Genomic DNA, 144179 nt, shown 5'->3' on the forward strand with positions numbered 1-144179 from the left:
CTCACGAGGAGCGGAGATATCAAGGCGGGGCAAACCTCATGAGGCTCTCGTGACATGAGCCATGATGATCGACACCAGGCGGGCGCCAGCGCGCGCAGCGTCTTTGATTCCTCTTTGATGCTAAGGAAGCAGGCGCAGGTGAAGAGTACCGAGGCATCAGGCAAAGGTTGCCATATCAGTGCAATAGGACCAAGACCAGAAGGACGGCAAGATGGAGGTCATCGTGGAGCCCAAGACGGCGTCACCACCAGAGCCTTTCGCAGGCGAAGACCACTTTTGTCAGGATAGCTTGTACTAGATGTCCCCTTTGAATTTGCCCGCCGTTGTTGGCTCCCTTCCCGCTCAATATTTGGGAAGAGGACCAGGGCCTATATAAGTAGAGCTAGTCACCACCATAGGGGGGGGGTGATCACTCTCACCCGCACAAGTTAGCCAAGCACAAGAACACCTCAACCTTAGGAGGCTGTTCTTCCCCTTGTACTGTTCATCATCAGCCCAAGAGGCAATCCACCACCACCACACTGGAGTAGGGTATTACACCACAACGGTGGCCTGAACCAGTATAAATCCCGTGTCTTTCTGTGTTGCGAGTTCGTCAAGTTCGTCTGTGAGATCTTAGTGAGCTAGGGCATAGATTGGTAGGAGGGAAAGACTTCGCGCGCACCCCAGTGTTCGAACCTTAAGGGTTTGCCGGAACCCCACATCCGGCAGTCCTCTTGGTACCTGATCATGCACAACATCTTGGACTTAGGTAGTAGCCATGTCTCATGCATATAGAGTGGAAGTTCGGAGAGGAGTGAGTTCACCTTATCTTCGATAGCCTTGGCTCGGGCTCTTGTCATTGGTCCAAGTGGTGTCGTTGGAGGTGTAGGTGCATCCATGGGGATGATCATGGGATGCTCCACATCAAAGCTTTATTGATCAAGGTGGGGTGCTGTGACGCCTTGGTCTGCTCGTTGAACACAAACGAAGTTTGTGAAGTTGCAGCTATGGCAAACTTCTAATCTAAACAAAAGCCGAAGTCTAAACGACACCCTAAGGGCTGTATATATGGAGGAAGAGGGGGGAATTTCGTGGCCCTGGAGGAGGGGTCCGAAACCAACCCTAACTCTTGTTTTGCCACACATATGGACTCTAAAAACAGCCTATAATAAAGTATTTCAAAATTACATGGGCCTGGCCCAATAATAAGGTGACACAACACCTAGAATAGCCTCTGGACGAAATTTATGAAGTGGCATCTTGTATACTTCGTCCAAGGCTTTGTGCACTCATTAGGGTGGCTTCAAAGTCCTGGAATCATCATTGGTAACTCCGTTCTTGTTCCCCTTGCGCATGCCATCATCTCCATTCTTGAACTTGCTCCAACGTTCATCTTTCTTGTCCAAGCTAGGCAGCATCATATTCTCATGAACATTAGAATTGTTACCAAGAAACGAAATTACCTGGTAATTCAATTGGCGTGCACGAGCTCTAGTAATTGGTCCAGTATGTATAGCACTAGGGGTTGTGGGTGTAACAATAGTATTGATGTCCTCATCATCCTCCCCTTCTTGAAATGAAGTCGTCCTCAATGGAAACTCATCTTCCTCACCCAAATAAGGCTTCAAATCTGCAATGTTAAAAGTGGGACCAACCCCAAAATCTGTAGGCAACTCAAGTTTATATGCATTATCATTTATTTTCTCTAACACCTTAAATAGACCATCAGCACATGGCATTATCTTTGATTTGCGCAAATTAGGAAATCTATCCTTACGCAAATGTAACCAAACAACATCTCCAGGTGCAAACACAACATGTTTTCTACATTTATCTCCAGCAAATTTATATTTAGCATTCATACGCTCAATGTTTTCCTTAGTTAATGCATGCATTTTTAAGATCAATTCAACATGTTGTTTAGCATCAAAATTAACCTTCTCCGAAGATGGAAGAGGCAACAAATCAATAGGTGCATGAGGTAGGAAACCATACAAAATTTCAAAAGGGCACATCTTAGTAGTAGAATGCAGCGAATGATTATAAGCAAATTCAATATGAGGCAAGCATTCTTCCCACATTTTCTTGTTATTCTTCAAAACAGCCCTAAGCATAGTAGACAATGTTCTATTGACTACATCAGTTTGTCCATCAGTTTGGGGTGACAAGTAGTACTAAAAAGTAGTTTAGTCCCCAACTTAGCCCATAAACATCTCCAAATGTGGCTAAGAAATTTAGTATCACAATCTGAAACAAATAGTATTTGGCACACCATGCAAGCAAATAATTTCACGAAAGAACAAATCAGCAACATTAACAACATCATCGCCTTTATGACATGGTATAAAGTGTGCCATTTTCGAGAAAATATGTTATCCATCCCCTTCTTTGTTTGAGTAAACCTAACACAAAGTCCATAGATATACCCTCCCAGGGAACACTAGGTACATGCAAAGGCATATATAAACCACGAGGATTGAGTCGTGACTTAGCTTTTTGACATGTAGTGCAGCAAGCAACAAAACACTCAACATCCCGTCTCATCTTTGGCCAAAAGAAATGTGTAGCAAGTATATCCTCCGTCTTCTTCACGCCAAAGTGTCCTATTAATCCTCCTCCATATGTCTCCTGCAACAACAAAAGACGAACGGAGCTAGCTAGAATGCATAGCTTGTTAGCACAAAACACAAATCCATCGTTAATGATGAACCTGTTCCAAGTTCTCCTTTCCTTACAATTCTGCAATACATCTTTAAATTCAGCATCATGCACATATTGATCTTTGATGGTCTCCAAACCAAAAATTTAAAAGTCAAGTTGTGAAAGCATAGTATAACGATGAGACAATGCCTCGGTAATAGAATTTTATTTACCCTTGTGTTTAATGCCATAAGGGCAAGTCATAATGAATTCAACCCATTTAGCATGTCTACGGTTTAGTTTTCTTGACTTTTAATGTGTTTCAAAGATTCATGATCAGAATGTATAACAAATTCTGTGGGCCATAAATAATGTTGCCATGTTTCTAAGGTCCGAACAAGAGCATATAATTTTTTATCATAAGTAGAAAAATTCAAACTAGGCCCACTCAATTTATCATAAAAGGATGCAATAGGTTTTCCATCTTGTAATAACACACCTCCTAAACCAATTCCACTAGCATCACATTCAAGCTCAAAAGTCTTACTAAAATCAGGAAGTTGGGGTAAAGGAGCATGTGTCAACTTATCTTTCAATACCGTGAAGGCTTCTTCCTGTGCGGTACCCCAAACAAAAGGCACATCCTTCTTTGTAAGCTCATTGAGAGGTGCTGCAATGGTGACGAAATCTCTTACAAAACGCCTATAGAATCCAGCGAGGCCAAGAAAACTCCTCACTTGTGTGACCGTTTTGGGCTGCGGCCAACTCGCAGTAGCTTCAATCTTGGTTTTATCAACTTCAATTCCTTGTGGACTAACAACATAGCCAAGAAAAGATACTCGGTCGGTGCAAAAGGTGCACTTCCCAAGGTTACCAAACAAACGTGCATCACGTAGAGCAATAAAAACAACACGTAAATGTTCCAAATGTCCTCCAAAGATCTGCTATAAATCAGTATATCATCACAATAGAGTACCATAAATCGTCCAATGAAAGAATGTATAACTTCGTTCATTAATCTCATGAAAGTACTAGGTGCATTAGTTAACCCAAAAGGCATGACTAACCACTCATATAATCCAAACTTAGTTTTAAATGTTGTTTTCCATTCATCTTCCAATTTCATACGAATTTGATGGTATCCACTACGCAAACCAACTTTGGAGAATATTGTAGAGCCACTCAATTCATCAAGCATGCCATCTAGCCTAGGAATAGGATGACAGTAACGAATAGTAATATTATTAATGCCTCTACAATCAACACACATACGCGATGTACCATACTTTTTTGGCACTAGTATAATAGGGACAACACGAGGACTAAGAGATTCGCGTATATAATCTTTGTCGAGCAGCTCCTGTACTTGATGCATAATCTCCTTCGTCTCCTCTGGGTTGGTACGGTATGGCGCACGGTTTGGTAGTGAAGCACCGGGAATTAAGTTAATCGGATGCTCAATCCCTCGAATATGTGGTAATCCCGGTGGCACGTCTTGTGGAAAGACGTCAGCAAACTCCTGCAAAATGTTAGTGACAACTGGAGGCAAAGAGGAAGGTACATCCTCGAAATAAAATAATGCCTCTTTGCACACAAAAGCATAGCTAACAGATTTGCCTAAATCTAGATCATCAATATCAGATTTGGTGGCAAGTAAACATGCACATTTCAATTTAATTTCAGAAGCAACAGTAGATGATTTATTATTAGGTTTCATTTGTTGCTCAAATTATTTTGCCACAATATGATTTTCACTCTTATTTTTCTCCTATTTTGCTTTATTAGCTCTATTAATATCATCTTTCAAAATGGAATCAGGAGTCATAGGAAGCAAAGTAATATTTTTGTCCTTATGAACAAGAGTATACTGATTGTTTATAACATGGTGTACAGAATTTTTATCAAATTGCCATGGTCTACCAAGTAATAAGGAACATGCTTGCATAGGAACCACATCACAATCAACATAATCAGCATATGTAGAGATACTAAAATGCACACAAACAATATGTGTTACCTTAACCTTGTCGCTGTTGTCGAACCATTGGATGTAGTAAGGATGTGGATGTGGTCTTGCAGTGAGAGATAGCTTCTCCATCATCTCCATGCTAGCCAAGTTGTTGCAGCTCCCTCCATCTATGATGACGCAAACAAAACATTCCTTCACAACTCCCTTTCTATGGAACAAATTATGCCTCTGCTTTTGCTCAGCTTGTGTGACCTACACACTCAAAACACGTTGAGCAACTAAACATTCATACATGTCAACGTCTAAGGAGCCATGTATTGCGTCTCATGATCAGAATCATCTCCACCATGTTCTTTAATTGTAATAAGAGCCAAAGTCTCCTCATCATAGTCACTAGCAGACTCATACCCACCGTCCTCAGTAACAATCACCGCACGCTTAGATGGGAATTCTCTCGCATAATGACCTCCACCCTTGCAACACGACAAATAATATCATGTGTTTGCACTGTTGATGCCATGGATGAAGGAGAGCTATGTGCAGGTCCAAACGGTGTGCTCTTGGCAGATAGTGGTGGTTGTGCCTGCTTTCTGGTATCACGGTTGGAGGTGGCAGCTGATGGAGGTGCCGGTGCAGCAGAACGTGTGGAAGTAGAGGATGCACGCGGGGTTGATGATGAAGGTCGACCTGCAGAAAAGTTAGTTCGCGCCAATGCCTGTCGATCCTGCACTTCACGTTCAGCTTTGCAAGCAAGATGGAATAAACGAGCAATATTATTATATTCCTTATACTCTAGAATGGTCTGAATCTCCTTATTTAATCCACCCATAAAACGTGCAAGCATAGCTTCATTATCCTCAACAATACCACATCTAATCATGCCAGTTTGTAATTCCTGATAATATTCTTCTACATAATGTTTTCCTTGTCTTAAACGTTGCAATTTTTGAAGTAATTCACGTTGATAATATGGTGGAAACCAACGAGTACGCATAGCAGTTTTCAAAGTAGCCAAGTAGCCGGAATAGGATATAATCTACAATGTTCAGACCACCAAACACATGCAAATCTAGTGAAAGCACAAACAGCAGCAGGAACACGTCTCTCCTGAGGATATTGTAAACATGTAAAATGTTGTTCAGTTTCTAACTCCGAAGTAAGATATATATCTGGAACATATCTACCATCAAATGGTGGAATATTTAATTTTAATTTAGGAAGATGGTCATGATCTCGTACCTCAGGTGGTGGTGCAGCCCTACCGTTGCGATGATATGCATGAGGACGACCTGGTGGCGGTGGTGTTGGTGGTTGCACGTAGTTCTGACTTTGATCAACCTCATCCTCGTAATGGTCCTCCATGTCTGCAGTAGCAGTAGGTGCTATAGAAGCATCAACAGTAGGTACAACGGCACCAGAATTTTGACGAGGCTCAAGGGGAACACGTAGTGCTCGTCGCACTTGATTTGGAAGGCGATATTGTTGTTGTTGTTGTTGTTGTTGTTGTTGTTGTTGTTGTTGTTGTTGTTTTTGTTGTTGTTGTTGTTGTTGTTGCTGCTGCTACTACTGTAGAGGTGTGACAGGTGCATCGGGTGGTGGTTGTGGAAGATGCACGAGCAATTCATTAACTTGTTATCGAGCTTTGTTTCAAACGCCTTCTGAATGCCATCTATCTTCTCCATGGCCTCTTCAAATCTGTTTAGCACATCTTCCACCTGTCCACTCATCATTTGCTGAAACTTATCATGAAGCTCCTTGTTCGTCAATTTCTCCCAGTCAGTCTCGTCGGCTTGTGATCCTACCATGGTTAGCAGCAATAGAAACACACAAGAATATAATCCTACAGGCTACTAACAAGTGGTGGTGGTTGGTGTCACAAATCTGTCAAGCAAATCTCAAATTCATACCACTTCTTACCTAGCAGAAGGCGGTGATCAGCAACCGTTGTAGTAAAAACTCTCAAAGCTTGGATAGAGCGATTACCAAGGAGAGTCAAACGCATGACGTAGATGTATGTGGAGCTAGGAAGGCTTATAATATGGTAGCAAAAAGGGTCAGCAATAATCAATTCAGAGATGCAAAGTTGAATAAACGCTCAACGACAGTACTATGCTGGTCCTAGGCTAGACCGTACTAGAGACACGAGCCTAGAACAGGAACAAAATCACGGCGCGACATGTAACCAAGGGAAAAGGGCACTCTGAAAGTTTTTTTGCTCTCATTTTTTACACTCCTCTTTTTTTTGAAAAATCACTATAATGGCAACTGTCTCAAAACTCTTCCCACGTCAAACTAACAAGATAGGCACGGAATTTTTTTTGATAATTTTTTTTTCGGAAATCAGGGCAATGATGATGAAAAAGTGCGACAAAAAATCACTATGATGGCGAGTGTCTCAATAGACTCAGAAAAGCCTAAAAACAGGATGGGGAAAAAATTTACCTACCGAAAATTTGGCCTAAACACTGCCCGGGGGTCTACTTTTTTCCGAAACCAACTCACGCAAGGAAACACGAATCGGAAAATAGATGGATCTCGAAAACAAACCTAATATGAAAATAGCTCGGATTGGTGGTGGATATATGATGCTAAGATATGGCTGCGGTGGTGGTATACGGTAGCGGTGGTGGTATATGGATACGGATTGGTGGTGGTATATGGATACAGATTGGTGATGGTACATGGATATGGATCGGTGGTGGATAAGCGGTGGTGGTAGATGGCTGGGGCGATGATGATGGTGCGACGGCGGCATGGCAACTTATGACCAGAACTCGAAACTCAAAAAGACTAGACGCTAAGACCAGCAACTAGACATGACGATGCAACCGCAAATTCAACAAAGCAAAAACCCTAAAAAGATTATGCAAAGGCTCAGATCGGTTCAGATATGATGAACTAACCCTAATTTTTTTGTGGCTTTTTCATGGACTATAGGTATGAAGAACAAACTCGATCTAAACTACGAAAAACTGTAAAAATCTCACCGAGCAACCTGGAAATCTGATACCACTTGATAGAGGCAAATGTGTCCCGTCTTTCGATGAGATGGTGGTTATCATTTCAGAGGAGTAGACTTTCATGATCCAACTACGAACGTGCGAGGACATCGCACTTTAGCAATCGCTAAACAACTCTGAGAGGTTATTGACCACACCGGAGCACGATCAACCTGACCACGAAGGTCTATTTCCCGCAAGCAAACAAAGAACAAGCAATAAACTAAGATTGCAATCTGGATATTGCGAATATAAGATGAAAGCTTTATTGATCAAGGTGGGGTTCTATGACTCCTTGGTCTGGTCGTTGAACACAAACGGAGTACGTGAAGTTGCATCTATCGTGAACTTTTAATCTAAACAAAACCCAAAGTCTAAACGACGCCCTAAGGGCTGTATATATGAAGGAAGAGGGGGGAATTTCATGGCTCTTGGAGGAGGGGTTAGAAACCAACCCTATCTCTTGTTTCCCCACACATACGGACTCTAAAATCAGCCTGGGCCCAATAATAAGGTGACGCAGCACCTATAATAGCATCTGGACGAAATCTGTGAAGTGGCATTGTATATTTCATCCAAGACTTTATGCACTCATTATGGTGGCTTCAAAGTCCTGAAATCATCACTTGAAACTCCATTCTTGTTTCCCTTGTGCATGCCATCATCTCCATGCTTGTTCTTGCTCCAATGTTCATCCTTCTCCAAACTAGGCCCTTCTTTTGTAAGCAAAACAAATGTATCCAATTTAGGCAGCATCATATTCTCATGAACATTAGAATCGTTACCAAGAAACGGAAGTACCTAGTAATTTAATTGGTGTGCACGAGCTCTAGTAATTGGTCCGGTATGTATAGTAGAAGGGGCTGTGGGGTGTAACAATGGTATTGATGTCCTTATCAAAATCTATGAATGTTATGTCCAATTAAATTTTTTCGATGGCTGTATAAAGCATGTAACCTACTCATATGACTGTTTTAGTGCATTCCAAATTTCTATACTACCACTGCAATTCGAACTAAATTTGAATTTGTTTCTCTATTTGAATAAGAATCTATAATCATGATCGTTGCGAACTTAAACCATCATTCGTATATTATCTTAACAACACACCACATGATTACTGTAGAGATAGATATGAACTCGAATTCAAAACTTTGAATACACTTGATGTTGATTCCAAATAATACTACATTTGATGTACTAACTAGTTCTTCATAATATAAACCATGTTTCATACATACACTGTGTTTATCACACAAAGTATAGTGCCCCGCCCCCTACATTATGACAAGTATTTAGCCCTGAGCTGCAAAAGCCACACATTATCACAAATTCAAATAAATGTTCTATATCTTATATGTAGTATAACATGTTCATAACCACACTATGCTTGTCACCATTATATATATTCATGCATGCGTCCGTTTAAAACACTATGATATATTCTTCAAATATCTGAATCAACTTTTTTTATAATGAATTATGATCTCTGTTCGTCTTTTACACCCACACAATCCTCTTCTCTTTGTAGCTAGCGCTAACTTTCTATCATGCATGCACACGCCCGCCCCCCTCTCACCCTCCCTCGACGTCTCCTCCATCGCGCACATTCGTTAGTTCTCTTTAGGTCATTCACCCACGGTGTGTGTAGGCCCCCTGACTCCTTCTTTCGGGCACACAGGTCGTGATGTAGGGTAGAACCCTAATCGGCCGATCTTTCATGAAAGGAGCGGATCCCGTGAAGAACACGAAGAACACGAGGGGGAAAATGAGGGGAAACACAAGGGAAAACATGAGATAATCACTAAACCAACACGAAATAGTCACACATGTGCTAGATCCTCGAGTACATAAGAGATCACATGATCCACGGACAACTAAGGACGATACAAAGGTTGCTGGTCTTCTCCGTGAGGAGGTCTTGAATCCACAAGGGCATCCTCCCTTAGAGGGGTCTTCAATCCAAAGGGATCTTCCCCGAAGAGGGGCTGCGGTCTCTCTCGTGGAGTAGATCCGATGTGGATGAGCAATGCTCTATCTCTAAATATGAGCTAAACAAATGCTAACCCTAGAAAAGTAGAGGAGGAGTCGTTTGTATAGGCAAAGGGGGCGAAGGGGTACATGGGTGTAACGCCCCGAGACCGATGTGCCAGGTGTCCTCCAGTTATTCGCTGTTATTGCTTTGTCATTTGCTTGCGTGTTGCATCTTGTCATGTCATCATGTGCATTGCATCATCGCGTTTTCGAAACTTACATTCGCCCGGGTTCTCCCAGTTCCGTCCGTTATCCGTTCTGAGCCCAAACACACTTGCACGCGCCCGCGGCATGTCCGAAATAGTATTTTATAAGTGGCCGGAAAAATGTTCTCGGAATGGGATGAGAGTTGGCGTGCAGTCTTATTATAGTGTTGATAGACCGCCTGTCAAATTTCATCGCATTCGGAGTTCATTTGATGCCCCAACGGATAACTATAGCGACATTATAGTCGGTCTAACGTCGGACGTTTTCGGTCTCCGAAAACAGATGCCGGGCTCTCTCTCTCTCTTCTCCCCCTCGCAGTCTCGCCACAGCCCCCCTAGTCCATCCTCCTTCCCCTCTTCTCTTCCGGAGTTGTCTGATGCGATCGCGCGGTCCAAAACCCTCTCTGCATAGTGCATCCAACCCCTCACGTGCGCGTCCGAAATTGTCCCGGACCCGACCCGGGCAGTCGTCATCGTTGGATCCGGATCATCCCCAAACGTCTACAAAACGTCTCCATTTTCTTATTTGGACTCCCTACCTATTTTATTCTCGTCCGTTGGATTTTGATCCGATGATCCAAATCCCTCTCCTTTAATACACTGGCTATATATTCGGTCTAACCCTAGTTTTTAGGCCCATGTCCCATCCATTCCCGCAGCCGCCGCCGCCACTCTCTCGCTTCTCCTCGGGATCTCCTCCCGATCCAATCTCCCCGACCACATTCCTTGTTTTCCGTCGACGCCCAATCCTCAGCCTCCACTGCCCGACACCCGAGGCCCAGCCTCCTCTCGCTCTAGTGCGCGAGCACGCGCCTGAGGAGCTCGAGCAGGGAGTCCCGATCCTGCAGCGACAGGCCCTCGCCTGCATCCTCCCGTGCTTCCCCGCACCACCGAAGCCTCCAGGATCCCGTCGCCCAGCTAGCTCCCGCCATGGAGGGCCCGGTGCAGAAGCCCGCGCGCCCCTGCGTAGACTGCGTCGCCGCCTCAGGACGCCAAGTCCTCAAGCTTCGTCTTCGCCGGGAGCAAGTCTTCTGCCCCATGGAGCTACCCCGCAGGACCTCCTCCTCGCCTAGCCACTCCGGTGACCTGCAAGTCGACCTTCGCGCCCTGCCATCTCCTTCTTCCTCTCCCTCCTTTCATTCTCCTCCTCTGTTTTCCTCTCTCTCAATCGCTCTCTCTCTCTCACGGACGAACAAGGAAGCCATCGCCCCGCCAAGTTCCAGCGCTGCGTTCCGCTCCGTTCTCGGCCAGATCCGCCGTCCTGGAGACCCGCGCCCCTGCCGGACATCCCCTGCTTCGCCTTGGTCCTCGCCGGTTCCCCACGTCGCCTCCCCGTGCCCTGGAGACCGCCCCGCCAAGGCTCGTCGCTGACCTCCCCTGCTGAGTCCCACGCCCCTTGCCGCTCCCCGCTGACTCCGCCGGAGCCGTGCCTCTCCACGCCTGAGAACGCCGACCATCTCCCTCGTCGGAGTCGCGCCCTGCTTCCCCTGCTTCTTCTCGATGCAAGTTCAGATGCCCTGCTTCCTCTGCTTTGTCAGTTTCAGGATGTGAGCACCCGAACCACGTTGACCGCATTGCCATTGCTTGGGCCACCGCATCGACAGCGCCTGGGCCTTTCCCCGCTCAGCCCAGTTGAGCGAAGGGCGCGCCAGCCTCTCCACCGAGTCGGGCCAAGGCCCATGGGTGAGGCCACACCGCAGCGCCCCTCCTCTATTTTTTCCTCCTGTTGGGCCAACTTGTTTCGGCCCGTTTCTATTTTTTTCCTGTCCAGCGGATTTAGCTATTTTCCCAGAGAGTGCCAGTTTTGCAGAATAGCCCCTAAACTTCATGCATTTAATAACTTCTCAACCGTGCATCGGATCTAAATAAGTTATATATGTAACTTGACTAGAATTTCATCTAGTTTCACAATATCCAACTTTCGATCATGTTTGACATGTTTAAAATGGTGTTTGTTTAAATTTGCTCCTATGCCATGTAAAAATGATTTAATTCACAACTAAATAACCGTAGCTCGGTTTTAAATAATCTCTATATGTAAATGGGGTGGAAAAATGCCTAATTTAACATGGTGCATTCACTTTGCATGTTTAACAACTCTAAAATTGTGATTAGGGCAGAACAACACCAAATCTAAGATATGCATATGGGGATTTACCGAAATTTGTTGTTCGTTGTTTTTGGCTTCATTTAACCTTGACTAGATAGGTAGTTTTGTTTTGCTTCACCCTCTTGCCATGTTTAACAACATTTAATATTGTTGGGTACATAAATGAGAGAGAACTAAATAAGTCATGTGGTGTTTTGTCAATATGCATCCCGATGCATATTGAGCTCCATTTAACTTGTAGTATTGTTTGCACATGTTGCCATGCCATGCCTCATTAAACCGGACATGCATCATACTTGGTTGTGCATCATGCCATGTCTATGTGGTGGTTGTTTACTATGTTGTTTGCTTATTTCCGGTGTTGCTTCTTCGGGTTGGTTCCGATAACGTCGTGTTTGTGAGGAACCATTCGTCTACGTCCGTTTGTCTTCTTCATGGGCTCGTTCTTCTTCCTTGCGGGATCTCAGGCAAGATGACCATATCCTCGAAATCACTTCTATCTTTGCTTGCTAGTTGCTCGCTCTCTTGCTATGCCTATGCTGCGATACCTACCACTTGCTTATCATGCCTCCCATATTGTTAAGCCAAGCCTCTAACCCACCTTATCCTAGCAAACCGTTGTTTGGCTATGTTACCGCTTTGCTCAGCCCCTCTTATAGCGTTGTTAGTTGCAGGTGAAGATTGAAGTTCGTTCCTTGTTGGAACATGGAGATGTTGTTCCTTGTTGGAACATGTTTACTTGTTGGGATATCACAATATATCTTATTTAATTAATGCATCTATATACTTTGTAAAGGGTGGAAGGCTCGGCCTTATGCCTGGTGTTTTGTTCCACTCTTGCCACCCTAGTTTCCGTCATATTGGTGTTATGTTCCCGGATTTTGCATTCCTTACGCGGTTGGGCTATAATGGGAACCCCTTGACAGTTCGCCTTGAATAAAACTCTTCCAGCAATGCCCAAATTTGGTTTTACCATTCGCCACCTAGCCTTTTTTCCATTGGGTTCCGCGGACTCAAGGGTCATCTTTATTTAAACCCCCCCGGGCCAGTGCTCCTCTGAGTGTTGGTCCAAACTAGAGTCCTATGCAGCGCCCCCTCGGGGAAACCCGAGGTTTGGTTTTAGCTGTATGGAGCGCTCATCTGAGTGTGCCCTGAGAACGAGATATGTGCAGCTCCTATCGGGATTTGTCGGCACATTCGGGCGGTGCTACTGGTTTTGTTTTACCATTGTCGAAATGTCTTGTAACCGGGATTCCGAGTCTGATCGGGTCTTTCCGCTAGAAGGAATATCCTTCGTTGACCGTGAGAGCTTGTGATGGGCTAAGTTGGGACTCCCCTACAGGGATTTGAACTTTCGAAAGCCGTGCCCGCGGTTATGGGCAGATGGGAATTTGTTAATGTCCGGTTGTAGAAAACCTGAAGTTGATCTTAATTAAAATACATCAACCGCGTGTGTTACCGTGATGGTCTCTTCTCGGCGGGGTCCGGGAAGTGAACATGGTGTTGGAGTTATGCTTGACGTAGGTTGTTCTAGGATCACTTCTTGATCATACTTTTATCGACCGTGCTTTGCCTTCTCGCTCTCATTTGCGTATGTTAGCCACCATATATGCTAGTCGCTTGCTGCAACTCCACCTCATACCTTTTACCTTACCCATAAGCTTAAATAGTCTTGATCGCGAGGGTGTGAGATTGCTGAGTCCCCGTGACTCACAGATACTTCCAAAACCAGCTTGCAGGTGTCGAGGATACCGAGCAGATGACGCAACCAAGCTCAAGGAGGAGCTCGATGAAGATATTGTCCCTTGTGTTGTTTCGTTTCTAGTTGATCAGTTGTGGAGCCCAGTTGGGGTCGATCGGGGATCTGTGTATCTTTTGGGGTAGTCTTCTTTTATTTTGGGTTCCGTAATCGGACCTTGATTGTAACTGGTTGATGTAATGCTTTATTCACGTAATTGTGTGAAGTGGCGAGTGTAAGCCAACTATGTATCTTTTCCCTTATTGTATTACATGGGTTGTTTGTGAAGATTACCTCACTTGCGATATTGCTTTCAATGCGGTTATGCCTCTAAGTCGTGCTTTGACACGTGGGAGATATAGCCGCATCGAGGGCGTTACAAGTTGGTATCAGAGCCTTCCCCGACCTTAGGAGCCCCCCTGCTTGATCGAATAGCTGGCGTTGTTGAGTCTAGAAAAATGTTTTGAGTCATTTTGGAATTATATATCAGAGAGTTAGGAATTCTTTTTACTCCCCAGTCACTTCATCGCTCTGGTAAGGCATCTTGACGTAGAGTTTTGACTATTCTCTTCTCAAATTTCAATAAAAAAATTTAGGATCACGCGGGTATCTTGGAATCGTTCCGATGGTTTTGTGACGAGAACATTGGTCTTGGTGCCTCCTGTCATTTAGGGGTTGTGGCAGTGTCCTGGGGAGTTAAGCTCCGAGGTGTTGTCGTCACAATTTTATCGTTGCAGTTCTGGAATACCTGAGTTTAGTTCGCCGACATTGAAAATCTCTTTTATGCAGTTGTTGGTGAGATAACCTCGACGCCACCCAGTACTGGGGCGGGAGTTCGGGAGTATTGCCATAACTCGTATAACAGATGATTTTCGAAGGTTGAGGTAGACAATTTCCAAAAGTTTCTTGGTTATGTGTTGAAGGATGGATATAGCTGGATGTAGGATTTGCTAGATTTGGGTGAGATATTATGCTTCCCCTGTATCCCCAACACCTGATTGCATAACCGGAAAGTTTTGGGAGTTTGTAAGTGGGAATTCAAGTAGCTCCTAGGATATCTTTCCGACAGATGTATGATATGAAATTGGGGTTCGACGTCTAGTGGTCCGCCTATCCACGGTTGGTTTTACAGTGGTCTCGTTGTGTCTTAAAGAGTCCTTGGCTATACCGACTCGGGGACGCTTCGTATGTCATGTGCACTGCCTTGTACATGATGGTGTTGTACGATCGAGCCCGTGTAGGCCCCACCACGAAAACTTCGGACGAAATCTCTATCATATGTTTGTTCCGGCTTATTATGCGAGCCAATCCTTTGTTTTGTTTTGAGTTGTGGTATTCGAGTTGCTTCGAAGTCAAATGTGGATTCCATACCTTTCCTAAATGGTGTTCTCATACTCCGATGTGAATACCAATCCTTCTTGATCATCAAGATTGTTTTTGTCAATCCCTTTTAACCGGCGTGTTTCTCTTCAAGCGGATCCGTTCATTTTCAATATTCGCAAGATTCAATCTCAGCTTTCTCAACGGTGTTCGTTTCATCCATCCCAAGTTGCCTTGGTTTTTCCCGCCCTCCCTCCCTTGTTTTCTTTAGGGACTCAGATTTCTTATTCAAGTATACTTTTATTGATGGGAAGTCTCTCCATCCTTTTTCCTTCAATGTTCTTATCCGGTGATTCTCATGAAGATACTAACGGAGCCTCAAGTTCGTCATTCTTCATTCTTTTCTTCTCCAGTGGAACCAATTCAAGCTTTGTTGATCATATCCTTTCCTCCTCTCAAATACCTTCTCATGCCAGTGCGCCTCATATTCATTCACTTCTCGCTATTTAATTGTTCCGAAGTGCTGAAGATATCTCGAAGATTCGTGTTTCCACTCTGCATTCATTCAAGATCTTTCGAGGAGGTTCTCTCTTTCAAGTCTTTTAATTCAACCGGTGTAATCTATCTTCCAAGCAACCTTTTCAACGGTGTTTCTTTGAGTGGGCCCTAACCCACAGGTCTTTCCCCAGGATCTTACCTGACTCTTCTTATTTTTCCCGGCGTTACTCTCAAATTCTTTTCCAAGTTTGATGTAAGAATGAGTTATCATCAGTCAAATGCCTTTCTCCTTGATCTTTCAAATTCTTTCATCGTTGGTTCAGCCTTTCCAATTTTAATCCCGGAGATCTCAACAATTTGATGGTGTTTCTCATTGTCATTCTCAGATATTGAAGACCAAAGAAGAGTTTCTCTTTAATCTTGCTCCATTCTCTTCAAGATTCGTGATTCTAACTTGTTGCCTTCCTCTCATAACTGTTTTCGATTGTGAGAAATCTTTTTACCTATCCGGGGCAATTCAAGAGTCTTCTCAGTTTATTATCCGGAGTCCATCATTTCAGAAGACTTGTTCATTCTCAGCTTTCAGCTCTCGTTCCCCAAATCTCACCGGTGCATCATTCAATATTCTTTAATCAGCGCGTGATCTCTTCGTTTCAGTTGTATCTAAATCCTCTCAAGCATCTTCATGTATTTGATAATTCCTCCCAGTGTTTCTTTATATTTTTCATTGTTCATTTTCAATTTTTACGGTGGTTCGTTCAAGAGTACTTCTCTTTCGTTATCATATCAATTCATTCGTTCTTTCATCCTACCGGTGGATCATCGAAGACCTTCTCAAGTTGGCGCTAGACCTATCTTAATCTTTTCTACTTGAATAAGTAATATGCCAAATCCGTTGATTGTCATCAATTTAATTGGTGAAGGATAAGCATAATGTAATCCTTATTCTATTTCATCCAAGTGATTAATTTCCTATTCTGGAGGCTCATCAAATTCCTGTTTTCTATTGTTTCATCTTCTCTTTTTCCCGGAGTTCCAAGATCTTTCAATTACATCTCCATGGAGATTCATTTAAATCATTACAAGGCTTCAACCTTATTTTTTTCATCCTTCATTTCGTTTGATCATTCTTTTGCTACTAGAGTTCCTAATGAAGGCTCTACATGATGGTTCATCAAGGATTCTTATCCCTTCTTGAAGTTTTCATCGAGATTCTTTCCTAAGGAGCTCAAGTATTCTTCATCTTGCAATCCAGAGTGCAATTCTTTCTTCCGTACCATTGGAGGTGGGATTACATAATTCTTGATAATTTGAGTTCATGCTTCATGATTCACATATTGTTAAGAATGAGGTATTTTAAATCCATCAATCTCTTCATTGGAGTTATATTGGGTTATATTTCACCTAAAGCCTTCCCTAAGGATTGTTGCTAATTATGGTGCTTATAAATGATCCAAGTTTTTCATTTATCCTCCCGGTGATATAAGTTTTCTTGTTCCCTTGTTGATATCAATCCAATCAAATCTTTTTCGTGAGTGGCAAGTTGTAACCTCATAATTTTGAGATGTCTCCTATAAGTCCATATCAAGATTATCCTTTTCTTTGCTGGTTTTCCAACAACTCCGTTTGACCCTTCTCCTAAGGATACCTTCTCAAGCTCATTTGTGGTAGAAATTGCCATTTTCTTCTCCATCCCTTTATCCCAACAATCTAGCTTCTATTCTTTTGTTCCGGAAGCTTTGTGATGTTGCTCTCTCATCGTCTCAAATTGTGAAGATCATGTTCTTTCCTTCCTTATCCCATTTAACCGGAGTGCCATGCCCTCTTTTCAAGTTCTTCCCATTCTGTCAATTTTTGGCTCCCTTCTCAACCGGAGTGCCGTCTGAAATCATTCTTACCCGTTGTGCCATTCTTTCAATAATTCCGGAGGCAGTGTGTTGTTGATTTCATCAAGTATCCCCTCATCTTGTCAAATTCATGTTCAATTCCTTCCGTTTACAGTCGGAGTGCTGTCCAAATTATATCATTCTTAATCCTTCTCTATCTTGTTTTAACCAGAGTGGTTTCAATATATATCTTTCCCTTCAACCTCAAGGTATTTTCTCAATGTTCTTTGTCCCTCTTTTCTAACGAGTGTTTTCGACTTTGTTCACCTTCGTTGTATTCTTTTCTCGAATTTGTTCAACCTCGCAAGGTTCTTTGGTTTCACTCGTTTGTTAGAGAAGCAACATAGTTTCACCTCACCTCTTCCTCTTCCTTTCCCCTCCGGTGCCATTCTAGATCTCGGGACGAGATCCTCTCGTAGTGGTGGAGTGTTGTAATGCCCCGAGACCGATGTGCCAGGTGTCCTCCAGTTATTCGCTGTTATTGCTTTGTCATTTGCTTGCGTGTTGCATCTTGTCGTGTCATCATGTGCATTGCATCATCGCGTTTTCGAAACTTGCATTCGCCCGGGTTCTCCCAGTTCCATCCATTATCCGTTTTGAGCCCAAACACACTTGCACGCGCCCGCGGCATGTCCGAAATAGTATTTTATAAGTGGCCGGAAAAATGTTCTCAGAATGGGATGAGAGTTGGCGTGCGGTCTTATTATAGTGTAGATAGACCGCCTGTCATATTTCATCGCATTCGGGTTTCATTTGATGCCCCAACGGATAACTATAGCGACATTATAGTCGGTCTAACATCGGACGTTTTCGGTCTCCGGAAACAGATGCCGGGCCCTCTCTCTCTTCTCCCCCTCGCAGTCTCGCCACAGCCCACCTAGTCCATCCTCCTTCCCCTCTTCTCTTCCGGAGTTGTCCGATGCGATCGTACGGTCCAAAACCCTCTCTGCATAGTGCATCCAACCCCTCACGTGCGCGTCCGAAATTGTCCCGGACCCGACCCGGGCAGTCGTCACCGTTGGATCCGGATCATCCCCAAACGTCTACAAAATGTCTCCATTTTCTTATTTGGACTCCCTACCTATTTTATTCTCGTCCGTCGGATTTTGATCCGATGATCCAAATCCCTCTCCTTTAATACACTGGCTATATATTTGGTCTAACCCTAGTTTTTAGGCCCATGTCCCATCCATTCCCGCAGCCGCCGCCGCCACTCTCTCGCTTCTCCTCGGGATCTCCTCCCGATCCAATCTCCCCGACCACATTCCTTGTTTTCCGTCGACGCCCAATCCTCAGCCTCCACTGCCCGACACCCGAGGCCCAGCCTCCTCTCGCTCTCGTGCGCGAGCACGCGCCTGAGGAGCTCGAGCAGGGAGTCCCGATCTTGCAGCAACAGGCCCTCGCCTGCATCCTCCCGTGCTTCCCCGCACCACCGAAGCCTCCAGGATCCCGTCGCCCAGCTAGCTCCCGCCATGGAGGGCCCGGTGCAGAAGCCCGCGCGCCCCTGCGTAGACTGTGTCGCCGCCTCAGGACGCCAAGTCCTCAAGCTTCGTCTTCGCCGGGAGCAAGTCTTCTGCCCCATGGAGCTACCCCGCAGGACCTCCTCCTCGCCTAGCCACTCCGGTGACCTGCAAGTCGACCTTCGCGCCCTGCCATCTCCTTCTTCCTCTCCCTCCTTTCATTCTCCTCCTCTGTTTTCCTCTCTCTCAATCGCTCTCTCTCTCTCAGGGACGAACAAGGAAGCCATCGCCCCGCCAAGTTCCAGCGCTGCGTTCCGCTCCATTCCCGGCCAGATCCGCCGTCCTGGAGACCCGCGCCCTTGCCGGACATCCCCTGCTTCGCCTTGGTCCTCGCCGATTCCCCACGTCGCTTCCCCGTGCCCTAGAGACCGCCCCACCAAGGCTCGTCGCCAACCTCCCTTGCTGAGTCCCGCGCCCCTTGCCGCTCCCCGCTGGCTCCGCCAGAGCCGTGCCTCTCCACGCCTGAGAACGCCGGCCATCTCCCTCGTCGGAGTCGCGCCCTGCTTCCCCCGCTTCTTCTCGATGCAAGTTCAGACGCCCTGCTTCCTCTGCTTCGTCAGTTTCAGGACGCGAGCGCTCGAACCACGTTGACCGCATCGCCATCGCTTGGGCCACCGCATCGACAGCGCCTGGGCCTTTCCCCGCTCAGCCCAGCAGAGCGAAGGGTGCGCCAGCCTCTCCACCGAGTCAGGCCAAGGCCCATGGGTGAGGCAACACCATAGCGCCCCTCCTCTATTTTTTCCTCCTGTTGGGCCAACTTGTTTCGGCCCGTTTCTATTTTTTTCCTGTCCAGCGGATTTAGCTATTTTCCCAGAGAGTGCCAGTTTTGCAGAATAACCCCTAAAGTTCATGCATTTAATAACTTCTCAACCGTGCATCGGATCTAAATAAGTTATATATGTAACTTGACTAGAATTTCATCTAGTTTCACAATATCCAACTTTCGATCATGTTTGACAAGTTTAAAATGATGTTTGTTTAAATTTGCTCCTATGCCATGTAAAAATGATTTAATTCACAACTAAATAATCGTAGCTCGGTTTTAAATAATCTTTATATGTAAATGGGGTGGAAAATGCCTAGTTTAACATGGTGCATTCAATTTGCATGTTTAACAACTCTAAAATTGTGATTAGGGCAGAACAACACAGATCTAAGATATGCATATGGGGATTCACCGAAATTTGTTGTTTGTTGTTTCCGGCTTCATTTAACCTTGACTAGATAGGTAGTTTTATTTTGCTTCACCCTGTTGCCATGTTTAACAACATTTAATATTGTTGGGTACATAAACGAGAGAGAATTAAATAAGTCATGTGGTGTTTTGTCAATATGCATCCCGATGCATATTGAGCTCCATTTAACTTGTAGTATTGTTTGTGCATGTTGCCATGCCATGCCTCATTAAACTGGACATGCATCATACTTGGTTGTGCATCATGCCATGTCTATGTGGTGGTTGTTTACTATGTTGTTTGCTTCTTTCCGGTGTTGCTTCTTCGGGTTGGTTCCGATAACGTCGTGTTTGTGAGGAATCGTTCGTCTACGTCCATTTGTCTTCTTCATGGGCTCGTTCTTCTTCCTTGCGGGATCTCAGGCAAGATGACCATACCCTCGAAATCACTTCTATCTTTGCTTGCTAGTTGCTCGCTCTCTTGCTATGCCTATGCTGCGATACCTAGCACTTGCTTATCATGCCTCCCATATTGTTAAGCCAAGCCTCTAACCCACCTTATCCTAGCAAACCGTTGTTTGGCTATGATACCGCTTTGCTCAGCCCGTCTTATAGCGTTGTTAGTTGCAGGTGAAGATTGAAGTTTGTTCCTTGTTGGAACATGGAGATGTTGTTCCTTGTTGGAACATGTTTACTTGTTGGGATATCACAATATATCTTATTTAATTAATGCATCTATATACTTGGTAAAGGGTGGAAGGCTCGGCCTTATGCTTGGTGTTTTGTTCCACTCTTGCCGCCCTAGTTTCCGTCATATCGGTGTTATGTTCCCGGATTTTGCGTTCCTTACGCGGTTGGGCTATAATGGGAACCCCGTGATAGTTCACCTTGAATGAAACTCTTCCAACAATGCCCAACTTTGGTTTTACCATTCGCCACCTAGCCTTTTTTCCCTTGGGTTCCGCAGACTCAAGGGTCATCTTTATTTAACCCCCCCCGGGCTAGTGCTCCTCTGAGTGTTGGTCCAAACTAGAGTCCTGTGCAGCGCCCCCTCGGGGAAACTCGAGGTTTGGTTTTAGTTGTATGGAGAGCTCATCTGAGTGTGCCCTGAGAACGAGATATGTGCAGCTCCTATCGGGATTTGTCGGCACATTCGGGCGGTGTTGCTGGTTTTGTTTTACCATTGTCGAAATGTCTTGTAACCGGGATTCCGAGTCTGATCGGGTCTTCCCGCTAGAAGGAATATCCTTCGTTGACCGTGAGAGCTTGTGATGGGCTAAGTTGGGACTCCCCTACAGGGATTTGAACTTTCGAAAGCTGTGCCCGTGGTTATGAGCAGATGGGAATTTGTTAACGTCCGGTTGTAGAAAACCTGAAGTTGATCTTAATTAAAATGCATCAACCGCGTGTGTTACCGTGATGGTCTCTTCTCGGCGGGGTCCGGGAAGTGAACACGGTGTTGGAGTTATGCTTGACGTAGGTTGTTCTAGGATCACTTCTTGATCATACTTTTATCGACCGTGCTTTTCCTTCTCTTCTCGCTCTCATTTGCGTATGTTAGCCACCATATATGCTAGTCGCTTGCTGCAGCTCCACCTCATACCTTTTACCTTACCCATAAGATTAAATAGTCTTGATCGCGAGGGTGTGAGATTGCTGAGTCCCCGTGACTCACAGATACTTCCAAAACCAGCTTGCAGGTGCCGAGGATACCGAGCAGATGACGCAACCGAGCTCAAGGAGGAGCTCAATGAAGATCTTGTCCCTTGTGTTGTTTCGTTTCCAGTTGATCAGTAGTGGAGCCCAGTTGGGGTCGATCGGGGATCTGTGTAGCATTTGGGGTAGTCTTCTTTTATTTTGGGTTCCGTAGTCGGACCTTGATTGTAACTGGTTGATGTAATGCTTTATTCATGTAATTGTGTGAAGTGGCGAGTGTAAGCCAACTATGTATCTTTTCCTTTATTGTATTACATGGGTTGTTTGTGAAGATTACCCCACTTGCGACATTGCTTTCAATGCGGTTATGCCTCTAAGTCATGCTTCGACACGTGGGAGATATAGCCGCATCGAGGGCGTTTCAATGGGCCTCGGCCCAACATCATGCACGCATGCACGATCCGGATGATCTGGGCTTCGGGGGTCCGGATGATCCAGGACGGCGTCCGGATCGTCCGGCTGTGTCGAGGGGGCTGCGGGAGGTCCGGATGATCCGGGACTGGGTCCGGATGATCTGGCTTCAGGGGAACTCCTGTTTCTCTCGGGTCTTCAATTGTTCGGATCATCCGGGCTGGGGTCCAGATCATCCGGGCTGAGTTCGGATCATCTGGGCGGAGTCCAGATCATCCGGGACCTCGTCTGGATCATCCGGCCAGCCTGGGACTTGGCTGATTTCTTCTCCATCTTCACGCATATCTTCCGCTCCTGATCCTTCTTGCTCCTTGGCTTCTCCATGGCTAGCTCCTTGGTACCTGAGTATGCACAATGTCTCCGTTTGAGGTAGTAGCCATGTCTCATGTGCATCGAAGTGGAAATGTGAGAGGAGAGATGTCACCTCGGTTTCGAGAGCTCTTGCACGTGCTCGTGTCATGGGTCTGCTAGGCACTTGGTGAGACGATGGTAGGTACATGGGGATGACCTTGGGATGCTCCGCATCAGGTCGATATACCTCTCTAGCCAAGTGCGCGTACCACAAACACACACTTTCGCTGTTCTCTTCTCACCGTCCATGCCCCCCTTTGTCCAATATGGTTCCATGCAAGTGCACACTCCTGCCCCTCTTTTCATCGATCGCATACTCGCACACACCTCCCCCCTCGATATAGTAGGCCTCTCGCACCACCTCCTAGCCGCATCCCTCTCCCCCTTGTCCGTCTATCTGGACCTTATTTTCTTCTAACACATGCATGCATGTATACCTACTGATCTCCCTACATGTAGCTAGGTCGACTATAAGTCTTTTTCCCCATGCACCGATTGACGTACCTCACTAGTTATGTCTCTCCCTTTCTCCGACATACGATGATTGATCTTCCTATGTAGTTACGTCTGCTTACCACAACCATATTTCCCCCCTCATCATCCTTGCATACCTCCCAACCCGTCTCTCACACGCACATGCATAGACAGGCAGACATCCCCTCTCTTATTGATATTGCACTCGTATGCTCCTTTTGTCTAGCAGGCCTCTTCCACCATTTGTGAGAAGCAACTCCACCACCAACCCTCTGACACTCTACCTTTGTCCCTCTCCCAACTTTATTCCTGTTCTACGCATATGCATGGATGCCGATCGATCTCCCTCAACAGATAGCTAGGTCTCTCTCCTTCTTCACACATATATTAGTCGATCTACCTCTCTATAGTTAGGTCTCTACCCCCCCCCCCCCCCCCCCCCCCCCCCCCCCCCCCCCCCCCCGCCCACACACACACTGTAGTCGAATGTTGTGGGTAGGTATCCATGGCATAGAGACAAACTGTACCTCTGCCCTCTCACATTCCAGTAGGCCAGCCGCCCTGTATCTTTGACGTGGGCAAACACAAATTCGACGACACTCTTTACCGATCACGCACCCACACACTTCATCCCTGTTTTCAATTCTATCGATATCTCACGCCGAAGATCCCTCCACTCTCTTCTCGTCGATCGTTCCCTCTATATATGATATATCCATGACTCTGTTTCACACACATTGCATATGTTACATTTTTTGTTTGAGATATCATCGACACATTGTCTCTATTCCGCACAAACCATCTCTCTCACACCCGCCCATGCACGTACCTGCACGTAAAGAGGAGGTGCACACACGACACACGTACTCACGTCGGCCACACCCGCGCGGGTGCACGGTGGAGTTCATTTCTGTACGAAAAGGCAACCACGTGATAATTTGACGTGTATAGCTGCTGTTTACTCGAAGGAGGCTCATGTACCATGCGTACACGGAACAAAGTTCGACTTGACACGCTAGTATTAAATAAAGTTATATTCCTCAAAGGCATGTATAGAATATAAAACGATTGTCATCAGGAAAAAAGAAATCCGCTCCACTATATACAATGTAGCTTGCTGATACGTCTCCGTCGTATCTATAATTTTTGATTGTTCCATGCCAATATTGTACAACTTTTACATACTTTTGGCGACTTTTTATACTATATTTGGGACTAACATATTGATCCAGTGCCCATCGCCAGTTCCTGTTTGTTGCATGTTTTTGTTTCGCTGAAAATCCATATCAAACGGAGTCCAAACGGGATAAAAACTTATGGAGATTTTTTTGGAATATATGTAATTTTTGGGAAGAAGAATCAACGTGAGACGATGCCCGAGGGGGCCACGAGGCAGGGGGCGTTCCCCTGACCCTCGTGGCCACCCCGTAAGGCGGTTGATGTCCTGCTTTCACCGCAAGAAAGCCAATATCCGGATACACATTGTGTTAAAATTTCAGCCAAACCGGAGTTACGGATCTCCGGAAATATAAGAAACGGTGAAAGGCCAGAACCTGGAACGCAGGAATAGAGAGAGACAGAGAGACAGATCCAATGTCGGAGGGACTCTCGCCCCTACGCCTCCATGGAAGCCATGGACCAGGGGGTAAACCCTTCTCCCATCTAGGGAGAAGGTCAAGGAAGAAGAAGAAGAAGAAGAAGAAGAAGAAGGGGGCTCTCTCCCCCTCTCTCCCGGTGGCGCCAGAACACCGCCGGGGCCATCATCGTGTGACGGCGATCTACACCAACACCTCCGTCATCTTCACCAACATCTTCATCACCTTCCCCCCTCTATCTACAGCGGTCCACTCTCCCGCAACCCGCTGTACCCTCTACTTGAACATGGTGCTTTATGTTTCATATTATTATCCAATGATGTGTTGCCATCCTATGATGTCTGAGTAGATTTTCGGTGTCCTATCGGTAATTGGGGAATTGCTATGACTGGTATAATTTGCTTGTGGTTATGTTGTTGTCCTTTGGTGCCCATCATATGAGCGCGTGCATGGATCACACCATAGGGTTAGTTGTATGTTGATAGGACTATGTATTGGGGGGCAAGAGGGACAGAAGCTTCAACCTAGCATAGAAATTGATGCATATGGGATTGAAGGGGGACCAATATATCTTATTGCTATGGTTGGGTTTTACTTTAATGAACGTTAGTAGTTGTGGATGCTTGCTAATAGTTCCAATCATAAGTGCATAGAATTCCAAGTCAGGGATGACATGCTAGCAGTGGCCTCTGCCATATAAAACTTGCTATCGTTCTAGTAAAGTAGTCAATTTCTTAGGGACAATTTCGCAACTCCTACCACCACTTTTCCAGACTCGCTATACTAACTTTATTGCTTCCTTACCTAAAACAACCCCTAGTTTTTATTTACGTGCTCTTTATATTCTTGCAAACCTATCCCGTTACACCTACAAAGTACTTCTAGTTTTATACTTGTTCTAGGTAAAACGAACGTCAAGCATGCGTAGAGTTGTATTGGTGGTCGATAAAACTTGAGGGAATATTTGTTCTACCTTTAGGTCCTCGTTGGTTTCGACACTCTTACTTATCGAAAGAGGCTACAATTGAACCCCTATACTTGTGGGTTATCACGACCTTTTTTTGGCGCTGTTGCCAGGAAGAGATAGCCTGGGGTGAATATTCTCGTGTGTGCTTGTTTGCTTTATAACTAAGTAGTTTTTATTTCGTGCTCATGTTTTCTATCTTTAGTTATGGGTAGGAAATGCAAAATACCAAAAAAATTGGTGGTACCTACTGAACCAATGGTTGAAGAACCACTCAAAATCTATCACACTACTGAAGCTTTTTACTTGGATCATCTTCGATCCCTTTGTGCTCGGGCTGAAACCCCAACTAGCTTAGTTGAGGGAAAATCTTTAGATGAGCATGCTTGTTATGTGCGACACTACATGTCTGAAAAAGGGAAACTTTTACTGTATAAAATTCATCGTTTGCAGTGCTTTGCTTGGAATTTATGTGAAATATATGATTGTACTTGTTGTTCTAAAGACCCTAAGAAACACCTTCCTTACCAATGTGAGTTTAGTGATAATGAAATCGTATCTTCGTATACTAAGTGTGTTTATAATTACTATGATGTTCAACAAATTGAAGAATTTGTTGCTTCTAGGGGTACTTGTGAAATTGCTTCTTTTATTGAAGAGTGTGATACTACTCTCTACAAATCTGAAAATTTGGCCATACTTAAATATTGCTATGATAATTATGCTTCTAATCCTTATATTAAGCCATATATTGAGGACTCCTCCGCTGTCCAAGAAGAGACTAATATTTTGCAGGATTCTACGGAAGAAGAAATTAATGACATTGTGAGCTCATTGGATGAAAAAGATGAGGAGGGGAGCGAAGAACAAAAGGAGGAAGAGCGGATTGATCACCCGTTCCCACCATCTAATGAGAGTAACTCTTTATCCCATACATTATTTAATTTCCCTTCGAATTTACCGAAGGATGAATGCTATGATGATTGTTATGATCCCGTTGATTCTTTTGAAGTATCCCTTTTTGATGATGCTTGCTATGCTTGTGGCCAAGATGCCAATATGAATTGTGCTTACGGAGATGAACTTGCTATAGTTCCTTATATTAAACATGAAATTGTTGCTATTGCACCCACGCATGATAGTCCTATTATCTTTTTGGATTCTCCCGACTACACTATATTGGAGAAGTTTGCCCTTATTAAGGATTATATTGATGGGCTGCGTTTTACTACTACACATGATGATTTTGATAGATATAATATACATGTGCTTGCTGCTCCTACTTGCAATTATTATGAGAGAGGAACTACATCTCCGCCTCTCCATGTTTCCAATATGATAAAATTGCAAGAAACTCTTTATACTATGCATTGGCCTTTACTATGTGTGCATGAATTGTTCTTTTATAACATGCCGATGCATAGGAAGAGAGTTAGACTTTGTTGTTGCATGATATATGTTACTTTGTGATCACTACTAAATCACAAATCATTGTTAATTGAAATTGGCTTTGATATACCTTGGGATCCGGGTGGATCCATTACTTGAGCACTATATGCCTAGCTTAATGGCTTCAAAGAAAGTGCTGCCAAGGAGACAACCCAGAAGTTTTAGAGAGTTGTTTATTTACATTGTGTTCTTTTATAAAGTTTAAAAATAAAATAAAAATAAAGAGGGGAACCTAAAACTTTTTCAAAAAGAAAAGCGAAAGTGAGAAAGACGAGCATTGTTAAAGTGAGAGCTAGCCTTGAACTTTGTTCATGCCCATGGAAAATTTGTGACCCTTGATTACAGAAAATTTTCAACAAAAATAATTATCCCCTTGTACAAATCCATTGTATCATAAAAATAATGTGCCAAGATTTGCCTTTAGGATGTTTACATTGCGTGTTGGTTTGTGCGGTGCAAAACAGAAACTTTGTCTGTAGTGCGCAATTTTACATTTTTTACTGGAACGTCAAACGGTTCTGAAACATTTTGCACTGTCTTTCTATACAAATTGTTTATTTTTCCTAATTTATTTAGAATTTCTGGAGTACCAGAAGTATGGTGAATGTTCAGATTACTACAGACTGTCCTGTTTAAGACAGATTCTGTTTTTGATGCATTGTTTGCTTGTTTTGATGAAACTATCGATTTCTATCAGTGGATTAAGCCATGGAAAAGTTATATTAGAGTAGCTACAGCGCAAAACCAAAATATGAATTGGTTTGCAACAGTACTTAGAGTAGTGATTTGCTTTATTATACTAACGGATCTTACCGAGGTTGCTGTTGAGTTTTGTGTGGATGAAGTGATCAAAGGTCGAGGATGTCTCGATATGAGGAGAAGGAGGAGAGGCAGGAGCTCAATCTTGGGGATGCCGAAGGCACCCCAAGTAAATATTCAAAGAGACTCAAGCGTCTAAGCTTGGGGATGCCCCGGAAGGCATCCCATCTTGCTTCAACAAGTATCGGTATGTTTTCGTCTTTGTTTCGTTCATGTGATATGTGCAAATCTTGGAGCGTCTTTTGCATTTAGTTTTCACTTTTATTTGATGCACCATGCTGGTATGAGATAGTCCATGGTTGATTTATAGAATGCTCTTTGCACTTCACTTATATCTTTGGAGTATGGCTTTATAGAATGCTTCATGTACTTTGCTTATATCATTTGAAGTTTGGATTGCATGTTTCCCTACACATAGAAAACCTCCATTTGTAGAATGCTCTTTTGCTTCACTTATATTTGTTTAGAGAGATGACAGGAATTGGTCATTCACATGGTTACTCATTAAATCCTACATAACACTTGTAGATCATTGAATATGATATGTTTGATTCCTTGCAATAGTTTTGCGATATAAAGATGATGATATTAGAGTCATGCTAGTGGGTAATTGTGGATTGAAGAAATACTTGTTTTGAAGTTTTTGATTCCGTAGCATGCACGTATGGTGTACCGTTACGTAACGAAGTTGGAGCATGAGGTATTTATTGATTGTCTTCCTTATGAGTGGCGATCGGGTACGAGCGATGGTCTTTTCCTACCAATCTATCCCCCTAGGAGCATGCACGTAGTACTTTATTTTGATAGATTCTAGACTTTTGCAATAAGTATGTGAGTTATTTATGACTAATGTTGAATCCATGGATTATACGCACTCTCACCCTTCCATCATTGCTAGCCTCTTCGGTACCGTGCATTGCCCTTTTTCACCTTGAGAGTTGGTGCAAACATCGCCGGTGCATCCAAACCCCGTGATAAGATAAGCACTATCACACATAAGCCTCCTTATATCTTCCTCAAAACGGCCACCATAGCTACCTATTATGGCATTTCCATAGTCATTCCGAGATATATTGCCATGCAACTTCCATCATCATCATATACATGACTGGAGCATTTATTGTCATATTGCTTTGCATGATCGTAAGATAGCTAGCATGATGTTTTCATGGCTTGTCCATTTATTGATTTCATTGCTACTCTAGATCATTGCACATCCCGGTACACCGCTGGAGGCATTCATATAGAGTCATATTTTTGTTCTAGTATCGAGTTGTAATATTTAGTTGTAAGTAAATAAAAGTGTGATGATCATCATTATTATAGCATTGTCCCATGTGAGGAAAGTATGATGGAAGCTATGATTCCCTCACAAGTTGGGATGAGTCTCCGGACTATGAAAAAAAAGAGGCGAAAGAAGCCCACCAAAAAAACAAACAAAAAAAAGAGAGAATGGGCAATGTTACTATCCTTTTACCACACTTGTGCTTCAAAGTAGCACCATGTTCTTCAGAGAGAGTCTCGTACATTGTCACTTTCATATACTAGTGGGAATTTTTCATTATAGAACTTGTCTTGTATATTCCGATGATGGGCTTCCTCAAATGCCCGAGGTCTTCATGAGCAAGCAAGTTGGATGCACACCCACTTAGTTTTTAGTTTGAGCTTTCATACACTTATAGCTCTAGTGCATCCATTGCATGGCAATCCCTAGTGCTCACATTGACATCAATTGATGGGCATCTCCATAGCCCATTGATTAGCCGCGTCGATGTGAGACTTTCTCCCTTTTTGTCTTCTCCACACAACCTCCACCATCATATTCTATTCCACCTATAGTGCTATATCCACGGCTCACGCTCATGTATTGTGTGAAAGTTGAAAAGGTTTGAGAACATCAAAATTATGAAACAATTGCTTGGCTTGTCATCGGGGTTGTGCATGATTTGAATACTTTGTGTGGTGAAGATGGAGCATAGCCAGACCATATGATTTTGTAGGGATAACTTTCTTTGGCCATGTTTTTTTTGGAAAGACATGATTGCTTTATTAGTATGCTTGAAGTATTATTGTCTTAATGTCCAATGATAGACTATTGCTTTGAATCACTCGTTTCTTAATATTCATGCCATGATTAGATTACATGATCAACATTATGCAAGGTAGCATTCCACATAAAAAATTACCTTTTTTATCATTTACCTACTTGAGGACGAGCAGGAATTAAGCTTGGGGATACTGATACGTCTCCGTCGTATCTATAATTTTTGATTGTTCCATGCCAATATTCTACAACTTTTACATACTTTTGGCAAATTTTTATACTATTTTTGGGACTAACATATTGATCCATTGCCCAGTGACTGTTCCTGTTTGTTCCATCTTTTTGTTTCGCAGAAAATGCATATAAAACGGAGTCCAAACGGGATAAAAACTTACAAAGATTTTTTTTGGAATATATGTGATTTTTGGGAAGAAGAATCAATGTGAGACGATGCCTGAGGGGGCCATGAGGCAGGGGGTGCGCCCCAGGGGGTGGGCACGCCCCTGACCCTCGTGGCGACCGCGCAAGGCAGTTGGTGCCCTTCTTTCTCCGCAAGAAAGCCAATATCCGGATACAAATCGTGTTAAAATTTCAGCCCAATCGGAGTTACGGATCTCCGAGAATATAAGAAATGGTGAAAGGCCAGAATTTGGAACGCAGAAACAGAGAGAGACAGAGAGACAGATCCAATCTCGGAGGGGCTCTCGCCCCTCCGCAGCCATGGATGCCATGGACCAGGGGGTAAACCCTTCTCCTGTCTAGGGAGAAGGTCAAGGAAGAAGAAGAAGAAGAAGAAGAAGAAGGGGGGCTCTCTCCCCCTCTCTCCCGGTGGCGTCGGAACGCCGCCGGGGCCATCATCATGTGATGGCGATCTACACCAACACCTCTGTCATCTGCACCAACATCTTCATCACCTTCCCCTATCTATCTACAGCGGTCCACTCTCCCGCAACCTGCTATACCCTCTACTTGAACATGGTGCTTTATGTTTCATATTATTATCCAATGATGTGTTGCCATCCTATGATGTCTGAGTAGATTTTCATTGTCCTATCGGTAATTGGTGAATTGCTATGATTGGTTTAATTTGCTTGTGGTTATGTTGTTGTCCTTTGGTGCCCATCATATGAGTGCGCTCATGGATCACACCATCGGGTTAGTTGTATGTTGATAGGACTATGTATTGGAGGGCAAGAGTGACAGAAGCTTCAACCTAGCATAGAAATTGATGCATACGGGATTGAAGGGGGACCAATATATCTTAATGCTATGGTTGGGTTTTACCTTAATGAGCGTTAGTAGTTGCAGATGCTTGCTAATAGTTCCAATCATAAGTGCATAGAATTCCAAGTCAGGGATGACATGCTAGCAGTGGCCTCTCCCAAATAAAACTTTCTATCGGTCTAGTAAAGTAGTCAATTGCTTAGGGACAATTTCGCAACTCCTACCACCACTTTTCCACACTCGCTATACTAACTTCATTGCTTCTTTACCTAAAACAGCCCCTAGTTTTTATTTACGTGCTCTTTATATTCTTGCAAACCTATCCCGTTACACCTACAAAGTACTTCTAGTTTTATAGTTGTTCTAGGTAAAGTGAACGTCAAGCGTGCGTAGAGTTGTATCGGTGGTCGATAAAACTTGAGGGAATATTTGTTCTATCTTTAGCTCCTCGTTGGGTTCGACACTCTTACTTATCGAAAGAGGCTACAATTGATCCCCTATATTTGTGGGTTATCACCTGCCTGCCGGGGTTTGTCTCTCATCACACTATCTCACACAAGGCGGCGGTGGCCTCTCTCTCTCTCTCACCGTTGGTCACTGATCCGGCAGCATCCCGTCCACCGGCGGAAAGGGAGATGTGCATCATTTCTCCATTCGATGACATTGAGGCAGCATGTCCCGATCTGGGGTTCCTGCCATTCTCTTTGACCAAGCTCCGGCGTGGTAGGTCCTTCGCCACTTGCTCACTACCACCGTATGGGCAGATCCCGGCCGCCGGCGCCCTCCTAGTTACATCCTGACGACCCTCAGGTACAGCTTCCTCCGGTCTTGCTGTACTGCCTATCTTCCCATGTTGCTGCATGTGGAAAATCCGGATGGGGATCTTCCCTAGTTCTTTGCCCAAAACGTAGCTCGGCCGGCGTACTTTCCATGTTGCAATCTCGTCCTCACACCGTTTTACATAAACAACCGTGCTGTTGTCTTCCCTTAGGACAAGGAATGTGCTTCTTTTTTTTCGGCGTATGTGTCATCAACTGTTATTGGCCAGTAATTGTTTCCTTTCTACCTATTTTTTGCAAATAGGGCTATCCATTTCGCCTCGTTGGTATTGCGACCTTTTGGTGAACTACACAAATCACTTTTTTCTTAAGAGTGTCTTGTGCAGTTCTACTAAAATGTCACACGGACAACTTCTCTACATTTCAGCGCGACTGCACAAAGGGAGATTGGTTTTGCTATCCTCCTCATCCAACTCCAAACCTAATCTTCTCCAACAAGTGGTTAGTTATATGAGAGATTGCAAAGGTGAGCAGCTTCTACTTGTGTGTGTATGTTTCATCAACTACTACTGATGCTACTATTAATGTAATCACACTTGTTCAATATCTTTGCAAACAGGGATGCTCAGCTCGATTTTAGTGGACCTGCACAAAATGATCGGATGGTCCATGTCCACCATAGAATCCTTTCTTGGCTAACATGTCTTGTTCAGTTCCACAGAGCTACATGAAACTAGCTGCCAACAAATGAACGCCAGGAAATGGAACCATGCCTGCGGACATTATCCTTCAATTTTTTATTTTTTCTTTATTTGTACACATTCTCACAACTTCGTATTCAGTTGTGATGTAAATATTAACGCTGATCTGTGAATCATTGAGATGCATTATCATGCATGTTAGTTTCCTTTGTATTTGATGGAATGTTGCAATGAGACAACTTTGGAGGCAAGAGGACACATGAAACCAAATTTGAAAGCTTCATAGCATTGCAACACAATTTCATTATGCTGGAAATTTATGTGTACATATAAACATATCACGGAAGCTTCATAGCAATGCCACAAATCATATAAACTTCCATTTGCCCACACGTGGGACAGCTAGAATCCGGGTCAACATGCCATGCACCAATATTGAGTGCACAACCGCTGGCAAGATTCACCCCGCTCGTTATGCTACAGTAATAATGACTAATGAGCGGTCAAATCACAAAGCCCCACCTTTCCCGCAGTACTAGTAAAAGTTGCTCGGGCGAGGCAACCATCATTTCACTCTTCGTTGAATGCGCTCGTACTCCAATATTCCAAGAGTAAGTTGGTAGGACAGAGCAACCATAAGTACACGGTGTCAATGGTTGGTGAGATTTGTTAATTGAGCCCTGTATAAGGGCTTTTTTGATACAAAGGATTCTCAAAGGAATTTTGGAGGATTCTAATCCTTAGGAATTTTTCCTATGTGCGTTGTTTGATTCGTATAGGATTGTAAATTGGAAAGGGAGGCGGGGCAGAAGAGAAGCGAGCGACATTTTTTGAGAGAGGAAGGACAACCGTACAGTGCGGTGGTTTAGAGCACAAGGACAAATGACGCAGGAAATTCAGATTCCCCTACAATCTTTGTCATTTACTATTGCACATGCTTCATTTTTGTTGCCTCTGGAAACTGTATGCGCTCACCCGACCAGGATTGCATTGTGATTGGCTGGAACCCCAGGCACACAGATCACGCGCGTGCACCGTAGGATGCACCGCGATCGGACGGCAATCCATGTCCGTCTCATCACACCCGTGTAGCTATAGCTGGGTTTTTGATGTATCCCTCCATATTTATTTACTCTGCATATTAGCTTTGGTCAAAGTCAAACTTTGTAAACTTTGACAAAGTTTTTATAGAAAAAATATTAACATATACAATAACAAATGAATACCATTAGATTCATTATTGAATACACTTTCCCATCATATAGATATGCTATTGTAAATGTTCATATTTTTTCTATAAACTAGGTCAAACTTTATAAAGTTTGACTTCAGTCAAATCTAATATGCAGAGTACATAAAAACGAAGGGAGTATCTGGGCTAATGAATGTCTAGAGAATGCATGGAAAAGTGCCAAATTTGAGCAAGGTTCTTCCTCCGTCGAGATGCATAAGTCACCTTACGAGAAACTGGACCCACTCATAGCACGCCTGTCGCGTTTGGTCCGTCGGTGAGAGTGCTTCCTATTGTCATATTACTATTATTTTTAGATTTCTAACATGTGGGACCGAGTGTGAGCGGACTGACCTCAATTGATGGCAAAATCGCGTGTCGAACGCACTTTGAGAGAGATGAGGAGCAATAAGCGAAACAAGCTGGTTGTGTCATGCAAGAAAGTGGTTGGTCTCATGTTTAAAACTTGCTGTACTATAGTAGAGGTAGATGTAGATGTAGTGTAGACGTAGACGTAGATGTAGATGTACATGTAGAGATGTAGAGATAAGTGAGACTCACCAACAGTAACCAACATAGGCTGAGTACGTGCACGAATCACCCGCAAAAAAAGGAGTACGTGCACGAAAATAAGAATTGCACGCATGGACACACGTACTCTATGTCTCATTCCCTAACACACACGCGCGAGTACAGGGTGGAGCTCATTTCTGGATGAAGAGGCAGCTCACGCGATAATTTTACGCGTGTAGTAGTTGTTTACTTAGTGGAGGGTCGGAAACCACGCATGAAAAATTAAAGTTCGACCATGACGCAGTGGCCTGTTTGTTTTAATTTTTTTTCTTCAATGGCACGTACACAGTTTTTTCACTGAATGGCACGTGAATCATGCACATACTCATTGATGGAGCACGGGATGGAATGGTTGCCATGGACATGGTCGGCCCTTTTTGGAGACTACCACACTAGTACTTTGATGTACGTTTTGAAAAAACTACTACTTTGATGTGTCATGTCAACTCGCAGAACGAGAGAAGCTTGCTTACTACGCCCTCTACATAGCGCACACTTATTGTACTAGCAGTTGGAGTATGGGAGCACCTGATATTTCCCCGTCCGGACCGATTCCAAGCTGGCTTCTCACCTTCTTGGCCCACCAAAAAACCCTCCCCTCTCCCGAGCACGCTTCTCACATGGCTCCAGCTGAGCCTGCCGATCCACATTGACGGCAAGTCAGGGCGACACTACCTCTCATTGCTTCCGCCGTTGAGGAGATGCGCCAGCCGAGGGCGCCACCCGCTGGACACCCGACATTTTAGACTACTCATAGTGGAGAGTAACTTTAGAGCAAGTACAATAAGGTGACATAAGCATGCTATAAGGATTTAAATATAGTATTTGTGCTTACTTGAAGGAGAGAGAAGAGAAGCGGGTTGTAAACTTGTAGCCGGTTGTAGCACGAGCTCCAACATACTTTGTGAGACAAAAGGTGGGGCCATGTATTAATGATATAGTATACTAAAGGGACTAACTATTGTACTAGCAGGCTATTAGGTTGGCTCTAGATGATGTGTCAACTTCATATAGCCAGATGTTGGCTATACTATTAACCAAGCTCTTAGAGCATGGTGTGGTGTGAGTGGGACTAAAGTTTAGTCCCATACTGCTAGGTGAGTGTGAGTTGCACCACTTTATAATGTGATCTATTCTAGCATTTGCATGAGCATGATAACAGGAAACCTACATGCACACTCTTCGGGAATGAGCCTGTCCAAGGACAAAAGCTATGCACGTGGTCTATATTTTTGTTGGTCGGAAAATTTATTAAGTCATTAATTAATAACTAATGGATGCCTTAATTACTCAGCCGTTTCTGATTCTTTTGGATAGTGGGGCTATTATTGACTTGGACGTGGGGTTTGGGCCAAAGGACTACTATTATACATGCTCTTACTCGCATGACCGACCTGACAGGCTCTACCCTGGCCGCCGCTGTATCATATGGTTTCGCACCATTCCAGATCATAGCACCGCCACGCAAGTCTTCTCCGTCCCTCCTTCCGGCGTGCACCACGAGAAGGGACAACAGTCCTCTAGAAACCCGCCTTTCGTGATCTTGTATGGGAGAGGAACGATCAGGTCTTTGGGGAGCACACTCGTGCGACTACTACCAGCGACGACTTCCTTAGCGCAACCTTCTTCCCCGACCTCGGTAAGCTCTTCATCAACGACATGAGTGACAACATCAACAACAGCAGTTATGCTCCCGCTGCACATTATGTCATTCTATCCTCCTAGTTTAGTCCGCATCATTACTTTGATCTTTGCAATTGTCGTCATGATCTATTTACTGTTGATTAGAATTAAATCTCATAGAAAATTGCTCATATATTCAACAATCCAGTCCAAAAACCTGACTATAGGCAATTTACTCTGAGTGGTTTTGCTGCACTTTTGAAGACGTCTACCCTTACGGGGGTGCAATATAAAATGTGGAGCACGAGAGCAGTATACTGCTTTCAGATCATGTACTGCTATGACGGCACTAAGGGCAAGCCTGAGGGCGATCTTAATCCTGCACAGTAGGAAGCTTTTGAGAACATGGATACCCTCTTCAAAGCCGCCCTTCTGAGTGTTCTTGACGATTCCACTATGGATTCATATATTTCATTTGATAGAGGCAAAGACATGTGGGCTGCGCTCGAGGCCACGTTTGGGGCCTCGGGCGCTGGCAGCGAGTTGTACGTCATGGAGCAATTATGTGACTACAAGATGACTGATGAGGGCTCTGTTGTTCAGCAGGCTCATGAGATACAGTAAATCGCTAAGGAACTTGAGTGCTTTAGGTCTGTGTTGCCGGGCAAATTTGTTGTTGGGACCATCATTGCTAAGCTTCCACCTTCATGGAACAATTTTCCTACTTCTCTTGAAAACAAGAGACATGAGTTTTCCATTTCAGATCTCAATAGCACTCTTGATTTTGAAGAGAACGTGAGAGAAAAAGACACACATGCTCGAGTCACTGAGGGAGCTTCTAGTGCCCACATGGTACACAAGAAGAACTTCCAGCCCAACAAGCCCCAAAACAACAACAAATCTCAGGGGAAAGGCAAGTTTGATGCAAAGAACAAGCCGTCACATTATACCAACTTCAAGAAGAATTCTCATAAGAAGGGGAAGGGACACAAACCTCAATTTTGGTAGCACCGCACAAATTTATATGGCTGCATCTACCTGCTGTCAGCTAACCTCATGGTGCTCCAGGTATTCACTAGTATAGCGAGGTGCTATACAAACAGTTTTTAACCCCTTTCCACGATTGCATTTGGAACCGTCGCCTAGTGAGTGACTGCGATAGGGGGGTCCTTCCCACACGATCCAAAAACCGTCAGGGATATGCCCTCCTGGCACACACGCTCGGAAAAATGAAGTCGTGTGCGACCGGCGAGCGATCAAATACGGTTATACGTACAGCCGCCCAAGGAAAGCGTTTCTGTTCGCAGGTACATCCCACACAATGTTCCACGTTAAATCGTTTGTGATAGCTTTTCCATGGCACACGGTATTAACAATTTTATCATTTGCGTTATTGAATGCATCACACACTGTGCGTAGAAGAAACTGTGTGGCAAAGGCTTTCCATCACACACAGTTTTTATGTGGTAAACATTTGCGCCAGGTGGCCTAACACAAACAGTTCTCAACAGGATGTCGTGTGTGATTGTTCATTAATCCAATATGATTTATTCCTAGAAACTGTGTGAGTTGCCTGAGGTCATCGCTGACGGTGTTTTCTCAATAACCGTTTGCAATCGAAAAACCCAATTAGCAGGCTAATTATCCTATTATTAATAATCCATTTATTAATCTAATTGACATTTCATATTAAGCACACAAAATATTTCGTTTTCATAATTGAAATACATCAGAGTACAGCATCATATAGCTTCAGCACCCAGCTACCCTATTATGCAACTACGCCAGCAACAAGTTTCACATGCAACATCTGTAACCTTTCGAAATTAGCATCATAGAAGGTACATAGACAAATGTACTCATCCGGAAAACTGCTGAAACAGAAGGCGAATATTGAGCCTTCATTGATGTTAAAGGTCTTTGCAACTTTACGCCAGTGCCTGTCGATGATTGATCGTCCATCTTTCGTCCTCTTCAGGAACACTTCAATATTGAACCGTGGGTGTTGTATGAATACCTTCCTCGCCTCCTAACCATACAGGTGGTTTGAGAGGTAATCATCAGTGAACTGCTTTAGAAAGGACTGAAAACAAGGATGTGCATAAATATCTTCTCTATATTGGGAATGGGGCAAAGGAATAAAAAAGGCAAGATATAATAGTTAGTACCATCCTGTAGTGAACTGATGTCTTCTTCATTGGGCAGACAAAGATCTTGTTGTTTTTTGTCGCTAATTTCTTTATCCTAACAATCTTGCTGAATTTCTTGACTTGACTGTTATTCATGGACAACTCACTTCCCCATATGCAAAAAGGGTCGAACAGTGGGTCAAAACCTCTAACAACAGGACCTACATGTGCAAGACCAAATTGTTAAAAACCTAAATATTAGAATGGTTCCTGCAATTGCACAATAATGTGCTATTAGACAAAGGACCATGCATGTGCAAACCTCGATTGTAAACCTCAGTGATTCCCAGTGTTTCCCTGCAACACATATAAGGTTGTTACTGATCAGGTTAAGTGAGGGTTCACATGCTATTAGTAAAATATGTTGACAAAAAATATAGCAATTAATACATTGCAGATTCATCAGATTAATTCAAGCCACATGGAAAACTCATTTATCCAAACCAAGCATGATTAAGAACTAGAAAATATAGCAATTGTATATGTTTCTCATGTATTAAGTGCAACCAAATTCGATTATTCCTCACATGCACAACAATACAAAATTCTACCCACGACAACTGGACATCGCATTGTAGAATTGAACAAAGCAGTTAACTAAACACCACAACAAATAAACCAAACATTAACTGAGCACCACATTGCACAATATAACATACTCCTAATAGAAGATCAGACAGTTAACCAAACCAATCATGCTTAACAACTTGGAAATATAGCAATTGTATTTGTTTCTCATGTATTTAGTACAACCAAATTTGATTTATTTCTCACATGGTATAAAATAACAGAATGCACCCACAACAATTGAACATCGCATTGTAGAATTGAACCAAACAATTAACTAAACACCACAACAAATGAACCAAATGTTAACTGAGCACCACATTGCACAATGTATAGCATACTAGAAGATCATACAGTTAACCAAACCAATCATGCTTGACAACTTGGAAATAAAGCAATTTTATTTGTTTCTCATGTATTTTGTAAAGAAAAATTCGATTTATTTCTCACATCGAAGACAATACAAAATTGCACCCTGAAGAATTGAACATCATGTTTGCAGAATTGAACCAAACAGTTAACTGAACACGATAACTAATTAAACAAACAGTTAATAAGTGAGCACCACATTGCACGACATATAGAACAAATACACTAGAGAAACAAATTGCATGGTAAAAGTAGATACCACAATTCACTAGAATTTGTTAAGGAAAGGTAGTAGCTAGCAAACTGAACATGTGTCCTTATAGTGAGCTAATAAGACAAGCTACTCCTCATTGTTGGAGATATCGATGATGATTGGCTCCTTGGACATGGAAGAGGGCGAGGCCTTCGCATCGTGGGTGCCCTCATCATAGTGGTGAGTTTCCTGAGCCGCTCTGGGCACCAATGTGCTGGCTCTCGAGTTGAGGTAAGCATGTGCACGTTCAGGAAACACCTTGTAGTCTTTGTCGAAGGCATTGAGGGTGGCCTCGAGAAACGCCACGAACTGTCGTTTAAAGCAGCCAACCGCGTCGCATCGTCAGCGCGCGAGGCGTCGACGGTCGCCTCGATGGCGAGGTGCTCCAAGATATGGGGGTCAGCCCGAATGGCAGCCATCACGACCTCATCTGCGCGTGCGGCCACGATTTGCTTCTCCGCTGCCAAATGCTCCTTGAGCTCCTGGCTATAATGTGTGCACCATGGCTTAGGGCGGCACTTATTTGGTGGAGAGGTCGGTGATTTGGGTGGAAGGTGTTGCGCCGGAGGTCGGGGCATGTGGGATGTGGAAGGAGGAGGAGGATGGGGGTCGGGTGTGGATTACCTGCCTGGATAGATGATGAGGACATCAATACCATTGTTACACCCATAGCCCCTACTGTTATACATACTGGAGCAATTACTAGACCTCGCGCATGCTAATTGATTATCAGGTACTTTCCTTTCTTGGTAATGAATCTAATGTTCATGAGAATATGATGCCGCCTAAATTGGATATATTTGTTTTTCTTACAAATGAAGGGCCTAGTTTGGACAAGAAAGATGAACCTTGGAGCAAGTTCAAGCATGGAGATGATGGCATGCGCAAGGGGATCAAGAACGGAGTTACAAGTGATGATTTCAGGAATTTGAAGCCACCATAAGGAGTGCATGAAGCCTTGGACAAAATATACAAGATGCCACTTCATAAATTTCGTCCAGAGGCTATTCTAGGTGTTGTGTCACCTTATTATTGGGCCAGGCCCATGAATTTTGGAAATACTTAAGTATAGGCTGTTTTTAGAGTCCGTAAGTGTGGGGAAACAAGAGTTAGGGTTGGTTTCGGACCCCTCCTCCAAGGGCCACGAAATTCCCCCCTCTTCTTCCATATATACAGCCCTTAGGGCGTCGTTTAGACTTCGGGTTTTGTTTAGATTAAAAGTATGGCATTGCTGCAACTTCGCGTACTTCGTTTGTGTTCAACACTAGACCAAGGAGTCACAGAACCCCACCTTGATCAATAAAGCTTTCATCTTATATTCGCAATATCCAGATTGCAATCTCAGTTTCTTGCTTGTTCTTCGTTTTCTCACAGGAAATAGACCCTTGTGGTCAGGTTGATCGTGCTTCGGAAGTTGGTTTAGCGATTTCTAAGGCGCGATGTCTCGCACGTTCGTAGTCGGATCGTCAAGGTCGACTCCCATAGAAAATGATAGCCACCATCTCATCGAAACATTGGGACACCTTAGCCTCTATCAAGTGGTATCAGATTTACGGGTTCCTCGGTGAGATTTTACAGTTTTTCGTAGTTTCTATCGAGTCTGTTCTTCATACCTGCAGTCCACGAAAAAGCCAAAAACAATTAGGGTTAGTTCATCATATCCGAACCAGTCTGAGCCTTTCCATAGTCTTTTCAGTATTTTGATTTGTTGAATTTGCAATTGCATCGTCGTGTCTAGTTGCTAGTCTTAGAGTCTAGTCTTTTAGAGTTTCGAGTTCTGGTCATAAGTTGTCACGCCGCCACCGCACCATAATCATCGCCTCTGCCATCTACCACCACCGCTTATCCTCCACCGATCCGTCTCCATATATAATCACCAATCTGTATCCATATGCCACCACCAATCCATATCCATATACCACCACCAATCCGTATCCATATACCACGACCGCTGCCATATCCTACCACCATATATCCACCACCAATCCGAGTTCCTTTCGTATTAGGTTTGTTTTTGAGATCCATCTAATTTCCGTTTCGTGTTTCCTTGCCTGAGTAGGTTTCGAGAAAAAAATATTTTAGGCTTTTCTGAGTCATTTGAGCATGTTTTTAGGCCAAAATTTTCGCAGGCAAAAATCTTTTTTCCTTATCCTATTTTTAGGCTTTTCTGAGTCTTTTGAGCCACGTGCCATCATAGTGATTTTTTTTCGCACTTTTTCGTCGTCGCTACCCTGATTTCCGAAAAAAAAGAGTCAATTTTTTTTGTGCCCATCCTATCAGTTTGACGAGGGAAGATTTTGAGACACTCGCCATTATAGTGATTTTTCGCAAAAAAAGAGGAGAGCAAAAAAAAAGAGGAGCGCCAAAAAAACAGAGCAAAAAAAAGTTCCAGAGTGTGCTTTTCCCTTGTTTACGTGCAGCGCCGTGATTTTGTTAGTGTTCTAGGCTCGCGTCTCTAGCACGGTCTAGCCTAGGACTAGCACAGTACCGTCGTTGAGCATTTATTCAACTTTGCATCTCTGAATTGATTATTGCTGACCCTTTTTGCTACCATATTATAAGCCTTCCCAGCTCCACATACATCTACGTCGTGCGTTTGACTCTCCCTGGTAATTGCTCTATCCAAGCTTTGAGAGCTTTGACTACGACGGTTGCCGATCACCGCCTGCTGCTGGGTAAGAACTGGTAAGAATTTGAGATTTGCTTGACGGATTTGTGACACCCACCACCACCTCTTATTAGTAGTCTGTAGGATCATATTCTTGTGTGTTTCTATTGCTGCTAACCATGGAAGGATCACAAGCCGACGAGACTGACTGGGAGAACATGGCGAATAAGGAGTTGCATGATAAATTTCGGCAAATGATGAGTGGATAGGTGCAAGATGTGCTAAACAGATTTGAAGCCGCCATGGAGAAGATAGATGGCATGGAGAAGACGTGCGAAACAAAGCTCGATAACAAGTTTAATGAATTGCTCGCACGTCTTCCACCACCACCACCGGCTGCACCTAATGCACCTCTACAACGACAACAACAACGCCTTCCAAATCAAGTGGGACGAGCATAGCGTGTTCCCATTGACCCTGGGCAAAATTCTGGTGCCGCTGTTGATGCTTCTGTAGCTCCTGCTGCTAATGCAGAGGTGGAGGACCATTACGAGGATGAGGTTCATCAAAATCAGAACTATGTGCAACCACCAACACCACCACCACCAGGTCGTCCTCAGGTATATCATCGCAACGGTAGGCCTGCACCACCATATGAGGTACGAGATCATCACCATCTTCCTAAGCTGAAATTGAATATTCCACCATTTGAGGGTAGATATGTTCCTGACATATATCTTACTTGGGAGTTAGAACCTGAACAACGTTTTACAAGTTTACAATATCCTAAGGAGAGACGTGTTCCTGCTGCTGTTTGTGCTTTCACTAGCTTCGCATGTGTTTGGTGGTCTGAACATTGTAGATTATATCCTATTCCAAATACTTGGGCTGCTTTGAAAACTGCTATGCGTACTCGTTGGGTTCCACCATATTATCAACGTGAATTACTTCAAAAATTGCAGCATTTAAGACAAGGAAAAAATTCTGTAGAAGAATATTATCAGGAATTACAAACTGGCATGATTAGATGTGGTATTGTTGAGGAGAATGAAGCTATGCTTGCACGTTTTATGGGTGGATTAAATAAAGAGATTCAGACCATTCTAGAGTATAAAGAGTATACTAATATCACTCGTTTATTCCATCTTGCTTGTAAAGCTGAACGTGAAGTACGGGATCGACAGGCATTGGCGCGAACTAACTTTTTTGCAGGTCGATCTTCATCATGGACACCACGTGCATCCTCTACTTCCACTAGACCAACACCTCCATCAGGTGCCACCTCCAGCCGTGATACAAGAAAGCAAGCACAACCACCACTATCTGCCAAGAGCATACCTTCTGGGCCTACGTAGAGCTCTTCTTCTTCCATGGCATCAACTGGGCACACAAGTGATATTATTTGTCGTTGTTGTAAGGGAAGATGACATTTTGTGAGGGAATGCAAATCTCAACATGTGATGATTGTTACTGAGGATGATGGGTACGAGTCCGCTCGTGACTATGATGAGGAGACTTTGGCTCTTATTGCACATGAAGAACACGGTGGAGATGATTCTGATCATGAGACGCAATACATGGCTACTGAAGATGCTGACAGGTATGAATGTTTAGTTGCTCAACGTGTTTTGAGTGTGCAGGTTACACAAGCTGAGCAAAATCAGAGGCATAATTTGTTCCATACAAAGGGAGTTGTGAAGGAACGTTCTGTTCGCGTCATCATAGATGGAGGGAGCTTCAATAACTTGGCTAGCATGGAGATGGTGGAGAAGCTATGTCTCACCACAAGACCACATCCACATCCTTAATACATCCAATGGTTCAACAATAGTGGCAAGGTTAAGGTAACATGTATTGTTCGTGTGCATTTTAGTATCTCTACATATGCTGATTATGTTGATTGTGATGTGGTACCTATGCAAGCATGTTCCTTATTACTTGGTAGACCATGGCAATTTGATAAAAAATCTGTACACCATGGTAGAAACAATCATTATACTCTTGTTCATAAGGATAAAAATATTACTTTGCTTCCTATGAATCTTGATTCCATTTTGAAAGATGATATTAATAGAGCTAATAAAGCAAAGCAGGAGAAAAATAAGAGTGAAAATAAGATTGTGGCAAAAGAATTTGAGCAACAAATGAAGCCTAATAATAAACCATCTAGTGTTGCTTCTGAAATTAAATTTAAAAGTGCATGTTTACTTGCCACCAAATCTGATATTGATGATCTAGATTTTAGCAAATCTGTTTGCTATGCTTTTGTGTGCAAAGAGGCATTATTTTCATTCGAGGACGTGCCTTCCTCTTTGCCTCCTGCTGTCACTAACATTTTGCAGGAGTTCGCTGACGCCTTTCCACAAGACGTGCAACCGGGATTACCACCTATTCGAGGGATTGAGCATCAAATTGACTTAATTCCCGGTGCATCATTACCCAACCGTGCACCATACCGTACCAATCCAGAGGAGACGAAGGAGATTATGCGTCAAGTACAAGAACTGCTCGACAAAGTTTATATACGCAAATCCCTTCGTCCTTGTGATGTTCCTATCATTTTAGTGTCGAAAAAGGATGGTACGTCACGTATGTGCGTTGATTGTAGAGGCATTAATAATATTACTATTCGTTATCATCATCCTATTCCTAGGCTCGATGATATGCTTGATGAATTGTGTGGCTCTACAATATTCTCCAAAGTTGATTTGCGTAGTGGATACCATCAAATTCGTATGAAATTGGGAGATGAATGGAAAACAACATTTAAAACTAAGTTTGGATTATATGAGTGGTTAGTCATGCCTTTTGGGTTAACTAATGCACCTAGTACTTTCATGAGATTAATGAATGAAGTTTTACGTGCTTTCTTTGGACGATTTGTGGTAGTTTACTTTGATGACATATTGATTTATAGCAAATCTTTGGAGGAACATTTGGAACATTTACGTGCTTTTTTATTGCTCTTCATGATGCACGTTTGTTTGGTAACCTTGGAAGGTGCACCTTTTGCACCGACCGAGTATCTTTTCTTGGCTATGTTGTTACTACACAGGGAATTGAAGTTGATAAAGCCAAGATTGAAGTTATTGAGAGTTGGCCGCAGCCCAAAGCGGTCACACAAGTGAGGAGTTTCCTTGGCCTCGCCGGTTTCTATAGGCGTTTTGTTAGAGATTTCAGCACCATTGTTGCACCTCTCAACAAGCTTACAAAGAAGGATGTGCCTTTTGTTTGGGGTACCGCACAGGAAGAAGCCTTCACTGTATTGAAAGATAATTTGACACATGCTCCTTTACTCCAACTTCCTGATTTTAATAAGAATTTTGAGCTTGAATGTGGTGCTAGTGGAATTGGATTAGGAGGTGTGTTATTACAAGATGCCAAACCTATTGCATACTTTTCTGAAAATTTGAGTGGGGCCAGTCTGAACTATTCTACTTATGATAAAGAATTATATGCTCTTGTTCGGACCTTAGAAACATGACAACATTATTTATGGCCCAAGGAATTTGTTATACATTCTGATCATGAATCTTTGAAACACATTAAAAGTCAAGAAAAACTGAACCGTAGACACACTAAATGGGTTGAATTCATTGAGACTTTCCCTTATGTCATTAAACACAAGAAGTGTAAAGAAAATGTTATTGTTGATGCATTATCTCGTCGTTGTACTATGCTTTCACAACTTGACTTTAAAATATTTGGTTTGGAGACCATCAAAGATCAATATGTGCATGATGCTGAATTTAAAGATGTATTGCAGAATTGTAAGGAAGGGAGAACTTGGAACAAGTTCGTTCTTAAGGATGGATTTGTGTTTCGTGCTAACAAGCTATGCATTCCAGCTAGCTCCGTTCATCTTTTGTTGTTGCAGGAGACGCATGGAGGAGGAGGAGTAATGGGACACTTTCACGTCAAGAAGACGGAGGATATAGTTGTTACACTTTTCTTTTGGCCAAAGATGAGACGGGATGTTGAGTGTTTTGTTGCTCGCTGCACTACATGTCAAAAAGCTAAGTCACGACTCAATCCTCATGGTTTATATATGCCTTTGCTTGTACCTAGTGTTCCTTGGGAGTATATATCTATGGACTTTGGTTTAGGTTTACCTCGAACAAAGAAGGGGAGGGGTAGCATATTTGTTGCCGTGGATAGGTTCTCGAAAATGGCACACTTTATACCATGTCATAAAAGCGATGATGTTGTTAATGTTGCTGATTTGTTCTTTCATGAAATTATTCGCTTGCATGGTGTGCCAAATACTATTGTTTCAGATCGTGATACTAAATTTCTTAGCCACTTTTGGAGATGTTTATGGGCTAAGTTGGGGAGTAAACTGCTTTTTAGTACTACTTGTCACCCCAAACTGATGGACAAACTGAAGTAGTCAATATAACATTGTCTACTGTGCTTAGAGCTGTTTTGAAGAATAATAAGAAAATGTGGGAAGAATGCTTGCCTCATATTGAATTTTCTTATAATCGTTCATTGCATTCTACTACTAAGATGTGCCCTTTTAAATTGTGTATGGTTTCCTACCTCGTGCACCTATTGATTTGTTGCCTCTTCCATCTTGGGAGAAGGTTAATTTTGATGCTAAAGAACGTGCTGAATTGATTTTAAAAATGCATGAGTTAACTAAGGAAAACATTGAGCGTATGAATGCTAAATATAAACTTGCTGGAGATAAGGGTAGAAAACATGTTGTGTTTTCACCAGGAGATCTTGTTTGGTTACATTTGCGTAAGTATATATTTCCTAATTTGTGCAAATCAAAGCTAATGCCACGTGCTGATGGCCCTTGTAAGGTGTTAGAGAAAATAAATGATAATGCATATAAACTTGAGCTGCCTGCAGATTTTGGGGTTAGTTCCACTTTTAGCATTGCATATTTGAAGCCTTATTTGGGTGAGGAAGATGAGCTTTCGTCGAGGACGACTTCATTTCAAGAAGGGGAGGATGATGAGGACATCAAGACCATTGTTACACCCACAACCCCTGCTGCTATACATACTGGACCAATTACTAGAGCTCGTGCACGCCAATTGAATTATCAGGTACTTTCGTTTCTTGGTAACGAATCTAATGTTCATGAGAATATGATGCTGCCTAAATTGGATACATTTGTTTTTCTTACAAATGAAGGGCCTAGTTTGGACAAGAAAGAAGAACCTTGGAGCAAGTTCAACCATGGAGATGATGGCATGCGCAAGGGGATCAAGAATGGAGTTACAAGTGATGATTTCAGGACTTTGAAGCCACCATAAGGAGTGCATGAAGCCTGGGATGAAATATACAAGATGCCACTTCATAAATTTCGTCCAGAGGCTATTCTAGGTGCCGCGTCACCTTATTATTGGGCCAGGCCCATGTATTTTCGAAATACTTAAGTGTAGGTTGTTTTTAGAGTCCGTATGTGTGGGAAAAAAGAGTTAGGGTTGGTTTCGGACCCCTCCTCCAAGGGCCACGAAATTCCCCCCTCTTCCTCCATATATACAGCCCTTAGGGCATCGTTTAGACTTTGTGTTTTGTTTAGATTAAAAGTTCGGCATAGCTGCAACTTCGCGTACTTTGTTTGTGTTCAACGACCAGACCAAGGCGTCACAGAACCCCACCTTGATCAATAAAGCTTTCATCTTATATTCGCAATATCCAGATTACAATCTCAGTTTCGTGCTTGTATTTCGTTTGCTCGCAGGAAACAGACCCTCGTGGTTAGGTTGATCGTGCTCCGACGTGGTCAATAACCCCTCGGAAGTTGGTTTAGCGATTGCTAAGGCGCGACGTCTCGCATGTTCGTAGTCGGATCGTCAAGGTCGACTCCCACGGAAAACGATAGCCACCATCTCATCGAAACATCGGGACACCTTCGCCTCTATCAATAGATGAGGCGGAGTAGCGTGAAGGAGGGTTGCCGGCGAGGAGGCGGTGCTGCAAGCAAGGAGTGAAGGTTTCTACTTGGAAAGGAAGGCAGAAATAGGGGAAATGTGGCTTTTGGTAAGGGGTAGGGGACGGGGAGGTACATATTTCTGCGGAAGCCGAAAATTTTGAATCGGTTCAGCGAAAAAACTGGCATGCAAAGTGTGATCAGACACGGTCCCTTATTCAAAACTGTGTACGATATGTGAACATCACAAACGATTCAGATAGCTTAACCAGTGTGTGTTGAGTTTGAACGTCAAAATTTTTGGTTTGAATTTGCTTGATTACAGTGGTCATCCATGTCATTGCATAATTTGGGTTCAGAAAGGAGACTACATCACACATAGAGCTAGTTGACCTGAACATTACTCTAACAAATAAAATATCGGGGCTCTTAATTAAACAAAACAAAGAGTACTACTACGGCTGGTGCTCATCGATCTCCGCCAGCTCCTCCATGTCCAGCTCGCGCCCGACGGTCTCCTGGGGAAGGGGCTCCATGGCATCCATCACACCATACTTGGCAAGCATCTCTCCATCCGCCATCTCTTTGGAAAGGCCGCCTCAAGCTGGCCCTGGGTGGCCGTGATCTGGGCTTCGACGGGCTCCATCATGGCAAGGTATGTGGCGAAGGAACGGACGGCTGCTCGAACGCTCTCGGAGATTGCCAACTCTTCGGCCGTGGGTTGCCGACCGTTGTCGGAGAAGCTTCGTTTGATTTGTGCGGTGACTGAGGGAGTCCTGTATTAAGGGGTCCTCGGACAGCCGGACTATATACTTTGGTCGGACCGTTGGACTATGAAGATAAAAGATTGAAGACTTCGTCCCGTGTCCGGATGGGACTCTCCTTTGTGTGGAAAGCAAGCTTGGCAATTCGGATATGTATATCTCCTCCCTTGTAACCGACTCTGTGTAACCCTAGCCCCTCCGGTGTCTATATAAACCGGAGGGTTTTAGTCTGTAGGACAACAACAATCATACCATAGGCTAGCTTCTAGGGTTTAGCCTCTCTAATCTCGTGGTAGATCAACTCTTGTAGTACTCATATCATCAAGATCAATCAAGCAGGAAGTAGGGTATTACCTCCATCGAGAGGGCCCGAACCTGGATAAACATTGTGTCCCCCGCCTCCTGTTACCATCCGCCTTAGACACACAGTTTGGGACCCCCTACCTGAGATCCACCGGTTTTGACACCAACATTGGTGCTTTCATTGAGAGTTCCACTGTGTCGTCATCATAAGGCTTGATGGCTCCTTCGATCATCGGCAACGATGCGATCCAAGGTGAGGTTTTCCTCCCCGGACAGATCTTCGTATTCGGCGGCTTCATACTGCAGGCCAACTCGCTCGGCCATCTGGAGCAGATCGAGAGCTACGCCCCTGGCCATCAGGTCAGGTTTGGAAGCTTGAACTATACCACTGACATCCGCGGAGACTTGATCTTCGACGGATTGAAACCCATGTCAGGTACGCTGCACAGTCACGATGAGCATGATTTAGCTATGCCATCGGACAGTGTTCGGGAGATCACACCTGTAACTACTCCGGCCCTCAATCCGGAATAGATCGCGCCGTCCGAGGACGGGTGGATGGACCCCGCCATAGAGGCCGCACACTCAGCGGCGATAGAGCCGAATACTGACTTCACCTCCTATGAGACCTGTGTTGCTGGACACTCGGATTCGTCCCCGGCCACAGACTCCGAACCGCTCACATCTGTGCCCATCCAATCTGATTGGGCACCGATCATGGAGTTCACCTCCGCGGATATCTTTCAGCACTTGCCCCTAGGCGACATGCTAAACTCATTACGGTCTCTCTCCTTGTCAGGAGACCCTTGGCCGAACTATATCTGTCTCGAGTGGGAAGAGGACGGCGAAGAAACTCATTCCCCACCCACCACCCACTTGGTAGCCACTGTCGACGACCTAGCCAACATGCTCGACTTCGACTCCGAAGACATCGACGATATGGACGAACAGGAACCACCGCCCACAGGGCGCTGGACTGCCACCTCATCGTATGATATATACATGGTGGACACCCCCAAAGAAAGCGATGGCAATAAGGCAACGGAGTATAATCCCCCGAGAAGCAATCCAAGAACCGGCGTCATCGGCGCTGCTCTAAGCCCCGCCATAGCAAAAACAGCGATACCGGCACAGGAGACAATAACGCCGCAAATAGTGCCGAAGACGAAGACAATCCCCTCCAGCCAGGCTTTGAGCAGGAGGATGGGCAAGCCAGCCCCAAGGAACAGGCAGCAGACGGAGAATCAGAGGATGACAATTACATGCCTCTCTCCACAGACGAGGTGAGCCTCGGCGACGAAGAATTTATCGTGCCTCAGAATCCCGTCGAACAGGAGCGCTTCAAGCGCCGGCTTATTGCCACAGCAAAAAGCCTGAAGAAAAAGCAACAACAGCTTCAAGTTGAGGAAGATCTGCTAGCATATAGATGGACTGAGGTCCTAGCAGCCGAGGAACAAGAACTCGAGCACCCAATCAAAAGTATCCCAAAGCGCAGGTTGCTACCCCAACTTGAAGAGGAAGCATTAAAGCCCGCGCTTCTAGCGTATGATGCGGCAGACCGGCCACCTCGTGGCCGCGACAAAGTGGCATATAAGCCCGAAGTCCAGCCCGCACCCCGTCACCAGTCAAACAAAAACAGCAAGGCCCGGGGTAACACACAAGACCTGCGAGACGCATTGGAAAACAAAGCAGGAAACAAAAGATCGATCTTCGGATCACGAGGGCGCGCCCCAACACATGATGACGACCGTCATGCCGGATATACCAAAAGCAAATCCGGCCGGGCCGAACACAGCAGACAAGACTCGTACGAACGACGTTGTGACATAGCCTGGAACAGAGGTGCTGCACACCCCCTATGCTTCACTGATGAAGTAATGGATCATGAATTCCCAGAAGGGTTTAAACCCGTGAACATTGAATCATACGATGGTACTACTGACCCCGCAGTATGGATATAGGATTTCTTCCTCCACATTCACATGGCCCAAGGTGATGATCTACACGCCATCAAGTACCTCCCGTTAAAACTCAAAGGACCAGCTTGGCATTGGCTAAATAGCTTGCCAGCAAACTCCATCGGAAATTGGGAGAACCTGGCAGACGCATTCCTGGACATCTTCCAGGGCACTTATCTAGGACCACCGGATGCTGATGATTTAAGTCACATACCACAACAGCCCGGAGAGTTAGCCAGGAAATTTTGGACTCGGTTCCTAACCAAAAAGAACCAAATTGTGGACTGTCCGGATGCCGAAGCCCTAGCAGCCTTTAAACATAACATCCGTGACGAGTGGCTCACCAGACATCTCGGCCAAGAGAAGCGAAACTCCATCGCAGCCCTCACAACACTCATGACCCGCTTCTGCGCGGGCAAGGATAGCTGGTTGGCCTGTAGCAACAACACAACAAGAAACCCTGGCACATCGGAGGCCAGAGACAGCAACAGCAAGCCACGTCGCAACAGATACAAGCGCCACAACAACGGCGATAACGCCAAAGACACGATAGTCAATGCCGGATTCAGTGGCTCTAAATCTGGTCAGCGGAAAAAGCCGTTTAAAAGAAACAATCCGGGCTCGTCCAGCCAACCACACCAATAGAGAATGATGGGTGTTCAAACAGGCCGGCAAGTTGAATGCCAAAAGCAAGGAAAAGGGGCTGCATAGCGATGACGAGGAGGAGCCCCGGCCGCCGAACATAGGAGGACAGAAGAAATTTCCTCCCCAAGTGAAAACGGTGAACATGATATACGCAACCCATATCCCCAAGCGGGAACGGAAGCGTGCACTCAGGGACGTCTACGCGATGAAGCAAGTCGCCCCAAAGTTCAACCCATGGTCTTCTTGTCCAATCACTTTTGATCGCAGGGACCACCCCACTAGTATCCATCATGGCGGTTCTGATGCATTGGTCCTTGATGCTATCATTGACAGATTCCACCTCACTCGAGTCCTTATGGATGGTGGCAGCAGCCTAAACCTGCTTTATCAGGATATGGTGCGCAAAATGGGTATAGACCCCTTGAGGATCAAACCCACAAAAACCACCTTCAAAGGTGTCATACCAGGTGTAGAGGCCTATTGCATGGGCTCAATCACACTAGAAGTGGTCTTCGGATCTCCGGATAACTTCCGAAGCGAAGAGTTAATCTTCGATATCGTCCCCTTCCGCAGTGGCTATCACGCACTACTCGGACAAACCGCATTCGCTAGATTCAATGCGGTACCGCATTATGCATACCTCAAGCTCAAAATGCCAGGACCTCGCAGGGTTATAACAGTTAACAGAAACACAGAACGCTCGCTCCACACGGAGGAGCACACTGAGGCCTTTGCAGCAGAAATGCAAAGAAGCCTTTTGAGCCAAACCGCCAATTCGGTGACAAGGTCCATAGACACATTCAAGCAAGTCCGAAATAACTTGCAACAGAATCGCCAGGCGCGTTTAGAGCTCGCCTAGCAATTTCACCTCCGTCCTAGTCCCAGTCAAGCGACAAAATTTACGCCATGCGTACATAACTACGCACTAAAGATACCATGGGTATAGGCGGAGGCATGGCTATGACACGTCCCACAATGCGGTTCAACCGCCTCAGGACCAGTATATATTTATCATTTTCTTCCTTTCAGGACCCTATTCTCTGGAGGCCCTCTCCGATAGCTAGATCATTGGACCCATCACGGGAGGGAAGCACCAAGGGAGAAAGAAGCTTTGACATACAAGGGAATACCCAGGTGGTCTCTCATACTGATCATTATACTTGTTTTACATACCCGCACGCAGCTCGCCTTTGGATCGGACATGTCAGATAGTCCTATTTTTGCTTATTGTACTACTTATACACATACGCTTTAACGTATCCTATAAATAACAATGCACAGCGTCAGCTTATTACTACATTTCTTCATCTTCTTCTTTTTCCTTGTTTGTCTATTCACGACAAGTTGCTCCCGTACATTCTGGTACGTTCAGTACGCCAGGGGCTTCAGTGTACCCCAAAATATGGCAAGAAAAGTCCAAACACTTTCGACAGTGCGGCACCCCGAACTTATAACATTATATGCATCAGCTCCGAATCATGTCTTGGGTCAATAGTTGGGTTTGCCCGACTCCCATGTTTTGGTGCCTTATGTTTCGCTATATCGGCTAAGGTAGCACTGGGAGAACTACTGCGATTGTGTCCTAGTTCTTCCGGACGAGCACCTCAGTAGAGAAAGCCAAAAACTGACTATCATGATGCGGCGAGAGCTGGTCACTGTTTGAGAGGTCCGAAATCCCTAAAGATTTTTTCCGCTTCAGGCGAGGAGTCGGCCTTGTCCGACTTAGGCATTCATAGCACCCGAAGTTTGGCCTTCCGAATACTAGGGGCTTTGCCAAAATTTAAAATTGTAGACTTTTATGGCTAGTGAGAGTGATAAAGCCTTATAGGCCGATTGCCTGGTTCGTTGTGCTGAACACCTCCTTTGAAGGACCCAAAACTGGGATAAAGAGTGATCATATTTATCCCGAACACCTCAGTACTAGATACATCAGGGCAGAAGCCGATGACTGGCCAACTTTCAGATTTTATAAACGGCCGCACAAAAGGTAATATTTTAAATCAACAAGCTTTATATAGCGCAGACGAACTCGTTTTCATATTACAGGATCACATGAGTACATTCATTCAAATATTACATCCTTAGAACATTGCTCTGCCGCAAGGCGGGCACCCTTCACGACGATGTCATAATACTTTTCGGGGTGGTGATGCTCCTTGCCCTCCGGCGGCCCCTCCTTCACCAGCTTCTCGGCGTCCATCTTTTCCCAGTGCACTTTCGCTCGGGCAAAAGCCCATGCGCGCACCCTCAATGCAGACGGCCCGCTTTATGAATTCAAGCCGTGGGCAGGCATTCACAAGCCGCCTCACAAGGCCGAAGTAGCTGCCAGGCAGGGGCTCGCCAGGCCACATCCGGACTATGAGGCCCTTCATGGCCTGTTCGGCCGCCTTGTGGAGCTCGACCAATTGCTTCAACTGGTCGCTCAAGGGCATCGAATGTTTAGTCCCAGTATACTGAGACCAGAACAACTTCTCCATCGAGCTCCCTTCCTCGGCCTAGTAAAATTCCGCGGCATCGGACACACAGCGGGGAAGATCTGCGAAAGCTCCTGGAGAGCTTCGAACTCGGGTAAGTAAAAGGAAAGTTTCCTTCACATGCTTGCTTTGCATAATGAATTCCTTACCCGCCGCTATCTTCTGGACCGCCTGAAGCTCCTGGAGGGCCTTGTGGGCTTCGGCCTTGGCATTTTTTGCGTTCTCAAGGGCCTTCGCAAGCTCAGACCCTTGCTTCTTAGAGTCACGCTCCAAGGACTCGTATTTTTTGACGAAATACTGGAGCTCTCGCTGCACCTCGCCGACTCGAGCCTCTTGCTTCTCGCGCTCTATGCGCTCCTTGGCCGCTTTGTCTTCGGCCTCGGACAGCGCCTCCTTCAGGGCCGCCACTTCGGTCTTGGCCCCTAGCAAAATTCATGATGATCCTGTGACTTAACAACCACATTCTTTTTTATTCCTTATCAATATACGGACGGATATTACTTACCTTTGTTCTCTTCGAGCTGCCTCTTGGTAAGGCCGATCTCTTTTTCGGACCGCTCAAGGTCCCGCTTCAGTGCGGAGACCTCCGCAGTGCGAGCGGCAGTGGCCAGCAGCGAAGCCTGCTTATTCACATAAGACACATTCTGATTAGACTCCCGTGATTATTATTTGATCCTCTGTTCGTCCTTTCTTTGCGAACGCCAAACAGAGCATCAGGGGCTACTGTCTATGCTATAGCATTTTTTTATAAATTGATTACTTACCTCAAAGCCTGTAAAGAGGCTGGCACAGGCTTCAGTCACTCCACTTTTAGCGGACTGAACCTTCTCTACCACCGCACTCATGATAGTGCGGTGCTCTTTGTTAATGGAAGTGCCACGAAGCGCTTCCAGCAAGTTGTCCGTTCCTCTGGATGGACGGAGGCCATCGGCATAGACGGCTCGCCCTGCTTCGTGAGGGGTCGCTCGATAGAGTCCGGAACCACGGGAGGTTCCGGCGCAGTATTCGGCCGGGGGCCGGACTTGCTGCCCCCGTCATTAGGGCCCATGGGAGCCTTGCCTCCCATGCGCTCGGCGTCTGGGAGGTTGCCTTGGGGCGCCCCCAGAACTACCTTACCTTGGCTTGGTGCCCTTCGGGACAACACCTCGGTGTTTTCGTAGGGCGGGGGGAGGAGGTGGTCAGGAGCGAATCACTGTTCATCTCCGATAGGCCCAGAGACCCATCCGAAGAGGATACATTGAGACGGTCCTTGGGTGGGCTGCATGATCATGTTCGGCATGATAAGAAACAATGAAACAAAATATACCAGAACTGTTATGGTATCCGAATACTTACGACTTCGCCAGGGGCTTGTCCCTGGGCAACCACTCCTCGTCGTTGAACGCGGCCGTGGTGGAGCGGTCCGGAAGGAGGGCTCTTCCCTTATTGGACCCTTCGGCCTCCTCGGATGGGGCAGCCTTCCTTATCTTATCCCCTCCAGCTGGATGGGAAGAATTTTCCTCTTCCTCCTCCTCATCTTCGTGGGAGGAGGGCGTCTCGGTGTTATCAGACGACGATTCCGATACAACCTTGCACTGGAGACCTTTCCTGGTCCCCGCAGCCTTCTTCTTGGCCTTCTTCTCCGGCGCCTCATAGGGCGCCGGAACTAGCATCTCCGTTAATAGAGTACTTGCTGGATCTTCGGGCAGTGGGGCCGGACAGTCGATCTGCTCCGCTGTCGCGACCCATTCCTCTCAAATAATGTGGAGGCTCAGACCCCTCACATAATTATACTAGGGAAAGAAACACCTTATGAGATATAAGGAGCTTACCGGATTAGCAGGGCGCTTTGCGCTGAGTCCGCGGTCCTCGGTAAGGGGAGGAGGTACCTCGGCAGACTTGAACAACACCCTCCATATGTCCTGGTGCGTCGTGTCGGAGAGGTCTCGCAACGTCTGGTACTTTGTCGAATCGAACTCCCACATATTAAATGCCCGTCTTTGACACGGGAGGATTCGGCGGAAGAGCATGACCTGGACCATGTTGACAAGCTTGATTTTCTTGCTTATCATGTTTTTAACACAGTTCTGGAGTCCGGTCAGCTCCACCAATGAACCCCAACATAAGCCCTTCTCTTTCCAGGAGGTTAACCGCATGGTGATGCTGGATCAGAATTCTGGGGCCACCACCCAGTTGGTGTCGCACGGCTCGATGATGTAGAACCAAGCCAATTGCCACCCCTTCATGGTCTCCACATAGGAGCCTTTGAGCCAGCTGATGTTGGGCATTTTGCACACCATGGCGCCTCCGCACTCCGCTTGCTGGCCGACCACCACCTTCGGTTTGACATTGAAGGTCTTCATCCACAGGCCAAAGTGGGGCTTGATGCGGAGGAAAGCCTCGCACACGACGATAAACGCCGAGATGTTGAGGATGAAATTGGGTGCCAGATCATGGAAGTCCAGCCCGTAGTAGAACATATGCCCGTGAACAAATCGGTGGAGGGGAAATCCCAGCCCGCGGACGAAATGGGTATGGAATACAACCCTTTCGTAGGGCTCGGGGGTAGGAACAATATGCCCCGCGCTTGGGAGCCGGTGCGCGATATCCGCAGCCAGGTATCCGGCTTCCTGGAGCTTCGTAATGTTCTCCTCTGCAACGGAGGAGGCTATCCACTTGCCTCCCGCTCCGGACATGTTCGGAGTGTTTTTGCGGAGAACATGCAAACTTGGGCGCTGGAGGTCGAGTGCACGAGAATGGATGGGCAGGGAAGAAGAAGGCATGGGTAAAAAGGTGGAACCCTTACCCCTATATAAGGGCGGAAGAAACTATGCGCCTCCCCACTTGCCTGGTAAAACTCGCTTATTCCCCAAGCGTCGTGATTTATGGCGCGGTTGGGTTACCCACACCCGTATTGATGAGAATCCCATGATAAGGGGACACGATCTCTGCTTCGACAAGACGTGCCAAGAAAACCGCCTTGTAATATGTGCAGTAGCTGGTTGAGAAAAACGGTTTGAATAATAACCGGGGCCATGGCGTGATGTCACATTATGAAAAGTTGTCAGCAGATTAGATTTGTGGAAATATTATACTCTCTACGATGGTATGTGGAATGTGTTTTGCAGAGCCGGACACTATCCTTGTGTTCAAAATATTCTATGGAGTATTCGGAGGAGGAACCCGCCTTGCAATGCCGAAGACAATCTGCGCGCCGGACTCGTCGTCATGGAAGCCTGGTTTAGGGGCTACTGAGGGAGTCCTGGATTAGGGGGTCCTCGGACAGCCGGACTATATACTTTGGCCTGACCGTTGGACTATGAAGATACAAGATTGAAGACTTCGTCCCGTGTCCGGATGGGACTGTCCTTTGCGTGGAAGGCAAGCTTGGCAATTCAGATATGTATATCTCCTCCCTTGTAACTGACTCTGTGTAACCCTAGCCCCTCCGGTGTCTATATAAACCGGAGGGTTTTAGTCCGTAGGACAACAACAATCATACCATAGGCTAGCTTCTAGGGTTTAGCCTCTCCGATCTCGTGGTAGATCAACTCTTGTAATACTCATATCATCAAGATCAATCAAGCAGGAAGTAGGGTATTACCTCCATCGAGAGGGCCTGAACCTGGATAAACATTGTGTCCCCCGCCTCGTGTGACCATCCGCCTTAGACACACAGTTCGGGACCCCCTACCCGAGATCCGCAGGTTTTGACACCGACAGTGACCGCCACAAGTTGGGCGTGGGCGGCCTCGACATGGTCGTGGGCGGCCTCCATCTGGGCTTGGGCCGCCGCTACGGTACGGACAGCTGTTGTGCCACTCTTTCTAGTTGCTATCCCCGAGGCAAATGTTGCTGCCACCACCGGAGAAGCAACAACAATTGTTTGGGCTGCCTTGGCCGACCGGTCACAGATTGAGGTCGCGCTCATGCACCTTGTTAGCACGCGCATGGCGGCTGCGGCCACGCTCTCGCCTGAGTGGGCCACCGAAGTTGCACTCACGATGCGGGTCCACGTCCCCATCTTTCACCGGCTACAATTGAAAAGTGAAATGATATTTGGGGAGCGAGCTAGTGTGCTTGACACACCGGCTGTGGACTATTGCTGACACACCTTCTCGCGTAAGCCATAGGCGTACTATACACCATCGGTGCTCCAAGATATTTTGTACTTCATGTCACACGGTTGGTGATAATAAACTATCTGCGATCTACTTGATTTTTCGTCTTGATATGAATTACATAATGGGGTCACCACTTCAATGGACGGTGTTTGAATTGCTAGAACTTTTATCTAGAGTGAACATGCAACTATAGGTGTGTCGTCAAAAATTGGAATTATTCAGGGTTCATTTGGACATTTTTATATATTGACTTGGTTTTCTAGGCATTTTAGGTGCACAATTCAAAATTAAACTACACGCACATGCTCCAGTGCACCAACATGGGTTGTAAAATCATATATGTGTCCATGGGTTTATGGTTATGTCCCATGCAAGAAATGGGGATGGATTTCGAACACCACGACACCGTGGCTCTCCGGCAAACGTTGAGGTGCTTGCTTTTGTAATTCTAGTAAATACAAAACCCATGTGAAATTCATGAACCTTGGCATGCTATCATGGAACGGCATCAACAGCTTCAAGCTTCAAGCTGAGCCTCGGTGACGAAGAATTTATCGTGCCTGAGGATCCCGTCGAACAGGTGCACTTCAAGCGCTGGCTTATTGCCACAGTAAAAAGCCTGAAGAAACTGCAACAACAGCTTCAAGCTGAGCAAGATCTGCTTGCAGATAGATGGACTGAGGTCCTGGCAGCCAAGGAACATGAACTCGAGTGCCCAATCAAAAGTTTCCCAAAGCGCATGTTGCTACCCCAACTTGAAGAGGAAGCATTAAAGCCTGCACTTCCAGCGTATGATGCGGCCGACTGGCCACCTCGTGGCCGCGACCAAGTGGCATATAAGCCCGAAGTCCAGCCCGCACCCCGTCGCCAGTCAAACAAAAATAGCAAGGCCCGGGGTAACAAACAGGACCTGCGAGACGCATTGGAAAACAAAGCAGGACACAAAATATCGATCTTCAGATCACGAGGGCGCGCCCCAACACATGACAACGATCGTCATGCCGGATATACCAAAAGCAAATCCGGCCAGGCCGAACACAGCAGACAAGACTCGTACGAACAACGTCGTGACATAGCCCGGCACAGAGGTGCCGCACACCCCCTATGCTTCACTGATGAAGTAATGGATCATGAATTCCCAGAAGGGTTTAAACCCGTGAACATTGAATCATACGATGGTACTACTGACCCCGCGATATGGATAGAGGATTTCTTCCTCCACATTCACATGGCCCGCGGGGATGATCTACACGCCATCAAGTACCTCCCGTTAAAACTCAAAGGACCAGCTTGGCATTGGCTAAATAGCTTGTCAGCAAACTCCATCAGAAGTTGGGAGAACCTGGCAGACGCATTCTTCGACAACTTCCAGGGCACTTATGTGCGACCACCGGATGCTGATGATTTAAGTCACATAACACAACAGCCCAGAGAGTCAGCCAGGAAAGTTTGGACTTGGTTCCTAACCAAAAAGAACCAAATTGTGGACTATCTGGATGCCGAAGCCCTAGCGGCCTTTAAACATAACATCCATGACGAGTGGCTCGCCAGACATCTCGGCCAAGTGAAGCCAAACTCCAAGGCAGCCCTCACAACACTCATGACCCGCTTCTGCGCGGGCGAGGATAGCTGGTTGTCCCATAGCAAGAACACAACAAGCAACCCTAGCACATCGAAGGCCAGAGACAACAACGGCAAGCCACGTCGCAACAGATACAAGCGTGGCAACAATGGTGATAACGCTGAAGACACGGCAGTCAATTCCGGATTCAGTGGCTCTAAATCCGGTCAGCGGAAAAAGCCGTTCAAAAGAAACAATCCGGGCCCGTCCAGTTTGGACCGCATACTCGACCGCTCGTGTCAAATTCACGCCACCCCCGATAAGCCAGCCAACCACACCAATAGAGAATGATGGGTGTTCAAACACGCCGGCAAGTTGAATGCCGAAAGCAAGGAAAAGGGCTGCATAGCGATGATGAGGAGGAGCCCCGGCCGCCGACCACAGGAGGACGGAAGAAATTTCCTCCCCAAGTGAAAACGGTGAACATGATATACGCAACCCATATCCCCAAGAAGGAATGGAAGCGTGCACTCAGGGACGTCTACGTGATGGAGCCAGTCGCCCCAAAGTTCAACCCATGGTCTTCCTGTCCAATTAATTTTGATCGCAGTGACCACCCCACTAGTATCCGTCATGGCGGTTCTGCCGCATTGGTCCTTGATCCTATCATTGACGGACTCCACCTCACTCGAGACCTTATGGACGGTGGAAGCAGCCTGAACATGCTTTATCAAGATATGGTGCGCAAAATGGGTATAGACCCCTTGAGGATCAAACCCACAAAAACCACCTTCAAAGGTGTCATACCAGGTGTAGAGGCCTGTTGCACAGGCTCAATCACACTAGAAGTGGTCTTCGGATCTTCGGATAACTTCCGAAGCAAAGAGTTAATCTTCGATATCGTCCCCTTCCGTAGTGGCTATCACGCACTACTCGGACGAACCGCATTCGCTAGATTCAATGTGGTACCGCATTATGCATACCTCAAGCTCAAAATGCCAGGACCTCGCGGGGTTATAACAGTTAACGGAAACATAGAACGCTCGCTCCACACGGAGGAGCACACTGCGGCCCTTGCAGCAGAAATGCAAAGCAGCCTTTTGAGGCAAATCGCCAATTCAGCGACAAGGTCCACAGACACATTCAAGCGAGTCCGGAATAACCTGCAATAGAATCGCCAGGCGCGTTTAGAGCTCACCTAGAAATTCGTCCTTCGTCCTAGTCCCAGTCAAGCAACGAAATTTACGTCGTGCGTACATAACTACGCACTAAAGATACCATGGGTATAGGCGGAGGCACGGCTATGACACGTCCTACAATGCGGTTCAACCGCCTCAGGACCAGTATATCTTTATCATTTTCTTCCTTTCAGGACCCTATTCTCTGGAGGCCCTCTCCGATAGCTAGATCATCGGACCCATCACGGGAGGGATGCAGTAAGGGAGCAAGAAGCTTTGACGTACAAGGGAATACCCAGGTGGTCTCTCATACCGATCGTTATACCTGTTTTACATACCCGCACGCAGCTCGCCCTTGGATCGGACATGTCAGATAGTCCTATTTTTGCTTATTGTACTACTTATACACATACGCTTTGACGTATCCTATAAATAACAATGCACAACATCAGCTTATTATTACATTGCTTCATCTTCTTTTTTTCCTTGTTTGTCTATTCACGAAAAGTTGCTCCCATACATTCTGGTACGTTCAGTACGCCAGGGGCTTTAGTGTACCCCATAACATGACAAGAAAAGTCCGAACACTTTCGACAGTGTGGCACCCCGAACTTATAACATTATATGCATCCGCTCCGAATCATGTCTTGGGTCAATAGTTGGGTTTGCCCGGCTCCCATGTTTTAGTGCCTTACGTTCCGCTATATCGGCTAAGGTAGCACTGGGAGAACTACTGTGATTGTGTCCCGGTTCTTCCGGATGAGCACCTCAGTAGAGAAAGCCGAAAACTGACTGTCATGATGCGGCGAGAGCTGGTCGCTGTTTGAGAGGTCCGAAATCCCTAAAGATTTTTTCCGCTTCAGGCGAGGAGTCGGCCTTGTCCGATTTAGGCGTTCATAGCACCCCAAGTTCGGCCTTTCGAATACTAGGGGCTTCACCAAAATTTAAAATTGTAGACTTCTATGGCTAAGTGAGAGTGATAAAGCCTTATAGTCCGATTGCCTGGTTCGTTGTGCTGAACACCTCCTTCGAAGGACCCAAAACTGGGATAAAGAGTGATTAGATTTATCCCGAACACCTCAGTACTAGCTACATGAGGGCAGAAGCCGACAACTAGCCAACTCTCAGATTTTATAAATGGCCGCATAGAAGGTAATATTTTAAATCAACAAGCGTTAGATACCGCAGATGAACTCGTTTTCATATTACAGGATCACATGAGTACATTCATTCAAATATTACATCCTTAGAACATTCCTCCGCCACAAGGAGGGCACCCTTCACGACGATGTCATAATACTTTTCGGGGTGGCGATGCTCCTTGCCCTCCGGCGGCCCCTCCTTCACCAGCTTCTTGGCGTCCATCTTCGCCCAGTGCACTTTCGCTCGGGCAAAAGCCCTGCGCGCACCCTCAATGCAGACGGACCGCTTTATGACTTCAAGCCATGGGCAAGCATTCACAAGCCGCCTCACCAGGCCGAAGTAGCTGCCAGGCAGGGGCTTGCCAGGCCACATCCGAACTATGAGGCCCTTCATGGCCTGTTCGGCAACCTTGTGGAGCTCGACCAATTGGTTCAACTGGTCGCTCAAGGGCATCTGATGTTCGGTCCTAGTATACTGAGACCAGAACAACTTCTCCATTGAGCTCCCTTCCTCGGCCCAGTAAAATTCCGCGGCATCGGACACACTGCGGGGAAGATCTGCGAACGCTCCTGGAGAGCTGAGAACTCGGGTAAGTAAAAGGAAAGTTTCCTTCACAAGCTTGCTTTGCATAATGAATTCCTTACCCGTCGCTATCTTCTGGACCGCCTGAAGCTCCTGGAGGGCCTTGTGGGCTTCGTCCTTGGCATTTTTTGCGTTCTCAAGCGCCTCGCAAGCTCAGACCCTTGCGTCTTGGAGTCACGCTCCAAGGACTCGTATTTTTTGACGAAATACTGGAGCTCTTGCTGCACTTCGCCAACTCGAGCCTCTTGCTTCTCGCGCTTCGTGCGCTCCTTGGCCGCTTTGTCTTCGGCCTCGGACAGCGCCTCCTTCAGGGTTGCCACTTCGGTCATGGCCCCTAGCAAAATTCATGATGATCCTATGACTTAACAACCACATTCTTTTTTATTCCTTATAAATATACGGATAGGTATTACTTACCTTTGTTCTCTTCGAGCTGCCTCTTGGTGAGGCCGAGCTCTTTTTCGGACCGCTCAAGGTCCCGCTTCAGTGCGGAGACCTCCGCAGTGCGAGCGATAGCGGCTAGCAGCGAAGCCTGCTTATTCACATAAGACACAGTCTGATTAGACTCCTGTGATTATTATTTGATCCTCTGCTCATCCTTTCTTTGCGAACGCCAAACAGAGCGTCAAGGGATACTGTCTATGTGATAGAGGCTAAGGTGTCCCGATCTTTCGATGAGATGGTGGCTATCGTTTTCTGTGGCAGTCGGCCTTGACGATCCGACTACGAACGTGCGAGACGCCGCGCCTTAGCAATCGCTAAACCAACTTCCGAGGGTTATTGACCACGCCGGAGCACGATCAACCTGACCACGAGGGTCTGTTTCCTGCGAGCAAACGAAGAACAAGCAAGAAACTGATATTGCAATCTGGATATTGCGAATATAAGATGAAAGCTTTATTGATCGAGGTGGGGTTCTGTGACGTCTTGGTCTGGTCGTTGGACACAAACGAAGTACGCGAAGTTGCAGCTATGGCGAACTTTTAATCTAAACAAAACCCAAAGTCTAAACGACGCCCTAAGGGTTGTATATATGGAGGAAGAGGGGGGAATTTCGTGGCCCTTGAGGGTGGGGCCCGAAACCAACCCTAACTCTTGTTTCCCCACACATACGGACTCTAAAAATAACCTATACTTAAGTATTTCGAAATTACATAGGCCTGGCCCATTAATAAGGTGACGCAGCACCTAGAATAGCCTATGGACGAATATTATGAAGTGGCATCTTGTATATTTCGTCCAAGGCTTCATGCACTCCTTATGGCGGCTTTAAAGTCCTGAAATCATCACTTGTAACTCCGTTCTTGATCCCCTTGCGCATGCCATCAACTCCATGTGTGTTCTTGCTCCAATGTTCATCCTTCTCCAAGCTAGGCCCTTCATTTGTAAGCAAAACAAATGTATCCAATTTAGGCAGCATCATAATCTCATGAACATTAGAATCATTACCAAGAAACGAAAGTACCTGGTAATTTAATTGGCGTGCGCGAGCTCTAGTAATTGGTCCAGTATATGTAACAGTAGGGGCTGTGGGTGTAACAATGGTATTGATGTCCTCATCACTATGCTATAGCATTTTCTTATAAAGTGATTACTTACCTCAAAGCCTGTAAAGAGGCTGGCACAGGCTTCAGTCACTCCACTTTTAGCGGACTGAACCTTCTCTACCACCGCACTCATGATAGTGCGGTGCTCTTCGTTAATGGAAGCGCCACGAAGCGCTTCCAGCAAGTTGGCCGGTGCCTATGGATGGACAGAGGCCATCGGCACAGACGGCTCGCCCCGCTTTGTGAGGGGTTGCCCCCGTGGTTCCGCCGCAGTATTCGGACGGGGGCCGGACTTGTTGCCCCCTTCATTTGGGCCCATGGGAGCCTTGCCTCCCATGCGCCCGGCGTCTGGGAGGTCGCCTTAGGGCGCCCCCAGAACTACCTTACCTTGGCTTGGTGCCCTTCGGGACAACACCTCGGCATCGTCCATAGGGCGGGGGGAGGAGGCGGTCAGGAGCAAATCACTGTTCATCTCCGACAGGCCCAGAAACCTATCCGAAGAGGATACGTCGAGACGGTCCTTGGGTGGGCTGCATGATCATGTTTAGCATGATAAGAAACAATAAAACGAAATATACCAGAACTGTTATGGTATCTGGATACTTACGACTTCGCTAGGGGCTTGTCCCTGGGCAACCACGCCTCATCGTTGAACGCGGCCGTGGTGGAGCGGTCCGGAAGGAGGGCTCTTCCCTTCTTGGACTCTTCCGCCTCCCCGGATGGGGCGGCCTTCCTTTTCTTATACCCTCGGCTAGATGGAGAGAATTTTCCTCTTCCTCCTCCTCGTCTTCGTGGGAGGAGGGCGTCTCGGTGTTACTGGATGACGATTCTGATACAACCTTGCACCAAGACCTTTCCTGGTACCCGCAGCCTTCTTCTTGGCCTTCTTCTCCGGCGCCTCATAGGGCGCCAGAACTAGCATCTCCGTCAGGAGAGTACTTGCTGGATCTTCGGGCAGTGGGGCCGGACATTCGATCCGCTCCGCTGTTGCGACCCATTCCTGTCAAATAATGTGGAGGCTCAGACCCCTCACATAATTATACTAGGGAAAGAAACACCTTATGAGATATAAGGAGCTTACCGTATTAGCAGGGCGCTTTGCGCTGAGTCCGCGCTCCAAGTCGAGCCCGTAGTATAACATATGCCCGCGAACAAATGGGTAGAGGGGAAATCCCAGCCCACGGACAAAATGGGTAAGGAATACAACCCTTTCGTAGGGCTCGGGGGTAGGAACGATCTGCCCCGCGCTTGGGAGCCGTTGCGCGATATCCGCAGCCAGGTAACCAGCTTCCTGGAGCTTCGTGATGTTCTCCTCTGTAACGGAGGAGGCCATCCACTTGCCTCTCGCTCCGGACATGTTCAGAGTGTTTTTGTGGAGAAGATGCGAACTTGGGCGCTGGAGCTCGAGTGCGCGAGAATGGATGGGCAGGGAAGAAGAAGGCATGGGTAAAAAGGTGGAACCCTTACCCCTATATAAGGGCGGAAGAAACTATGCGCCTCCCCACTTGCCTGGTAAAACTCGCTTATTCCCAAAGCGTCGTGATTTATGGCGCGGTTGGGTTACCCACACCCGTATTGATGAGAATCCCATGATAAGGGGACACGATCTCTGCTTCGACAAGAGGTGCCAAGAAAACCGCCTTGTAATATGTGCAGTAGCTGGTTGAGAAAAACAGTTCGAATAATAACCGGGGCCATGGCGTGATCTCACATTATGAAAAGTTGTCAGCAGATTAGATTTGTGGAAATATTATACTCTCTACGGTGGTATGTGGAATTTGTTTTGTAGAGCCGGACACTATCCTTGTGTGCAAAATCTTCTATGGAGTATTCGGAGGAGGAACCTGCCTTGCAATGCCGAAGACAATCTGTGCGCCAGACTCGTTGTCATGGAAGCCTCGTTCAGGGGCTACTGAGGGAGTCCTGGATTAGGGGGTCCTCGGATAGCCGGACTATATACTTTGGCCGGACCGTTGGACTATGAAGATACAAGATTGAAGACTCCGTCCCGTGTCCGGATGGGACTCTCCTTTGCATGGAAGGCAAGTGTCGGCATTCTGGAAACGGGGGTCCCCAGACTTTCCTGCCCGCGGCCTATGGCGTGGCTCAAGTGGGGGCCCAGCGCGGCCCATCTTCATCAGCTCAAGCTCAAGACCCTCGCGAGGGGCCAAGCCTTGTGGGGCGGACGACAAGAAGCTTCCTCAAAGGCAGCCTCATCAGGCAGGCTCACGAGGAGGTAGAGAGATCAAGGCGGGGGCACCTCGCGAGGAACCCGTGACACAAGCCATGACGATCGAGACCAGGCGGGCGCCGGCCTGCGCAGTGTCCTTGTTTCCCCTTTGGTGCAAAGGGGGCAAGCACAGGCCAAGGCATCAGGCAAAGGTTGCCATTCCGGTGCAACGAGACCAAGACCAGCAGAGCGGCAGGACGGAGGTCACCGTGGATCAGCTTCAGCCAACCAAGCCCTTCTCAGGAGTCACTGATGGTTCCATTGTTCCGATAGGGCAGGTTCGCCTTCCAGTCACCTTCGGGCAGTGCAACAATTACCGCACCGAGCTCATCGACTTCGACGTCGCCCACATCCGTCTGCCATACAACGCCATCCTCGGGTACTCAGCCCTGGAAAAGTTCATGGCAGTGACTCACCATGGATACAATGTCCTCAAGATGCCAGGAAGCGGTGGAGTCATCACCGTACCCTATGAAGAAAGAGACGCGGTGTGTTCACTTGAGCACGCGTTCCAAGCCGCAGCAATCGAAGACCCGGACCGCGGAAACGGAAGACTTCCCGAGGCGACCCCCAAGAAGAAGAAGGCTTCGCCTGGCCCAAGCCATCAGGAGGTAGGCGCCTCCAGAGGTGTTGGGTCAGGATCTGCGCCCAATCAGGGAGCGCCACCCTCTCTCGCATAGGAAAGCGTGCCCAGCGCCCTCCTTAGGCAGGGCTCGGGGGCTCTTTCTTCGAGAGCCAACGACTTTGCCAAGGTCGCGAGGGAGGCACTCGGGCACCAGTTGGAGGGGTGCTTACAGGCATGTTTCCCTCAGGAAGGTATAAGGCGAGGAAGACCAAACCCTCAGGAGTTCATCGCAAGCAACACTCAGGAGCTACAGGAGTCGAGAGTCATGCGCGGCAGCCGCCGCTTGCCCGCCATGGCCCCACATCCAGGCGAGGATGGTGGGCTGCGCGTCTGCGTCGATGTGCCAGGGCTCAACCAAGCCGTGTCTCAGGAGCGCGTCTGGCCTTCGTGCGTGGGGCGCTGCGAGGGTCCACCTCGCAGCTACGTCCGCATGCCTTTCGGCCTGCCGAACACAGTCGCCGCTCATCAGCGCTTGCTGAGGAGCATTCTGGAGGCTCAGGAGGTCAGGCATCGTGCGCTCCTGGCAGAGATGGAGATGGCTCTCGGAGACCCACCTGTGCCCCCGGAGCCTCCCGAGGCTCCTGGGCCTGGGGGCTCGTGAGGGTCGATGCCTTCATCGCACATCGCTCGCTTCTTCAACACCACTTCATCTTCAACAGCACCAGGTGACATCTTTCTAAGTTCCGTTTTTAGCTGGGAGCGCCCACAGGGCCGTATCATTCCCAAGTTGCGTGGGTCCGTCCCTGCGGCATGTATCTGTTTTGCTTATGCTCTTTACTTACCTTGTTGGGGACGCCCCTCGGGCTACATCATCCCCGAGCTGCTTGGGCCTGGCCCTGCAGCATTTTCTTTTCCTGCGTCTACTTAAAATGAATTTCCTCCTGCATGCTTAACATACACGACCTAATCGCCTGCTCGATTGACGCCTACCTATAGAGCCGCTCGCTCTGGCACGGCATCTGCGCACGGGTCCGTCCCTGCAATGCTGAAAAATCTGAGTGGTCGAGCTCTGGCCGCGACAGCCCCGCAAGGCGCCACCTCACCAGGCCCTCGGTGCCCCAATCACTCCCCCGGAGCGACCAAAGGTTGGTTGGCAACCGTAACAACATGTCTTGTTTATCTTTATGACTGATGTGCAGGATCTACTCCAGGAGCAACGCTAGGGACATCGCGAGCTGTCTCTCCCTCTCTCTGGCACGTACCACTTGCACGTTAAAAGGGGGGCGCCTGAGCATCGCGACTCATGGGCTCCTACTGGCTCTCCAGCCCTCACCCCCTGGCCTTGACCCACGGCATCGTGACCTGTCATACCAGCAGCGGCTGAGCTCGCTCGAGGGCTGGGACCTGAGGACGTAGAGCATTAAGGAAAGTGCGGGGGAGTGGGAAGAAACTTGCGAGGATCTAACCCAGCAGTGCCTCAGCTGCCACTGCCCGGGCCAGGCGCTTCATCAAGGAACTACTCCTAACTCAAGAGATAAGTCACGCCCTTACAAGAGTTGGACCAACGCAGCGTAAAACCCTCGCCCAATGCGTCTCTGTCACGGCGACGTTACCTTCCTTTCTCGCCCAACGAAGGCTGCTTGAGCGCTAAAGGGGACCTCCCGAGCATCACGACTTGGGGGCTCTTACCGGACCTCGGTCGCTCACCTCCTGGCCTTGACCACGACATCGCGACCTGGCATACCAGCGACGGCTGAAGCCTGCCTGGGGACTGGGACCTGTCAGCCTAGAGCGCCAAGTCCTCGCGAGGATAGAAAGGGGGAGCCGAGCTGAGACAGGACAAGCACCTCGCATTGATTCATATTAAGGATATAATTTTCATAAAAGACATGGCAGACGCCTTACATACCCCCACGGGGTGTTGCTTCGATTCCTCGCAGGGAACAAGAGTTCTAATCCTAAGGAACGCTAATCGCTCGCATCGCCGCGAGGGACGCCATCATCAATAGTGGGCTGCCCAACGTCGACGCCAACCCCATCCAGATCAGTGGTGTCGGCGGCTGGACGCAGCTGCCCCGCTTCGAGCACCGCACGAGCTCAGGGGCTCGTAGCTGTCGTCGCTCATCTCCGGAGTCGCGAGGAGCTCAGAGGAGCCACTGAATTCCCCAGCTCCTTCGCTGCTGCCTGAGGAGCTGCTGGAGGGCCGATGGGCGGGCCAGGTCCTTGTCGGTTCGTCGCCCTGCCGCTCTCCCTGGGGCAGCACTCCAGCCGGCGTCCTTCAGCATCGAAGACCTTGAAGAACATCAGAGAGGCGCCGTCGTATTCAAGATGAATTACGAGGGCGCCTACCGTCCGGCAGACCCGGGCGATCTCGCCCTAGCCCCGGGTCATGAAGACCTTGCCCGGAGCGATGACCGCGACCTCCGCTCTGGTCGAAAGGGTGCTGCAGCCAGAGCTCCAGAGCCCCTCTCGGCGGCATCTCAAAGGCGAAGGAAGGAGGGAGGTGAATCCAAGAGCTTGGAGGCATGGCGGCATGGAGCACGAGCTCGCGAGAGGAGCGTTCGGCGTGGACTCCAGGAGGAAAGATGCGCACCACCGTGACTCGCCGGCGTCGATAGCGGCATCATCGGTGTTGCTCGACACCTTCTCCCGCAGGACCTACGACGCAGGCGTGTAAGGGTAGAGGATACCCAGGCGGCGGCCGCTCGTACCAGCGCCTCGGTGCCTCCTACTGAGCACCCTCATCTCGGCAGCGGAGGACCAGCCGCTTCTTCGGCGGAAGTGGGTCTGGACCCTCTCGGGGGGCCTTTCCCTTCTCTTCTGCAGAGAACCGGCGAATTGGTGCCATTGGCGTAAGGAGAAGCAAGAGAGAGGAAGAAGAAGGAAAGGAGCGGCAACGAAGGATGGACTGAAGGGGCTCGCACAACCCCATACTTATAACCGGAGGAGGCCAACCGTCGAGCACCACGATCGCAGGTAATCATGACCGGTTTCTCTACATGCAGGGACTTGTCAAGTTGTGCAGTTGCCGAGGCGTTGTGGGTAGCGTAGACGCCCACGTCCGATCAATCGCCACGCGGCGCCCAAGGCCGCAGGCTGTTGGGGCCCGCGGCGCTTCACGCTTGCCCCTTTGTTTTCCTACTAGGCCAAGCCCGGGCGTGCCTTGGGCCCGGAGGCTACTGTCGGCGTTCTGGGAACGGGGGTCCCCACACTTGCCTCCCCGCGGCTTGCGGTGTGGCTCAAGTGGGGGCCCTGCGCGGCCCATCTTCATCAGCTCAAGCTCAAGACCCTCGCGAGGGGCCAAGCCTCGCGGGGCGGACGACAGGAAGCTTCCCCAGAGGCAGCCTCATCAGGCAGGCTCGCGAGGAGGCGGAGAGATCAAGGCGGGGGCACCTCGCGAGGAACCCGTGACGCAAGCCATGACGATCGAGACCAGGCGGGCGCCAGGCGAGCACTGGCCTGTGCAGTGTCCTTGTTTCCCCTTTGGTGCAAAGGGGGCAAGCACAGGCCAAGGCATCAGGCAAAGGTTGCCATTCCGGTGCAACGAGACCAAGACCAGAAGAGCGGCAGGATGGAGGTCACCGTGGAGCCGAAGACGGCGTCATCACCAGTACTTTTGGCAGCCGAAGACCACCTTTGGTCAGGATAACTTGTACTACATGTTCCCCTTCAAAATGGCCAATTGTTGGCGCCCTTCCCGCTCATTATTTGGGGAGAGGCCCAGGGCCTCTATAAATAGGGCTAGCCACCACAGAGTAGAGAGGGAGACCTAGGGAAGGGACATCTAGAAATCTGGTAGAACCCTTGCAGAGAGAAAGAGAGGCCACTGAACTCACCCTAGCAGTTCATCGCACCAGCTCAAGAACACCTCTCGCGAGGTTGTTCTTCCTTTGTACTGATCCTCATCAGCCCCTGAGGCAATCCACCACACCAAACACTGGAGTAGGGTATTACACCACAACGGTGGCCCGAACCAGTATAAACCTTGTGTCCCTTGTGTTGTTCGTTGTTTCCAGCTCAAATCACGCGAGGAGATTGGGCGTAGATCGGTAGGGGAGAGATCTCCGTGCGCACCCCAGTGTTCGAACCTCAAGGGTCTGCCGGAACCCGAAATCCGACAGCAAGCTTGGCAATTCGGATATGTATATCTCCTCCCTTGTAACTGACTCTGTAACCCTAGCCCCTCCGGTGTCTATATAAACCGGAGGGTTTTAGTCCGTAGGACAACAACAATCATACCATAGGCTAGCATCTAGGGTTTAGCCTCTCCGATCTCGTGGTAGGTCAATTCTTGTAATACTCAAATCATCAATATCAATCAAGCAGGAACTAGGGTATTACCTCCATCGAGAGGGCCCAAACCTGGATAAACATTGTGTCCCCCGCCTCCTGTTACCATCCGCCTTAGACGCACAGTTCGGGACCCCCTACCCGAGATCCGCGGGTTTTGACACCGGCAGTGACCGCCACAAGCTGGTCGTGGGCGGCTTCGACATGGTCGTGGGCGGCCTCCATCTGGGCTTGGGCCGCCGTTGCGGAACGGACAACTGTTGTGCCACACTCTCCAGTTGCTATCCCCGAGGCAGATGTTGCTGCCGCCACCTGAGAAGCAACAACAGCTGTTTGGGCTGCCTTGGCCGACCGGTCACAGATTGCGGTCGCGCTCATGCACCTTGTTAGCACGCGCATGGCGGCTGCGGCCGCGCTCTCGCCGGAGTGGGCCGCCGAAGTTGCACTCATGATGCGGGTCCACATCCCCATCTTTCACCGCCGACAATTGAAAAGTAAAATGATATTTGGGGAGCGAGCTAGTGTGCTTGACATGCCGGCTGTGGACTATTGCTGATGCACCAGTGTGGTGTGGTGGATTGCCTCTTGGGCTGAGGATGAACAGTTACAAGGGAAGAACAACCTCCTGAGGAGAGGTGCTCTTGTGCTTGGTGAGTTTGTGTGGATGAGGATGATCTGAATGGCCTCGGATCAGTTGCCTCCTACTGTGGTGGCTAGTCCTATTTATAGAGGCCCTGCTCCTCTTCCCAAATGCTGGCGGGAAGGGATGCCACAATGGCCGAACTTGAAGGGAGACAACTAGTACAAGTTATCCTGACTAAAGGTGGTCTGCCCCTGCCAAAGGCTCTGGTGGTGACGCCGTCCTGGGCTCCACGGTGACCTCCGTCCTGCTAGTCTTGGTCACGTTGCACTGATATGGAAACCTTTGGCCGATGCCTCGGGACTCCTCGCCTGCATTTGCCTCTTTAGCACCAAAGAGGAAACAAGGACACTGTGCGCGCTAGCGCCCGCTTGGCCCCAGTCATCATGGCTTGCGTCACAGGAACCTCGCGAGGTGACCCTTGCCTTGATCTCTCCGCCCCTCGCGAGGCTCGGCCCCTCGCGAGGGTCTTGAGTGTTTGCTGATGAAGATGGGCCGTACAGGGCCACTGGCGAAGCCACGCCGTGGGCTGCAAGCAGGCATGTCTGGGGACCCCTGTTCCAAGGACGCCGACAGTAGCCCCTGGGCCCAAGGTGCGCTCGGACTTGGCTTTGAGGTGAAGCCAAGGGGCAAGTGCGGAGCACCGCAAGCCCCAACATCCTGCAGCCTCGGTTGACGCATGGAGATTCATGGGCCATGGGCGTCTCTGCTTCCCCATGCTGCCTTGGTAACTGCCCGACTTGACGAGTCCCTACTGCATGCAGAGTAAAATCATCATTACCTATGATCATGGGGATCACGGGGAGCCCCTATCGCTCATCCCTTCCTGCTCCGCTCGCTTCTTCTCCCTTGCCTCATCGCTAGTAGCGACACCCATGGCACCCACAAAGAGGTTCTCGACCGCAAAAAAGGGGAAGGCCCGACAGGAGGGGACCGGCTCACCGCCGCCTAAGAGGGTCGTGATCATTCCCGCAAGCCGCTGCGGCAGCGCCTCTTCGCGCGGTTGGAGTCGCCCAGGTCGTGGCAGCCCCGTCGATGAAGGGAGGCGCGCCATGGTCGCGTGGCCTCCCCGGCCGTGCTTCCACTCGGCGGAGGTGCTGTTGGAGTTCGTCGTGTGGTCAGAGAACCCGGCCGGCACCTGGCTTCAACATCCGTGCTTCTTTGCCGGTGAGCTGCCAGCCACGGGTCCAGGCGGTCTCTGGCTGCAGGCGGACGACTGCAGTAGCAAGGCTTCATGGGTCGCGGTCGAGGTCTCTGTTCCAGGCAACGGAGCCCTGGCACATGTCTGGCAGATGTTTGCCCGTGCACGCGGCCTGGGGTGGCGGTGCACCCTCCACTTCAAGTATGATGGCAACGCGACCCTCTATGTGAGGGTGTTCGGGGAAGATGGTCGCCGCGTCGGGTGCTTCCCTGAGGAAAACGACAGCGGTGACCTGCTCAGCCTCGACGATAGCCCGCGACGAGGGTGAAGGCGGGCTTGTCCTTGAAGCCGGCCATGGCTCGTCCAACTATGACAGCTCTTCTTCTGGCGACAGCTCCAGCGGCGGCGGCTACGACTAGCCGCCATGCCGCCGCACCCGTTTCGAGGGTGGCAGCGGGTCGTCTCATCGCCGTGCTCTAGTAAAGCGTGAGGAGAGGTCTGGCTGAGCCCAGGAGAGCGCCATGGGCCCATCCTCGTGAACTGCTACGGGGGCACGCGCCACTTCTGTTTCATTCTTCCTTTTCTTCCTACATTAAGAGAGAGACAAGTATGGGGCCCCGTAGGGGCGTGCAATGAACCATGATTCCCAAGTTGCTATGCTATGTTTATCGTTCCTATGTCGCGTTGCAGCATCGGCATTTTATGTAGGCGCGTAGAAATAACTTAGCTTGGCACGCTCGAAGTAGTTTCTGCCTCGCGAGGCGCGCATTTCCCAGTGCCTGGCGAGGCCTCCTTGGCTCGGGAGGCGTCTAGGAACTGCAAAAATTCGTTAGGAAACTCTTATTCTTCGGAGCCCTGGTCGCAGGCGCAGCCGGCCACGACCTAGCGCTTTGCATCGCGGTACCCTAGGGGCACAGATTGAGAGAGGTGCGCCAACTTGCGAGGTCGAGCGAGCGTGCCTCGCGAAGAATAGGAAAAATGCTCACGAGGGTACCTGTCCAGCCCCCTCGTGAGGCATGCGAGGGATAGCATGGGTCAAAACAAGGAACCGAGGGCAGAAACGGATGCAAAAGGCGATGGAACCAAGCTGGCAAGGAACACCAGAAAGCAAATTTTCATTAAAGAGGGGCAAGCCAACCACGGAAACCAAATGAAAAGCCGCGTCTGGCACATAGTCTAGTCTTCTCATCAGCGCGGAGCTAAGTGCTGCCACTAAGACGTGGGAGGGAGCCCCTGAGGCCCGAGGGCGGCACTCCTGAGACTCCGGGGCGTGTACAACCCCACTCATTATTACATGAGAGTGTCACGAGTAGAGAACTTCACATGAACTGGGCCTTGCTTCACAGGCGTCAGGCCTTGCTTCTGGGTAGAACTTCCGGAGGTGCTGGATGATGCAGGCGTTCTGGATGGGGACCCCATCCTGCGTCTCCAGGCGCATGGTGCCAGGCCTGGAGACGTGGGCAACCTTAAACGGGCCCTCCTACATGGGTGAAAGCTTATGCAGCCCTTCCCTGGAGAGCACCTGACTTAGGACAAGGTCACCCACCTCGAGCGTCCTCGAGCGGATGCTGCGATAGTGATACCGCTGCAGTGCCTGCTGGTATCTTGCCGCTCGAAGCGTGGCTTCGCGGCGGCGTTCCTCCCCCAGCACGAGGTCCATCCACCGCATGGCGTCCTGTTGCGCCTCATCAAACGCCAGGACCCATGCAGAGCGATGCTTGACCTCGTGAGGGAGAACTGCTTTTGCTCCGTAGACGAGGAAGAACGGGGTCTTGCCTGTTGGCTTGGTGGCGGTGGTGCGGATGGACCACATCACAGACTGGAGCTCATCGTGCCAGCCCCTGCCGCAAGCCTCGAGCTTCTTCTTGAAGGTCCTGGTCTTGAGGCCTCTCAGGACCTCCGTGTTGGCGCGTTCGGCCTGACCGTTGCTCCTAGGGTGTGCCACCGAAGCATAGCAGATCTGCGTTCCAAGGTTAGCACAATATGTCTTGAAGAGATTGCTAGTGAACAGCGAGCCGTTGTCGGTGATGGTGTGACTAGGGACCCCGAACCGGCTCATGAGACCCTTGATGAACTTGACCGCATATCCGGCCGGGATGGTGCGGACATCTTCTACCTCCGCCCATTTGGTGAACTTGTCGATGGCGACATAGAGGTAGCGGTAGCCCCCAGGCGCTCGAGGGAACGGGCCTAAGATATCAAGCCCCCAGACTGCAAATGGCCACGAGAGCGGGATGGTCTGGAGGTCCTGAGCTGGCTGATGGATCTGCTTGGCGTGGAATTGACAGGCCTCGCATCACTTCACTAGCTCAGTCGCGTCGTTGAGCGCCATGGGCCAGTAGAACCCACTATGGAATGCCTTCCCGACAAGAGTTCGTGAAGATGAGTGGTGCCCGCAGTCTCCGCCGTGTATGTCAGCTAGCAACTAGTTCCCCTGTTCCCTGGAGATACAACGCAAGGAAGCGTCATTCGCCCGCTTCCTGTATAACTCACCGTCCTGGATGGAGTACGCCGGGCCTGTTGGGCCACGCGCTCTGCATCCTCCTCTTTCTCCAGCAGCGTCCCTTGCGCCGGGTATTCCTTGAACTCCTTGGTCCAGCACCCCTCCTGAGGCTCGAGCGCCAAGAGTAGGCGCGCTCCCGAGGTAGGGCCGCAGGCCAGGGCTCCCGAGGCAGGTGGTTGGGGGAGCTCCTCTCGAGGCAGCACCGGCCTCGAAAGCGGAGGTGCTGCCAACGGCTTGAAGAGCCGCTCCTCGAAGACGCTAGGCTCTTGGGGTAGTTGCTTGGATGCTCTTTTGGCGATGTCGTCGGCCTCCTTGTTGGTGCCACGGGGCACTGCTGCAATTCTAGACCCAGGAACTACTTTTCCATTTTGCGTACCTCCGCGAGGTATGCCTCCATGTGCTCGTCCCTTGGCTCATATACCTTATGGGAGAAGTTGACGAGGAGCTGCGAGTCACCCCTGATGGTGAGGCGCTTCACCCCTAGGGCACCGCAGCCTTAAGGCTAGCTATGAGGCCTTCGTACTCCGCGATGTTGTTGGAGACCTTCTTGCCCTGCTGGAAGCAGAGCTGCACGGCGTAATAGAGCTTGTCATGGGTGGGAGAGATGAGCACCGCTCCAGCCCCCGCACCCTGGCGTGCAAACGCGCCATCAAAATACATAACCCAGCCGTTGGGCGCTTCACTTCCCGGCGAGAGGGATCGGTCCTCGTGTGCTTCAAGTCGACATCCGTCCATTCTGCCACGAAATCAGCGAGCGCGGCTCCCTTGATGACCCTGGTTGTGCTGAACTCCAGCTAGAATGCCTGCAGCTCAATGTTCCATTTGGCGACCCTTCCAGCAGCATTGGGGATCCTGAGTACCCTCTCCAATGGGTAGGCCGAGACGACCTTGATTGGATGACCTTGAAAGTAGTGTCGTAGCTTACGCGAGGCCACCAAGAGCGCGAGCAAGAGCTTCTGAGGCATGGGTTACCGTGCCCTTGCGTCCCGCAGTACCGTGCTGACAAAATACACTGGGTACTCGACGTGGTCGGGCACGCCGATGGGACCTACGTCTGTCGGAGGTTGAGGTGCCTCCGGAAGCGATGGGACTCCCAGAGCCCGGTCGCTCATTGGGGCCTCTACAGGCCCAAAGATGCCGTCTTGCTGGGCCTGGTCATCAGTTGGCATTGCTGCAGCCCTTGTGGTGCCCTTCGGGTCTTGTGTCGCTCCGGCTAGGGGCGTAGCTCGGCGCGACGTATCCTTGGCTTGGCGCATTTCCCTAACCGCCACTAGAGCTGCGCTGGCAGAGTAAGGAGTGGCAGCAAGGTAGAGCACCAGGGGCTCAAGAGGGTAGTGCACCACCATCACCGGAGGGCTGGTCAGGTATCTCTTGTGGTCTTGAAACGCTTGGTCAGCCTCCGGGGTCCACTCAAATGGGCCCTTCTTCTTCCTCAGCTTGAAGAATGGTAGGGTGTGCTCTCCTAGCTTGGAGATGAAGCACCCTAGCGAAGTCACGCAGCCGGCAAGCTTCTTCATCTCCTTGAGGGTTTGCAGTGGGCTCATGTATTCGATCGCCTTGACCTTCTCCGGGTTGGCTTCGATCCCCCTGTGGGACACGAGGAAGCCCAGCAGCTTGCCGGAAGGGACACCAAACACGCACTTCTCCGAGTTGAGACGCAAGTCCACCTGCCGCAAGCTTGCGAAGGTCTCCTCCAGGTCCTGAATCAAAGTTCTCGCCTCCCGAGACTTTACCACAATATCGTCGATGTAGGCTTCAGCGTTCCTCCCGAGCTGCTGACCCAGGGCGATGTGCATCAACCGTTGGACGATCACGCCTGCGTTGCACAACCCAAACGGCATGCAAGTGTAGCAGTACACCCCACACGGGGTTAGGAAGGCCGTCTTCTCCACATCCTCTACTTCCATCTTGATCCGATGATAGCCTGAGAATGCATCCAGGAAGCATAGCAGGTCGCACTCGGCGGTGGAGTCAACGATTTGGTCGATGCGTGGAAGTGGGAATGGATCTTGGGGACATGCCTTGTTGAGGTTGGTGAAGTCGACACACATGCGCTCCTTCTCACCTTTCTTTGGCACGACAATGGGGTTCGCCAGCCACTTGGGGTACCGAACCTTGCGAATGACACCCACCGCCTCCAGCTTGCGGGTTTCCTGGACGATGAAGGACTGCTTCTCCGTGGATTGTCGTCGCGCTTTCTGCTTCACAGGGCGCACATTGGGGAACACCCTCAGATGCTCGATCACCCCTCTTGGCACCCCTACCAGTTGTTTGGGTTTCCATGCGAATACTTCCTTGTTTGCGCGCAAGAACTTCACCAATGCCTTCTCTTGATCCGGGTCGATGTTGGCACCTATGGTGAAGGTGGCTCCAGAGGACCCATCTTCCTCGACCGGCACCTGCTTGGTTTCTGCCCGATCTTGAGTGAACAACTGCTTCTTCTTAGCTGGTCCGGCCTCCTTGACTCCGGAGGTGACCTCGTCGGCTGGTCATGCTGCCACGGTGGTTTTGGGGGCAAGCCTGAGCGCTACCAGAGCTTCCTTGGTATCTCCGACTATGGTCAGGACGTCCTTGCTCCCGGGCATCTTCATGAGGTTGTAGGCCGGATGGGTTGCCGCCATAAACTGAGCCAGTGCCGGGTACCCGAGGATGGCGTTGTACAGGAGTGTAATACGGGGGTGTCGAAGTCGATCAGCTCAGTGCGATAGTTGTTGCAGGTGCTGAAGGTCATGGGAAGAAGGATCTTCCCAAGGGGGCTGCCGGAGCCGCCGCTGACCCCGAAGAAAGGCTTGCTAGGGCGGGGCCGCTCGAGCGGCACGTGAAGGAGGCTAAAAGCCTCCACAGAGAGCACGTTTAGGCCGGCGCCGCCATCGATGAGGGTCTTGGTGACAGCTATGCCGCAGATGGTGGTCGTGCAAAGCATTGGGAGCATGTGTGAGCCGACGTTGGTGACTGGGTGATCCCCGAAGGTCAGGTCGGCCTTGGGCGCTGCCCAACCCGGGGGAGCCCCTGCCGCGCGGAAACGGCACCGATCTGGCGAAGGAACGGCTTGGTGTGTCGGCCCGAGGGTGGCGCTTGCGAGCTGCCAAGGAGGGCCGCGACAGCGAGGGGCGCCGGTTCCGCGAAGCGCACAGCAAAGAGGCTGTGCAGCTCCTCCCAAGATGCCTCCATAGATCCTAGGAGGTTGAGCAGCCAGGCGCGCGGTGCACCAGTGAGGGCCATGGGAAGCCAGTTGGCCATGACCTTGTCATCGCCCCCAGCCTTTAGGACGACCTCTTCATACGCCAGCAGGAAGGCCGACGGATCCGCTACGCCGTCGTAACACGGCGGCATCTCTAGCTTAAACTTGGATGGCCACTACACCCGCCATAAGGCGTGGCTAAGGCTCGGAGCCCCCTGGCCCCGCCGTGGGCATCCGTCACGCAGCCGGAAGAGCAACGCCGGCCATGGGGGCAAGGCGCGGTGATGGCAGAGCGTGGATCGACGGAAGGAAGGCTTCGGCATACCCCTACCTGTCGCACCAAATGTCGGATTTCGGGTTCCGGCAAAACCCTTGTGGTTTGAACACTAGGGTGGGCACGAAGATCTCTCCTCCCCCTTGCACTCTCCCTCACCGCGATGTCAAGGCTCAATGCGTCGAACTCGCAGAACAAATGGACACAAGATTTATACTGGTTCGGGCCACCGATGTGGTGTAATACCCTACTGCAGTATGGTGTGGTGGATTGCCTCTTGGGCTAAGGATGAACACTTACAAGGGAAGAACGGCCTCTGAGGAGAGGTGCTCTTGTGCTTGGTGAGTTTGTGTGGAAGAGGATGATCTGAATGGCCTCGAGTCAGTTGCCTCCTACTGTGGTGGCTAGTCCTATTTATAGAGGCCATGGTCCTCTTCCCAAATGCTGGCGGGAAGGGATGCCACAGTGGCCGAATTTGAAGGGAGACAACTAGTACAAGTTATCCTAACTAAAGGTGGTCTTCGCCTGCCAAAGGCTTTGGTGGTGACGCTGTCCTGGGCTCCACGGTGACCTCTGTCATGTCGTCTTGTTGGTCTGGGTCGCGTTGCACTGATACGGAAACCTTTACCCCATACCTCGGGACTCCTCGCCTGCACTTGCCTCTTTATCAACAAACAGGAAACGAGGACACTATGTGCGCTGGCTCCCGCCTGGCCCCGGTTTTCATGGCTTGCATCACAGGAACCTCGCGAGGTGCCCCTTGCCTTGATCTCTCCGCCCCTCACGAGCCATCCTGGTGAGGCCGCCCCAGAGGAGGTCTTGCGTCGTCCACCTCTCGAGGCTCGGCCCCTCGCGAGGGTCTTGAGTGTTTGCTGATGAAGATGGGTCGTACAGGGCCTCTGGCCGAGCCACACTGTGGGTCGCAGGCAGGCAAGTCTGGGGACCCCCGTTCCCAGGATGCCAAAAATGTCAAACACCTTTGCCACCGTCACTCGGCCGCTAAAATTGAGATACATGGATTTAAAATTCTAGTAAATCGAAAACTCGTCTGAAACTCATGAAACTTGACATGCTATCATGGAATAGCATCAACATGCAATGGTAAAAATACTGTCCCATTTGGGGTAGGATGGGGTATAAGCTTCTCACAAACCAGAGCTTCTCGCAACAAGCCTCATGGTTATGGTAGGGAACGTTTCACCTTTTTGGACGAAACGATATCTGGTGCCTCTTCTTGATTTCAATATTTTCTATAGTGTCAACACAGAACAACAGGAGTGTTGTGTCAAATTTTGGAATTTTTCGGGATTCGTTTGGATATTTTTAAAAATTAATTGAGTTTTCGATGCATTTATGTGCATAATTCAAATTTGAACTACAGGCACATGCTCTAATGCATTTAAATTGGTTGAAAATTGAAATGTGTGTCCTTGGTTGCATGCTTAGGTCCCATGCAAGAAATGGGAATGAATGTCAAACACCCTGCCACCGTCACTCGGTCGCAAACATTGAGATACCTGCTTTTAAATTCTAGTAAATCCAAAAGTTGCTTGAAATTGATGAAACTTGGCATGCTATCATTGAGCGGCATCAACATGCCGTGGTAATTTTTTTGTCCCGTTTGGGGCAGGTTTGGGTATTAGCTTCTCACAAACCAGAGCTTCTCACAACAAGCCTGATGGTTTCGGTACGGAACGTGTCACCTTTCTGGACAAAACGATATCCATTGTCTCTTCTTGATTTCAATTTTTTCTCTAGTGTCAACATAGAACAATAGGAGTGTTGTGTTAAATTTTGGAATTTTTCGGGGTTCGTTTGGACATTTTTATACATTAATTGAGTTTTCAATGCATTTATGTGCATAATTCAAATTTGAACTACAGGCACATGCTCTAATGCATATAAATTGGTTGAAAATTCAAATATGTGTCCTTGGTTGCATGCTTAGGTCCCATGCAAGAAATGGGAATGCATGTCAAACACCCTGCCACCATCACTCGGCCACAAACATTGAGATACCTGGTTTTTAAATTCTAGTTAATCCAAAACTCGTCTGAAATTCATGAAACTTGGCATGTTATCATGGAGCGGCATCAACATGCCATGGTAAAAAATTTGTCCCATTTGGGGCAGGTTTGGGTATAAGCTTCTCACAACAAGCCTGATGGTTTCGGTAGGGAATGTGCCACCTTCGGGGACAAAACGATATCTGTTGCCTCTTATTGCTTTCAATTTTTTCTCTAGTGTCGACATAGAACAACAAGAGTGTTGTGTTAAATTTTGGAATATTCCGGGGTTCGTTTGGACATTTTTATACATTAACTGGGTTTTCTATGAATTTTATGTGCATAATTCAAATTTGAACAACATCCACATGCTCCAGTGCATATAAATTGGTTGAAAATCAAATTTGTGCCCTTGGGTGCATTCTTAGGTCCCATGCAAGAAATGTGAATGAATTTCAGACACCGGGGCACTGTTGAGTGCCGGCAAAACATTGAGATACTTTATTGTTAAATTCTAGTGAATCCAAAACTCGTGTGAAATTCATGAAACTTGGCATGCTATCATGGAATGGCACCCGACATGCTGTGGTATTTTTCGTGTCCATTTTGAGGGAAGGTGCACTCGAATAACATCCAACAAAGGCATTTTAAAATAAATAGCTGCCACTCTAACATCGCAAACGTTTTAGACAGAACACCCATATGTAAACTGACAGCTTCCCCAGTAAGCCAACGGAAAATGTGTCGAGCATGATTTGTGCAACTCTTCATCGCAAACGTTTTAGATACAACACCTATATGCAAAGTGAGAGCTATGGTCTTTCGCAGTAATCCAAGGGAAAATTTGCCACGCATGATTTGTGCATCTCTTCAATGCAAATGGTTCAGATTGAATAAGGTATGCAAAGCGCGACTTCGGCGCTAAGCCAAGAGAAAATTTGGCAAGAAGGAGTTGTACCTCCCTTCAACGCAAACAGTTTTTTCGGATGACCCATGTGTAACCACGTACAAACAATTTTGTAAGATTTGCATCTATCATATGGGTATATTGCCATTTTTCAAATTGGAAAGATTGACATTTGTTGATCTAGTAACTTGCCATTTGTCAATCCTTGTAACATTTTGATTTGTCAAAATATGCAGCTAAAAATCACTAGCACTATCTATTTTTTGCAACTAAAATTCAGTAATTAAGCATAGATTTCATTCATAGATTAAGCAGTCGTTCTTAATTTATACAAACAGTTCAACTCGATAGCTGAACCGACCAAACTTTTCCCCAAGTGTTGCCAACCACATACTGAAATAGCTAGTTCAACTATATATACTAGCTAATTTTAAGAACATTGTACGGTTCCACCACATCTGTAGTCAGATGAACAGAACAAAATAGCCCCTAAATACTACTCCTACTATGGAGGGTCTTCGTACTACTTTCGGCAGCCTCTCCTCTACCGAGCACGCTCGGTAAGAGGAAGTGGAGGAGGAGCCTACCGATGAGCTGGACAACTGTAATACGGTGCCTATCGCTGCTGCACCTTCAGCGACGCTCACCTCGAACGCCCTCTGCCGCTCCAAATGACCCCTCTCGAAGCGGCCGGACTGCTCGTAGATCTCCTGACTCCTCGCCTCTGTGTTGGCGTGTGCTGCGGCCACGGCTGCGGTAAGACTCTTTGCATGCTCGACGAGGTTCTCGTCCACCTCCCACAGAAACTCGATGTAGCACACGAGGTGGCTGAAGCATGTGCGGGCCTCCACTTCAGCCTCCCTCCTTTGGGTGGCGGATGCGGAATGGGTGATGATCCCGACAGTTGACGGTGGGCTGGCGGCCATGGCGGCCGACGATGGGGTGGCGGCCACGACCACCACCTCCCGCCTTCAGGCCATGGTGGCGTTGCGGGTGATGGCCACGGTGTTGGCAGTGGGGTGGCAGCCATGACGGCCACCTCCCATCTTCAGGCCGCGGCTGTTGAGCGGGCAATAGGCCCTGGCTTTCAACAGTGGTGTGGCAGCAACGATGGCCGGCAACAACTGCCGACGGGCAGTGGCGACGGAGCATGTGGTGGGTGGTCCGTGCACACCCAACAGGGACGCCACGCACACTACACTATGCCGGGGACTGCGTCGCTGCTACGCTGGAGCTATCCTCTGATGACGGCGGAGTGGCTGAGCGATGATGACCGGTGCCATTGGCGATTGTGGGAGAAGCAGACGAGGTAAGCTACAGGGAGGGAGGGGAAAATGCGACGCAGGACTCGCCGACCATGAGGGTTTATATAGTAGGCTGGTAAGCATTGGGATTTTGGGGGATTTCACTGAGTCGGGCGGGAAGCTTGCGCGGGAACCTGCGCGGTTGCACGGGAACATGCCCACCACCATTTGGCCAAAAGAACGCACCCGCGCGCTGCTCAAGCTTGCGCTCGAAGCCATCTGCAGCAGCGGGGTGACAAGACGTGCGAGAGGAGGACCAAAGGACACGTACACATATGGGTAATAAAAACATTAGCGATTTAATTACTTACTATACCCCCATCCTGGTTTATAAGTAGGATTTAACTAATAAAATACGAATGCATGTTGCCAAAGATTATATTGTTGGATTCATATTTGAACATAGTTTCCAGTTATATAACTTTTGTAACATGCATAAAATTTTGTTGGTTAAATTTAAGGTCATATACCAGCAAGCATTTTCCCACAACAAACACAGCTTATTCCATCACAAACAGCTCAGATGGATCAACTGTATGCCACATATCGCACACGCAACTCTAATCCGATTCGTGCTTGATGTCTCCGACATCGCTCGCACAGTTCGTCTTATTTTCCACGTATCACTGTGTTGGCCTCTGCTTGCATCCCTCGGCAAGCTCTACTCGCCGTTAGGCGCTGCGACGCGCTCTACTCGCGCCCGTCGGTGCACTCGGCTCATGTCCGTCAGTGCTCTCTGCTCGCATCCTTCGGCGCGCTCGTCTTGTGGACAACCTCTCCTTGCGTGTTCGACTGCTATATGCATATATATGGTTGCTCGCCATTGAGGCGACCACGGAGCGCTCTACTCGCGTCCCTCCGAGTGCGCTCTGCCGTTGAGGCGATGCAGTTATGTGCGGCATGATGGAGTTACACACTGCAAAGTAGAACTGCCATCAGGGCGTGCCGATATTCCAGGCCGTCCGGCTTCCCCTTTAATTCCCACGGCCATTATGACCTTAGTCTCTTCAACCTTTTTATGGCGCCCCACAACACAACAAGCACACCCATGACGACACATAGAGCGGGGATGTCTAGTGGTGGTCCGATGGAGTTCGGCGAGCATAAAGTGGAGACCCACGCAAGGGAGACAGATCTCTCGGTGGTGTACACCATCGACCCGGCTGTGGTGGACGACTACATCAACACCGTTGAGAAGTTGCTTGCTTGAGAAAAGTACAAGGTGGTCGGCATCGACCTCCAGTACACCGTCGGTCATCCCAACATAGATCATAAGGTTGTTGTCGCCCAGTTGTGTGTGCGCCACGATGTCCTCATCTACCACTATTGCATGGCCACAAAGCCTTGCGACCCTTTCACCAGGTTTGTCAACAACACCGATGATGCGGAGAATCCTACGGACATCACCATGTCAAGAGTCCGTTTGGCAAGTGACACGTTCGACATCCACTTCACATACACAAAGGTGAATCATCTCCTTTACGTGTGTTCACTTGACCCCTTCGAGGATGGTATAATACTTGACACTCCACTCGTCTGCATGCATAGGTATTGTCGGAACGCTACGGACGACGAGGAGGAGTGCGAGCGCAAGTGTACAACTACACCATCCGCGGGGGAAGCATGGAAATGAAGACGCAAGAAGAAGAGCCGCCAAAGAAGCTCCAGCGAGCGGACGTCCGGACGACACCGGACGACCGGCCCCTCCCAGTGAGCGGATGTCCGGCCCCCACCGGACGACTGACACATCTACACCCAAGCCAAATCAGCGGAAGACCGACGACACCGGACGACCGGCGGCCGGACGACCGCCAGCTACTGGACGTCCGGTGCGAGCTCAACCGAGCCAAAGTGAGCGGAAGTCCGGCGAGTACCGGACGTTCGGAAGCCCACGAGCCACCGGACGGCCGGTCCCCAGTGGACGTCCGGTACCTTTCTGCGTACAGAGATCAGGCCCGAGGCCCATGTATCCCTCTCCCACTTATCCCTTCGTGGACCTAGGCTATATATACTCCTCCACCTCCTCCTAGTTATGGTTAGCGTTGTGTTAGCTCATTTGTGAGATAGATCTTTGCTCATTCATATCAGATCTACTCCTTGAGAGAGACCGCGGCCCCTCTTCGAAGAAGATCCACCTTGGATTCACGACCCCTTTACGGGAAGATCCCCTTGTGGATTCAAGACCTCCTCACAGAGAAGACCGGTTCCCATTTATATTATCCATTGTTGATTTTGGATCGTGTATCTCTCTTCGTGTTTCGAGGATCTAGCATATGTGTGACCATATCTTTTTGGTTTTAGTGTTTCCCTCGTGTTTCCCCTCGTGATTCCCGTCGTGTTCTTGGTGTTCTTCGCGGGATCCGCTCCTTTGGTGAAAGATCGGTTGTATAGGGTTCCACCCTAGATCATCTTGGTATCATGAGCCACGTTGGTCACGATTTCGGAGCCTCCCCTCGTTGTTTTCTAGCCTAATTTTGTTGTGTTCTTCCCCAATTTTGAAAATGCTCACCAAAAATAGCCCCAAATTTTTTTGTGACTTGTTGGTTTGAAGAAGTTTTGTTGATTTTGATCCATGGATTTGCTTGGTTTCAAGTGGATCTAGCATCTCCCCAAGTTTCCCCATCTTTTATCCACGAAATCTTATCAATTTTGACACCCAAATCCCCATTTTCTGCCCAAAATCGCGCCCCGAATCTCGGATCTCGAGTTGACCCCGACCCACCCGACGACCGTCGCTTTACCAGACGTCCGGAGACCCAGGAAGCACCGGACGTCCGACCTTAGCGGAAGACCGGAACCCCTAACCCGAGCTGAAATTAGCGGATTTCTGACCCGACCGGACGTCCTGCCACCAGACATCCGTCCATTTCCGGACGTCCGCTACCTGTAAAAACTGACTTCGCTGAAATTGTGTTTCGGCCATAACTAATTCATCCGAACTCCGATTTTGACGTTCTTTAGCTCGTTTTGAAGCTCTTTACATCCCCCTTCCCACAAAAATAACAGAAACATCATTTGACTCCATCAAATTTTTGGAACTTTGGCATCTTTGCCTAGGGCTTCCGCCACATCATCCGCTACACCACCACCGACTTCCGCAACCTAACCAATTTTCCCCATCGCGTTAGTGGTTGCTTGAGGAGTGATTTGAGTCTCCTAAGGTGTCTAGGCTACTTAGGGACGGTTGCTTCTTCATCAACCACCACTACCGCATAGGCTTGCCCACCATACACTTCCACCCCCCAACTTAACCTATTCTTTGTTTGAGTTGTGAGTTGTGTCTCCTAAGGTGTTTCGACATCGTGTATAGTACACCACCACCCTACCCTCCATTTCCGTAATGCCATTGAAATTCCGCAACCACCACCGCATCCCACTACCACCATTTGACATTTGAGATTTTGAGTTTGTGGTTTTTCCATTTCCTAAGGTGTTTCGGCTACTTAGGGACGAGTCTCCATCATCTTAGTATCTCCATCAAGATCACCGCAACTCATCATCGACATGGACGGTAACCTCCATATCATCTTGGAATCGTGGTATCCCTCCATTCTATATTCCCTTGCCATTGCATTGATAACCCCTAGCCTATTTTGCTTTACTTGCCTATCGAGACTACCATTTGAGTATTGCCGGCAACGTTACTTGTGCACATTAGTGGTCTACACCTTCCATTGCATACATACCATACCATATCATATTGGTATCATATCATCTCTTGCGCCACAAGTTTGTTCCCGCATATATACAATTGCTAACTTGGTTTGTGCATTGTGCAAAAGTGGCCATTCAAAAAAGAATAATATTTTAAGCAAAAGAGAAAGATCAAAGAAGCTTGTAAGAAAGTGCCATAGCATCATACCACATTGCATATAAGATTGTCATATCCGATCATCTTGGATCATACCACAGGAACATCATACATAGCATACTTGGGATAGAAAGTTGATACATATTTGCATCTTATAGGTTGTGCACAAGTGTCGTATCCGCCTATTGAGCAATCGTGCTAGCGTCTCTCTTGAGTTGTGCAACATGAGCGTTTTTTATGGATTCCACATTTTTTGCTCACTCCTTGGTTGCCCGACCCCATTTATCTATCTGTGTGTGTGCTTCCGTGTACCACATATTGCTATTGGTCTACTTGTTTCACTTGCAAATTTGTGAATCTCTTTCAACTTTATTGACTCTTGCTAACATTTTGCATTAAATTTTTGTGCCACTATCCTCACCGAGCTCCACCATAAGCCTTACTTGTGTAGGTGTGAGAATTGACAAGATCGGTACCAATTGTGCTATTTCCTTGTTACATCATTGAGTGATCATTGATCCATCTTCAACATCGGTCAAGGTATATTTGGTATAGTTCTTCTCTTTCTCCCACTCATATTTGCTCAAGTCTTGTGATGGATAGGCAAGGCATTTCATCTTCAGTCTACAACAACAACGACTAGTTTGATGCCATGATGACTCCACAGACGCCAAGATGCGAGCTCGAATGGAGGAGATCAAAGCCCTCATCAAGTCCTACAAGCGATCTTCCTCATCTTCGAGAAGACGCTCAAGAGCACATGTCTCCGAGCTACCATCTCCGGCAAAAGCACATCGGCATCGACACCATCACCAACAAGGACGTGAAGGTCAATAGCTCAACACCAACAACCGCTCAACGACTTCACCATCTCCTTTGGCATCTTCGCCAAGCGACTTCAAGGCATCTTCGCCTACGGACATACGGCATCTTCGCCCACAAGCACATCAAGAGAAGCTCCCCAAGCTAAAGTCCGCGACTTCCACCAGCTACTATGACCTCGACATCGACCACGCGATTCCTTTCTATGGGACTCAAGAACCCAAGGAGTATCTCGAGTGGGAGCGTTTGATGGACGAGTACCTCAAGCTACATCAAGTTCCTCCTGAAGATCAAGTGAAGTGCGCCACAAGGAACTTCCACGACTACGCATCCACATGGTGGCTTCACACACCTTCGGAGACCTACAACATGAGTTGGCCCAAGATGAAGAGAGCTTTGCGGCGCGAGTTCATGCCTCCAACCTACATGGAACAACTTCTACGCCAATTGGAGAACACCACCCAAGGATCCAAGTCCATCGATGAGTACTGCAAGGAGATGAAGAAATCCTTGCGACGAGCCAGTGTGGACGACCCCATTTCGATGAAGTTCCACTTCATGATGGGATTGCACAACGACATCTCCAAGACAATCTTCCTCGAGAACTACAAGTCCCTCGACGATAACTACATTGGTGCTCTCAAGGCGGAACAGGAACTCATGAAGGCCACGACTTCTCGACCCCAAGCACACTTCTCTAAGACCAAGATCCAAGACGATGAGCATGGGGCTAGTACCACCACGATGTCCAAGCCCGACGAGCTCCAAGATGATGCTCCCAAGTTCGACTTCACCGCCATACCTCTTTGTGGCATTGACGATGCCGAGTCTACCATGACTCTTTTTCAAGACGGTGCGGCGACAAGAACGACTACGGAGACCCTCAAGGACCAAGCTTTGGAGGCATGCGACATGGTGATGAGCATAGAGGATGTTTCCATCTTAGGAGGCGAGAGTGGTGATGTGCCATCTTCGGCCTTCATCCACGGCGACGACAACAAGATGGTTGAGCATGGGATTTTCCCTTCGACAACGGCGACATATGATGACTTGAGTGACTTTAGCCACCATATTGAGAGTGAGAGTGACTTCACCACTAGCCTGATATATCATGTGTTGCCACAATTCCCATGTGAGGAGAGCCACAACCCCCACCACTTGAGTGAGATGAGTGACTCCACCATATGTGACATTGAGTGCACCTACCATGAGGGAGTGCGTGAACCACCACATAGAGAGAGTGAGATAGTTGATAGGTCATGTGAGGCCACTTTCAACACTAACGACTTGACCTCTACCTCTATTGTGTCTTCTCATTTGGTGCTAGGTCCCATCTATGATGATGCACCGATTCGTGATGACTTCGTCCTCCCTTTGGACAAGACGATGGCCATGGTGGCATATGATGCACCCCCCACATGGTTCTATCAAGATGAAGATTACCACAATTTGGTCTTTCCCACCTCACCTACACCACATGAGTGGAATGAGAAAGGTAACATGGGTGAAGGTGATGCTCTAGTCCCACTAGTGGACATTCTTGAAATTGATTTCTTGCATGATGTTGATCAACCTATTACCATGCTTCATGCTAGTGCAAATTCCCCATGCGATGATTTACCCATTTATGATGAGTATGATGATTGCCATGTGGAGTCTATTAGTTGTGATGCCATGTTACATAGGATTTCTTGTGCTAATTCTCTCGGTCACATCATGTTTGGCAATCCGCTTGACATGTCATATGCTATACATGAGATCAATCATATGTCATATTTGCAATCTCTTCATAGTGACTATGCATATGCTATTAAAAAAACCCAATTTGTACCTATGGCATAGATGACAAGCCTATGGTTATTGGCATTTGTTTCTCTTGTGATGATATTGACATGCTACCTTTTCATCATTTATCTCATATGCCATGCCATAACCACCTAGCTTCGGATATGCGTTCTTTTGGATGTTGTCCATTTTCTCCATATGATGTTTCCATTATTGCTCATGAGGAGACCCCCATAGTTTTCTCATACATGTTTGTAGATTTTGATCACTCCCGTCCATTGCGTGACCCCAATACTTATGTGCACAATATGCTTCCCATGAATAAACATGCTATTGATGTGCCATATACTTGTATGCTCAATTTGCATCCCAATCGTGTTATACACAATAACTATTCTTTCATGATGGATGACATGTTCTTATACCATGCATCAAAATTCTTTGAGCGATGCTTATCTAGTGCTAACTCTCACGTGCACATACACATCATGATGGATGATGTGTACATTTACCATGCGCACAATTTCTTTGGTTTGTGTCTCTTTTGTGTAGGTACCCATGAATACTTGTCAACCTCGCAATCCCACGAGTTGACAAAATGAGCTCTAGAGAGCAATGATGACTTGGGATCCCATGGATTGTCTTTCCCACCGCTTTCTTCACGCAAATACTTCGCGCATTTCTTCTACATGGCCCTCACTTGGCTATGGGTTGTTGTCCATTTGTAACATCCCAAATTTTCAATTTGGAATGTTATACATAGGTCATTCTTGCATATCATATTTTGTTGCATTTTTGTTTCGCAATCCTCGAAATCCTAAGCAACTCAAGGACCCTCGGAGAGAGGAGAGAGTTGGGGATTTCCCAGTTTTCATATTTGATTTTTATCAAATAATGAAATGAGGATTTTTTATTTTAATTATTTTCTCTCCGAAAAATATTTCATATTAAAAATATATGAGAGGGGATAATATGACTTCCCCAAAATAATTGAAATATTGGAGGAAAAATATTAAAATCATTTATTTGATTTTACTTGGATTTTTTTGCAATTAGAAAAATTGCACATTTTTCAAAATTGCATTTTAGGGCTAAGAAAATGTTCATCTCGTTCCAAATATTTTATTTAGATGGTGAAAATTTGTTTTTGCATTTTTAGATTTTTTTTTTCTAGGATTTATTTTTTGTTCAAAGGAATTATTTAAAAAAACGCGCCTAGGCCGACTAGGCCGAAGCCCAGCCGCCGGCCCAACTCCCGCCGCCGCCGTCTCCCATGCAGAGCCGCGCGCACCGCCGCCACCGACTCGGACCGGAGTCCGAGCCGGACTCCTCGTCCCCGCCGCCTTGCCCCCTCCTCCAAGCCACCCCGCCCCAACCCTTTATAAGCCGCCCCGACCCCCGCCACCACCACCACCAACCGCCGCCGCCGCCAGCCCCAAGCTGCGCCGCCGCCTCCCACCGCCCGCGCCTCGCAGCCGCGCCGCCGCCCGCGCCTCTCGCCGCCGCCGCTGCCCTGCCGCGTCGCGCCGCCGCCGAGCCCCGCCGCCCCGCGAATCCGCCGCCCCAATCCCGCCTCGCCGGAGGTACCGCGCCGATCCATCGCCGCCATTTTTTTTAAAAAACCGTCCGGGTTTTTTTAGAAACCCTAGTTCATTTTTTTTTGGTTCGCCGGTTTTCCCGTTTCTTCTTTTTAGCGGACGTTCGTCCATACGTTCGTGTTAACGAACGGCTTTCCCCCGTTAGTTACAGCTAACGAACGCTCGTTCGTTAGTCTGTTTGTCAGTTTTCTTTTTATCGGATTTTCCGTGATTTTTCTCGATCGTGACTTCTGATCTGATTTTTGTTTCTGTTTATCGTTTTGCTCGTTAGTCGGAATCAGGCGATTCAAGCACCTAGATCTTCGTCTCGAGACCCTCTTTCTGCTTAACCAACTTGAAACAAGATTTTGGTACTGTAAAATTTGACCTTAGTTCAGATTAGTAAACGGATCTTGTTTCCTTCGCCGTTTGAGTTTCGTTGCTCCGTTTGATTTGATTCTTTTTGCAAGCGGAGTTCTTAAGTTGAACTTTCTGGTTAGATCTTCTTATTTGAGTTTTACCCGTGATTCTTTGATTGTTGCTGATGTATGCTATTGTTTGTTTGCGATAGAATTCCTGGAGTGTGAAGCGTGTTATTTGGAGTCTCTAGGTTACGTGGATCGTGAGCAAGGCAAGTAACACTTTGATCATATCCCTTTATCACCCAGTTTTTATGCATTAGTTCCAATCCTCAAACATTGCATGGTTAGGATGTCATTAACATGTGGGTCGGGAAGTAGTTATTGAGGTAGAACCTATTACCGTGTTGCATTCAAACCATGGGAGTTACTTCTATGTGTTGCTTATATTGCTATGCTATGCTCGTAGACGTGGTTTGGGTGAGTGAAATCCATGAAAGATGTGAGATTGTTAATTAATGGTTCAACTTAAGGTGGCAACTCAAATAAACATCTGGGTGGATTGAGGCACCTGGAGCACCCAGTGTTGCCTGTATTTTTGGAAATCCCGGAGTACCCGTGTGATCTTCCTATGGACCGCCACCCAGGCTCAAAGGGAACTGAGATTATTCATGCTAGAAACTTCTGTGTGCAGCCATAAGCTATTATGGGCTCTAGCATAGTTCAGTAAGTTACGTGAAGCTCTTGAAGAGGTAGATTAGCAGGTAGTGGGTTTGTAGGTTTGGTATGGTCTACCCGGAGTAGAGAGTTAATGTTTCTAAACGACTGTGTCTCGGTCATCCGTTTCTCAAACACCCTGTAGTGCGAGAAAACCAACAGAGGAGATCGAGTCTTGTGGGGAAAAGTGTGCAAACCACTGCACAGTGTATAAACTAATCATGGTTAGCCGTGTCCCCGGTTATGGACAATCTTAAGTATCTAGTACTTGGAGTATCTTAAGTATCTCATCACTCTTAATTAATACTGTTGCGTTGTTAATCACTTTAATTGGGATTGAGTTGGAGGAACCTTCTCAATGATGTTTCAACTACCATGGTAGTAAATTTAAAATATATTCCTTTGTTGTAGGGAAAAATTGGCTTTTCGCAAAAACTGTAACAATAGAGCTTTCCACCAGCCAAATATGCATGTAGTGATAGCATTATTCTGTTCTTGCTCTACTGTGTTACTTTGCCAGCATATTCCATGTGCTGACCCATTTTCGGGCTGCAACGCATTATGTTGCAGACTTTTTAGACGAGGAGTAAGGTTCGTTAGGTCATTACCGTGCAGCTCAGCTATGCCGTTGGAGTTGATGGACTCACTTTATCTTCCAAGCCTTCTGCTGTTATCGTATTACATGGCCTTAAGCCATATTTATTGTAATGAGTTCTCTTTTGAGACATCCGATGTAATAAGTGTGTTCTTGCTACTTTGTTATATATCCTTCGAGTACTGTGTGTGTCGGCATTACCGATCCAGGGATGACAATGAAGCACAAAGACTTGACCGTTTGAGGTCGGGTCGCTACAAAGATGGTATCAGAGCACACGCTAAGTGTAGGACACGACCACTAAGCTAAAGCCCTAGATCACTATTCTCTTCTCATTTCTGACTCCTCTCCATTTTCTACTCTTTAGGATGGCGGAGATGAAGAACAAGTTTGCACAACCGGATGAAGACGCACCTTTTGGACGTCACTTGAAGGAAGTCACTAGGTACCTGAACATAGGAATACCAAGCTTCACCGGGACCTACAACGCCACTTTACCTGAAGAGGAGCGATGGATGATTCAAGTTCAAGTTCCAGGAAGGACATTCATGCCAGTCACTAAGCCCATAGAATTTTCCTTCGACGCACCAACCTGGAGTTTAGGAAAGAGTATGGCAGCTCACATCACCATGGGACGCATTGGAAAAGTATATCACAAGGATCTTAAGGACACTATCTACCAGATATGTGGGCGCAGAGACGAGCAATGGGAGATGATCAACACCAGGAAGGATAGATCAATTGCAGCTTTCATCCAGGAACTGAACCAACACATTCAACACCAGGAGAATCAGATGTGCGTAGACATGATAGATTTGAAGAAGGCGAAGACAAGGATCATCGAGATGGAAGAAGAACTTAAGTCTACACGCGATGGATATGAGGAGGATATTGCAACACTACTGGAGAAGAATGACGACCTGATGAAGAAGATCGGAATATTCATGGGAGACCCCACTCCAATAGAAGAAGATGAAGAACCCAAGGAGATTTGTCCGAAGGACTACATCATCATCGACGACACCGACTCCGACCCTAGTGATGATGACTTTGAAGACGAAGCTGGAGCAGATATCATGGAGTCTTCCACCGATCAAAATTTCTAGATGACCACCCAATGATTAGTAGTATTCCCCCATGTATTTAGTAGTAGTTGAGCACTTTTGCGATAGTTCTAGACCGCTTGTATGCCCTTGGTTGATTGATTGAGTGAATTGATTGTGTTTGTCTCATGTGCATATGGGTAGTGCCTTCTCATTAGACCTCATTCTATTCTAATCTCTTCCATCTAAACCCACCAGATGCCTCCGAGACGTGACACCGGTTTTGCCTTCCAGCCGGAGCTCACTCAGTTGATCCAGCAATAGAATACCCTAATGCAATTGCTAATTCAGAACCAGGGCAACAACAACAACAACAATCCACCACCACCACCAGTTGACAACTTAGCCCGTTTTCTGAGGTTGCAGCCACCGGTATTTTCCAGTAGCACCGAGCCCATAGTAGCAGATGATTGGCTCCACGGGATTGGAAGGGAGTTAACCACTGCAGGATGCACTGATGCTGAGAAGGTGCGCTTTGCCACACATCAGTTGGATGGACCAGCAACATCGTGGTGGGAGAATTACACTGTCACCTACCCTATAGCCACAGTGACTTGGGACCAGTTTCAGCAAGCTTTCCACACAGCCCATGTCTCAGCTGGAGCCATGAATCTGGAGAAGCGTGAGTTTCGCAACTTACGCCAGGGGAACCGTATTGTGGCTCAGTACATGGATGAGTTTAGCAAGCTATCTCGCTATGCCCCTGACGATGTGGTCACAGATGCCGCGAAGCAGGAGAAGTTTATGGAAGGGCTAAATGATGAGATGAGTATGCAGTTGATGTAGCAACCTTCAACAACTACCAGGAGTTGGTAGATAAGGCTCTTATGATTGAAGGGAAGCAGCAGCAGATTGAGAGCCGTAAGAGGAAATATGGACAAGGGAGGTATAACTCCGGAGCTCAACAGAAGCCACGCCTAACCCCAAACTCGGGAGGACTTGTTCATAACCATGGAGGTCATAACCACACCGGAGGAGGATCGCATAACCACAATGGTACTAAGAATGGGAATGGGAACGGAGCCAATAACAATCAGAACAGCCCCAATCCAGCCACACCCGCCAAAAGGGATCTAAGTCACATTCCTTGCTTCAAGTGCGGGAAGACTGGACACTATGCCACACTGTGCCCTGAAGGAAAGAATGGAAACAGAAATGGGAGCGCTGGGAAGAAGCCCAATCCATTCAACAAAGGACAAGTCAACCACGTTAACGTGGAGGAGGTTGAAGAGCAGTCGGACGTGGTAATAGGTAAGTTTTTGGTTAAGTCATTTACCGCTCTTGTTCTCTTTGGTACTAGTGCATCGCATTCATACATATCAAGGGGATTCGTGGATAAGTTTAAACTACCAACCCAAACCCTTAGGACCCCTCTCTTAGTGAGTTCACCTGGAGCAGAGTATATGGCTAGTCGATGGTGCGACCAGATACCCCTAACCATTGGCACCCATGTTTTTCCGTCTGACCTAATTATCTTGGAGTCACAAGGATTGGATGTGATATTAGGAATGGACTGGATGTCGAAGTACGGAGGAAGCATTGACTGTGTTAGTAAGTCAATTTGTCTCACCACCCCGGAGGGAAAAAGGAACAAGTATATATCTAGGCATGTGCCAAGAAGTATCCAAGTAAATACCCTCACGGGAGTTGTTCAGGAGGAAGTGCCTGTAGTAAAGGATTACCCGGATGTTTTCCCAGAGGAGTTACAAGGCATGCCACCGGATCGAGACATCGAGTTTTTGATAGAGCTATTGCTAGGGACAGGGCCAATATCCAAGAGACCCTATCGGATGCCCGCAAATGATCTAGAGGAAATTAAGAAACAGATCAAGGAGTTCTCGGCGAAAGGATACATTCGAAGGAGTTCATCACCTTGGGGAGCCCCAGTGCTTTTGGTTGAGAAAAAGGATAAATCCCTAAGAATGGTTGTTGATTATCGGGCCTTGAATGAAGTGACGATCAAGAACAAGTACCCACTGCCGATGATCAATGATCTGTTTGATCAGCTGCAAGGAGCTAAGGTGTTTTCGAAGATCGATTTGCGCTCGGGGTACCATCAGTTGAAGATCCGAGAGAAAGATATACCAAAGACAGCATTCACCACGCGTTACGAATTATATGAGTATAGGGTCATGTCGTTCGGACTGACTAACGCCCCTGCCTATTTCATGAGCATGCTGAACAAGGTGTTCATGGAATATTTGGACAAGTTTGTTGTGGTGTTTATTGATGATATAATGGTATACTCGAAGAATGAAGAGGAGCACAAGGAGCATTTGCGTTTAGTTCTCGAGAAACTCAGGGAACACCAGTTGTATGCCAAGTTCAGCAAATGCGAGTTTTGGTTGAAGGAAGTCGGATTCCTTGGACATGTTATATCAGGAGAAGGTATAGCAGTAGACCCCAACAAGGTTCAGTCAGTCACTGAATGGTTAGCACCCACTTCAGTTAGCGAGATCCGCAGTTTTCTTGGACTCGCGGGATACTATCGGAGATTCATTGAGAATTTTTCCAAGATTGCGAAACCAATGATGGAGTTATTAAAGAAGGATACCAAGTTTAAATGGACAGAAGATAGCGAGGCAAGTTTTCAGGAGTTGAAGAAACGTTTGACTATAGCCCCAATGCAGACACTGCCAGATATACATAAGGATTTCCAAGTGTATTGCGACGCCTCTCGCTTAGGACTTGGATGTGTGCTTATGTAGGACGGAAGAGTTGTTTTGTATGCCTCGCGACAACTAAAACCTCACGAGTTGAATTATGCCACGCATAATTTGGAGTTAGCAGCCGTAGTTCATGCATTGAAGACTTGGAGACATTACCCCATTGGAAACCGTTGTGATGTGTACACGGATCATAAAAGTTTGAAGTACATCTTCACACAGAAGGAACTGAACCTTAGGCAGAGGAGATGGTTGGAGCTTATAAAGGATTATGACATGAAGCTGCACTATCATCCAGGAAAGGCCAATGTCGTAGCAGACGCTTTGAGCCGGAAGAGTTATGCTAATATCCTTGTGAGTAAGGGAGTGCCAAAGGAGTTAGCAGAGGATATCATGGAACTTCGATTGGAGATTGTTCCAGGAGGTTTTGTTGCAACAATGGAAGTTCAGTCAACGCTGTTGGGTAAGATTTGGGAAGCTCAAAAGGATGATAAGGAGATTGCCGAGATAAAGGAGAAGATGAGCAAAGGAAATGCCAAACGTTTTCGTGAGGATGAGCACGACACCTTATGGTTTGAGGACCGAGTTTATGTGCCCAACAACGCAGAAATCAGGAAGTTAATACTTCAGGAGGCTCATGATTCACCATACTCGATACACCCCGGAAACACCAAGATGTATTTGGATTTGAAGGAACGTTTCTGGTGGACAGGGATGAAGAACGATATTGCCAAGTACGTAGCCGTATGTGATGTATGTCAGAGAGTGAAGGCAGAGCATCAAAAGCCAGCAGGATTGTTACAGCCTATGCCGATACCCAAATGGAAGTGGGATAAACTTGGCATGGACTTTATCACAGGATTGCCCAGGACCAAATCAGGATATGATTCCATATGGGTAGTAGTTGATCGTTTGACCAAAGTGGCTCACTTTATCCCAGTGAAAACCACTTATACAAGTGCAAAGTTAGCCAAGATATATATGTACAGGATCGTATGTCTGCATGGAGTTCCGAGGACCATCGTATCAGATAGAGGAACACAGTTTACCTCAAAGTTTTGGCATCAGTTACACCAGACCTTCGGAACGAGACTGGAGTTCAGTACAGCGTTTCACCCGCAGACGGATGGACAGATAGAGAGAGTCAATCAGATTCTGGAAGACATGTTGAGAGCATGTGCGCTAGATTATGGATCTAGTTGGGATGACAATTTACCTAACGCAGAGTTCTCATACAACAATAGCTACCAAGCCAGTTTGAAGATGGCACCGTTCGAAGCCCTATATGGACGAAGGTGCAGAACGTCGTTGATGTGGGATGAAGTAGGAGACCGACGGTTGTTTGGACCAGACTTGATCAAGGAGTCTGAAGAGAAAGTTAAGCTGATTTGTGATAGATTGAAGATTGCTCAGTCCAGGCAGAAGAGTTATGCAGACTCAAAACGCAAGGAGGTAACCTATGAAATTGGAGCAAGGAGGTAACCTATGAAATTGGAGACAGAGCATATCTGCGAGTATCGCATTTGCGAGGAGTGAAACAATTTGGAGTTAAATGAAAGTTAGCCCCGTGATTTGTAGGACCGTATCGTGTTTTGGAACGGATGGGAGAAGTTGCCTACAAATTGGAATTACCCCGAGGGACTATCAGGAGTTCATCATAGTTGAAGAAGTGCCATGCTGAGATGGCCGATATACCGTTAAGAGATACAATACCCTTGGAGGCGATTCAGTTGGACAGTGATTTTACGAATGAGGAAAAGCTAGTCAAGATTTTGAAGTTTGCCAGTCGAGTCACCCGCAGCAAGGTCATCAAGTTTTGCAAAGTTCAGTGGAGCCACCATACCGACGATGAAGCCACCTGGGAACGAGAGGATGATCTACCCAAAGACCGCCCACACCTATTTTCTAGCCAACCCGAATCTCGAGGGCGAGATTCATCTTAAGGGGGGTAGGTTTGTAACATCCCAAATTTTCAATTTGGAATGTTATACATAGGTCATTCTTGCATATCATATTTTGTTGTATTTTCATTCCGCAATCCTCGAAATCCTAAGCAACTCAAGGACGCTCGGAGAGAGTTGGGGATTTCCCTGTTTTCATATTTGATTTTTATCAAATAATGAAACGAGGATTTTTGATTTTAATTATTTTCTCTCCGAAAAATATTTCATATTAAAAATATATGAGGGGATAATATGACTTCTCCAAAATAATTGAAATATTGGAGGAAAAATATTAAAATCATTTATTTGATTTTCCTTGGATTTTGTTTGCAATTAGAAAAATTGCACGTTTTTCAAAATTGCATTTTAGGGCCAAGAAAATGTTCATCTCATTCTAAATATTTTTTTAGACGGTGAAAATTTGTTTTGGCATTTTTATATTTTTTTTCTAGGATTTTTTTTTCTATTCGGCGGAATTATTTTCAAAAAAAACCCGCGCCTAGGCCGACTGGGCTGAAGCCCAGCCGCTGGCCCAACTCCCGCCGCCGCCGTCTCCCACGCGGAGCCGCGCGCGCCGCCGCCGTCTCCCACGCGGAGCCGCGCGCGCCGCCGCCGCCGACTCGGACCGGAGTCTGAGCCGGACTCCTCCTCCCTGCCGCCTTGCCCCCTCCTCCAAGCCACCCCGCCCCGCCCCTTTATAAGCCGCCCCAACCCCCGCCACCACCACCACCAACCGCCGCCGCCAGCCCCGAGCCACGCCGCCGCCTCCCGCCGCCCGCGCCTCTCGCCGCCGCCGCCGCCGAGCCCCGCCGCCCCGCGAAGCCGCCGCCCCAATCCCGCCTCGCCGGAGCCACCTCGCCGGAGGTACGGCGCCGATCCGTCGCCGCTGGTTTTTTTTAAAAACCGTCCGGGTTTTTTTAGAAACCCTTGTTCATTTTTTTTGGTTCGCCGGTTTTCCCGGTTCTTCTTTTTAGCAGACGTTCGTCCATACGTTCGTGTTAACGAACGGTTTTCGCCCGTTAGTTACAGCTAACGAACACTCGTTCGTTAGTCCGTTCATCAGTTTTCTTTTTATCGGATTTTTCCGCGATTTTTCTCAATCACGATTTCTGATCCGATTTTCGTTTCTGTTTATCTTTTCGCTCGTTAGTCGGAATCAGGCGATTCAAGCGCCTAGATCTTCGTCTCGATACCCTCTTTCCGCTTAACCAACTTGAAACAAGATTTTGGTACTGTAAAATTTGACCTTAGTTCAGATTAGTAAACGGATCTTGTTTCCTTCGTCGTTTGAGTTTCGTTGCTCCGTTTGATTTTATTCTTTTTGCAAGCCAGAGTTCTTAAGTTGAACTTTCCGGTTAGGTCTTCTTATTTGAGTTTTACCCATGTTTCTTTGATTGTAGCTTATGTATGCTATTGTTTGTTTGTGATAGAATTCCCGGAGTGCCAAGCGTGTTATTTGGAGTCTCTAGGTTACGCGGATCATCAGCAAGGCAAGTAACACTTTGATCATCCCTTTATCACCCAGTTTTCATGCATTAGTTCCAATCCTAAAACATTGCATGGTTAGGATGTGATTAACATGTGGGTTGGGAAGTAGTTATTGAGGTAGAACCTATTACCTTGTTGCATTCAAACCCTGGGAGTTACTTCTATGCGTTGCTTATATTGCTATGCTATGCTCGTAGACGTGGTTTGGGTGAGTGAAATCCATGACAGGTGAGAGATGTGAGATTGCTAATTAATGGTTCAACTTAAGATGGAAACTTAAATAAACATCTGGGTGGATTGAGGCACCTGTAGTACCCAGTGTTGCATGTATTTTTGGAAATCCCGGAGTACCCATGTGATCTTCCTATGGACCGCCACCCAGGCTCAAAGGGAACTGAGATTATTCATGCTAGAAACTTCCGTGTGTAGCCACAAGCTATTATGGGCTCTAGCATAGTTGAGTAAGTTACGTGAAGCTCTTGAAGAGGTAGATCAGCAGGTAGTGAGTTTGTAGGTTTGGTGTGGTCTACCCGGAGTAGAGAGTTAATGTTTCTGAAAGACTGTGTCTCGGTCATCCATTTCTCAAACACCCTGTAGTGCGATAAAACCAACGGAGGATATCGAGTCTTGTGGGGAAAAGTGCGCAAACCTCTGCAGAGTGTATAAACTAATCATGGTTAGCCGTGTCCCCGGTTATGGACAATCTTGAGTATCTAGTACTTGGAGTATCTTAAGTATCTCATCACTCTTAATTAATAGTGTTGGGTTGTTAATCACTTTAATTGGGATTGAGTTGGAGGAACCTTCTCAATGATGTTTCAACTACCATGATAGTAAATTTAAAATCTATTCCTTTGTTGTAGGGAAAAATTGGCTTCTCGCAAAAACTGTAACCATAGAGCTTTCCACTAGCCAAATATGCATGTAGTGATAGCATTATTCTGTTCTTGCTCTACTGTGTTACTTTGCCAGCATATTCCATGTGCTGACCCATTTTCGGGCTGCAACGCATTATGTTGCAGACTTTTTAGACGAGGAGTAAGGTTCGTTAGGTCGTTGTCGTGCAGCTCAGCTATGCCGTTGGAGTTGATGGACTCACTTTATCTTCCAAGCCTTCCGCTGTTATCGTATTAGATGGCCTTAAGCCATATTTATTGTAATGAGTTCTCTTTTGAGACATTCGATGTAATAAGTGTGTGATTGCTACTCTGTTATAAATCCTTCGAGTACTGTGTGTGTCAGCATTACCGATCCAGGGATGACAATGAAGCAGAGAGACTTGACCGTTTGAGATCGGGTCGCTACACCATTATATATCCTTTCCCCATATTGCCATGTTCACTTTGCATGATATGCTTATTCCTATACCTTTGCCATGCATTTGTGACCCATGCTTTGCATTACACATGATTATTGATTCTCATACTTGTATGTGTATTTGCAAGCTTGGTGGAGATATTGCTAGTTATTGCCATGTTTGCTTTGTGTCCCATTCCTATGATGATACTATGATCTTGCTTTGTGTTCGTGTTTGCGATATGTCATGTGCATTGTCTATGCCTATTATTTTCTCACATGACATGATTGCCATGATTTACTCTAGTGTGTTGCATCTTCGCTCCACTAGTTTGCACGACTTGATTACTATGGTTGCTTGCCTTGTTGCATCACCGATGATTCATACTTGGTCATTTCATGTGGTTGATGACAACAATCTATATGCTTTGCACATGATTATTATTTCTTCTTATCATATATCTCCATATGTTGCCTCTCTCATGCTAGATGATTTGCCATGTATTGAGTGCAATTATGCCTTTAGTCTTGATAATGAGTTTGCCCCCATAGCATTCTCGCATATATTTGGAGATTTTGACATATTTCTTGTGAAGCATGCTTGCCTTACCTCTTTGCACTACATTCCTTGTGCCATGAATATAGCCATTATTGCATCATATTATTCATGCACTTGTGCTTCTAATGGTTATGTGCAAGAGAAGAGAACCATCACGATGAATGATGTGTTTATCTACCATGCGCATACATTCTTTGCTTTCTTTTGTGCATTTTTAGGATACTTGGACCTTGTGTCAACTTCCGCGTCACGTGAGTTGACAATCCGAGCTCTTGAGAACGAACCACCTTCTACCCTGATGATTCTACATCGCACTTGCTTGTACTTCAGCATTGTGAAGGACGCACAAGGACATCCTTTCAAGGTGATATCCTTCTCTTTTGAGAACCCCCAAACCATGAGCATGGATATTATGGATCATACTACTTATGTTGCTTTCTCCATGAGACTTATTATTCATCTTGGACCACTTGATTGCACACTTGTTAGAGATCTTGCTTTGACTTGTCATTTTCACCATTCCATGCATCATGATATATATGTCATCACTTCACATATGCCATGTCCCACTGATTGCTACATGCTTGCCTTGATTGCCTCACACATGATGAACAATTTCTCTTTCTATTGTGTTGAGTGCCACACGATATTCACTACACCTAATGCACATTATGCTTGGATTGTCTTGCACTTGACCCATGTGTTTAGACACTTCATTTTATTTGGTGTTGTGAATGATTCATATGCCTACCATAGACCTTTCATTGAGCAATTTGTGAATGCTTGCTATGAACTTGAGGTAGATGCTTCTTCCCTTGTCACACATATTTGCATCACTACCTCACATTCACATGCTTGTCCCCATGATTTCTTTGCTTGCGCTGGATTGATATGCTTACATGCCATGTCACAATCCTTTGTCACACCATATGCTTTGCATGATGACGACACTTGTTTGGTGAATAACCTCTTGAATGCTTGGTTTTGCACTAACGCTAACCACATTTGTTTTTCCAAGTGTTTGTTGTCCTTACTCCTTTTGAAGGAATCACAAGACAATGCAACATTGGAGAGTGCTCATTTCGAGCTTCAAGATGACAAGAACTTGGCGAACGTCCATTTCTACACGGCTACGCCATCTCTTTCCCGTGGTGATTTGGTTTTCGATCCGAGGTCAGATCTTTCCCAAGGGAGGGGAGATGATGCGGAGAATCCTACGGATATCACCATGTCAAGAGTCCGTTTGGCAAGTGACACATTCGACATCCACTTCACATACACAAAGGTGAATCATCTCATTTTACGCGTGTTCACTTGACCCCTTCGAGAATGGTATGCTACTTGACACTCCACTCGTGTGCATGCATAGGTATTGTAGGAACTCTACAGACGACGAGGAGGAGTGCGAGCGCAAGTTTACAACTACACCATCTGCGAGGGAAGCGTGGAAACGAAGACGCAAGAAGAATAGCCGCCGAAGAAGCTCCAGTGAGCGGACATTCGGACGACACCGGACGACAGGCCCCTCCCAGCGAGCGGACGTCCGGCCCCCACCGGACGACCGGCACATCTACACCCGAGCCAAATCAGCAGAAGACTGACGACACCGGACGACCGGCGACCGGACGACCGCCACCTACCGGACGTCCGGTGCCACCTCAACCGAGCCAAAGTGAGCGGAGTCCGGCGACTACCGAACGTCTGGAAGCCCACGAGCCACCGGACGACCGGTCCCCAGCGGATGTCCGGTACCTGTCTGCGTACAGAGATTGGGCCCGAGGCCCATGTATCCCTCTCCCACTTACCCCTTCGTGGACCTAGGCTATATATACTCCTCCACCTCCTCCTAGTTAGGTTTAGCGTTGTGTTAGCTCATTTGTGAGATAGAGCTTCGCCCATCCATATTGGATCTACTCCTTGAGAGAGACCGCGGACCCTCTTCGGAGAAGATCCACCTTGGATTCAAGACCCCTTTATGGGAAGATCCCCTTGTGGATTCAAGGCCTCCTCACGGAGAAGACCGGTTACCATTTGTATCGTCCATTGTTGACTTTGGATCGTGAATATCTCTTCGTGTTTCGAGGATCTAGCATATGTGTGACCATATCTTGTTGGTTTTAGTGTTTCTCTCGTGATTCCCCTCGTGTTCTTCGTGTTCTTCGCGGGATCCGCTCCTTTCGTGAAAGATCGGTCGTATAGGGTTCCACCCTACATCAACCGACTACAAGTTCGCTACGGTGGAAACCACTGATGATGTAAAAGCGCTCAGGGTTACGGGCTTGGCCTGCGAGAACCTTGTCAAAATCCATGACCACTACAGGGTCTGGGGCAGCACGAAGAAGGACTCCCTGGTTGAACTCGCCTCGGCCATCATCGACCCGTACTACGAAAAGGTGAAGCAGGATCCAACAGAACACGTCTTGTATCCTTGCACTGGGCTTGGATGGGGCCATTGGATGAACCTCAACTCGGGTTCGCGACCAAGAGCGTGTACACATGCTATGAGATGCACAGGCGGATTGTTGACATGAGGAAGTGCCTCATTACTGAGATCGACGAGACCGGATCAAGCCACAAGAAGAGCAAGCGTCACAAGAAGTAGATGATGATCACATGATCATTTATCCTAGTTAATCATGCAGGTAATATATAGTTTACTTTGGTGTGTGGACATGTCATGTGTGTTGTAGCCAGCTATGTAATTATGCATGTAATAGTTTACTTTGATGTGTGCAAATGCCATGGTTGCAGTAGCCAGCTATGTAATTGGATGTTTCATTTGGTTATGCGACCTTGTCCTAATAAGTGTGTGTGTGTGTGTGTGTGTGTGTATGTTGTTCTGTATGCAATCCCATCGCACAACACACATGTCTTATTAGCAGCAATCGTCTGTGCTATTATCGGTCTTCGCACACATTTCTGATTACATACCTGTTTGCCACGTATCACACACATCTTGTTGTATTGAACCATTTATGTTCTCTTGTCTCAACGCAAACAAGTCATCTGAGTGAACCGCATGTCGTATATCGCACACACCTTGATCTTTCTTTTGTGTTGCCTAATCACAAACAGTTCATCTGAGTGAACCGTATGCTGTATATCGCACACACCTTCATCTGGCTGCCCGTTTCTTTTGTTACTCCTTATCGCAAATAGTTAATTGAACTGAACCATATGCCCTGCATCGCACACGCAACAAAAATCGGAACTGTATTTGATGCATCCGTCATCGCAAACGTTTTGCACCTTTTTGACGGTTTTTTACACCACCTATTGAGATTATTGCATCGTACACAGTTTCGTCGAAGGGTCTCTGATCGTAGTGTCGCGTTAGCAGCATCCTGCACTAGTGATTCCTACATTTCTAACTAGGTACAATGACCACCGTAAGATGAAATAAGCTTATTCGTACGTTGACTTGCTGATTGCAGTGCGGAATGATATGTGCTACTATTTAGTACTAAAAAGAAGTTTAGACTAAAGAAGCTTATTCATACTAAAAAAGAAGTTTAGTACTAAATAAGCTTATTCGTATGTTGATCCTGTCATGTGTGGAGGAGCAAACAAGTAGTGCAGCCGAAGGTGGAAATCAACTAATGACTTATGAAATTATATATAATCTTCCTCAGGCAGGTCAGTATCCCCTTCGTCCAGATGATCATGTTTTGTCATGTCGAGATATTGATATGTGCTACTATTTTGCAACATCGTTTATGTATAGCTATTGTTTTCCTCTCTTTTCAGATTCAGGACAATGAAGATGATTTCAGGGGAACTGCACAATATGGTGTTATGTTGAGTCATCTCTATTGCCTCCTGTGCTTGTTGCAAATGTGTCAGCATCAGTTGCAAGATGAGTCAGCCAGCTAGCTGTGGAGTTGCCAACATTCTCAAAGTGCTCACAACATTGAGAAGAAACAAGCATGCCCAAGAAATTAATGTGTGCACGGGGAGGCCCTTTGCTCAGAGAAGCATCGATCATTTTTCTTTATTGCTACACCTTCTCACAGCTTTGTATTGGTTATAGTATGGTGAATCATTAGAGATGCATAAACATGCTGAACTTTTGTGCTTGTGAATGTTATTATGCATACCGTATCTTCCGAAGCATAGTTTAATGTGAATGTTGACTAGCTTGTGAACCTTTACAATCTAGTAAGTATATTGTAGGCCTGTTATTTGACACCTCATTTTGCCGCGCTATGACCAGTGTGAGTGTCTGCATGCAGTACCGCATCCTCTAATTTGGTGGATGACAAGATGGCCAGAGAAGGAGCTATAACCTTTTTCCAAGTTGAAAAAGGTTACCGATGAGTAGCCATAAGCTGGAGGTGTCTCTTTTTTCTTTCAAATGGGCAATAAGCTGGAGAGCTAGAGAGTGTCACTAATGGGCAGCCTCTAGTACAAGGCCGTCTAATACGAAACACTAGCAGCCGAATAGGTCGATACAAAAGCTTATCCATCTTAAAGCCCATTTGTTTTGGTTTTTGCGAGGAAAAGCCCATATTTCTTGAAGAGGGGCGATCCCAGAAAAACCCTCCTTCCTCCTTGCCTCCACTTACTTCAGCTTGCTGGACTCTCCCGCTTCCGTCTCCCCAGTCCCCCCGCTCCCCATCTTCCTCACTCATTGATGCGGAGCATCCTTCCATCATCCCCATGGACTCTACACCGACACATCAAGCCCCACGTGGACCTATGACAAGAGCGAGAACACATGTTTTGGAAACCGAGGTGAACTCCTTCCTACTTAGCTTGCATATGGATACGAATGGAACATTGTTGCTACCTTACCAAGATACGCTATGTCTCATTAGGTACGAAGAGGAACACCACCAAGAGGCTCAGGAGCACCCCCAAGGAGAAGAGGAACCACCCTAAGGACACGCGGACCAAGACGGAGTGCAACACCAGCAAAACTGGAAGTCCCAGGTGACCCCGTGTGCATGGGCCCCCGAGACCCCGTGCCCACGGGCAATCCAGGAAGTTGGCGCTGGAGCACCCCGTGCGCACGAGCCCAACTTACCCCGTGCGCATGGGCCTCCCAGGATGGACGGCTGAGATCCCCAAACCGAGCCCCTCTTCATCTCTTTCGACCCCAAGACTATATAAACCGTACCTAGGGCTATGTTTAGGGTTAGCAAAGTATGAGATGAGATATTTGTGAGCTTTGCTCCTTCTACCTTCCCATTTGTGGAATCAAGACCCCTTTGGGAAGAATCCTAGTGGATTTCAAGACCGCCTCTAGGAGAAGACTATCTTCAAGACCTCATCTCCTAGGAGTGGGAAGAACTTTTCCATTGTATCTTTCCTTTGATTGTGCTTGTGACTTGTGGATCTTATGTTGCTATCCTAGTGGATGTGTAATTGGGGAATTGTTTGAGTAATTTCCTCTTTGTGTTCTTGAGAGTTTGCCCTTTTCCCCCTCCAAGTGTGAAAAGACCCCCCCCCCTCTAGGATTTCATCCTATATCATTTTGGTATCAGAGCAAGGTTGATTCACATCTTGGAGTCCCTTCCCCCCATTTGCTAGCTTGATTTTGTTGTTTTTCGTCCAAATTCGAAAATCCCCACAAAAATAGCCCCAAATTTTTTTCTTGCAATTTGTTGGATCTTGTGAGATTTGGTTGTTTTGATCCACAAATTTGGAGTTTGGCAAGTGGATCTACCCATCTTCCTGCTTCCCACCTTCCAAATCCTCGAAATTGTCCTTATCTTGGAAAATCCCCATGGATCCGGAGTTGTTCATCCGCTCCCAGCACACCCCATGCACACGGGCCCTCGAGACCTCGTGCACACGGGACCCCGTGCACACGGGCCTCACTTACCCCGTGCGCATGGACCATCCAGAAACTTCCGGCCATCTTTGTTTTGCACCAGTTTGCTTCCATACCAACACTCATGTTCTTCCGCACTATTTCTCGTGGTTGTTTGAGTTTCGGACCGCGGTTTCTCTTGTGTCCTAAGGTGTTTCGGCTACTTAGGCGCATTTGGTCATCATTATCGCCGCCACTCGATCATCAACTCGGACACCACACCGGCTTCACCAACTTCATTCTTACCGTACGATCGGACGGTAACCGCGACGACATCTCACCCTTGCTTTTGCATTGATAACTCGAGCCATTTCGCGTAGCTTACCCATCGAGACTAGCAAGTTGAGAATTGTCGGGCCACGCTATTGTGCACCGTAGTGATCTTATTACCATCTTAGTGCCATAAGTCTCTCCCGTGCATATCTTATATACTTGTCTCATATCATACTTGGCTCTGGCTTCCAAAAAAAGAAACAACAACAAGAAAAGCTTTTAAGCAAAAGAGGAGCAACAAAGAGCTTGTAAGCAATAGCATCGAGTCATTTTTGCATATCATCTTTGACACCTCATACGTAGCATAGTTGGGATTGAAGACGGCACGTTTCTCTTATAGGTTGGTGCACATGCGTATCTAGCCCATTTGAGCAATCGAGCTAGCGTCTCTCTAGTATTCGCACAACAAGAGCATTTCCCGTGGTTGAAAATTTTGAGCTCACCCCTTGGTTGTGCGGATCCCATCTATCTTCCGTGTGTGTGTTCCTAGTGATATCATTGGGTTTGATCTATTTGTCTTTACTTGCATTTTTGTGAATCTTCTCAGCCTTTTCTATATCTTGTCTAACATTGTCTTGAAATTTTTGCCACCATCCTAACCGAGCTCCTCCATAAGCCTTTTACTTGTAGGTGTGAGAAATAATTCCCGGTGCCAATTCCCCTATTATAGCATCGTGAGATCGTACTTGTTACATCCACAATCTTCGGAAAAGGTAACTTTGGTTTTGTTCTCTCATTGTTCCTACTTACCACCACTTCCTCATGATGGATATGCCAATTACTTCTACCAACCCACTCTTCATGGAGCAAGACGACGACATGAACTCCTTCCTCACCAAGAGTCACCTCTTTGGTGCACAACGTGCTTTGCATCAAGAGCAACAAGCTATGAGTGACCGCATCGACAACCTTGCCGCCGACTTGCGACTTTCCGAGCAACGTACAAGGGACTACTTCGACCACAAGTTCGACGATCACAAGCAAGAGAATGATGCAAGGATGGACGAAATTCGTGCTTTGTTGCTCGACCGCTCGTGTTCCACTTCAAGAAGGAGCCGTTCAAGCCGCCACTACGACTTCACCCTCTCCGGCTTAAGTACACCGTCTTTGAACACTCTTCGTCGAGCTGCACGCACCGACTGTCAAGCAAGCCTCAATCCACTTCGAGACACCGACTCTCAAGAGCATTGCCGACGTCAAACCCAAGAAGCCTTTGCACTAGCACGAGAACGGCAACGACAATGCCAACATGAAGAGGAAGAGCGTGCGCATCTACACCAACATGCACAAGATGCCGAGACACAACGTCAAGAACAACAACTCTGTGACGCTCAAGCACTTGCGGCGCAACAAGCTCTACGCGATTCGAGTCGAGCCGTTGCCGACCGAAGCCGTCAAGCCCGTGAACAAGATGAAGCACTTCGCGAAGAAATTCAAGAACAAAGATTTCAAGCTCGCGTGCATCGTCAAGTTCCTCCTCGAGCTCGCGAAGCTCCCCCACAAGCTCGCCAACACCATCAAGTTCATCGAGAGCATGAAGACAATGGAAATCCTCCATGACAAGAGCAACATGAGGTTGACAACCCTCCGCGTCAAGAGCACCACGAGTTGAACAATCATCTACAACATGGGCGTCATCATCCCCGACCTCAATACAATGAAGAGCAACGCTACGGCAAGCTCAAGTTCACCATGCCCAAGTTCAACGGAAGCAACGACCCCGAAGAGTACCTTTCATGGGAATTGAAAGTTGACAAGATCTTCCGTTTGCACAATTATGAAGAAGAGAAGAAGATCGCGATGGCATCCCTTGAGTTCCAAGACTATGTCCTTATTTGGTGGGAACAAGTCATTGAGCGCCGAGAGGCAAGAGGTGATCCACCCATCACTACTTGGGCGCAAATGAAGGATGTCATCAGAGCACGCTTCGTCCCTACCTACTACAACCGCGACCTCTTCAAGAAACTCCAACAACTCAAGCAAGGAACCAAGAGCGTTGAAGAATACTACAAGGAGATGGAGATTGCAATGATAAGAGCCAATGTCATGGAAGATGATGAGCAAACAATGGCACGCTTCTTGAATGGCCTCAACCATCCCATCAAGAAGATCGCCGACTTCCAACCATACTCAAATCTCATCGAGCTAGTGCACCAAGCCACCAAAGCGGAATGCCAAGTGCAAGATGATTTCAAGTATGCCAAGTTCTCTTCCAAGACCTACGGCTCCTCTTATCAAGCTCCCGTGACTTCGGCAACTCCTACCTCAACTAGAGCATCACCAAGTACCGGCGACAAGTCAAGTTACAAGAAGACCTCGACAAGCGCAAGTTATCATCCTACTGCAAGAAACTTCAAGCCGAAAGCTTCATCATCATCTACTCCAACCGATGAGACCATCAAGACAAGTTCCATCAAATGTTTCACATGCAGAGGCCGAGACCACAAGTCCTTCGAGTGCACAAACAAGCGCACCATGATCCTCAACGACGACGGCACCTACGACTCCATGAGTGAAGGAGAAATGGAAGCCCTTGAGCAAGTGGCCATGCACCGACAAGTGAACAACGAAGAAGAAGATGATCAAGTCTTTTGTGATGAAGACTCTAGTCCCGCTCTTGTTGTCTCCAAGGTCTTGACTCTTCAACATCAACAAGACGAAGATCAATGATGCCATATCTTCGACACAAAGGCCGGTGACGGTGTCCTGGACTAGGGGGTACTCAACACGTCATTTCCCGATCTGTTAGATTGGGCCGAGGACCCCCATGGCTGTATACTCATGGGCCAGTTCGGACAGCTGCCGCATACACGAAAGATTCCACAAGACTTGGTGATCAAGACAAGGACTCCTCCCCACCGGCGTATTCGGCTAGGACTCTTGTTATCCTAGGCCATTGGTGCATTATATAAACCGATGCCAGGCTAGTCGATAGAGAACATATACAACAATCATAATCATATGCTAATTTCTAGGGTTTAGCCTCTATGATCTCGTGGTAGATCAACTCTTGTAACCCCTATACTCATCAATGTAAACAAGAGCAGGACGTAGGGTTTTACCTCCATCAAGAGGGCCCAAACCTGGGTAAGCGTCGTGTCCCCTGTCTCTTGTTACCCATCGATCCATGATACACAGCTTGGGACCCCCTACCCGAGATCTACCGGTTTTGACACCGACAATGGTGCTTTCATTGAGAGTTCGGCTGTGTGGTCAGCAAAGGATCAATGGCTCGCCCGCAGATCAACTGCGACGCCGGCATCTTCGTTGCCGGCTCGACTGGTCACCTCGGCTCGACCGAGGACCGTGCTCCATCTCCGATCATCGTATTCAGATGGGGGACTTCATCAACATCAACTCCGACCTCTATCAAGATCATGGAGGAATCATCCATGGAGCTGGGGGGGCTCAACGTCAACATTGCCCTCGGGCGTCCGTGCTTTTTTTTCCGAACAGCAAATTGTATCCACTGCCACCGCCTCCTCGAGCATCGCTTTGATGATTTCTTTGGTGGAATTGTGCGGAATTGAGTCTACAACAACCATGCAAAATTTCGTCGAGTTCCTATGGAGGAATCTCCGGCAATCTACGATATACCGGATCCCTGTCAAATCTGGATGGGAATCTGGACGAGTTTAGGGCGTGGTCTCCAGCACCTAGCTCGGACGTCCTTTGGAAGATCCAACCGTTGATCGGCTGTGGAATTCCTATATTTACCACCCCTCCAAATTTCAGCTTCGATCTGACCGTCCAAACTCCAGGAACCTTCCGATTGGTGCATCACTTTTCGGATCTGTTTTGTACGCGAATACGGATCCGACCTGAATTCATGTTTCTTTATGAACGTGATATGGGACAACCTTCTTAAAGCAATTTGCTCCTAGGGTATTGTGCACTGTTTTTAAACAAGTGCCCATAAAAATTTAAGCCTCCTCTGAGGTAATCTTCACTATCATGCTGGTGTCAAACCAGTCCGGCAATACTGCTCCACAGCTGCCGACCTGCGCTAGACACGTCGTCGCCTTTTGAGCCGAGATCAACTTCTTCGGATCATCATCTCGGCGAGAGAACGAGAGTTCAGAATCACCAAGGATAAATCATCACCAACATCTCCGCCCCATGGATTACATGGAGCGGGAACACACGCATCACCGCATGGTCACTTCATCAAACCGGCATTGACCGCGTCACAAGTTACGACCTGCGTCGGCATGGACGCACTGTTGCTTCTTCAAGCCAATGTCTATCATGCTGAACTGCTTCAACACCTTGGCTGACATGGCAGCTGCGACTTCTCCTTACCGACCTGCTCTGTCTCCTCGGCTAGACCGAGGGCTTCACCATCTCTTCATCAACTTACTTCGGAGATTCGGCGTCACCAGCCGACCAGCTTCATCACATTGGCTGGACCACGGGCTTTTCCTCGGCGAGCCAACCTTTGCTAGCATCGCCATGCCACCGCTTCATCACCCATCAGGCAATGGGTGTGCGGATCGAGCCCTAATTTTGGGAGTAACCTTTCTCCAGATTGCTACAACAGATAAACCAGGTGCTATTAATCCTAGTATTTTTTTCTTGCTTGGATTTATTTTTCCCAAGGAATTATTACTCCCGTTTGTTTCATAATCTATACACAGGTCTATCAAATGGTGGTTGTATTAACAACGGTGGCGTGGTGGTTCGGTCAGTTTCCGTATAGAGTTCGGCGAATGCCGCATCCGGAACTCAGACCGGCCTGCGAATTCGGGCTTGGCTACGCCTTCACCGCGTCATGCCGACGCCCTGCATCGACATGACTTCGACGCCAGGACACATCTCTTTTAATAAATCATTTTTGCGAAAAGCAATTATCCTTTTTGGACCGCACTATTTTATGTGTGTAGGTGATCGACTTCGATAGCGTCACGTGGTCTCTTCGGCAAGCCGACGCCGTCGTCCTAATCGGCGTAAATTGGCTCGCGTGATCACCTTGTTGGTCATATTGCCATATTTCTTTTATTACTCACTTTGCATAAATTATTGATTATGCAACTTTTTTTATTATTCCTATTATCTCCGGCTTGCACTATTTTCTGTGCATAGGTAGATAATCCGGGCAGCGCTGTCACCGCGGTGTACCAATGTACCACGTCACCTCGGCCGACCGGGAGCTTCGTCATCACTTCATTAACACATGCTGGGGGCTTCGGCGTCACACTGCCGGCCCGCTCCGTCACCGCGGTCGGACTGGGGTTTTCACCTCGCACATCGACTATGCTGTGTCACCACTTCATCAAGTCGAGTTCTTTACTCGGACATCTCGGGACCGGCTTGGGGGCTGGGATCTCGTCTCGCCACAATCTCGGCCTGCGTCATCAACATCGAACACATTAACTAGCTAAGTTGCCTTCATGCTCAAAGTTTTAAATTTTTAACTTGTGTTCGGTTCGACCAAGCAATATACTTTTTTGGAAAAAAGTAGCTTGTAAAAAATTTCCTTGTCCAAACTTTGTTTGTGATGCACAAATTCAAATACCCCATTTATTTGGGGGCTTCCTTTATGAAGCTTTTCCTCTTGCATATGATTATACTTGTACGGCTTCGTTCCTTGTTTGTGTATTACGCCACAATATGCACCATATTGACTTAAGCGATTTGCAAGCTGGGTTGCCTGGCTTCTGTGCTTACCCCTAGGTTCCGGATTGTTCGGCTAAGGAGTAAAGGGAGCACCTCTGCAATTGTCACGACCAGGTCCTCCGAGCTCTGACCTCAGATTGGGTGAAGCCGAAAGCTAGCGCTCTTATTGTTATCAATCATGGTCGGCACACAACGGAACTCATGAGTACAAAAAATCTATTGCACAAGTCTCATAGTAATAATGAGCACCGAAGAAAAGTATTGGTGGGGGTACTATTTTCTTCGAAGATGCTTCTTACACTTCGTCTGTAATATATCATAAGTTCCCTGAGCGCACTTTGTCTGTTACAGCCTTATGGCCCGGTTGCCTGGTGTTGGGGATCGTAGCAGAAATTTAAAATTTTCTACGCATCACCAAGATCAATCTATGGAGTAATCTAGCAACGAGGGGAAGGAGAGTGCATCTACATACCCTTGTAGATCGCTAAGCGGAAGCGTTGCAAGGACGCAGATGAAGGAGTCATACTCGTAGCGATTCAGATCGCGGTTGATTCCGTTCTAAGCGCCGAACAACGGCGCCTCCGCGTTCAACGCACGTGCAGCCCGGTGACGTCTCCTATGCCTTGATCCAGCAAGGGGAGAAGGAGAGGTTGGGGAAGACTCCGTCCAGCAGCAGCACGACGGCGTGGTGGTGGTGGAGGAGCACGGAACTCCAGCAGGGCTTCGCCAAGCACTACGAGAGACGAGGAGGGAGAGAGGTAGGGCTACGCCAATAGGAGAAGAACTTCGTGTGTTGGGCTGCCCCTTTGCCTCCACTATATATAGGGGGAGAGGGAGGGCTACGCCCCCACCTAGGGTTCCCACCCCAAGGGGTGCGGCAGCCCTAGATCCCATCTAGGGTGGCGGCCACAAGGGGGAGAGGGCGAGGCGCACCTGGGGTGGGCCTTAGGGCCCATCTGCCCTAGGGTTTGCCCCCTCCCCTCTAGGAGGCGCCTTGGGCCTTGGTGGGAGGCGCCCCAGCCCACCTAGGGGCTGGTCCCTTCCCACTATTGGCCCATGTAGGCCTCCGGGGCTGGTGGCCCCACCTGGTGGACCCCCGGACCCCTCCGGTGGTCCCGTTACACTACCGGTGATGTCCGGAACACTTCCGGTGGCCAAAACCATACTTCCTATATATCAATCTTTACCTCCAGACAATTCCGGAACTCCTCGTGACGTCCGGGATCTCATCCGAGACTCCGAACAACATTCGGTAACCGCGTACATACTTTCCCTATAACCCTAGCGTCATCGAACCTTGAGTGTGTAGACCCTACGGGTTCGGGAGTCATGCAGACATGGCCGAGACAACTCTCCGGTCAATAACCAATAGTGGGATCTGGATACCCATGTTGGCTCCCACATGCTCCACGATGATCTCATCGGATGAACCACGATGTCAAGGATTCAATCAATCCCGTATACAATTCCCTTTGTCTATCGGTACGATACTTGCCCGAGATTCGATCGTCGGTATCCCGATACCTTGTTCAATCTCGTTACCGGCAAGTCTCTTTACTCATTCCATAACACATCATCCCATGTTCAAATCCTTGATCACATTGTGCACATTATGATGATGTCCTACCGAGTGGGCCCAGAGATACCTCTCCGTTTACACGGAGTGACAAATCCCAGTCTCGATTCGTGCCAACCCAACAGACACTTTCGGAGATACCTGTAGTGTACCTTTATAGCCACCCAGTTACGTTGTGACGTTTGGCATAGCCAAAGCACTCCTACGGTATCCGGGAGTTGCACAATCTCATGGTCTAAGGAAATGATACTTGACATTAGAAAAGCTTTAGCATACGAACTACACGATCTTTGTGCTAGGCTTAGGATTGGGTCTTGTCCATCACATCATTCTCCTAATGATGTGATCCCGTTATCAACGACATCCAATGTCCATGGTTAGGAAACCGTAACCATCTATTGATCAACGAGCTAGTCAACTAGAGGCTTACTAGGGACATGGTGTTGTCTAGGTATCCACACATGTATCTGAGTTTCCTATCAATACAATTCTAGCATGGATAATAAACGATTATCATGAACAATGAAATATGATATAATAATAACTAATTTGTTATTGCCTCTAGGGCATATTTCCAACAGTCTCCCACTTGCACTAGAGTCAATAATCTAGTTCACATCGCCATGTGATTAACACTCACAGGTCACATCGCCATGTGACCAACATCCAAAGAGTTTACTAGACTCAATAATCTAGTTCACATCACTATGTGATTAACACTCAATGAGTTTTGGGTTTGATCATGTTATGCTCGTGAGAGAGGTTGTAGTCAACGGGTCTGCCATATTCAAATCCCTATGTATTTCGCAAAACTTTATGTCATATTGTAGATGCTTCTACCACGTTCCACTTGGAGCTATTCCAAATTGTTGCTCCATTATACGTATCCGGTATCTCTACTCAGAGCTATCCGGATAGGTGTTAAGCTTGCATCGACGTAACTCTTTACGTCGAACTCTTTATCACCTCCATAACCGAGAAACATTTCCTTATTCCTCTAAGGATAATTTTTGACCGCTATCCGGTGATCCACTCCTAGATCACCTTTGTACCCTCTTGCCAGACATGTGGCAAGGCACACATTAGGTGCGGTACTCAGCATGGCATACCGTATAGAGCCTATGACAAAAGCATAGGGGACGACCTTCAAGTCTTACTCAACTTCACACCTTAGAACTCAGGTAAGAACCCCTTCTTTGACTGATCTAGTTTGAACTCCTTCAAAACATGTCAAGGTGTGCGTTCTTTGAAAGTATCATCAGGCGTCTTGATCTATCTCTATAGATCTTGATGCCCAATATGTAAGTAGCTTTATCCAGGTCTTCCTTTGAAAAACACTCTTCAAACAACTGTTTATGCTTTCCAGAAATTCTACATTATTTTGAATCAGCAATATGTCAATGTCATCCACATATACTTATCAGAAATGTTGTAGTGCTCCCACTCACTTTCTTGTAAATACAAGTTTCTAGCAAACATTGTATAAACCTAAAAGCTTTTATCACACCATCAAAGCATATATTCCGACTCCGAGATTCTTGCTCTAGTCCATAGAAGGATTGCTGGAGCCAGCATACCTTTTAGCATCCTTACGATCGACAAAACCTTTTATTGTATCACATACAACCTTTTCTTACGAAAACTGGTAAGAGAACTCGTTTTGACATCCATCTGTTAGATTTCATAATCGAAAAATACAGCTAATGCCAACATGATTCCGACGGACTTAAGCATCGCTACGGGTGAGAAATTCTCATCGTAGTCAACTCTTTGAACTTGTGAAAAGACTCTTTCCCACAAGTCGAGCTTCAAAGATGGTAACATTACCGCCCACATCCGTCTTCTTCTTAAAGATCCATTTATCTCAATGGCTTGCCGATCATCGGGCAAGTCCACCAAAGTCCATACTTTGTTCTGATACATGGATCCTATCTCGGATTTCATGGATTCTAACCATTTGTCGGAATACGGTCCCACCATCGCTTCTCCATAGTTCGTAGGTTCATTGTTGTCTAACAACATGATATCTAAGACAGGATTACCGTACCACTCCGGAGTAGTACATATCCTTGTCGACCTACGAGGTTCGATAGCAACTTGATCCGAAGCTTCATGATCACTATCATTAACTTCCTATTCAACAGATGTAGGCGCCACAGAAAACATCTTTCTATGTTGCATCATTTTCTGGTTGAAATAAAGGTTCGACAACCTCATCAAGTTCTATCTTCCTCCCACTCAATTCTTTAGAGAGAAACTCCTTCTCGAGAAAGGACCCGTTCTTAGCGACAAACAATTTGCCCTCGGATCTGAGATAGAAGGTATACCCAACTGTCACCTTTGGGTATTCTATGAAGATGTGTTTGTCCGCTTTTGGGTTCGAGCTTCTCCGGCTGAAGCCTTAAGCATCGCAGCCCCAAACATTAAGAAACGACAACTTTGGTTTCTTTCAAACCAATGTTCATATGACGTCGTCTCAACGGACTTAGATGGTGACCTATCTAAAGTGAATGCAGCTGTCTCTAACGCATAACCTCAAAATGAAAACGGTAGATCGGTAAGAGACATCATAGATCGCACCATATGTCACGTCTGGACACACCATTACCCTGTGGTGTTCCAGGTGGCTTCAACTGTGAAACAATTCCATAATGTCTTAAGTGATTGCCAAACTCATAACTCAGAAATTCTCATCGATCAGATTGTAGGAATTTGATCTTCTTGTTATGATGGTTCTTAACTTTGCTCTGAAACTGCTTGGACTTTTCAAATGTTTCAGACTTGTGCTTCATTAAGTAAATATACATATATCTACTCAAATCATCAGTGAAGATGAGAAAATAGCGATATCCACCGCACGCTTCAGTTCTCATTGGATCACACGCATCATCATGTATGATTTCCAACAAGTCACTTGCCAATTTCATTGTACCTGAAAACGGGATCTTAGTCATCCTGCCCATGAGGCATGGCTCGCATGTGTCAAGTGATTCAAAATCAAGTGACTCCAAACATCCATCGACACGGAGTTTCTTCATGCATCTTACGCCAATATGACCTAAGCGGCAGTGCCACGAGAAAGTGGTACTATCATTATTAACTCTACACCCTTTTTGGCGTGAACATGTGTATTACCACGACCGATATTCAATGAACCATTCACATAGGGTGCATGACCATGAAAGGTATCATTCATGTAAACAAAATAACCATTATTCTCTAACTTAAATGAATGACCGTATTGCAATGAACATGATCTAATCATATTCATGCTCAACGTAGACACCTGATAACATTTATCTAGGTTCAATACTAATCCCGAAGGCATATGGAGCGTGCGATGGTGATCTCATTAACTTTGGAAACACTTCCAATACACATCGTCACCTCGCCCTTAGCCAGTCTCCGTTTAGTCTGTAGCTTTTGCTTTAAGTCACCAATAATGGCAACTGAACCGGTATCCAATACCCAGGTGCTACCAGGAGTACTAGTAAGGTACACATTAATAACACGTATATACTTTGTTGAAGTTGCCAGCCTTCTTATCTACCATGCATTTGGGGTAATTCCACTACCAGTGACCGCCCCCCTTACAATAGAAGCACTTAGTCTCGGGTTTGGGTTCCACCTTGGGTTCCTTCACTGGAGCGGCAACTGGTTTGCCATTCATGAAGTCTCCCTTCTAGCCCTTGCCCTTCTTGAAACCAGTGGTCTTGTTAAACCATCAACACTTGATGATCCTTCTTGATTTCTACCTTTTGTGGTCTTAAGCACTGCGAACAGCTCCGGGATCAACTTCATCCCTTGCATGTCATAGTTCATCATGGAGATCTAGTGGCTTAGTGATAGTGGCTAGAGAACTCTATTAATCACTATCTTATCTGGAAGTTTTAGCTCCCACTTGATTCAAGTGATTGTAGCACCCAGACATTCTGAGCACATGCTCACTAGCTGAGCTATTCTCCTCCATCTTGTTGGCAAAAGAACTTGTCAGAGGTCTCATACCCCTCAACACGGGCATGAGCCTGAAATCCCAATTTCAGCTCTTGGAACATCTCATATGTCTTATGGCGTTCAAAAACGTCATTGGAATCCCGATTCTAAGCCATGAAGTATGGTGCACTAAACTATCAAGTAGTCATCAGGATGTGTCTGTCAGGTGTTCACAACATCCATAGACGACGTTGTAGGGGTTTGCACATCGAGCGGTGCATCAAAGACGTAAGCCTTCTGTGTAGCAGTGAGGACACTCCTCAGACTATGGACCCAGTCCGCATCATTGCTTACAATATCTTTCAACTTGGTCTTTCTCTAGGAACGTATTGAAATAGGGAGCTACAACGTGAGCTATTTATCTACAACATATTTGCAAAGACAATTTAGACTATGTTCATGATAATTAGGTTCATCTAATCAAATTATTCAATGAACTCCCACTCAGATAGACATCCCTCTAGTCATCTAAGTGATACATGATCCGAATCGACTAGGCCGTGTCTGATGATCACGTGAGACGGACTAGTCATCAACGGTGAACATCTCATGTTGATCGTATCTTCTATACGACTCATGTTCGACCTTTCGGTCTTCCGTGTTCCGAGGCCATGTCTGTACATGCTAGGCTCATCAAGTCAACCTAAGTGTTTCGCATGTGTTCCGAGGCCATGTCTGTACATGCTAGGCTCGTCAACACCCGTTGTATTCGAACGTTAGAATCTATCACACCCGATCATCATGTGGTGCTTCGAAACAACAAACCTTCGCAATGGTGCACAGTTAGGGGGAACACAATTCTTGAAATTATTGCGAGGGATCATCTTATTTAAGCTACCGTCGTTCTAAGCAAATAAGATGTAAAACATGATAAACATCACATGCAATCAAATAGTGACATGATATGGCCAATATCATTTTGCTCCTTATGATCTCCATCTTTGGGGCTCCATGATCATCGTTGTCACCGGCATGACACCATGATCTCCATCATCGTGTCTTCTTGAAGTTGTCTCGTCATCTATTACTTCTGCTACTATGGCTAACGCTTTAGCAATAAAGTAAAGTAATTACATGACGTTTATGTTGACACGTAGGTCATAAATAAATTAAGACAACTCCTATGGCTCCTGCCGGTTGTCATACTCATCGACATGCAAGTCGTGATTCCTCTTACAAGAACATGATCAATCTCATACATCACATATATCATTCATCACATCCTTTTGGCCATATCACATCACAAGGCATATGCTGCAAAAACAAGTTAGACGTCCTCTAATTGTTGTTGCAAGTTTTTACGTGGCTGCTATAGGTTTCTAGCAAGAACGTTTCTTACCTACGCCAAAACCACAACGTGATATGCCAATTTCTATTTACCCTTCATAAGGACCCTTTTCACCAAATCCGATCTGACTAAAGTGGGAGAGACAGACACCCGCTAGCCACCTTATGCAACTAGTGCATGTCAGTCGGTGGAACCAGTCTCACGTAAGAGTACGTGTAAGGTCGGTCTGGCCGCTTCATCCCACGATGCCGCCGAATCAAGATAAGACTAGTAACGGCAAGTAAATTGACAATATCGACACCCATAACTGCTTTGTGTTCTACTCGTGCATAGAAACTACACATAGACCTAGCTCATGATGCCACTGTTGGGGATCGTAGCAGAAATGTAAAATTTTCTACACATCACCAAGATCAATCTATGGAGTAATCTAGCAACGAGGGGAAGGAGAGTGCATCTACATACCCTTGTAGATCGCTAAGCGGAAGCGTTGCAAGAACGCAGATGAAGGAGTCGTACTCGTAACGATTCAAATCGCGGTTGATTCCGATCTAAGCGCCAAACAACGGCGCCTCCGCGTTCAACACACGTGCAGCCCGGTGACGTCTCCTACACCTTGATCCAGCAAGGGGATAAGGAGAGGTTGGGGAAGACTCCGTCCAGCAGAAGCACGATGGCGTGGTGGTGGTGGAGGAGCGCGGAACTCCAGCAGGGCTTCGCCAAGCACTACGAGAGACGAGGATGGATAGAGGTAGGGCTGCGCCAACAAGAGAAGAACTTCGTGTGTTGGGCTGCCCCTTTGCCTCCACCATATATAGGGGGAGAGGGAGGGCTGCGCCCCCACCTAGGGTTCCCACCCCAAGGGGTGCGGCAGCCCTAGATCCAATCTAGCGTGGCGGCCACAAGGGGGAGAGGGGGAGGCGCACCTGGGGTGGGCCTTAGGGCCCATCTGCCCTAGGGTTTGCCCCCTCCCCTCTAGGAGGCGCCTTGGGCCTTGGTGGGAGGCGCCCTAGCCCACCTAGGGGCTGGTCCCTTCCCACTATTGGCCCATGTAGGCCTCCGGGGCTGGTGGCCCCACCTGGTGGACCCCCGGACCCCTCCGGTGGTCCCGATACACTACCGGTGATGTCTGGAACACTTCCGGTGGCCAAAACCATACTTCCTATATATCAATCTTTACCTCCGAACCATTCCGGAACTCCTCGTGACGTCCGAGATCTGATCCGGGACTCCGAACAACATTCGGTAACCGTGTACATACTTTCCCTATAACCCTAGCGTCATCAAACCTTAAGTGTGTAGACCCTACGGGTTCGGGAGTCATGCAGACATGGCCGAGATAACTCTCCGGTCAATAACCAACAGCGGGATCTAGATACCCATGTTGGCTGCCACGTGCTCCACGATGATCTCATCGGATGAACCACTATGTCAAGGATTCAATCAATCCCGTATACAATTCCCTTTGTCTATCGGTACGATACTTGCCCGAGATTCGATCGTCGGTATCCCGATACCTTGTTCAATCTCGTTACCGACAAGTCTCTTTACTCGTTCTGTAACACATCATCCCATGATCAACTCCTTGATCACATTGTGCACATTGTGATGATGTCCTACCGAGTGGGCCTAGAGATACCTCTCCGTTTACACGGAGTGACAAATCCCAGTCTCGATTCGTGCCAACCCAACAGACACTTTCGGAGATACCTGTAGTGTACCTTTATAGCCACCCAGTTACGTTGTGACGTTTGGCACACCCAAAGCAATCCTACGGTATCCGGGAGTTGCACAATCTCATGGTCTAAGGAAATGATACTTGACATTAGAAAAGCTTTAGCATACGAACTACACGATCTTTGTGCTAGGCTTAGGATTGGGTCTTGTCCATCACATCATTCTCCTAATGATGTGATACCGTTATCAACGACATCCAATGTCCATGGTTAGGAAACCGTAACCATCTATTGATCAACGAGCTAGTCAACTAGAGGCTTACTAGGGACATGGTGTTGTCTATGTATCCACACATGTATCTGAGTTTCCTATCAATACAATTCTAGCATGGATAATAAACGATTATCATCAACAATGAAATATGATATAATAATAACTAATTTATTATTGCCTCTAGGGCATATTTCCAACACCTGGTTATCGAAAACACTGTCGATATTCTCGACAGGTGGAGTACATAACACTATTTGGTCCTTGACCGAAAAGGGAGAAGCCGACGGTCGGTTAAGACGCGTTTAAAGTTCGGGTGAACAAAGATATGATATTAGTACTTCGGTACATACAATCATTATACATAAAATTCTTTTACCCAAGTCACTTGGGGGTTGTTAAATTTATATGAGTCGTTTTATAATAAGTGTTCTTCTTAGTTGTTGCAAAGTTTTTATTACTATTATTATTCATCACTCCTTTTTTCGACACGAGTGTGTGGTCACTAGCCGGGGAGCCTAATTTATCTCTCAAAGCCGCTAGAGTTCAGTTTGCTAAACTGGCCTAATGAGAAGTACTCCGCCTTCGGGATAGGAGGTTGAAGCCGTAGGCTGACCTGCTTGAAGTCTTGAGATAGGATGTGACATGTTAAAGCACGACAGAAGCACTCCTTTTTTCTAAGACCAATTTTCGGATTGGCACGGAACACTTGATCTTGTTCGGACGTCAAGTTTTTACTGACTTTTTTGGTTTTCCAAGCTTATGGCACTTTTAAACTATTTGTATGTTTTCAGCACACGTCTCGCGGTGCAACGCCGAACACCTTTAGAGATTTGGCAAAAACATTCTCGGATATTGCTATATATGCATCGGTTTCGAATTGTGTCTTCGGTCAATAGTTGGGTTGCCCGGCTCCTGCACTTGCTTCCTACGTTCCGCTTTGTTCGGCTAGGCGTGCAAAGGGAGAACCACTGCGATTGTGCTTCCAGCTCACATGGTTAAGCACCTCAGTGGAGAAAGCCGAAAACTGACTGTCACAATAAGAGTAAACTGGTCAGCGGTCCGATGACTGTGTTAAATGACGGGCCATTCATAACAATGGCCCAAGTGTTTACGGCTTGACCTCGACTGTCGCTGAACAGTACCAGGGGCTATTAACTGGCCTCCCAAACTAAATCCTCGATATTTTGCTCTTACATTAGAGCTGAGGTTTCATGTTCATGCTTAGCATGACAACCCAAAGAAAGGAACCGATAGCGGGACTATTTTCTTTGGAAGACATTTCTTATGTTAAACAGTAATATAACATATCTCTCTGCGTACCTTTGTTTATAAACCCGTATGGCTAGATTGCCTTGTTTGTCTTAAATCTTTGCCCTCTTAAAGGCTTTATAAAGTAGGACAAACACTCCTCGGCTACTGGCCGAGGAGGTGGAAGACGATGGTCGGTCAACAAAGTTTTGTACAATGCGGATCCGAGCATTAATGACGTAAAGTACTTGGATACATAGAGTCATTACACATACTTTGTGATTTTACTATGGATATCGATCCTTAATTCGGCCACCCGTGCCCGCATTAAGGCTCGGGGGCTACTGCATTACCTGTCCAATGCATAAAATTTTAAGTGCAATACAGTTTCCGAGGAGATTTTGATCCCCGGGTTGGTCGGCCACACCCAACCTGAGTCTCGAGGACTGAGCACGCCGCTTTTTGTGTCCCGAAGTATTCTACCGAGCTAGGACTTGATTCCCAAGCCGATTTTGCTAATCAACCTGAGTCTCAGCGGCTACTGGGATCAGTGGTCTTACGTCATCCTTCAGGTGTATCTCGGGTTTTAGACCGATACACACCTTGAGGGCTACTGGCTATATATCTCGGCAGAGAATAAATTGCACCAATCAAAAATATTAACAAAAAATTGGCCCACACTCGGGGTGGTGCACCACCTCGGAAGCAGTCTGGCATGAAGCTCAGGCACTAGTGGCTGGCTCCATAGAGGGCATTTTCGGCATTAAGCTCGGCTAAACTCCTTCAACTTTTTTGAACCAAGGTGATTTATGACAGTCCGGCGTTGGAGCTTGGACATAGTCTGGCGTTGGAGCTTGGACATAGTCCGGCGTTGGAGCTCGGATACAGTCCGGCATTGGAGCTCAGATACATTCTGGCGTTGGAGCTCGGAAGCGGTCCGGCGTTGGTGATCGTCTGCAAAAGGTACCTCGAATGCAGTCTGGCATTGGAGCTCGGACGCAAGAGGACACTGCCTCCCGGGAACAACTTCAAACCCGAGGTGTGGCATAAAAATAACAAGGCATTGATAAAAGCCGGAAACTTAAAGGGGCTCCTCGGATACCCGACGTATAAACTCGTCGAATGCATGTCGGCGATCCTCAAGATCGAAGATCAGAAGATTTGTTGAACAGTTTTCAAGACCAACAACCGAAGATGAAGAATAGTTTGGAAGAATCGAGGAGCGTCCCTAACTTGAAGACCAGTTCAGGGGGCTACTGACGGTGTCCTGGACTAGGGGGTACTCAACACGTCATCTCCCGATCTGTTAGATTGGGCCGAGGACCCCCATGGCCGTATACTCATGGGCCAGTTCGGACAGTTGCCGCATACATGGAAGATTCCACAAGACTTGGTGATCAAGACAAGGACTCCTCCCCACCGGCGTATTCGGCTAGGACTCTTGTTATCCTAGGCCATTGGTGCATTATATAAACCGAGGCCAGGCTAGTCGATAGAGAACATATACAACAATCATAATCATAGGCTAGCTTCTAGGGTTTAGCCTCTATGATCTCGCGGTAGATCAACTCTTGTAACCCCTATACTCATCAATATAAACAAGAGAAGGACGTAGGGTTTTACCTCCATCAAGAGGGCCCGAACCTGGGTAAGCATCGTGTCCCCTGTCTCTTGTTTACCCATCGATCCATGATACACAGCTTGGGACCCCCTCCCCAAGATCTGTCGGTTTTGACACCGACAGCCGGCATCAACGGACGGTCCGTCAAGGTCATCTTCGATGGAGGTAGTTGCCACAACTTAGCAAGTGAAGACCTATGCTCCAAACTCCAATTGGTTAAGACGAAGCACCCTCACCCCTACAAGGTTCAATGGCTAAGTGACACCGGCACCATACAAGTCGAGCATCGAGTACAAGTCTCTTTCAAGATCGGCACCTATGAAGACACTTTGGAGTGCGATGTCCTTTCGATGACCGTTTGCCACCTCCTTCTTGGGCGTCCATGGCAATTTGACCGAGTTGTCATTCATAATGGGCATACCAATCACTATAGCTTCAAAATGAAAGGGAAAGAGTTCGTGCTACGTCCTATGTCTCCAAGCCAAGTGCTCGCCGACAAGCAAAACACCCATCGTGGAGAGAATAGTGAGAGAGTGAGCCACCAAAAAGAGAGTGAGCGCCACAAGCCCAAATTGAGTGCCTCCACGATGAGCGACAAGAAAAACTTAGTCCTATTTGCCACCAAAAGTGAGATGAGAGAAGTGTGTGAGAACCCATAAAGTGTCCTACACTATGTCCTATTGTGCAAGGACGAGGCACCAAAAACTAACACCTCTCACAATCTACCTTTGGTGTTATCTTCTCTATTGAAGGAATTTCAAGATGTTTTCCCTGATGAGCTACCTCCGGGACTACCTCCACTACGAGGCATTGAGCACCGCATCGATCTCATTCCTGGAGCGCCACTTCCAAACAAGGCTCCCTGCCGCGTCAACCCCGAAGAAACCAAAGAAATTCAAAGGCAAGTAAAACATCTCGTAGACCATGGTCATGTGCGTGAAAGTTTGAGCCCTTGTGCCGTACCGGTCATCCTTGTGCCAAAACGTGATGGTAGCTTTCACATGTGCTCCGATTGTAGACCTATCAATGCTTCACCGTTCGCTATAGGTACCCCATTCCACGCCTAGATGATATGCTTGATGAGCTTAGCGGTGCCACTATATTTTCCAAAATTGATCTTAAGAGTGGTTACTATCAAATCCGCATACAAGAGGGTGATGAATGGAAAACCGCCTTCAAAACCAAGTTTGGTTTGTATGAGTGGTTAGTCAAGCCTATGGGTCTCCCGGAAGCACCGGGCACTTTTATGCGCCTTATGAATTATGTCTTTCGCCCTTACATTGGTATATTTGTTGTGGTTTACTTCGATGACATTCTTGTGTTTAGCAAATCCATCAAAGAGCATGTCACCCATGTCCGCACCGTTTTGCAAACTCTTAGAAAAGAGAGCCTCTATGCTAACATGGAGAAATGCCTTTTTGGTGTTGATAAGCTCGTTTTCTTGGGTTTTGTTGTTTCTTCTAAGGATGTCCATGTAGATGAGTCCAAGATCAATGCTATTAAAACTTGGCCGCAACCAACCAACTTGCATCAAGTGCGTAGTTTCCTTGGTCTTGCGGGTTTCTATCGTCGCTTTGTGAAGGATTTTAGCACCATTGATTCGCATTTGCATTCTTTGAGCAAGAAGAATGTGCCTTTTGTTTGGGGACCATCCCAAGATACCGCATTCAATGAGCTTAAGAATTTGCTTACTCATGCTCCCGTGCTTGCTTTACCAAACTTCGACAAACCTTTTGAAATTCATTGTGATGCTAGTGGTATTGGCATAGGAGGCGTGTTAACGCAAGAGAAGCGCCCCATAGCTTACTTTAGTGAGAAACTTTGTGGAGCGCAACTCAATTACCCCATCTACGACAAGGAGCTATATGCTTTAGTCCGCGTTTTGCATGAATGGGAACATTACCTCCGTCCCCATGAGTTTATCATTCATACCGATCATGAGACTCTCAAGTATCTTAAGGGTCAAACTACGTTGAACAAGCGTCATGCTAAATGAAATGAATTTATTGAATCTTTCCCTATGTCATCAAGTACATCAAGGGTAAAGAAAACATTGTAGCGGATGCGCTTTCCCGTATATGCATGCTTGTCACCCAACTTGAATTGAATGTCATTGGTTTTGAGCATATCAAAGACTTGTATGATCATGATGCAACTTTTTCCATTCCTTATAACAAGTGTTTGTCGCATGCATCTTGGGAATGCTATTACCTAAAATACGGATATCTTATGAGAGCTGACAAACTTTGCATTCCCGAGTCCTCTCTTCGTTTGTTGCTTTTGCAGGAATCGCATGGAGGAGGCTTAATGGGACACTTCGGACACGACAAGACGTTCGCCACGCTCTCCAAAGAGCTACTTTTGGCCAAAGATGGTTAGGGACATCAATCATTTCACCAACCGGTGTTCTACATGTCGCAAAGCTAAGTCTAAAGCTCAATCTCAAGGTCTCCATACGCCTTTACCAATTCCATACCAACCTTGGGAAGACATTAGCATGGACTTTGACTTGGTTTGCCTAGAACTCTAAATGGCAAGGACTCCATGTTTGTTGTTGTGGACCGTTTCTCCAAAATGGCTCATTTCATTCCTTGCAACAAGATAGACGATGCTTCACATGTTGCAAATTTGTTTTGTAGGGACATATTACGTCTTCATGGAATGCCAAGGACAATTGTCTCAGACCGCGACGTCAAGTTCTTGAGTTACTTTTGGAAGACCTTATGCGCCAAGCTCGGAATCAAGCTACTCTTCTCCACGGCGTACCACCCTCAAACCGACGGCCAAACGGAGGTGACGAACCGTACACTCTCTACTCTACTACGAGTCTTGATCAAAAAGAACATCAAGGAGTGGGAGGAGTGTCTACCAATTGCCGAGTTCACCTACAACCGTGCAAGACATTCAACTACTGGCAAGTCCCCTTTCGAAGTCGTCTATGGATCGACCCATTGTCCCCATTGGACATTTTTCCTCTACCGCTACAAGAGCGCATCAACATGGACGCGAGCGACCGAGTGAACAACCTCAAGAAGATGCATGAAGATACAAGGCACACCATAGAGCGCCAAGTACAATGACTCACGACCAAGCGCAACGCCAACAAGTCCCCAATGGTGTTCCAACCGGGTGACCTAGTTTGGGTACATCTCCACAAGGATCGTTTTCCCAAGGAGCGCAAGTCCAAGCTACTTCCAAGAGCCGATGGCCCCTTCAAGGTACTCGCACGCTACAACGACTAGGCCTACAAGGTCGACATCCCACGAGACAAGTACAATGTGAGCGACACATTCAACGTCAAAGACTTGCCCAAGTACCATGGTGATGAAGATCACAATCCGTGGACGGATCTCTCCCAAGGGGGGGATGATGCGGAGCATCCTTCCATCATCCCTATGGACTCTATACCGACACATCAAGCCCCACGTGGACCTATGACAAGAGCGAGAACACATGCTTTGGAAACCGAGGTGAACTCCTTCCTACTTAGCTTGCATATGGATACGAATGGAACATTGTTGCTACCTCACCAAGATACGCTATGTCTCATTAGGTACGAAGAGGAACACCACCAAGAGGCTCAGGAGCACCCCCAAGGAGAAGAGGAACCACCCCAAGGCCACGCGGACCAAGACGGAGTGCAACACCAGCAAAACTGGAAGTCCCAGGTGACCCCGTGCGCACGGGCCCCTGAGACCCCGTGCCCACGGGCTATCCAGGAAGTTGGCGCTGGAGCACCCCGTGCGCACGGGCCTGTACCGTGCCCACGGGACCCCCGTGCGCACGGGCCCAACTTACCCCGTGCGCACGGGCCTCCCAGGATGGACGGCTGAGATCCCCAAACCGATCCCCTCTTCATCTCTTTCGACCCCAAGACTATATAAACCGTACCTAGGGCTATGTTTAGGGTTAGCAAAGTATGAGATGAGATATTTGTGAGCTTTGCTCCTTCTACCTTCCCATTTGTGGAATCAAGACCCCTTTGGGAAGAATCCTAGTGGATTTCAAGACCGCCTCTAGGAGAAGACTATCTTCAAGACCTCATCTCCTAGGAGTGGGAAGAACTTTGCCATTGTATCTTTCCTTTGATTGTGCTTGTGACATGTGGATCTTATGTTGCTATCCTAGTGGATGTGTAATTGGGGAATTGTTTGAGTGATTTCCTCTTTGTGTTCTTGAGAGTTTGCCCTTTTCCCCCTCCAAGTGTGAAAAGACCCCCTCTAGGATTTCATCCTATATCACTCATATAGAAAAACCGCGCCCACCTTCTTCCTCACTCGTACCGAAAATGCCTGCTCCTCTTCTTCCTCGCTCCTAAAAATCCTAGCCATCCTTCTTCGCCACTCGCACTGCCATTAGGGTCGTCTCTGGCTACTCTGCTCAAACCCTTGAGCTCGGCGCGACGCCTGCTAGGAAAATGGAGTCGGCTAGCCACAACGCCAAGAAGATGAGGCTCCCTAATGAGGACATCAATTCCATTGTTACACCCACAGCCCCTGCTGCTATACATACTGGACCAATTACTAGAGCTCACGCACGCCAACTGAATTACCAGGTACTTTTGTTTCTTGGAAACGATTCTAATGTTCATGAGAATATGATGCCGCCTAAATTGGATACGTTTGTTTTGCTTACAAATGAAGGGCCTAGATTGGACAAGAAAGATGAACCTTGGAGCAAGTACAAGCATGGATATGATGGCATGCACAAGGGGAACAAGAACATAGTTACAAGTGATGATTCTAGGACTTTGAAGCCACCATAATGAGTGCGTGAAGCCTTGGATGAAATATACAAGATGCCACATCACAAATTTCGTCCAGAGGCTATTCTAGGTGCTGCGTCACCTTATTATTGGGCCAGGCCCATGTAATTTTGAAATACTTGATTATAAGTTGTTTTTAGAGACCATATGTATAGGGAAACAAGAGTTAGGGTTGGTTTCGGACCCCTCCTCCAAGGGCCACGAAATTCCCCCCTCTTCCTCCATATATACAACCCTTAGGGCATCGTTTAGACTTTGGGTTTTGTTTAGATTAAAAGTTCACCATAGCTACAACTTCGCGTAGTTCGTTAGTGTTCAACGACCAGACCAAGGCGTCACAGAACCCCACCTTGATGAATAAAGCATTCATCTTATATTCGCAATATCCAGATTGCAATCTCAGTTCCTTGCTTGTTCTTCATTTACTTGCAGGAAATAGACCCTCGTGGTCAGGTTGATCGTGCTCCGGCATGGATAATAACCCCTCGGAAGTTGGTTTAGCGAATTGCTAAGGTGTGACATCTTCGCACATCCGTAGTCGGATCGTCAAAGTCAACTTTCACAGAAAACGATAGCTATCTCATCGAAACATCAGGACACCTCCGCCTCTATCAAGTGGTATCAGATTTCCATGAAAAGCCACAAAAAAATTAGGTTTATTTCATCATATCCGAACCAGTCTGAGCCTTTGCATAGTGTTTTTAGTATTTTGCTTTGTTGAATTTGCAGTTGCATCATCGTGTCAAGTCGCTGGTCTTAGCGTCTAGTTACCTTAGAGTTTCGAGTTCTGGTCATTGGTTTTCACGTCACCGCCACACCATCGTCATTGTCATCTCCACCGCCATATACCATCACCAAATATCTGCTACCAATCCGAGTCCATATACATCCATCTCATATCCGCCACCGATACGAGTCATATACATCCATCAGATTCACCACCAGTCTATGCTCCACCGCCCATCATATTCCATCACTTGTCCGAGTTCCACCAGATTCATCTCCGCCACCAGTCCTAGTCCGAGTCCGGTATGTGTTCCTTTATTTTTGAGTTCTAGATCACATGATACTACGAGCCATGACCAATTCGGACTGCCCATCTTTCGTTCCACCCATAGAAGAAAAATAGTTCCAGTTTAAAAAAAAACTAAGTCTGGAAAATTCTGGCTAGGCAGCTTTTAGACCATTTGATGTGGAGCATCCCACGACCATCCCCATGGACGCCACCTCAACTATCCAAGCTCCAAGTGGACCAATGACAAGGGCTAGGGCACATGCTATTCAATCCGAGGTGACATCACTCCTACTTGAGTTTTCCCCCTCTTCAAGTGAGACATGGCTACTGCCTAAGTCCGAGATACTATGTGTCATCAGGTACAACGCTCAAGACTCGGAGCCGAGGACTGTAGAAGAAGAGACAGACGTCAACACTCGGGACAGCCCGGAACCTCCGGCCAGAGGCCGGAACTTCCGGCCGACCCGGAGCATCCGGCCGCGATGACTTCGACCAGCCCAGGCATGTCAACTCTCGGGTTAGCCAGGACCCCGTCCCGGACCTTCCGGTGCCTGGAACCTCCAGCCTGCCCGGACCTTCCGGCCCCCGGATGCCAACACATCGCTGCCGCGCCAACTCTCTCGTTAAGCCGGACCCTCCCCGGAACCTCCGGCGTCCGGAACTTCCGGCCCTGCCTGCGCGCAGCCACTTGGGCGGAGGCCCGTGTACCCTTTCGTCACCCAGACTATATATATTCTATCCCATACAACTTTCTAGGGTTAGCGTTGGTTTAGCTCATACTTAGAGATAGAGCTTCGCTCATCCACATCGGATCTACTCCTCGTGAGAGACCGCGGCCTCTTCGGAGAAGATCCCTTTGGATTCAAGACCTCCTTTTGGAGAAGAACATCAAGACCTCCTCACGGAGAAGAACTGGCTACCCTTGTATCGTCCTTAGTTGTCCGTGGATTCGTGTATCATTCTATGTATCCGAGGATCTAGCACATGTGTGACTTGTTCTTGTTAGTTTGAGTGTTCCTCTTGTGTTTCCCCTTGAGTTTTTCCACGTTTCCCTCTTTGTGGTCATTGTGTTCTTCGCGGGAATCTGCTCCTTTCGTGAAAGATCGGGCCACTAGGGTTCTACCCTACATCATTTTGGTATCTAGAGCCAGGTTAATCATGATTTTGGAGCCTCCCCGTTGTGTTTCTAGCCTAATTTTGTTGTTTTTCGTCCTAATATGAAAATCCCCACCAAAAATAGCCCCAATTTTTTTTTGTGATTTGTTGGTGTGTTGAGATTTTGTTGGTTTTGATCCATGAATTTTGTGTGTGTCTCGTAGATCTAGCCTCCCCACCCTTCTTTTCCTCCAATTTCTTCTTTTTCCCCTTCGGATTTGGGCTTTTCCCCAAGTTTTTCCGCCCACCTCCACGATCCCGAAGTCTCTGTTCTTGGCAGAATCACGACCACCGGAACTTCCAGTCCAGCCCGGACATTCCGGCCCCCGGACCTTCCGGTCTTCCCCGGAACCTCCGGACCCCGGACCCTCCGTCTTGCCCGGAACTTCCGGCTTCGACAGAAAGTTCGCACTACTTCCACAACTCCGCCAAATTTCCACCAAATTTTGTTCCGGTGCTCACCATATACCATATATACTTTCGCATACCTCCACCACTTTCGCATAACCCAACTATTTTTGGAATGTTTCTCTCTCCGACACAATTGCTACTCTGAGGTTTGAGAATTTGAGTTGCGGTACCGTATCCTTTTGTGTTTCGGCTATCTAGGTACGGTTCGACATCGACATCACCACCGCTCATCTTCGCCACGGACGCGTCATCAACAACGACCACCTCGACTACGACTTGGTATTCGTGCCACCATTTTGACACCATACCGGAAGCAAGACCGGTAACATCATCTTGGTATTGAACATATCACTCTTGCCATTACATTGATAGCCATCATAGCCTTACTCCTTTGTGTTGCTTACCCATCGAGACTAGCCATTGAGTATTGCCGGCAACGAGACTTGTGCACATTAGTGATCATACTTCCCATAGCATACATACACCATTGTTGCCTATATTGGTATCATCTCTTGTGTCACAAAGTTGTCATCGCATACTCACTTGCTATCTTGGTTCGTCAAGCATTGCATGAGAAATGAGCTCAAACATCAAAGAGCCAACCAAGCTTTTAAGCAAAGAGGAAAGATAAGCAAAGAGCTTTTAAGCAGGAACCATAGCATCATGCAACATTAAGATTGTCATACTCGATCATCTTGGATCATATCATAGCAACACCTCACATACAAAATATTTGGGATAGTAGTCGTTGCATTTTTGCTAAGTAGGTTGTGCACAAGTTCTTGTATCCGCCTATTGTGCAATCGTGCTAGCGTCTCTCTAGTGTTGTGCAACAAGAGCATTTTCGTGGATTCCACATTTTGGCTCACCCTTGGTTGCACAACCCCACTTATCTTTTTGCGTGTGTGTTTCCGTGTACCTTATATGCTTGGTCTACTTGTTACATTGCATCTTGCGAATCTTTTCCAACATTATTGAAGCTCACTTACAATTGCATCAAATTTTCTGCCACCATCCTAACCAAGCTCCACCAAAAGCTTTTACGTGTGTAGGTGTGAGAAACCGACAAGAACTCGTACCAATTGTGCTATTTCCTTGTCCTACATTGGAGTGATCCTCGATCCACTTTCAACTTCGGTCAAGGTACATTTGGTACTCGTTCTTCTCTTTCTACCACTCACATTTGTCTTGGAATGATGGATAGGCCAAGTACTTCTACCAACCCACTCTTCATGGAGCAAGATGACGACATGAACTCCTTCGTCACCAAGAGTCACCACTTTGGTGCACAACGTGCTTTGCATCAAGAGCAACAAGCTATGAGTGAACGCATCGACAACCTTGCCGCTGACTTGTGACTTTCCGAGCAACGTACAAAGGACTACTTCGACCACTGATACGTCTCCAATGTATCTATAATTTTTGATTGCTCCATGCTATATTATCTACTGTTTTGGGTAATATTGGGCTTTATTATCCACTTTTATATTACTTTTGGGACTAACCTATTAACCGGAGGCCCAGCCCAGATTTGTTGTTTTATGCGTATTTTCAGTGTTTTGAAGAAAAGGAATATCAGATGGAGTCGAAACGGAACGAAATCAACTGGAGAAGTTATTTTTGGAAGGAAACACACCTGATGGACTTGGACCCCACGTCAGAAGATACGGGAGCTGCCCACGAGGGTGGGGGCGCGCCCCCTGCCTCGTGGGGCCCCGTGGCTCCCCTGACGTGCTTCTTCTGCCTATATATATCGTCGTACCCTAAAACTTCCAGAACGCAACATAGATCGGGAGTTCCGCCGCCATAAGCCTCCGTAGCCACTGAAAACCAATCTAGACCCGTTCCGGCACCCTGCCGGAGGGGGCAATCCTTCTCCAGTGGCCATCTTCATCATCCCGGTGCTCTCCATGACGAGGAGGGAGTAGTTCTCCCTCGGGGCTGAGGGTATGTACCAGTAGCTATGTGTTTGATCTCTCTCTCTCTCGTGTTCTTGATTTGGCACGATCTTGATGTATCGCGAGCTTTGCTATTATATTTGGATCATATGTTTCTCCTCCCCCTCTTCTCTCTTGTGATGAATCGAGTTTCCCCTATGAAGTAATCTTATCGGACTAAGTCTTTAAAGATTTGAGAACACTTGATGTATGTCTTGCCATGCGTATCTATGCTGACAATGGGATATCACATGCCACTTGATGTATGTCTTGGTGATCAACTTTCGGGTTTCATGACATCGGGAACCTATGCATAGGGGTTGGCACACGTTTTCGTCATGATTCTTCGGTAGAACTTTGGGGCACTCTTTGAGGTCCTATGTGTTGGTTGAATAGATGAATCTGAGATTGTGTGACGCATATCATATAATCATACCCACGGATACTTGAGGTGACATTGGAGTATCTAGGCGACATTAGGGTTTTGGTTCATTTGTGTCTTAAGGTGTTATTCTAGTACGAACTCTAGGGCTGTTTGTGACACTTATAGGAATAGCCCAACGGATTGATTGGAAAGAATAACTTTGAGGTGGTTTCGTACCCTACCATAATCTCTTCATTCGTTCTCCGCTATTAGTGACTTTGGAGTGACTCTTTGTTGCATGTTGAGGGATAGTTATGTGATCCAATTATGTTAGTATTGTTGAGAGGACTTACACTAGTGAAAGTATGAACCCTAGGCCTTGTTTCCACACATTGCAATACCGTTTACGCTCACTTTTATCATTAGTTACCTTGCTGTTTTTATAATTTCAGATTACAAATACCTTTATCTACCATCCATATCCATATTGCACTTGTATCACCATCTCTTCGCCGAACTAGTGCACCTATACAATTTACCATTGTATTGGATGTGTTGGGGACACAAGAGACTCTTTGTTATTTGGTTGCAGGGTTGCTTGAGAGAGACCATCTTCATCCTACGCGTCCTACGGATTGATAAACCTTAGGTCCTCCACTTGAGGGAAATTTGCTACTGTCCTACAAACCTCTGCACTTGGAGGCCCAACAACATCTACAAGAAGAAGGTTGTGTAGTAGACATCAAGCTCTATTCTGGCGTTGTTGCCAAGGAGGTGAGTGCTTGAAGGTATATCTTTAGATCTTGCAATCGAGTCTTTTAGTTTCTTGTTTTATCACTAGTTTAGTTTATAAAAGAAAACTATAAAAAATGGAATTGAGTTTGTCTCATACGCTTCACCTTTTTAATATCTTTCGTGAGTATGATGGAAAGGAAAATTGTGCTCAAGTGCTAGAAGAAGAAATCTATAAAATGTTTGGCACTAAATATTTGAATGATGAGCATGATTGCAATGTTGTTAGTATGAATTCCTTGAATATCCATGATGCTAATGATATGCAAATCCACAAGCTTGGGGAAGCTATGTTTGATGAAGATGATATTTTTTGTTCCCCAAGCTTTGATGAGCAAATTTATTATGATGAAAGCATGCCTCCTATTTATGATGATTATATTGATGAAAGTGGATTCGGAGAGGTCATGACTTTATTTTGTGATGAATCCACTATTCCGGAAGAGGTTCCAATTGATTATGAGAACAAAGTTGCTATTTATGATGATTATTGTGATGACTTGTATGCTATTAAGAATAATGATAACCATGAAAATTGTCATCATGATTCTAGTTTTCAATTGGATTATGCCTCACATGATAATTATCTTGTTGAGTTTGCTCCCACTATTATTCATGAGAAGAATTTTGCTTATGTGGAGAGTAGTAAAATTTCTATGCTTGTAGATCATGAAAAGAATGCTTTAGGTTCGGTTATATGGTTGAGTTCATTCATGATGCTACTGAAAATTATTATGAGGGAGGAATATATGCTTGTAGGAATCGCAATAATATCAAGTTTCCTCTCTATGTGCTTAAAGTTTTGAAGTTATGCTTGTTTTACCGTCCTATGCAAGTTGATTATTGTTCCGACAAATTGTTTGCTCACAAAATCCCTATGCATAGGAAGTATGTTATACTTAAATGTGCTAGTCATATTCTTCATGATGCTCTCTTTATGTTACAATTCTTAGCCTTTATGTGAGCATCATTGAAATCATCGTGCCTAGGTAGGGGCGTTAAACGATAGCGCTTGTTGGGAGGCAACCCAATTTTATTTTTGTTCCTTGCTTTTTGTTACTGTTTAGTAATAAATAATTCATCTAACCTCTATTTAGATGTGGTTTTATGCTTTTAATTAGTGTTTGTGCCAAGTAGAACCTTTGGGAAGACTTGGGGATAGTCTTGTTGATCATGCTGTCAAAAACAGAAACTTTAGCGCTCACGAGAATTGCTGCCATTTTTTTTGGCGAGTGATATTTAGTTAATTCTTTTTTGCAGATGATTAATAGATAAATTACTCAGGTCCATCAATTTATTTTAGAATTTTATGAGTTCCAGAAGTATACGTTTGATCCAGATTACTACAGACTGTTCTATTTTTGATAGATTCTGTTTTCGAAGTGTTGTTTGCTTATTTTGATGAATCTATGAGTAGTATCGGAGGGTATGAAACATAGATAAGTCGGAATACAGTAGTTTTAACACCAATATAAATTAAGAATGAGTTCATTACAGTACCTCGAAGTGGTGATTTATTTTCTTATACTAACGGAGCTTACGAGTTTTCTACTTTAAGTTTTGTGTTGTGAAGTTTTCAAGTTTTGGGTAAGGATTCGATGGACTATAGAATAAGGAGTGGCAAGAGCCTAAGCTTGGGGATTCCCAAGGCACCCCAAGGTAATATTCAAGGACAACCAAAAGCCTAAGCTTGGGGATGCCCCAGAAGGCATCCCCTCTTTCGTCTTCATTCATCGGTAACTTTACTTGGAGCTATATTTTTATTCGCCACATGATATGTGTTTTGCTTGGAGCGTCAATTTATTTTGTTAGGATTTTCTTGATGTTATTTAGAACAATGTTTTGCATCTTTTATTTCAATAAAAGTGGCATTGATAGCCTTTACTATGCCTATGTTACAAGTATAAATGTTGCTGTTTGAAAACAGAAAGTTTACCGCTGTTGCAATAACTCCCTAGAAAAGTAAGAATGTGATAAAATGTTGAAACCTTTTGCATATTAAGCTCTGATGAATTTACTACAGTGGAATTTTATTTCATAATTTTTTGAGCTAGGGAAGTATGGATGTTGCTGCATTCTTTACATACTATCCTGTTTAGGCAGATTGCTGTTATGTTTGCATTGTTTGCATATGTTTGCTTCTTTAATGATTCTATTTGAGGATAGGACTATTAAATATGCAGAGGAATTTAGTATGCAATGTTGAATAATAATTTTAGTGATTTGCTACAGTAGAGTATGATAAGGTTTTTGCAATGGTTTATACTAACTTATCTCACGAGTCTTTGTTGAGTTTTGTGTGGATGAAGCTTTTGAGATTTAGGGAGACCTTGATATGAGAGGAATTAGGGAGACACAAAAGCTCAAGCTTGGGGATGCCCAAGGCACCCCAAGATAATATTTCAAGAAGTCTCAAGCATCTAAGCTTGGGGATGCCCCGGTTGGCATCCCACCTTTCTTCTTCAACAATTATCGGTTAGTTTCAGTTGATCCTAAGTTTTTGCTTCTTCACATGATGTTTGCTATTATTAGATGTCATTTTATTTTGCTTTGCTTGCTGTTTGAATAGAGTACCAAGATCTGAAATTATTAAATGTTAGAGAGTCTTCACATAGTTGCATAATTATTAAACTACTCATTGATCTTCACTTATATCTTTTAGAGCATAGTGGTAGTTTTATTTTGAATAAATAGATGAACTCTCATGCTTCACTTAGATTATTTTGAGAGTCTTAAATAGCATGGTAATTTTCTTAAAATCCTAATATTCTAGGTATTCAAGAATAATAAAATTCTCTTATGAGTGTTTTGAATACTAAGAGAAGTTTGATACTTGATAATTGTTTTGAGATATGGAGATGGTGATATTAGAGTCATGCTAGTTGAGTAGTTGTGAATTTGAGAAATACTTGTGTTGAAGTTTGTGATTCTCGTAGCATGATTTATTTATTGATTGTCTTCCTTATGGGTGGCGGTCGGGGACGAGCGATGGTCTTTTCCTACCAATCTACCCCCCTAGGAGCATGCGCTTAGTACTTTGCTTCGATAACTAATCGATTTTTGCAATAAGTATGTGAGTTCTTTATGATAAATGTTGAGTCCATGGATTATACGCACTCTCACCCTTCCACCATTGCTAGCCTCTCTAATACCGTGCACCTTTCGCCGGTATCATACACCCACCATATACCTTCCTCAAAACAGCCACCATACCTACCTATTATGGCATTTCCATATCCATTCCGAGATATATTGCCATGCAACTTTCCACCATCCAGTTTATCATGACACATTCATCATTATCATATTTCTTGGCATGATCATGTAGTTGACATAGTATTTGTGGCAAAGCCACCGTTCATAATTCTTTCATACATGTCACTCTTGAGTCATTGCACATCCCGGTACACCGTCGGAGGCATTCATATAGAGTCATACTTTGTTCTAGTATCGAGTTGTAATCATTGAGTTGTAAATAAATAGATGTGTGATGATCATCATTCAATAGAGCATTATCCCAAAAAAATAAAGGCCAAATAAAAAAAGGGAAAGGCCAAATAAAAAAAGAAAGGCAAAATAAAAAAAGGGCAATGCTACTATTCTTTTTCCACACTTGTGCTTCAAAGTAGCACCATGATCTTCATCATAGAGAGTCTCCTATGTTGTCACTTTCATATACTAGTAGGAATCTTTCATTATAGAACTTGGCTTGTATATTCCAATGATGGGCTTCCTCAAATTGCCCTAGGTCTTCATGAGCAAGCAAGTTGGATGCACACCCGCTTAGTTTCTTTTTGAGCTTTCATACACTTATAGCTCTAGTGCATACGTTGCATGGCAATCCCTACTCACTCACATTGATATCTATTGATGGGCATCTCCATAGCCCGTTGATACGCCTAGTCGATGTGAGACTATCTTCTCCCTTTTTGTCTTCTCCACAACCACCATTCTATTCCACCTATAGTGCTATATCCATGGCTCACGCTCATGTATTGCGTGAAGATTGAAAAAGTTTGAGAACATCAAAAGTATGAAACAATTGCTTGGCTTGTCATCGGGGTTATGCATGATTTAAATATTTTGTGTGGTGAATATAGAGCATAGCCAGACTATATGATTTTGTAGGGATAGCTTTCTTTGGCCATGTTATTTTGAGAAGACATGATTGCTTTATTAGTATGCTTGAAGTATTATTATTTTTATGTCAATATAAACTTTTGTCTTGAATCTTTCTAATCTGAATATTCATACCACAATGAAGAAGAATCACATTGAAATTATGCCAAGTAGCACTCCGCATCAAAAATTCTTTTTTATCGTTTACCTACTCGAGGACGAGCAGGAATTAAGCTTGGGGATGCTTGATACGTCTCCAACGTATCTATAATTTTTGATTGCTCCATGCTATATTATCTACTGTTTTGGGCAATATTGGGCTTTATTATCCACTTTTATATTACTTTTGGGACTAACCTATTAACCGGAGGCCTAGCCCAGATTTGCTGTTTTATGCCTATTTCAGTGTTTTGAAGAAAAGGAATATCAGACGGAATCGAAACGAAACGAAATCAACTACAGAAGTTACTTTTGGAAGGAAACACACCTGATGGACTTGGACCCCACGTCAGAAGATACGGGAGCTGCCCACGAGGGTGGGGGGCGTGCCCACCCCCCTAGGGTGCGCCCCTGCCTCGTGGGGCCCCCGTGGCTCCCCTGGCGTGCTTCTTCTGCCTATACATATCGTCGTACCCTAAAACTTCCAGAACGCAACATAGATCGGGAGTTCCGCCGCCAGAAGCCTCCGTAGCCACCGAAAACCAATCAAGACCCATTCCGGCACCCTGCTGGAGGGGGCAATCCTTCTCCAATGGCCATCTTCATCATCCCGGTGCTCTCCATGACGAGGAGGGAGGAGTAGTTCTCCCTCGGGGCTGAGGGTATGTACCAGTAGCTATGTGTTTGATCTCTCTCTCTCTCTCGTGTTCTTGATTTGGCACGATCTTGATGTATCGCGAGCTTTGCTATTATAGTTGGATCCTATGTTTCTCCTCCCCCTCTTCTCTCTTGTAATGAATCGAGTTTCTCCTATGAAGTAATCTTATCGGATTGAGTCTTTAAAGATTTGCGAACACTTGATGCATGTCTTGCCGTGCGTATCTGTGGTGACAATGGGATATCACGTGCCACTTGATGTATGTCTTGGTGATCAACTTGCGAGTTTCGTGACATCGGGAACCTATGCATAGGGGTTGGCACACGTTTTCGCCGTGATTCTCTGGTAGAACTTTGGGGCACTCTTTGAGGTCCTATGTGTTGGTTGAATAGATGAATCTGAGATTGTGTGACGCATATCGTATAATCATACCCACGGATACTTGAGGTGACATTGGAGTATCTAGGCGATATTAGGGTTTTGGTTGATTAGTGTCTTAAGGTGTTATTCTAGTACGAACTCTAGGGTTGTTTGTGACACTTATAGGAATAGCCCAACGGATTGATTGGAAAGAATAAATTTGAGGTGGTTTCGTACCCTACCATAATCTCTTCGTTCGTTCTCCGCTATTAGTTACTTTGGAGTGACTCTTTGTTGCATGTTGAGGGATAGTTATGTGATCCAATTATGTTAGTATTGTTGAGAGGACTTACACTAGTGAAAGTATGAACCCTAGGCCTTGTTTCCACACATTGCAATACCATTTACGCTCACTTTTATCATTAGTTACCTTGCTGATTTTATAATTTCAGATTACAAATACCTTTATCTACCATCCATATTGCACTTGTATCACCATCTCTTCGCCGAACTAGTGCACCTATACAATTTACCATTATATTGGGTGTGTTGGGGACACAAGAGACTCTTTGTTATTTGGTTGCAGGGTTGCTTGAGAGAGACCATCTTCATCCTACGCCTCCTACAGATTCATAAACCTTAGGTTATCCACTTGAGGGAAATTTGCTACTGTCCTACAAACCTCTGCACTTGGAGGCCCAACAACGTCTACAAGAAGAAGGTTGTGTAGTAGACATCAACCACAAGCTCGGCGATCACAAGCAAGAGAATGACGCAAGGATGGATGAAATTCGTGCCTTGTTGCGCAACCGCTCGTCTTCCACTTCAAGAAGGGGCCATTCAAGCCTCCACTCCGACTTCACCCTCTATGGCTAGAGTACGCCGACATCGAACACTCTTCGTCGAGCCGCGTGCACCGACCGTCAAGCAAGCCTCAATCCCCTACGAGACACCGACTCTCAAGAGCGTCGACAACGTCAAACTCAAGAAGCCTTTGCGCTTGCACGAGAACGGCAACATCAACGCCAACATGAAGAGGAAGAACGAGCGCGTCTACACCAAAATTCCATAGATGCCGAGGCACAACGTCAAGAACAACAACTCCGTGATGCTCAAGCACTTGCGGGGCAACAAGCCCTACGCGATTCGAGTCGAGCCGTTGCCGACCGAAGCCGACAAGCCCGTGAACAAGAGGAAGCACATCACGAAGAAATTCAAGAACAAATATTTCACGCTCGCGTGCATCGTCAAGTTCCTCTTCGGGCTCGCGAAGATCCTCCACAAGCTCGCCAACACCATCAAGTTCATCGAGAGCATGAAGACAATGGAAATCCTCCACGACAAGAGCAACATGAGGATAACAACCCTCCGCGTCAAGAGCACCACGAGTTGAACAATCATCTACAACATGGGCGTCATCATCCCCGACCCCAACACAATGAAGAGCAACGCTACGGCAAGCTCAAGTTCACCATGCCCAAGTTCAACGAAAGCAACGATCCCGAAGAGTACCTTTCATGGGCATTGAAATTGACAAGATTTTCCGTTTGCACAATTATGAAGAAGAGAAGAAGATCGCAATGGCATCCCTTGAGTTCCAAGACTATGTGCTCATTTGGTGGGAACAAGTCATTGAGCGCCGAGAGGCAAGAGGTGATCCACCCATCACTACTTGGGCGCAAATGAAGGATGTCATGAGAGCACACTTCGTACCTACCTACTACAACCGCGATCTCTTCAAGAAACTCCAACAACTCAAGCAAGAAACCAAGAGCGTTGAAGAGTACTACAAGGAGATGGAGATTGCCATGATACTAGCCAATGTCACGGAAGATGATGAGCAAACAATGGCACGTTTCTTGAATGGACTCAATCATCCTATCAAGAAGATCGCTGACTTCCAACCATACTCAAATCTCATCGAGCTAGTGCACCAAGCTACCAAAGCGGAACGCCAAGTGCAAGATGATTTCAAGTATGCGAAGTTCTCATCCAAGTCCTATGGCTTCTCCAATAACCAAGCTTCAACGACTCCAACACCTACAACAAGACCTTCTACTTCCAACATCGACAAGTCGACTTCCAAGAAAGCTTCGCCAACTACAAGAAACCCTACTACGAGCAACTTCAAGCTGAGAGCTTCATCATCATCAACCCCAACCGATGAGACCATCAAGGCGAGTTCCTTCAAGTGTTTCACTTGTGGAGGCCGAGGCCACAAGTCCTACGAGTGCACCAACAAGCGAACCATGGTCTTCAACGACGATGGCACTTATGACTCCATGAGCAACGGCGAAATGGAAGCCCTCAAGCAAGTTGCCATGCACCGCCAAGTGAACAATGAAGAAGAACAAGTCTTTTGTGATGAAGACTCAAGTCCCGCACTTGTTGTCTCCAAAGTCTTGACTCTCCAACATCACCAAGAAGAAGACCAACGATGCCACATATTCCACACCAAGGCTGGCATGAATGGATGATCCGTCAAGGTCATCATCGATGGAGGGAGTTGTCACAATCTCGCAAGTGAAGAACTTTGCTCCAAGCTCCAATTACCCAAGACGAAGCATCCACATCCATACAAAGTTCAATGGCTTAGTGATTCCGGCACTATCCAAGTCGAGCACCGAGTACAAGTCTCCTTCAAGATCGGCACCTACGAAGACACCTTGGAGTGCGACTTCGTTCCAATGACCGTTTGTCATCTTCCCCTTGACAGCCATGGCAATTTGATAGAGGAGTCGTCCACAACGGCTGAACGAACCACTACATTTTCAAGATGAAGGGCAAGGAGTACGTCCTCCGTCCAATGTCGCCAAGTCAAGTGATCACCGACAAGCATACCACCCATCGTGGAGATCATAGTGAGAGAGCGAGCCATCAAAATGAGAGTGAGCGCCACAAGCCAAAATCGAGTGCCTCCATGATACGTCTCCAACGTATCTATAATTTTTGATTGCTCCATGCTATATTATCTACTGTTTTGGACTATATTGGGCTTTATTTTCCACTTTTATATTATTTTTGGGACTAACCTATTAACCGGAGGCCCAGCCCAGAATTGCTGTTTTTTGCCTATTTCAGTGTTTCGAAGAAACGGAATATCAAACGGAGTCCAAACGGAATGAAACCTTCGGGAAT

The sequence above is a fragment of the Triticum urartu genome, chromosome 4, assembly GCF_003073215.2.
Source record: "Triticum urartu cultivar G1812 chromosome 4, Tu2.1, whole genome shotgun sequence".
Classification (NCBI taxonomy): Eukaryota; Viridiplantae; Streptophyta; class Magnoliopsida; order Poales; family Poaceae; genus Triticum; species Triticum urartu.